The following is a 144,179-nucleotide window of genomic DNA, read 5'->3' on the forward strand; positions in this document are numbered from 1 at the left end:
GGCTCTTGAAAAACGCCCCCATATGGTTGAAGATTGATCTAGCTTTTCCGATGCGTGCTCTTATTTCTTGGTTGTTGGTCCATTCTTCATTTATAATGGTGCCGAGGTAGTTGTAGTGCCTCACTCTTTCTACAGGGGTTTGGTTGATATAGAGTTGACCTGCTGGTATATTTTCTTGCTGACGATCATAAGCTTTGTTTTCTTTACAGGTTGAGTCCATATTGTTGACTGTAATACGTGATTTTGTCCATGAGGACTTCTAGGTCTTCTAGGTTGTCTGCAAATACTATGGTGTCATCTGCATACCTAGTGTGACCAAATATCCCGAAAAATCCGGGACATGGCCCGAATTACGAAGTTGTGTCCCGGCGTCCCGGACAAGGTATCCGGGCCATCCGAATTTTCAACGTTTGGGTAAAATTCTATTTTGAAATTTTGAATACGTTATTCTTCTAAGAATTCACATCAAATTGAATTGGTGGAACGAAAAAAAGTCCACAATTTCTAGCGTGTCCACATCCAAAACATCCACATTTTATATCGTGGTATTATAGTTCTACGAAAACTCAAACTCTGGACTTGTCCGTCCCGTTTCTGTATTTTAATTATCGTATTCTGAAAGGACGATTATATTTTTATATTAATCTAAGGTTCTATTTACATGGAAATCCAACATCAGTTAATTTTGTCCTTTTTTGATAACGATTTCCGGACTGGAAGTCGAAATGTCAAAAACTAACAAAAATGTAATCATCATTACAACCGCCAAATGCAATCATGTATTTAGGTACATGGTACCAGCCAAGTGGCGTTTGTTCAAGATGGGCACCGAACGTGTTAAATAATCAATAAAATGATGATATTAAAGTTGTAGATATATCAAAAAAAAATAGCCCGATTTTCATTGAAAAGTCCCGGATTTTAGGTATATTTTTTCAGCCTTGTCCCGAATTCGACTGAATTGGAGTTGGTCACACTATGCATACCTGATATTATTTAGCTGGTACCCGTTTAGTAGAATACCTTTTTCAGTTTTGTGCAAAGTTTCGATAAATATTCTTTCAGAGTAAAGATTGAAAATTAGGGGGGACAAAATGCAGCCTTGCCTCACTCCACGCATGATTTTGACTTATTCGGTGAGTTCACCGTCAACTCTGAGGTTTGGAGTCTGATTCCATAGTAAAGGTTTCTAATTATGTTCAGATCTTGGTTGTTAATTCCTGCTTCTTTTAGTATTTGCATCATCTTGGCGTGTTGAACTCGATCAAACGCCTTCTCGTAATCAACCAGACATGCGTATACGTCGCAATTTACGTCTCTGCATCTCTGGTATAAGACTTGTATTGAAAACAAAGCTTTTTTTGTACCAACAGCATTTATATATAATAACTGGTTGGGCGAAATTTGACTTTCACATAGCTTGTAAATTCTCGTATGGATTACCTTTAGGAACAATTTTAGGAGATGACTCATCAGGCTTATCGTACGGTATTCGTCGCACTTTTTAGCTCCTGGTTTTTTTTTGGAAGTGCAATAGACTCAGACTTCAACCATTCTGTTGGTATTTGTCGAGAGTTTTATATGTTGTTGAATATCTTTTTGATTATTGCTATTGATTCGTTGTCCATCAGTTTGAGTAGTTCTGCTTGTTTATTATCGGGACCTGCTGCTTTGCTATCCTTTAGCTGTGTTATGGCAGAATAAGCATCCTGCTGTAATATTCTTGGTCCATCATTTACCTCTTCTTCTAGCTCAAAGGTGTTATCTCTGTGTTCTTCAAATGGTTTTTCTAGATATTCTTTCCACGTTCTAACTTTACTCTGTTTATCTAAGATGATGTTTCCGTCAGAATCAGTTAGATTTCCTCTCTGTCTCCGTCTTAATCAACCTGTGAGTTCTTTAACTTTCCTATGTACATTGTGACTATCGTACTTTGATTGTAGAATCTCAATTTCTTGGCACCTCTCCATTGCTTCTTTTCCTTTCGCTTTTCTAATTTTCCTTCCTATTGATATATTGATTGTTGTGTATATGTCGGAATCATTTTTGGCATTCCTTCTTTTCATAAGTGTGTACAAAACTATTTCAGTCCTTACATTTCTTCTTTTGTCCACTAGTTTCAGGATCTCATCTGTCATCCATGATTTCTTCTTGGTTAATTTATCTGCCTTTAAGTGTCTATCCTTTACATTTTGAACTATTTCGGTCATCTGTTTGATCATTTGTTCTTCGTTTGATACGTCTCTAATTGCAGTCACTTAACGTGGCTTGGACCCTCATTTTCGTGTCAGGGTCTTTTAGCATACGTAGGTCGTATGGTTGTGATTTCTTTTTCTGCACTATTTTGAGTTTGACGCAAAATACTCCCATCAGTGAAACGTGGTCCGTCTCTAAGTCTGCTCCAGGATAAGTCTTGACAGATGTAAAGCTGCTTCGGAATTTTTTGTTTACTAAAATAAAACCTATTTGATTTCTAATAATTCTCCCGGGTTTGTCTTGAGGGGATTTCCATGTGTATAGCTTTCGAGGTGGTAATTGGAAAAATGTATTAGTGACAACGAGTTCTGAGTCTTCTGCGATTTTTTCTAGGAAGTCTCTGTCGTTTCTGACTCCAAGTCCATGTGCGCCGATGTACTGCATCTTATCTCCAGCTCCAATCTTGGCATTAAAGTCTCCCATAATGATAAGAAATTCCTGTCGTGGAATTTTCTGTATAATTCTGTTGATATTCTCATAAAACTCAATAGCTTCTTCTTTTTCTTTGTCTGCAGTGGGAGCATAAACTTGGATAATATTTATATTAACGGGGTTGGCTTGTACTTGTAGTAACATCACAGGATTGGTAGGTAGGTACATCAAAATAAACAGGCTACGGTGGCTAGGCCACTTAGAGAGAATGGGCGAAATGGTGACGTCAAAACACATTTATAACCAAAGTTCGGATGTAGAGAAGAGAAGAGGCTCAGAGCAGGATTTAAGGATCAGACGGAAGACGATTTTCAATGTTAAGAGTATTAAATTGGAAAATCGAGGCGTGAGGAAGGATCTGTTTTTAGGTGGATGTTGGAGGTGGCATTCGGATTTTTGCGGATACAGTTAGGTGATAACTTCGTTAATAATAATTTACTTATGCTCCTTCTCAAATATGCCCGCAACATTAATAAATAAAATAAAACATTTAAAAATTTGAAAAAATGTTTTTTTTTCTACTTTCTTTGCTTATAACTTTAAAACGATTCATTTTGGAACAAAGTCGTATAGGAATAAAACAAAAGTAATTAAATTTTCTATCAGATACATAACATAAAAACATAATCGATGATTATTCTCTTATACCGTAAGGTGTCGAGGTGTCTTCTTTACTCGTTATTCTCTGCGAACTTACGCCACTTTTTTCAGTCCCGAGCGAAAAACCCCTTTCTGACCCCTCGAATCTTAAGGTCCTCTTCCACATCATCAATCCATCTTCTACGCGTTCGTTCTCTACTTCTTCTGTCCTTTGGAGGTAATATAGCATCAGCTGTATTGCATGGAAGCATGGGCATTAAAAGTTAGTACAATGCAAAATCTAAAGCAAATGGGTTTCGATCGAGAACTGATAGACTACAGATGACATCATTACGAAATATCAAGGAATAGACTGTTTTACACTTTCAATCATTCAGAAAACCCAATGTTTGTATAAATCCTCGGTAAACATTGTTAGAAGAGGGCATCTCAAGAAAAAAGACATATCGCCGGTCCGGAATAAGAATGACGTAACTGCAAAAAGTCAAATTTCTCAGGAGACCAAAAAAATTTTTAATTACATATTTAAAATATTAATTAAATGAGGAGTAATCGCCCAGGAGCATCGGTATGGCGTTTAACCTTACAATGATGGCTTTTACTTTTATCCCTATTGGTTCGAATTTCAATAATTTAATTTAATCCCTCCATTTTCAACCCTTTTACAGTTGCGTCATTCTTGATCTAAAAGTTTTTAAATATTTAAAATAGTGATTAAATAAAGAGTAAGCGTCCGGAGCATCGGTATGGCGTTTATCCTTGCAATGATGGCTTTTAGTTTCATCCCTATTGGTTCGAATTTCATTATCTTAATTTAATCCCCCCATTTTCAACTCTATATACAGTTGCGTCATTCTTGATCTTAAAATTTTTCTGTACATAAAAACTATTTTTATATATTTAGTATGCCGTTTATCCTTACAGCGATGGCTTTTATTTTCATCCTATTGTTCCGAATTTCATTATCCTAATTTAGGCCCCCCCATTTTCAAGCCTATTTTCAGTTGCGTCATTATTCATCTGAAACAAGGCCTAATATGGTGCGTATTTCAATAACGACGCAACTAACCTGTAGTGGCTCAGCACATAATTAGAGTTCTGTTGCTTTTGTATCATGGGAACACAGTGTTTTAGAAGTTAGTTACGCAATAAACAGCAATTGACGTTTGCAGTCGTAACATTGACGTAACTGCAAAATTTGCAGTTACGTCATTCTTATTCTGGACCGGCGATATATATATTAGTACTCTGCTGTCTATCTAAATACTCTTACTAAAAATCATAAATAAATAAATATAAAATGATACATCAATTAACGTTGTATGAATTTGGTACCCATATTTGCACATTTTTCTACTTATATCAACAAATATTGTTCACTGGTTAATCTAATGAAAGTCACATCAAAGATTATTACAGATATGTTCGTTATTGACCCCGAGTAAAGTTACTGAAGTCTCTTGAACGATCATGGGATCCAATCGGCGGTTTATGGATGACATGTTTTTGCTTTTTCTTGTCATGAGAGATTGATTTCTTTTCATTGATACCATCGACATTGAAGTGGCTCGTTGGTGGAGATAGCTGCTGTGGGTTCTGTTTATTTTGATACAGAGGAGGTATCTGAAACAACGTACATATAATTCATATTGTCATTCTTAATTAGATATCAGTTAATAGGTTGAAATTTTATAACTTTGTCACTTAATTCTGTTGTGAAATTTATTCCCATACCTTTTTGGTTTTGTGTATTGTTTTCCTACCAGAATAATATCCGCTGTGCTCTTTAACTCTAATTATAGGTTACGTGGTACACTCTGACGTCGCGTGGGACGATATTATGTGTATGCTTTATGTGTGATTTACAAAAACAAGAGATTATTTAAAATTTTACTGTTAATTTTATGCTAATGTATCAATAAATTATTAGAAATTTGCTATAAATACTCTGTATGGTAGATAATGTCTGATATATTACATAATATAGTTTAAATATATGCTAAGGGGTCATCCATAAACTACGTCGTTGAGAAGAGGGAGGGAAGGCTTGCTTATTACGACGGAGTACGACAGGGGGAGGGGGATATGAGTGCCCATTCGACGTCGTTTAATATATTGGTATATTTAAATTTGTCGCTATTGTGTCTATAAAAATAATTTTTTACTAGCTTCTACCAGTATTAGAGTATCAGATATTCATATAAAAACGTATAGTTTTTGATATGAAATTGAAAATAAAACAAAACGTTTACGAATAAATATACCTTTGTTAAAATTAAAAAGAATAATTCTATTATAGATATTTTTATCGCATACTTTTCATTTAGTTTTTATCAGTCACGGCGTTAAAATAATATTAGGTAGCACTTTTGTACAGGACAACAAACAATAAGACATTTTTCTTTGGGTTTAAACAATCGCTTCTATATACAGAACAACGTCTGGAAGCAAAAAAATATTAAATTGTTAGTTCATTTATGTTCGTTCTAAAAGAACGAATAGAAATAATAGTTATTTATGTACCAAGTCAGTAAAGTGACTCTTTATCGAAAGAGTCTGATATTATGAGCCGAGCGAGCGTAGCGAGCAAGGCGAATAACAGACGAGTTCGATAAAGAGTTTTTACTGACGTGGTGCATACAAAATTTTATCGAGAATCATAAAAACATTAACACTTGCTTAATTACATCCTTTTAATGAAAAAAAAAGTGTGTGTACTTTGTACGCACGAAATAAGTTATATTTCTGTTATCATGATTTCAACGAAATAAATATATTTTAAACAGTTTTATCGTATTTATATTTAAATAATATACTAATTTTAATACTTAAAGTAAAATACCAAAAATTAAAAATATCGTTAATAGTTACGTCATTGTTTATGAAATGTAGCTTCCCGCAGCGAAGTTGCGTTTACCGTGATGAATAGTAGACAATCTAATAAATATATTTGCTAACAAATTATCAGTACCTACATATATATCACATTCCTATATATAATCGAATTAACAAAAACACAATTTCATACTATATATATTTGCATTAATACGAAACTTAAAAGATTTAAGAATTCTTTTACTTTTACACGAAATAAACATTTCATATGACAGTGACAGTAATGACAGAAGGCTCTTGCATGATAGCTGATTTCGATGTTTAATCGATAGTTGTTAGGTATCAATATTGAATACCTAATTACTAAATCTGTAAAGTTTTGATTTATGTTTTATAAATATAATTGCAAAATACTACAGAATTTCATTTTCTGACATAAATTTAATTAATAATAACGTAAATTTTGTACAATATTTTTAATAATTAAAGTAAATAAATTTTAAGGTCACTCAAATTAATAATCGATTACTGCCATCAACCACTTACATTCAATCTCAGTTAATTTGATTAATCGCGGCAGGTAAAGTAAAATTCTTCTTTCAGTACAATAAAGTGTTACTTTACTGCCGCAAATGGCGGCAAATGAGTACAATAATGAATGACTTTAGTGACGGTTGGCGATGAAATATTGTTTTCTATTTAGCTAGTAAGTCGTATTTATACTTTAGAAGAAATGGCATCGAAATCAAAACAAAATAAGTATAAAGATTTATATGATGCAGTTAAGAAAGCATACCCGCAAAATCTTGGTTCAATGCTATTTAAATGCATTCATTTTTTTTTGAATACTAAGAAAACTAATAAAGATTTTTGAAAAATTTAAACGCAGATTGAAAGACTGCATTATTGTCGAGGGTAAAAAGTTCCTGAAAACATCTATAATGTATATTTTAATAAGTTACGGGGGTGAAAAAAATAGAGAAAATTTTGTCTGATTCTTCATTTCAAACATTTCATTCAAAAGAAACCTTTTGTTTATTCTAAGGGACTTTCAACCCTCGGTAATAATGTAATCTTTTATTCTGCGTTTAAATTTTTCAAATATATTTATTAGTTTTCTCAGGATTCGAAAAAAATTAACGCATTTAAATAGCATTGGACCAAGATTTTACGCCTACCCCCTTATATTTGATTTAAAAAAAAAAACAGAAATAATATTGATTTTTTTTTTCAATCAATGAAAGGGGGGTCGTGAATTGCAACGACGACGTCGACATAGGGGGACGAGTTACGACGGGGGGGGGGGGGGGAGGGTATTAAAAAGTTCAAATTTTTTACGGCGTAGTTTATGGATGCTCCTTAATACGAAGAGATTTTAAGGCTGACAGTTAAAGTGTGACGTCACAACTGCCACATTGTTATTTGTAAACAAAAGTTGAAAAGTTAGGATTTGCCCAATCTTAAGCCTTTTTAATTCCTTTAAAGTTGAAATTTGGTATAGTGGTTGAAAGTATAGTAGTTTTCAGATAATACTTCCATACTTAACGCGGTCTTAAATTTCTATTAGTTTTTAGTGATATTCACCAAGCAAAAGTTAGGTATTTTTTTGAACCATTATATTTTGTATAATAAAAATGGTAATGCGCTTTGACCCGGATTGTACACACTATAGTGAAAGAGAGATATATGTAGATTATTTGTGTCTCCAAAGGATCTGGTTGAAAAGAAGAGGTGGATTTCATTACTAAGGTAAGGACATATAGTGAGGAAAAAGAACTGAATTTATCGCCTGTGGGGGACCGCTTACAAGTTGTGCCACCATGAGAAGCACTGTCGACATGTCATATTATCCCCTCCATGTCAACCCTCCCAGCTGATAATGTACGTCTCATTTTCTTTTATTTTATCGTCAGTTTTTTCGTATTTTGTTTTTTTTTTTATTTCTATTTCTTGAGAAACCCCTTGAAAATAAAGTTTCTGTTTTACTTTTTATGTTCCCATTTCGTTAACTACATTTGGGTCCCAGTAATGATGTTAAATAATTTTGACCTTTTTGGTGTTTGTTTTTATTTCCAAGACAATTTACTTTTATTTTATTTGTATTACCTATGTGTTTTGTGGCTCTAACTCTTTTTTTATTGCTCCTTTGACAATATAAATTGCTACTTAATATCTTTGTAAGGTAGGTCATTGTTTATGTAGATTTGATTTATTTCGTTTCATTTTCTCCTTAGTTTGATTAGTAGAGCGTTATTTACTATTTTTTCATTTTCGCCTTTACTTCTTATGTTTATATTTCTTCTTTTATATTGACATGTTGCCTTTTAAACAAAAAATTATAATGTTCATTCGCCTATTTATTACAAATTATTTTTCACTCATTACTTTGTACAACTTTATAGACCTGGATCCCGCGTAAAAAAAAAAGTTGATTAGTAGCAAGCTGAAAATTTGTTAATAGCTTAACGGTGTCTAGTCGGACAAACATTGATGCACGGGAACACTGGAACAGGGGAAGTTTTAACGGTGGAACATGATAAACGTGTCGTCCTGACAAGTTTATGATGGTGAAAAATAGCAAGTTGTTTTTAAGTTTATTCAATAGCCAACGTTATATAATATATGAAAAAATGTTTGTCCGACAAAAAGGTTGGGCATTTTAACGAGTCCGACACGTAGAACATGTCACATCACAGGAACTATGTTGGTGATGAATAGCAGTCTGATTTTTGCATGAGAGTTTAATGAAAGGTTTAAAAAGCAATTGGAAGTTCTGTCGGACAAAATTAATGGGAAATTTTCCTAGTCGGACATTCTAAACATGTAAGATATAGACAAAAATGTTGGTGATAAATAGCAAGCTAATTTTGATTTGTTTATGTACAAATTATATTTTGTAACGCAAAAAGTTATATGTCGGACAAAAAGTTTGGGCAAATCGAAAGAAATAAATAAAAAACATTTTTTCAGAATGACTTAGTCACATATTGATAACGCTATTTTAGTTGTATATTATTATTTATATTCACATATTTGCATGTGCATATATATGCATATATTCACATATTTGCATGCACACTCCAAAAACAATGAGGTAAGTATCAGTGCATGTATATATTGCAAAACAATTATTTTTTGGGTGGAGTTTGTTCTAGATATTCTCAAAATGACAATAAAAAATGTCAAAGAACATGTGAAAGCAATCTCTTAGGGTTTTCTAATTAGGCGCATCAGAAAGTACGGAAAATTTCCTACAAAAAACGTTGTATACATTATTTTCCATACTCAAATCTTAACCTTGTAAACGACATTGAAAAATATGAAGAGTCTTAAACTTTGGTGCTATTCGCGGTGTGCAAGTACTTGGAAGGGGAAACGAGAAACGACCCTGCGCGAGTCGCGGAGAAATATTGCAACTATCTTAAATAATTCATATTGTAAATTGAAATTGTCAAATTGACGTATATTTCATACCTTCTCTCAATGAAGCAGAAAAATTATATATTGCTCCACAATATTGATATGATATGCAATTATTATATAAAGGTAAATTTAATTAATTTTATTTTGCTTGCAGTACTGCATTTTAATAACTAATTTTATTTACTACATACAAATGTTGACGTTTTCATAACATAACCTGAATCTTATTTTTTCTTCTTATTATTTTTTTTTGGACTATGGCCTTGACAATTATCCAGTAACCAGGACTAATATAATTGGCCAATATAATTAAAAGTGCGAATTTTAGTATAGAGCGTAGAAATAGGGGTCGCTTTGCCGAACTTGCACGGTCCCAATAAGAATAGACGTAAATATGACACATTATGCTTATTAATAGAAGTATGTATTAGAAGGCTGCATTTGTCAGTGTGACACTTTGTGCTATACAAAGTAGTATTTGAAAGTACATGGTCTCTGAGTTTCTGTTTGCGACGTGTGTTGGAAATTAAATTTTATATTAACTATGGAGTGTTTTTGTGTCTATTTTTGAGTGTAAACAGTTTAAATTTTAAGTCGCCAAATCAAAAGTGAAACCATTCAACGGAACATTTTTGAGTAATTTTCGAACATTTATACAAAGTTAGTAAAATACTTGGTCATCAATTCAATGATATTCAGTTGCCAGATAATTGTGAAAATTCTATTGAATATCATTCTTCGTGCTATAATGCTTTGCTTGATTGAAAAAGGGTACCTAAATAAATTATTACTAAAATTGTATCACGTAATTTTTCTCAACTTTCTACAAACGAAATAATAATGTAATTAATATGTCACATGGCTAGAAATAATTTGTTGCCAAAATAAATCGATTAGTTTAAATTTGAAGTTACGATTGCAATTTATTATGAATTATTGTCAAAAGTGACAGTTTTTCTTAAATGGAAATGTATTCCTGGCCGGATAGCCCTGGCAGCTAAGGCCATTCAAATGAAGAGAAGAAGAAGGAAATGTATTCATAGACATAAGGGTAGACAGGGAATACAGTGCAAAAAGTCGATAGGTGGTCTATCTATCTCTTTTAACCAAGCGATCCCGCGCATGTGGCAGACAAAGATAGCTAGACCACTCAATCCATAATATAATTTGCCTGATCTACTATAAATGTATTACAGTGAGGTATCTAAATGATGTTGAGATAAATCGAAAGATATCGATTGTAATTGATTGCAGGTACTTTTGACATATAATAATCACCCCTTATTGAAATTTCAAAAATAATTTTTTTAAATTGTCCGACTACAAAATCTACCCCTTATTTTTTTCCGACAATAGTCATTCTTGGTAAGGAATAATTTACTTAATTAAATTTCGTCTTTGTCGGAAAGCTATTTATCACCAGCATTTTTGTCTATATCTTACCTGTTTAGAATGTCCGACTACGAAAACTTCCCATTAATTTTGTCGGACAGAACTTCCAATTGCTTTTTTAACCTTTCATTAAACTCTCATGCAAAAATCAGACTGCTATTCATCACCAACATAATTCCTGTGATGTGACATGTTCTACGTGTCGGACTCGTTAAAATGCCCAACATTTTTGTCGGACAAACATTTTCTCATATATTACATAACGTTGGCTATCGAATAAACTTAAAAACAACTTGCTATTTTTCACAATCATAAACTTGTTAGGACGACACGGTTATCATACTCCACAGTTAAAACTTCCCCTGTTCCAGTGTTCCCGTGCATCAAAGTTTGTCCGACTAGACACCGTTAAGCTATTAACAAATTTTCAGCTTGCTATTAATCAACTTTTCTTTTTTACGCGGGATCCAGGTCTATTACTCATAAACAATTAAAAGAAAGTTTAAGAACATTACTTATGACCTACCTGTTAAAATACTTCCTGAATGCTGCACTGACAAAATATAGAGCAATTGGATTAGCGCAGGAATTGATATAGCACAGACAAAACCCAATTATCCTCAGGTAGTGCCAAAACGCGTTGTAAAGCTCCTGCGATTGTGGATGAAAATAAAAGAAGAGCATAAAAGCGTGAAGTGGCGCGAAGCACACTGCAAATACCGCCACGAAAACCAGCACTGTCACCGCTACCTTCTTTCTTGCTCGGATCTGAAAAGAAAACAGTATGTAAGTGATTTAGAACTAACTAAATAGTTATTATTGTGTTGTCTCATATATTTAACAACATTGTACACAACTTGTATAAGCAGTAAACTGGATAGCAATACAATTTCTCCTCTAAAATTAGTTACTATATTTATATTATTATTTCACTAAGAAAAATGCTTTATTAGTGCGGCAGATTCGTGCAATATATTATAAGAATTGCACATTTAGTGATACAAGCGTATAATTTGGTCCACATATACTGCACAACTAAAGGTTCAAATTTAGATATGAGGCCATCTTAGATTTTGCCTTTTACAAAAATGGCGGTCATTCAAAATGGGCGACTATACATATATGACTAATAGCACGATATCTTTTGAATAAAAAGTTCGATTTCAACCAAATTTGGTACGTAGGTTCGTTTTGTGATTTACAAGATCGATGCCATAAACTGGAAGAATCGTTTTACCAGAAGTTTTGTTTTTCCTGGTGTTTTATGTAAAACTAAGTTATATTATGTAAATAATTTATTTTCAATTTTTTCACCCTGTATATATTAATTTTTCAAAATGGTAATACCACTATTGAAAGGAGCGTAAGAATATGTTTTAGGAAATATTTTGAACTTTGTAGTTATGTTAATTATACTTACCATTTAATAAATGCATACCGTATCTTCACATGTACCTATATGTGGCAGATTCGTGCAAATATTATAAGAATTATTGTACATTTAATGGTAGAGTCATATAATTAGGACAACATATACTGCACATACAAAAGTTCAAATTTAGATATGAGGCCATCTCAGATTGTGCCTTTTACAAAAATGGCGAGCATTCAAAATGGCGGCTATACATATGTGACTAATAGCACGATAACTTTTGAACGAAAAGTCCGATTTTAGCCAAATTTGGTATCAAGTTTCTTTTTTTGATGAATAAGATCGAGGTCTTGAACCGGAAGAATCGGTTTACCAGAAGTTGTGTTTTTACTGTTTTTTATGTAAAAATATTTTGTTGTTTTTTTCAATTTTTTCACCCTGTATATATTAATTTTTCAAAAAGGTAATACAGCCATTGAAAATAGTGTAAAAATGTTTTTTAGGAAAGATTTTGAACTTTTTAGTTTTAATTACCATTTAATAAATGCATAACGTATCTTCACATGTACCTATGTGCGGTAGATTCATTTTGAATGCCTGCCATTTTTGTAAAAGACGAAATCTGAGAAGGCCTCATATCTAAATTTGGATCTTTGTATGTGTAGTGCGTGTGGTCCAAATTATATGCTTTTACCATTAAATGTACAATAATTCTTATATTATTTGCACGAATGCGCCGCACATAGATTCATAGGTACATGTTAAGATACGTTATGAATTTATTAATTGGTAATTAATATAACTAAAGAGTTCTAAATATTTCCTAGAAAATATTTTTACGCTGTTTTCAACTTCGGTATTAACTTTTTGAAAAATTAATATATACAGGGTGAAAGAATTGGTAAAAAAACAACATGTTTTTACATAAAAATCAGGAAAAACACAACTTCTGGTAAATTGATTCTTATGGTTCAAGACCTTGGTCTAACACATCAAAATAAGAATCTATATAACAAATTTGGTTGAAATCGGACTTTTCGTTCAAAAGTTATCGTGCTATAAGTCGCATATGTATAGTCGCCATTTTGCATGCCCGCCATTTTTGTAAAAGGTAAAATCTGAGATGACCTTATATCTAAATTTGAACCTTGATGTGTGTAGTATATGTGGTCCAAATTATATGCTTCTACCATTAAATGCACAATAATTCTTATAATGTTTGCACGAATTTGCCACACATAGGTACTTGTGATGATACGTTATGCATTTATTAAATGATAATTAACATAACTAAAAAGTTCAAAATATTTTCTACAAAATATTTTTACGCTCTTTTCAATTGCGGTATTACCTTTTTGAAAAATTAATATATACAGAGGGAAAAAATTGAAAAAAAAAACATATTTTTACATAAACAACCAGTAAAAACACAACTTCTGGTAAACCGATTCTTCCGGTTCACCATATCCCTCTTGTAAATCAAAAAGAAAACCTATATACCAAATTTGGTTGAAATCGGACTTTTCGTTCAAAAGTTATGGTACTATTAAACACATAAGTATAGCCGCCATTTTGAACGTCCACCATATTTGTAAAAGACAAAATCTGAGATGGCCTCATATCGAAATTTGAACCTTTATATGTGTAATATATGTGGTGCAAATTATATGCTTGTATCATTAAATGTGCAATTGTTTCACATATCGGCCCCACTATATACTATACAACGATAAGTAAAGATTATAAAAATAATTATATTCGGCGAAATATAGGCACAAATTCAACATCATTTCCTTCAAGTGTCATCTCTGCGAAGGAAGTAGGAAATAGTGATGGGAAAAACCTACCGGCATAGGCGCCCATACACACGGGCAGGGGGGCGCCGTGGCCCCCCCTATCTTTTCGGGAAAGAAAAAAATTAAATTTATATTACATAAACGTATTTTTGTCAAAACAATATTGGATAATTTTGAGAGATAAATTGAAAACAACATATTTATTAATAAAAAAAATTCACATATTGGGTAGTTATTAATAGTTTAACAGAAAATCTTTGTGTCTGCGACAGTGGTCTGTATGGAATGTGCATAATACACATTTCCCACAATCACGGTATGCTACTAACGAAAACATTGAAAGAGATTAGAGGCGTGGGAAACATATACACTGTAATTGACACCCAAAATTACAAATTAAATGAATCATTTATAATACTGCAAAAAAACCATATCAGCAAGAAATCCGATCTCTCATCGATAATCACTAATGAGCCATTTGTCTTTAACAACTGGTATAAAATAGTAATTATATTTTATATTTTGAAAAAATTCATACTGAAAAATAATTTTTAAAATTTATTGAGCATAGTCAAATTTTAGTTTGCAAAAGTATTTTTTTAGTAAGTAGATTATTTTTAAAGTGTTCATTATGATGAACAGAACAATTTTATTTAAATGAAAAACAGGCGATCTTTCATGATGAATGAGTGTTATATACAGGGTGTCCCAAAAGTAGCGGAAAGGCCGAATAATTCGCGAAATGAACATCGGATCGAAAAACTGAAAAATACATGTTCAATAATTTTCAAAAATCTATGCGATGACACTAAACAAGTCCACCACTTCAACCCCTGGGTGTGGAGCGGGGGGTAACTTTAAAATCTTAAATGGAACCCCTAATTTTTGTTGCAGATTTGGATTTTGCCATTTGTGGCATTTTGCGAATTGTGGATAGATAGCGCTATAATCGGAAAAAACGGTATATCGTGATACCACAGCAAAATTGTAGAAACGGTCTAATATCTCGAGAAATATACTTCCAAATAAAAACTAAAAAACACGTGTTTAATATTTTTCAAAAATCTATAGAATGACACCAAACAGGATTTTTCATTCCACACTCCGGAGGTGGGGTGAAAGTTAACTTTAAAATCTTAAATAGGAACCCCCGTTTTTTCTTGCAGATTGAGTTTCCTCCTCAAAAAATAAGTAACATTTATTCGAACTTTTTTAGAATTGTTGACTTGACGGATGGCGCTATATTCGGAAAATGCGATTTATTTGCGCCATCTATCAACAATTCTAAAAATGTTTGGAATATGTGTGCCTTATTTTTCATAAGGATTCTATATCTGCAAAAATAAAGGGGGCTCCTTTTTAAGATTTTAAAGTAAAAACTTGGTTCGACACATACTCATGGTTAGTCTGCTCGCCAAAGTTGAAGGGAAGGCTTTGCAAGCATTGTATTCTTTTCAAACGGGTTTTAAAGAGAGGCCCAACTTTTGTGGTACCCATGACATTTCCATTTAAAAACTTGGTCTAGTGTTTAAATGTATGAATAATTCCTCACAACAGGGTTCAAACTAGGTTTTTTAGGTGGTTTAAACTACAGTAGACTCCCTCTATAGCGAGAACTGAAATGGTTAATTAATTATCTCGTTATAAGCGGATCTCGTTATATCAAACAATAATAATAATGACATTTTTTGATGCCTCTTACGTAGTTTATTATGTGTCGATGGTCAACCTGAACAGTGAACAATGAGACTTCGCCGCCATAGATTGTAAATTTCCTATAGTATTCAATATCGGTCAATAAACAGGCAGATGTTTATTACAGGTGGCCGAGTTTATTATAGCACTGGCCTCGATAATAAGACAGACGTTGTGCATTTCTATGTACAGGTAGTTAAGGCATTTATTTATTTATGACCATTACAACGCTAAAAACAGGTAAAGACAAGTATTCTTCGATTTAAATTTTCCTCGTTATAACCAAATATGCCTCGTTATAGAGCGTTATAGTTCAATAGGGATTTCATGGGACACCTAATGTACCTCGTTATAAGCGAAACCTCGTTATATCCGTGTTCGTTATAGAGAGAGTCTACTGTATATATTGTCATCCGAAATATACAAAATGTAATGTGCAACATCTTCACGTTTGGCCCCCCCCTAAAAATTTTTAGATGGGCGCCCTTGCCTACCGGTGATAACCTAAAACCGGTTTGGCCGGTTGTTTTTTTTGTGACGGTTATAACGGGTTTTGTCTTTTTAATGTAATAACCGGCGAAAAACCGGATAAGTTACCTTAGATAATAAAACCTTAATGAGTAGTTATAATACAACCCTTAAGTTTAAAAAAATGATTAGTATGATTATAGTAGAAAGTATGATTATAAAAAAATAATTAATTCCGAGAAAAAATACTGTTTCTTTAAATTCATCAATAATTTTTTATTTGTTTAATGTTTATATTCGTTAATGACTCTCACGGTCACTGAAATATGTTTAAGAAATGTAATAAGCTGAACTAGCTATTTTGATGAACTTGAGAATAAGCAGGTCATGTTTGCTGAATTGGGAATCCTATTAAAAACAGATATTAAAAGATATTTAGTATCAATATCAATCAGCTGTGTGCTGTGCAGAATGTGCACTCATAGTTGTATTATTTATAATAAATGCTATATCTACACAAAGAGCCTGGAATCACTTAAATAAATGAAAAAATAAAATATGTAGTTTTGTGTATCTTGTATAAAATGTGATTTTTTTCGGATATACAACAAATTTGCAAAACATTTAGGACAATAATACATCCAGTTCAGAATTGTAACAATTATTCATTATTCGTTTTTACTAGTTTAATTATTTTTGATGTTACATTTTTGTTTTTATAATTCATATACAAGTATACATGTTATAGTCCAATTTACTTCATATTACTACGTTTATAGTCTTAAATAAGTACCTATAAATAATTTCACTACTTTTGTATTTTTCAATTAATTGGTATTAATAATTGAAACCGAAACTTTCATTGAGCTAGATTATTATTATAAAGGGTGTAACAAAAAGGTAGGTCAAAAATTAAATCACATATTCTGGGACCAAAAATAGATCGATTTAATCTAATTTACCTTAGTACAAAATGTGTGCTTAAAAATGGTACAGCTCTTTGAAGTTACCAAATGAAAATTGATTTTTTTCAATATATCGAAAACTGTGAGATTTTATATTGAAAATAAACATTATGGAGTATTACAAACTAAAGTGCAATGTAAATATGACGTTGCAACTTATTGGGTATTGAATATTGATTCAAAAAACCTAAAACCGGTTTTTGGAATAACTGGTTGTTTTAACCGATTATAACCGCCAGGTTAAACCGGTTTAACCGAAAACCGGTGTTTTGTCAACAACTGCCATCCCTAGTCGGAAATCATCACAGCTATTCGAACTTTAGAGACGGTTGCTCTGAAAAGTTTGTTGGATATACAATGTTCATCCGTACCATACTCTCAGGTTGCGCAGCTATGATATTTAGGTCTCCCTATGCTTCTTTTTCCTTGGATCTTTATCGGTATAATCAATTGTTGCAAGCTATATATCTCTTCATGTGTAGTATGGATCTACATTTCTTTATTCATTTCTTTATTCATCCTTCTCAAAACCTCGTTGTTTTTGATGTGTTCTGTCCACGATAATTATAGAATTTTTCTATACACTCACAACTCGAATGATTTGAGATTTTTGATTGATGTCGCATTCAAAATCCAAGCTTCCATCCATAAAACAAAATCCAGCAGACGTGGTACCTAGCCAGCCTACCTCTTAACTCCAGCGTCAAATCTTTTGAGCAGAGTACTCTCCTCCTTTTGTTAAAAGTTACTTCAGCCTTTTCTTTTTATTCTGATTTTTGATTTCCTGGAAATAATAATTTGTGGAGTTGATTATTATTCCACATTCAGGACAAACAAGGCCTCTCTTGTACCCATTCCGTTTCTGAAGCCAAGCTGACTGTTACTACTATCTGACCCCAATTTTCTGAAAATCCTTTGATGTATAATTTTCAAGAACATCTTTAGAGTGTGGCTCATTAAGCTGATGGTGCGGTGATGGTCAGCATTCTCTAGCGTCAGCTTTTTTCGGTTACAACTTATGAACGTCGACTTAACCACTCTTTTAGAATGACGCCTGTATCATATATGGTCTTTACTGCGTGCATAACTTCTTCTTTTGTTATACCGTGCCCAGTTTCTCTACTGTTGCATAGCTCTTTGTTTCCTGTTTTGTCCTTTTAATGTTCCTGAACTTTTAGTTCCTCACACTTGTTTGAGTACCAATTTTCCTTCCTTTTTTTTTATTTTCTTTCTAAATATACTTTTGCCTTTATATTTTTCGATGTGTACGTCCTTGTACAATATTCTCTTTTCCATCAATAATTGCAGTATTTCATCATTCATCCATGATTTTGTTGAGTTACTATTTTTCTTTCCGTTCAGAGAATTCTTCGCTGAATTCCGCATTATATGTTTTTAAATGTTTCCCATTTTCTGTTCGAATCTTCTTTTTGTTAGATAATGTTAATATTTATTTCCTCGCTAATTTTTTTGGCCAGCTGATCTCTTAGAAATGAATCTTTCAAAAATGATCGTTGTGTTTGATTCTTATTGCAACATTCAGTAAGTTTTTTGAATCGGAGATAGAATGTTATCTACAAACAACCGGATTAGGATATGTGGCTGCATCAGCCCCAAGGTATATTTTTCCTGATTTAATGGAACGAAACCTTCTCTTTATTAAAACATAATCTATCTGGTTTACAATAAATTTGCTATCACTATGGGCAGGCGATCTTCAGGTGTAGAGTCTACGATTAGGTATACTCTGGGCTAATTAGCAAAATACAAGGAAAAGTTATTTACCAGCAATTTTATTACTGGATTTGAATCTAATGATGGTATATATTAATAATATAGGTATGCAAAGTCCGCAGATAGTGTGCTACTTTTTTTATAAACAAAATGGCGCCCGAAAATCGTGTTTTTTTATTTTCAATTTTTGCTCTATAACTCCAAAAATTTTAACTTTACACCAAAAACACTCAAATAAAAATTCACCGTAATTAAATTCTGCATAGAGACTGGTTTTTCCCGATTTACTTCGACGAAAATTTTCCCCGGAAAATGTGGGTTTTTCCAACAAAATCTTTAATTTTCAACTAAAATTTTAGATAAGTAATTGTTTATCAATAATTAAATAACTTGGTAATAAAAAGGCTCTTTTCGTATAGATTAGAATTAGAGAAGCCGATGGAAACTGAATGAACAGTTCAGCAACAATTAAATTAATAATTAAAAATTTACGTTCGCTATAATAACCACAATAATTATGATACACAAGAACAACTATGATTTTTGTATAAAAAGATACTCTACCTATCTAATGTACAGAAATGAAATTGGACTATTTAATCAGCCTCAGGAATACTTTAAAATTATAAACAATTTTTTGGCTTATAAACAAATAGAATATCTCGAAAAATATTAAATTAAATTAAATCGTGAAAACGGTATTGGAAGACAAGCGGTGGGATGCTTCTTTTGAAAGACAAAGTGTTTAATTGTGATGAGTGGTTCCTGAGATACAACCGGTCAAAGTTGATCGGCACACAAATTTTCATATCTTTAAAATACTCATAACATATATTATTATAATAAAAACTATCGATATTACGAGAGAAAATTGCTAAAAATAGCAAAATTCCAATAAAAAATTAGGTAGGAGAAAATGTAATCTGAAAGTTCAAAATCGGTATACGTTAAAAAAATGCATTTTCTCGGCTTCCCATGGAGCAATATTCTTCATTCTTTTTTTTGTTCCCAAGTAACTCGAGTAGAGCCATCTAACTAACGCATTATTAAATGTCAAACTTGCTTTTGTTTTGTTATGATAGATTAATTTTTTTATAAGAAAAAAAAAAACTGCATATTTTTTCAGTTGTAGACTTTTTTTAGATAAACTTAGTACAAGTGTACCTTTTAACGTTAAAAACACAAATATTCTCATTTGAAAGCTATATAATTATTTAAACAATCTTTATTTAAACAAATTAAACATTTTTGTTATAATAAATCAATTAATTTTTTATAACAAAACAAAAACTTTGACATTTAATAATGGGTTAGTTAGATAGCTCTACTCGAGTTAGTTGGGAACAAAAAAAGAATGAAGAATATTGCTCCATGGGAAGCAGAGAAAATGCATTTTTTAACGTATACCGATTTTGAACTTTCAGATTACATTTTCTCCTACCTAATTTTTTATTGGAGTTTTGCTGTTTTTAGCAACTTTCTCTCGTAATATCGATAGTTTTTATTATAATAATATAATATGAGTATTTTAAAGATATGAAAATTGGTGCAGAGAAAGAGGACCGAAATAAAAAGGTGATGGTTTGAAAATTATGATCCTATTTTTTATATCTTTGTCGTAACTGCCGGTCAACTTTGACCGGTTGTGTCTCAGGAAACACTTATCACAATTAAACGTTTTTTCTTTTAAAAGAAGCACCCTGCTCTTTTTCCAATACCGTTTGTATGATTTAATTTTATTTAATATTTCCCCGAGATAATTTATTTGTTTATAAGCCAAAACATTGTTTATAATTTTAAAATATTTCTGAGGCCGCCTAAATAGTCCAATTTCAATTCTGTAAAGTACATTAGATAGGTACAGTGTCTTTTTATACAAAAATCATAGTTATTCTTATATATTTTAATTGTTGTGGTTATTATAGCAACCGTAACTTTTTAATTAACAATTTAATTGATGCTAAACTGTTCATTCAAATTCCATCGGCTTTTGGAATTATAATCTATATGAAAAAATCTTTTACATTGCCAAGTTATTTAATAATTGATAGACAATTACTTATCTAAAATTTTAATTGAAAATTAAAGATTTTGTTTAAAAAACCCGCATTGACGGGGAAAATTTTTGTCGAAGTAACTCGGGAAAGACATGTCTATATGCAGAATTTAATTATGGTGAATTTTTATTTGGGTGTTTTTGGTGTAATGTTAAAATCTTTGGCGTTATAGAGCAAAAATTGAAAAAAAGACGATTTGCAGGCGCCATTTTGTTTATAAGAAAAGTAGCACACTATCTGCGGATTTTGCATACCTATATTATTAATATATACAATAGTAAGATTCGATTGCAGCAATAAAATTTCTGGTAAATAACTTTTCTCAAAAAGGGCCTATTCTCCGATAATCTGCCCAGACTAGTAATTTAAAGTAAGTGTTTGTGTTAACTACCATACTCATAAGTCCACCAATCTGTCCCCCCTCTCATTTGTTAATATTTCTCCAAAATATTTTTGTATTATCCAGGGTTTGTTGTATGTCTTAATAGAACTATTCTATTTGTCCGTTTCTCATCCGCCCGAAGCTGATAATCAGTAAGTGGGAAATTGCTTATACCGGCAATCACTCGGTCCATATTTGCATTAGCCAAGTGGAGATGCAGATTCTGATCTTTATCGAGACTAAGACCTTTTGGCATTTCCTATTCTCTAAAGAGTTTTAGAAAACGTGTTTTAATTAATAATTATAAATCATCTACAAATCAACGTAGATGGTATTTCACCACAGACGCTTGAAACTCTTTGCAGGGCATACAAGGAAAACAGGATGTTGTTGGAGTCTTAGGTCCCTATTTTCCATATGATCTCATAACTGACATCGCAAGCTCTCAGTCACTAACCAATGGCACACCGATGGCATTGCCCGACCTCGAAGACCTCTACACAGGCAACCATGTGAATAACGTCGAAGAAACGTCAGTTTTTGGTTGAATATATACAAGTGTTTAAACATTATGTCGTATAAACGTCTTTTGTAGGTTATTTTAAATACGTAAGGTTAATGACGTTAAAATACGTCTAAAAACACGTTTTCATTTCAGACAGCCTAAGTCTTACGTCACAAAAATGGGAGGAGCTTAAAGAGTTAATGTTTATAATGTTCAAGGGTTACCAGGTCTACTGATTTTTCAGTAGACCTACTGATTTTAACTCCAATTACTGACCTACTGAAATCTATCAACATATATTGGCCGTTATTAACAGGTAAATTTCTATGAAATGGGCTTTAAAAATACGAGATTATTTGGCCGCGTTCCATATTATAAAGATGGCCGTAAATACCAGGTCATATTTATGACCTCTTATTGGATTATTTAAATAAGGAAATCTTCATAATATGAAGATTTTTTAAACTGGCCGTTAGTACAGGTGGCCGATTTTGACAGGTGACCGATGACATAGGGTTTACTGTATTTACATGAACAAAAAAATATTGATTTCTACTGATTTTTGAAAGCAAAACTACTGAAAAAGTAAAAACTGACTTGGCAACCCTGATAATGTTGTATATTGACATGACTCCAAACTTCATTTCATTTATTGTTTACGTGCTTTGTGTGGTAAAGTAAGACTTTTGGTGTTTATTTTCTGTTAATGAACTAATTATTATGTGTTCACGATCCTTTTTGATTTAATGGACAGCGTTACGTTAAATTAAAATATTGCGCTGGATAATTTGTTAATAAATTATTTATTAGCTATTTATAAATATTTGTCATTCTATGCATTTTTTTATAAAGTCTTCCATTTGGTTTTACTTTTTAGCCTATAAGCTAAATTTAAAATGAAAAATTGCAATACCAACAATGTCCATACTACAAATAATTATTATTGTGTATTTTTAAAACCATAAAATGAAAAATAATCTAAAAAAAGACATAAAAACTACGTTTTTGATATCACGTATCTAAAACGTGATAAACATGACGTCAGTTATGGTGTAACATATTCATGTGACTTTCGACGTCGAAATAACGTGATAAACTGACGTGGTTTTCAACGTTTTGTAAACGTTATGTGGTTGCCTGGGTAGTGGCTAATTAAATTATGAATGGTTTTAAAGTTATCGCTCTCATTCGTCGCATACCTGTAAGGTCTCCTACAAGCAAGAGATTAGTTGATTATTAGCTCAACTACATCACTATCATTAAATTATATACGCCTGGTATAGTTAAGCCAGCAGAACAATAAAAAAAATATTTATCGTCAGATCGTACATTCTTCTTAAGTAGAGTTCTATATCCAACGGTCTATTCAGAATTTTATGGGACAATAAACTTTTTCCGGCGCTATGAAAACACATAAAAACTTCCCTCACCTGCCTGTGCATCCCTTGCAACTCTCCAGGAACATTTCGGGTGCTCATAATTAATGACACGGCCATGCTTAAATAAAATATGGCGATGATAGTAAGCGGAATAACGTAGAGAATCAGGAATTTACTGGCGACCATAATCTGGGGGTAAGTATTGTTGAGCCAATGCGGGAACGGGTAGCAGACGAAGAACTTGGAGTTCTCCTCGGGAATTCCTCGTACGTGCGAAGCTATAGCGGCCGGAAGCGCGCAGATGATGGCGAGTATCCATATCGAGACTGCGATGCAGACGGTGATGCGTGTTGCTCGACGACCGCCACCTGAAATAAAAGGGAAAGGTAAATAAAGGTTGATTAATTTGTCGCAGTTAGTAGCAGTTAAGTTCGGTGCTAGCCACCGAAGGAGCAACACGTACGAGCGGAGCGGAGCAGAGCAGCGACAACGCCAAAGAAGTGGGAGTGGCTTGACTGGGGACTTATTAGTTCTGCCCTGAATGTAAGCAGGGTAAACAGTTGAGCGCTTCTTACTCTCTGAGGCGAGAAGAGTACGAGGAGCCAAACGGTGGACGAAGTGTACGATTAGCAGGAATTTTCATTCCAACCACGAATGTAAGCGTGGTAGCGAAATCGTGCACTTCTAAGCCCTAGGCTAGAAGCAGAGGCAAAGGCCGTTCTACTGGATGTGGTGAACTTAGGGAATTTGATTTTATTGGATTCTCTGAGACGCCACAGCTAGAGTTCGGTCAGCAGAAGAAGAAATAGTGGGCTCGACGTGAGCCCACTACGGGATACCTACTGTGCCTCCGTAAGGGATGGGTGCAATTTAAAACATTGCACCTCGACACTGCATAGGTGTTGTTTATTTATCAACACTGTTGCAGCCCCGGCCCCTAGGTCAGTAGGTTGAGAACAGCAAGTGGAACCCGTACCTAGTTCTGTCTGGGTACGTGAACAACCGAGCGTGGTGCAGGGAGCCAACCCTGAAGTCGAGCTGGCGTCGGGCCAGTCGGCAGAAAAAAAGGCTTCGTCAAAACTAGGACAGTTCGCCCCCCAACCCCACAAGATTGATAGAGCTAGGTCTCAATCATTGCCCCGTTCTATGGCACATTCCCTGCCAATATATGAGGGCTCACGCAAAGTGGGCCCAAACCCTTTTCAGGAAATCAGCTCTGACACTGAGGGATACTCATCCGTGGATGATGCGAAAAGCGAGAAAGATGGCTTCAAACTCCCCAGGAGCGAGAGGAAAAAGGAGAAATCCAAAAAGAAGAGAGAGGAGACTAAGAAGGGCGGCGAAGAACCCAAGAAAGACGGTAAAAAACCAGAAGTAGAGCCCATGGTAGAAGACGAGGCCGTGCAGGCAAACAGAGGCACTACCAAACGTGCCAAAGAGAGTGACAGCGAAGATAAAGAAGACAAGAAAGAGAAGATAAAAAAGAAGAATGGCAATGAAGACACTTCAACCTTGATAGAGATGCTGAAAAAGATGTTGGCAGATCAAGAAGTAAAAAACGAGCAACTCACAATCGAAAACGAGAGACTAAAATACCAAATGATGGAAATGTCAAAAAAGATGGACGCCATGATGGAGCTCATGAAGCAGTCAAAACAACCGACGCCAGCCCCCGAAACCACTAAGCCAAAGCTACAGCCACTCCCTGAAGCATTAAAGCCAAAACCATCCGCAGGTGAGAGACTGACGAACATTCGAGGTGCAAAACCAAAAACCAAAGAAGATTTCCCAAAATTGAAATCCCAAATTTCAAAAGAAGATACGACGTCATGGGAAAACCAAGCAAAAAATGCCATGAGGGCTGCTTCCCCCCCAGCACAAGATACCTACAACCTGCCCCGAGGTCAAATCCCACCAATCCATCCAGCCACGAGCGCAGGTGGTGGTGCGCCTCCGCCAAGACGTCCCAGTGTCTCAGAGTCGGAACAGATGGTAACAAACCAAGAAGAAGAAGCTGCCGTGTTGCCTGAAAAACAGGCAACATACCAACGTAAGCCGCCTGTAATAAAATTACAGAGCGTAAGCGAGACAGGGGCAATCCTAAATATAGCCCAAAAGCAAAATGTGGTCACGGTAAACAGGATCTCCAAGAGTGGTAGGGAAACCCTCATCCAGGCGAAAAGCCCGGAAGATTACCGCAAAATGACCCACATAATAGAGGAATATGCGAAGTCCATGAAAGACAGAAGATTACAGTGGATAGCCTTCCCATTTGAGGAAGAAGTAAAACCCAAAGTGGTAATAAGAGGGCTACCCACAAATACCACAGAGGCAGACATAAAGAACGAAATGGCAGCTCAATACAACATTGACTGCCAAGCAGCCAAAAATATGTCCTCAAGAACCGGACCAAGAAGACAATTGCCGATGTTTGTTGTGACTCTGAGCCAGGGGGACGTCGAGGCGGCGAGGCGTATAACCAACCTGTGCCACATGAAGGTCGTGGTAGAGGACCTACGCAAGGCAACAGGACCCACGCAGTGCTTCAACTGCCAAGGGTTCCACCATGCCCAGAACGCGTGCCATAAGGATCCCAGGTGCGTCAAATGCGGCGAAGACCATTCCACAAAGCAGTGCCAACGTGCCAGAAAAGACAAAGCAACATGCGCCAACTGCAAAGGCAGCCATCCAGCCAGCTACAGAGGATGCCCTAGGTGCTCAACATGGGGAAGACCACCACCAAAGAGGCCACAGCAACCAACACAGCAAAGACGACCACAAGCAACCGGCGTCTCCTACGCCCAAGCCACCCAGAGTACGCAGAACAACATAGCGATCCCCCACGACGAAGACTACCTAGTCAACTTGGTCACCAACATAGTGACTAAGGTAGTCAAAGAAGTGATACTGGGCACCAGGGAGGCACAGAAGTAATGCTGGCAGACAAGGGATACTTGCGGATAGGCTCCTGGAACCCGGGCAGCATAGCAACAAACCAAAACATCATGGATGAACTCGCCAACAGATACGAGATGGACATCGTAGCAATCCAGGAGACCAAACTGACAAACAACTTCAGTCTAAAGTTCCCTGGGTACGATGTATATAGGAACGACCTCACAAGAAGATCAGGAGGAACGGCCATCCTAGTCAAGAAGGGAATCAAACACACCAGATTCACGACCCCACCACTGATAAACATGGAGGCAACAACAATAGAAGTGAAAATGAGGCAAGGCGCAGTCAGAATAACATCAGCCTATGTAAGACCGCAAGACCCACTAATGGACGACGACCTCGATGCGTTCCTAAACATCGCTGAGACATCCATAATAATAGGAGACCTAAATGCAAGATCCCCCAACTGGAACGATAGAGCTACGAACAGAAACGGACGACTACTAAATAGCTACATAGAAAATAACGAAGATACACTGGCAATGGGCCCAGAAGAACCAACACACTTCCCAGGAAATGGACTTCCCACCCATATCGACATCGTTGTGGCCAAAAACCTAGGACTACAAGCAGAACTAATCACGCTGAACGAAGGTACAACAGATCACAACCCCATTCTACTGGAAATAGGAACATGGGAAGAAACAAACCCGCCGAAAAGAATAAAAAAGAAAATAAAGTGGACAAATTATAAAAGATTAGTGAGTGAAGGAATAAATATAGTGCCAGTTATAAATGACCCGCAACAAATAGAAGAAAAAGTCCTAGAACTAGAAAACATCATCCAAGAAGCAATCAGAAACAGCACAACAGAGGAAGAAGTCGAGATCCACACGGGAAGGTTCAAAGACATACCACAAGAAATACAAGACCTGATAAGGGAAAAAAATAGAGCGAAGCAAATAGCCAGAAGAACAAGAAACCGAGTAGACAAAACCTGGGCAAATACACTAAACAGAGAGGTCAAAACGGCTCTGCAACACCACCGCAGCGAAAAATGGGACAACTACGTACAAGAGATGGAAGAACTAGACTCAAACATGAAAAATGTTTGGAAGCTCCAGAAAATGATGAGAAGCGACAGAAAACCCATCCCACCACTCCATGGAGAAAACGGCATGGTATATAAAATTGAGGAAAAAGCAGAGGTGATGAGGTCCACGCTCGAAAGAGAATGCAGGTTAAATTTCCACCAAGACGAAGACGCAGACTTCCTGGAAGAAGTCGAAGAACAAGAAGAAAGACCAGAAGACCCAGAAGACATCATTCCACCAACATCACCGGAAGAAATTAACGAACATATTAGAAACTGTTCACCGAGAAAAGCGCCTGGTCTAGACAAAATAACAAATAGAGCCCTAAAGTATTTGCCCAGGAGAGCCATAGTGTACTTTACAAATATAGTGAACGCGATATTAAGATATAAAATATTCCCAAACAGATGGAAAGAGGCCCATGTCATCATGATCCCAAAGCCTGGCAAGAACCACACATTCCCGCAGAACTACAGGCCAATCAGCTTACTTCCAGCGATCAGCAAGATAGTGGAAAGAATCATTCTCAGCAGACTGAAAGCGGAAACAACCAGATTAGATATAATCCCAGAAGCTCAATTTGGATTCAGGGCAGAGCATTCCAGCGAGCTACAAGTACTCAGACTAACTGAGTACATAGCAGCTGGATTCAACGACAAGCAGTACACTGGAGCAGCATTCCTGGACGTAAGCAAGGCTTTCGACAGAGTATGGCACAAGGGGCTATTATACAAAATGCGGGATTATGGGTACAGCGGAGCGATGACGAGGCTAATCTCGTCGTACTTAGGCGACCGGTGCTTCAGGGTTCGGATAGGACAAGTCCTGTCCGACCTCGGAAGCCCGGAAGCTGGAGTACCCCAGGGAGCGGTCCTGTCACCTCTGCTGTACACAATATACACCGCCGATGTACCTAGAACACCAGGAACCCTTATGAGCCTCTACGCCGACGATACAGCGATAGCGGCCAAACACAGAAATGTAGACATAGCAGTGACCAACCTGCAAACAGCGCTAGAAGACATCGAGGAATGGAGCATAAAATGGAAGATAGCCATCAACTCAGAAAAGACGCAAGCGGTACTATACAAGAAGGGAAGACAACAGCCAGAAGAACAGCTAACGGTACAGGACACCCCCATCGAGTGGAAAAATGAAGCAAAATACCTAGGAGTTATCATGGACAAAGGATTAACCTTCCAAAAACACGTAGAAGCCACAGTCCAGAAGGCCAACTTCGCGAGAGCAACATTAAGAGGACTCACAGGCAGAAAAAGTAAATTAAGACTAAAAACAAGGTTAAGACTAATAAACAGCATAATATTACCGGTATTAACATACGCATCTCTCGCATGGGGACAAGTATGTAAAACCCACAAAAAGAAGATACAAGCAGTCCATAACAACAGCCTAAGAGAAGCAGCCAGAGTCCCAAGATACGTAGCAGAACGATTCCTGTTTAGAGAACTGCAACAGGTGAGAGTCACCGAAGTGATGACAGACAAGGCAAGGGTCAAATTCGCGGATCTGGAGCACCACCCAAGCCACATACTGCGAGAGATGCTAGGGTATGACGCGTTCCACCGATGGAAGCACAGACGTCCTAAACAACAAATAGTGAACTAAAGCGATAAAGTGAAAAATAAAGTAAAAGTGATAGTAGTCAGTTCGTAGCTCGAAACTCCAAGTGCCGAAGAAAACACGAAACCCAAGCGTAGGTCCAACATCACGATCAGGTAAGTAAACCAGTAGAAAATTAGAGGAAAAGGCGCAAGCCAAACAAAAAAACACAAAAAAAAAAAAAACAAAAAAAGGCGTAAGCCAACAAAAAAATCACACAAAAAACAAAAAAAAAAAAAACCCAAAAAGATCTTGGGCTCCGAGCCATTGTACCGAGCCCAGTTGGGCCTGGTGCAATGGCTTGGGCCCCAAGCAACCAAGCAATTTTAGTTCCCGCGGATAAGTAAATAAGAGGATAAAGGCATAGAGCGCATCACGCTGGGCCTAGTTTTTGCATTCGATTAGGGCACCACAATGGAATCTTATTACCCAGGGTTCCATTGTGAAGAGCATTTGGCTACGATAGTTGTGCCCCCATCGCGCATCAGCGTGCTATGGGGGGGAAAGGGATGGCCTGGGGCATTGGAGCGAGGTGGGGTGATCCCTGTTTTACACTCGGGTCAAAACACCTCGCCCCAATGAATTGTTACACCCGAATGTACTTTTTCGATAGGGTGGACATCTCCCACAGGTCGGGTTTAATCAAATTGCTTGCTTGCTTGCTTGGTTGATTAATTTGAGAAAAGACATACACTACGCGTCAGAGAAAACGGGTCACCCATAAAATGTAAGAAAATTTTTATCTTTTTATTTTTTTCTTATTTATATCAAATGAAATCTATTGTGTATTGATTCAGTTACTCTTGTAGTACGTAACACGACATTAGCATTAGAAACAGATGGAAAACAAGGAAAAAATTGAGAAAATAATAGAAAAAATAATAAGTATATTAGACCAGTAAGGATCTGCGAAAAAACGTCTATTTTGGATGTGAGAGGTGGCATTCGGATTTTTGCAGATAAAGTTATGTGACACCTTCAGTAATAATAATTGACTTATGCTCCTTTTCAAATATGCCTGGAACATTAATAAAAAAATTAAAATATTTAAAAATTTCGAAAAACATCGATTTTTTTCTGCTTTCTTTGCTTATAGCTTTAAAACGATTCGTTTTGGAACAAAGTCGTAGCGAAACAAAATAAATATAATTGAATTTTGTATGATATACGACTGGTAAAAAATGTCTTAAGGTATTACCTTTTCTGCAATATAGCAATAAATATAAAATAAGGGGACAAAATAAGTCTGTTGATATTCAATATTTTTTAACCAGTTTCGTGGCACTTAGAACCTTAGTAATTCGCTTAGGAAATTCTTTGTAACATACTTAAATCGTGTACCAAATTCCATTAAAATCGACAAAATAAATTTTGCATAATAAATTTGCAATCTAAATGTTTTTAAAAAAGTTCAAATTTTTTAAAATCTTTCTGAACAAAAAGTAGACCATTTAGAAGTTGGCTAATTTTTTTACATATAAAGAGGTGCTCTATACCTATCTAATACACTTTACATAATTAAAATCGGATTATTTAAGGGGCCCCAGCAATGTTTTAAATTTCTAAACAATTTTTTGGCTTATAAACAAATACAAGTAGGAAAAATGAAAGAATACCCATGAACGAACATATAAAACACGCTGTATTTTCCTGTCACCGTGTCACACAAAAAATTGGCCAGCGCAAGTACATGTAATAATTATTGTTACATGTACTTGCACTGGAGAATTTTCTTTGTGACACGGTGACAGAAAAATACAGCATGTTTTATATGTTCGTTCATGGGTATTCTTTCATTTTTCCGAGTGTAGCTTTGTTTAATAATAAAAAAATTAATTTTTAGCAATGTAAATAATTAAAACCGGTATAATTTGACTTAGTTTCAAATGCTGTCACCAGAATTGCTATTTTATTTTTTAATCAAACGTTATTCGCGTTCAAAAATTGCAATTTCTCGATTTTTTGAAAGTTCCACCGCGTTTATCTCGAAAACTGTGCATCCTACGAGAAAACTTGTAAGAACATTTTCTGCTTAGAATTACCCAAGAAATACAAAAAAAGGTTTTATTTTGCGAAAAATCTATGTTATGTAATTCCCCAAGTTCTTTGTTTATAACAATCTTATCGACATCCGGATCAACTGTTACCCAAAAAATTCGTGTTCTACGGGTCAAAATACATAAAAAAACTTGGGTAAGTCCATCCAAATAAAGGAGCCCGTAGCACCCCCTCCTGGCCACAGCACTAATTTGTTTATAAGCCAAAAAATTGTTTATAACTTTAAAACATTGCTGAGGCTGTTTACATAATCCGATTTCAATTCAGTGAAGTGCATTAGATAGGTGGAGTATTTCTTTATATGCAAAAAAATTGACAAATCTTTGTATGTTCTTGTTTTTGTTGTGCAAGATTTTAAAATTTTAATTTTTAAAAAAAAGTTTAGATTGCAAAATTATTATGCAAAATATAGTGAGTCAATTTTAATGAAATTTGGTGTACGGTTTTAACACATTACAAAAATTTTCTAAGCGAATTAGGAAGGTTCCAAGTGTAACCTAAGTGATGGAAAATCATTGAATAATGACAGGCTTGTTTTGCCCCCTTATTTTATATTTATTGCTATTTTGAAGCAAGGGTGATAAACTAAGACATTTTTAATTAATCGCATATGATAGAAAATTTAATTATCTTTGTTTTATTTTTATAGGACTTTGTTCTAAAATGAACAGTTTTTAAGTAATAAGCAAAAAAATAAAAAAAATTTTTTTTTTTTAATTTTTAAATATTTAATTTTTTTTTATTAATGTTCCGGGCATATTTGAGAAGGAACATAAATCAATTATTATTAATGAAGTTATCACCTAACTTTATCCGCAAAAATCTGAGTACCAGTTATAATTATAACTGGTACTTTGTTAACAATAATTGAAGTATAGAGTCAATTTAAGGCAAGTATCACTCGTTTCAATAAGGTGTATTGCCATCACGGTTCTGGATGATACTCATCATTCCATTTGAACTATAAGTTGTCACGATAGAATATTAGAAAGGCAGAACACGGTTAAGGATTTGGGTGTAATTTTTGACACAAAACTCACTTTTGCGGAACATATGTGTGTTAAAGTTTGTGAAACGTTGAAGGCTTATGGGTTTTTAATTCGCAATTGTAAGTCATTTAATAATATAAAGTCATTAACATTGTTATATTATACTTATATCCGCTCTAAACTTGAATATGCCTGTATAATATGGAGTTTCTATGATTGTCATAACATTGCAATTGAAAGAGTTTAGAGAAAATCTCTAAAATTTTTAATGTTTAAAGTAAATGGTCTTTATCCGGCTAGAGGTGTAGATAATAATTACTTGTGTGATCGTTTTAGTATGTGTAATTTAGAATTAAGAAGAAAAGTTGCATCTTTAATTTTTTTGTACAAACTTGTTAATAATGCAATTGATTGTATTTCAATATTAGAAAACATTAGTTTTAATATTCCAAGGTAATTTAAGAACAAACATATTATTTAGGTGTACAAGAGCTCGTAAGAATATTCTATGTAAGGCTCCTATTAATGTAATGTGTAGAAATTTTAATGTTATTGGTAAGCATTGTGACATTTTTTCGTGTTCTCAAAGGAACTTTATAAAAGTAGCTATTGAGTACCTGAAATAAGCACTATTTTTTTATTAATTTATTTTCTTTTTGTGTTTGACTAATCTATATTATTGTTTGTCTAATCTATATACTTGTATATCTTGTCTAATCTATTATATATACTTGTATATATATTTATTATATATACTTGTCTAATCTTTTGACTAATATACTTGTATTATTAATGTTATTTTTTCTTGTACTACTGCTTAAATTTTTATCTTATCTATAGGTGATATAAATTATGTAATATTTTTATCGTTGTCCTGTAAATGGGAAAAATGGGCAATAAAGCTATTACTATTAATATTATTATTATTATTTCGCATAGAACTGGTCACGTTTTGGATGAAATAAAGTGGTACAATCCTATGAGAGCAATTCGATGCTCTTCACATGCTGTTGGAGCAGACGCATTTTGAGAAGACTACGTATCCCAGCTAGCAGGATAACGTTACCTTAACGTTAAATTTAGGTTTTTTTGTATCGTTACGTAACATCTATCAAAAAATGACGTTACTGATCCGAAATTTTCATACGTATATTATACGTATGAATTTACTCGTTTCTGAAACGTGGCTCTTTGGTAGGTATTTAATACGTATGCATTTATTCGTCCCTAAAACGTGGCTTTTTGGTAGGTATTTTTTATGAATAATTTTGACAATTTTTTTATACAAAAATTTCTTTATTTATACTAATATTACAACTTAAACGTAATTAAATTAGTCTATGGGAATATTGAGGAAATTACTTGAAAATCTAACATTTTAACAAAATAAATATTAAATATACACCTAATAAATAAATACGTAGAACCAATGAAAATATTTCAAAAGAAATGCTTGTACATAACATATTAATAATTTTTAACCCTCAAATGACTGATTGGTTGAGGTAAAATAGTTTTCCACAACTTCAACCAATCAGCCAGCACACTTAAGATATAGAGATGTCAAAACATGTGCGCGAAGATTCGCCTTTAGCGTATGCAAGGCCTTCATCTATCATGTCATATGCCAAGCCAAAGCCAAATGGTGGACAAATGTTTGGTTATATAGTTTGGTCGTTTGGTAGTGCCGTAGTGCCGCGTTTTTTATTTTCGGTCTGATTAAAGGAATTAACGAGAAATTAAAGATTAAATTAAAATTCTTTATTCTGAAGAGCGATTTAAACGACATAGAACATAGTTTTGATGCGTTTAACTCAAGTTTATAGTAATGGCATACATGCTTGTACAGCTGGACGAAACTGGCGGGAACACTTTGGCCGTCGTTCACCAAAATTGGCTTACGCCTTTAAAAAAGGAAGTTTTCTGGCCGCCATACAAAACATCTAAGCAATATAAAAAGTCGTTGCTGGAAGGCGAGGTAGTTAACGAAAACTCTTGGATGCTGTATGGCATACAAAGAGTTTTTTTAACAACAGGTAAGGTTTTACAATATAATATGTATTTATTTCACGTATGTGTAGAGGTTCTTTGTCAATTGCTTACTCAGTTCTTACACATCCATTATATTATATATATTATTCCATTATATTAAGTACTTCATATCTTGCAGACGAGTTATCCAAGGCATTTGAAAAGGAAAGAGAAGCCGAGCTAACTAGCGACTTGGCTTCTGCTTCAGAGTGTGAAGCAATAAATGAGTCACCACTACGGCCTAAACGAAATAGAAGACCCAGAAAATTAGACAGTGAGGATGAGTCTCAGTTTGTCAGGCCCCAGAAAATTCAATTAAAGAAACTATCAGGTAAAGCTACCTTTAAACTTGATCTCAGTTCCAGATTAAATAATTGTATTCATTACAAACATGAACCCCAGCTTATAGATAACATTTTTAGGAGCTGTTGAAATCAGAGATATTAGTGGAGTGGCAGGACACAAACCTTTAGGTAATTTTTATTTAGTGTAAATTGTTTATATAGTTTGTTATTTAACCAATCAACAATTGCTCAACACAGTCTAATGTAATAAACTTCTGTAATATTTGTATATTGGTAATGATTTCAGAAGCTACGGAAAACAAGTCCAGGGCGTTGGTTCAAGACCAATTGTGGAATCTAAATCCATCGACTTCAACACCTACGTCAGATGTTCAGGATGACCAGATTGGTAAATTTTTAATAATCTATGGGCCAGTGCTTTCAGTTTAGAATAATATGCTTTATCTCAAAACAATACTGAATTTGTCACATTCAGGATACTTTATTCATTTAATCAGCCTTAAAAGAGAGCCTAGTACAGACCCTTTGAATAAATACTAATACATATTAATAAAACATAATAATTGTTTAAAGTGATTACTAGCTTCTTGAAAGAAATATTTTCAGGTTTTAGGACTGTTCTATCAACATTAGCATACATAAAGGAACAAAACAGAACAATTTTAAACAAATTGAATGAATTATCTCAGCCAAGGCATGCAGAAAAGTGTGTTGATATACACACGAAATTATCTGTAAAGTTACCACTAGATAGTACACGTGATTTAATAACATTTGAGGAATATTTAGAAGTGGAAAGGAATTTTGATGATGTAAGTAATTGAACTTAAAAAACTAATAAAATTATTTAGATATCTCCATTAAATTAAAAATATTTTGTATTTACTGTTATACAACCAATATGTGTAACGAAACTTTTGTATCTTTCAGTAGGTATATAGTTAATGCAAATCAAAAACTGTTGTATGTCTTCACCTTAAAATGTAGGGTATTGCCAATCATTTTCAGGATGAATGTGCAGGGTTATTCTTTAAGCAGATACTCATTGTACACTATTACCTACAAAAATATTGCAATACTATAATATGTAAGGTGATACAGTTTTTGTTTTGCTTTTACTATATATTAAATAAAAATTGTTATATTTTTAATAATTATCACTCAAAATAAAATCTTACTACAATAGTGGCTAAAAAGAAATCTTGATAAAAATATTTGATTAAGTGTATGCAAATAACTAAAATTTTTATAAATATTACTTATTTTTAGATTGGTTATTTCTCTATACTTGGTGGGAAAGATGTGAAACAAAAAACAAATAAGATTCTAAAAGAATTATTAACGGACGAATTAGCATCCTGCTACAGTTATTTCGGAAAGCGCGATAAACAACCATTAGTCAAAACAAAATTAAAGGATTTATTATTCAGTAAGTATTAGCAAAATTACTTTTATCTACTCTATGTCATATTATGTATAAGTTTTTAGTTTGTGAAAACTGTCATTATAGATAGCAGTGTGTGAAGGATTTAAAGTGTGCGTGAGGTAACAATGTATTTTAAATGGGATTTACTTTTTCGCACTGTTTTTATCTTTCGAGTTGTCATGGTGACAATTCTTAACATTTGCGTTGCCATGGTGATGACAATATGAGCAATGAATTACAACAAAAGTTTTGACAGTTTTGTGGTTTGAAAGTAGTTAGAATTTTTAAATGTCAAAGTTCTAATAATTATAGTATAGAAATGAATTCCAGTGACGAAGAGTTACAGCTTTTTTTATTTGTTTATCGTAGATAAAATATTGTATGAAACTGTGCGTGAAGTACTTTTTCTGAACTTACGTGATTTATAGCACTCGCTCTGTTGTCGCTTGTGCTCTAAAAATCGCGTGTGTTCGCAAAAAGCATACTTCACGAACTGTTTCATAAATAACTATTGATGCATACTTAATGTAGTCATTAATACTTAATAATACTACATTAATACTTAATGTAGTCATGATGCATACTGCCAAAAAGTCTGCTTCAAATGAAACTAGTATGTTGTATTACTTAAAAATGTACTTGTTAAAGGTCTGTGAATATCTATAATCCAAAAGGCAATACTTAAAGTTGATGTTGTTTGTTGTACATGATTGACCCAAAAAAATGTAAATTTTATTAAATGTAAAATTTGTACTAAGAAAAGTTTTTACATACAAATGATATTCTATCTACATTGAGAATAACATATTACAATACAATTTAATTGCATCTAGCCAAATGTATCAAATATTCAGAACTCTTGTTCATATTTTCTTTACAGTTCTATAAAATTCTAATAGCTTATTGCTTAATTGTAATTTTTTTGGCTCAATTTCTTTTGTACATAAACTAAACCCCAAACTATATAAGCACCAAATTTTGTAAAATACAATTAATACTTTTTTGAAGCTCTAAAATTGCTATTTAAAAACTTTATTAAATTTTGGATGTAATATAGACTCAGTTATACTCATTAAAAATTCTTGATTTTAAATAACCTCACAATTTTATTTTAAATAATATACACAACACAATATTACCAATAGCTATTGGTAACAATAAAATTTGATGGTGTTGTTACAGAGGTTCAAAGTAAATGTGAAAAATTCTGCAGATTTCAATAAAATAAATTACAGCTAATAAAATTTGAGTGTTGCATTTTTGGATGACAATGTAAAATGAAGTATTGTTACATGAATCACATTTGAACAATATTTTATTTCACTCTTGCTAAACATAAAAGTTATAGGTGCTTTAATTTTTTTTCCAATTGTACTTTTGCCTGAAAAAAAAATAAGTTTTTGTAGCATTTATTTTATTTCAGAATCAATTCAGATAAAGAACAATAATATCACATGTCAGGAAATTGAAACACATGTGAAAGAGTGACTTAAGCAAGCACCACAACGCAAGAAAAGAAAAAAATCCATTTAAGTTAGTTAAGGTGAATGTTGAGCATTTGTTTTTAAGTTTTTTTATTTTGTTTTCGATTTTTTTAAAACTATTTTCTATGTTGGTATCTGAGGGGAAGAGACAAATATTTTTAGTGTAAAAACTATAGTACATATATTTTTTTTATTAATATTTCTATATTAGGTACATTTTTTGGTGGGTAAATTGTGTTGCACATACAAAATATTATTATGTATAACAAAAAACAATATAAAACTATTGTTGGTAAGAGGTAGTTCTCTAGAAGAGTTGCAAAAGAGAGGCAGGAATTATTTCAGATGTGTTCAATGGATAGTAGTAATGTTGAAGTCACTGCAGATAATAATTTTGATTTAGATACAAACTTTTTAAATGCTGATAAATCTTCAGAACTGTTAGATCCTAGCTCTAGTTCTAATTTATCAGATGAACATGATTTGAACATTGAATTATTTAATGAACAAATTGAATTTAATACAGTAATTAATGAATATTGTGAGACAAATGTCAGTAAGTCTGTTGACGTTGAAGATAATAAACAACTAGATTTACAATCACAGTTAAGAAAATGGGCAGTTTGTTCCAAAGTAAGCCACTCGTCACTTAATGGATTGTTAAAAATACTTGTTCCTTTACATCCAGGTCTTCCTCTTGACAGCCGGACTTTATTAAAACACCAGTAAGTACTTCTGTTAAACAATTAGGAAATGGAGAATATTGTCATATTGGTATTGCCAAAGGGTTAAAGAGTTTTTCTTGTAAAGATGAAGTTATAAAAATAAGCGTTAATGTTGATGGAATTCCTTTGTACACCAGCTCTAAATTACAATTTTGGCCCATTACTGCAATTATTAGAAATTTTAACAGTCCTCCTTTTGCCATTGGGATATTTTGTGGAAATTCGAAACCATCGCCACTATCTGATTTTTTAGAAGATTTTATTCAAGAATTTGCTTTTTTAAAAGAAAATGGTATTTTGATTCATGACCACACTTACAGTATTGAAATAGAAAATTTAATATGTGATGCACCCGCTAAAGCTTACCTAAAATGTATTAAATCCCATAATGGATACTCATCATGTGACAAATGTTGGGAAACTGGAGAATACCATCACAGATGTGGAAAAGTTATTTTAAAAGGAATAAATGCATTACGAAGAACAGATGAGCAGTTTTTGAGAGAGATGGATGAAGACCACCATCTTGGTAAAACACCTCTCCTGGATTTAAATATTGGTTTGGTTTCATGTTTTACTATCGACTACATGCATGCTGTGTGTTTGGGAGTTATGAAAAGGTTACTTACCACTTGGATATCGGGAAATTTGTCTGTTAGACTTAAAAACGCTGATGTGCAAATATTATCTAAACGTTTAATTTCTTTAAGAAGTTTCATTCCATGCGAGTTTAACAGAAAGCCCAGAGCCCTAGATGAAATAGCTTATTGGAAGGCTACAGAATATCGAACTTTTCTTTTATATCTAGGTCCTTGGGTGTTGAAGAATAAAATAATTGATTTGGCTATTAATGAGCATTTTTTGCTATTACATGCTGGGATATCAATATTATCTTCCTTAAGACATAGAACAATTTGGTTGTAGTACTGCCCAAAATATATTAAATAATTTTATTGCACATTGTGATCATATATACGGTTTGGATTTTTATGTTTATAATACACATATTTTATGCCATTTAGCTCATGAAGTTGAGAAATTTGGACCAGTAGATTCTTTTTCCGCTTTTCCTTTTGAAAATTTTTTAGGCATTATGAAAAGTTTTATAAGATCACCTACAAAACCGTTACAACAGATTATTCGACGACTAGAAGTAATTAACTTTTGCGACACAGATTTTACTGTAATGAAGAATAATTTTTCTTTTAAATTAGAACACAATGAAGGGCCAACTCTTGATATTATAATGAACAAACAATATAAAATTTTACTCCTAAACGGATTTACAATTCGCATTGTTACAGCAGATGAAAGACGTGCAGATTCTTACTGCAAGCTTAAAGATGGTTTAGTTATTGAAGTTCATAACATTTGTGTAACTCAACAAAATGAGACCTTAATTGTAGGAAAACAATTTCAAACATATGATTCTCTTTATAGCACCCCAATTGATTCCAAGGAGTTGGATATACATGTTTTGAAAGACTTAACAGTTCTTAAACATTGGAATGTTGAATGTATATACACAAAGTGTATGGTTTATCCAAATCAAAACGATGGTAGTTTTGTATGTCTTCCATTGTTACACAAATAAATGAGCAGTAGAACATTTTTTTATGTAATCGGTTGAATTATGGGCAAGTATTTAATAAAGTACATCCTTTTTTAATATTAAAATGCATATATAAACGTGTCAGAAGTTCAAAATTTATATTGATACTTACTTTTATTAAAAAGACAATAATTACAAAAACAAATACAAGGAATCCACACTAGTTACATTTTTTTAAAACCCTGCCGGTATATGGCGATTTCATTTGTTAAAATAACTCGTAGATGTAGATAAAGTACTTATATTCAATATTTCCTGACGTTTATTGTAAGTTCATTTATAAAAAACTCTTGTGTTTTGGTCAACTCAATTTATTTTAAAGGTTTTAAACATTACATACGTTTCAGCTTTTTTCGCCACTTTCAAATGCTATTTTTTTTAAACAAAACAACCGAGACTTATAGTAAACATTCTCATTCCATTGTTCAGAACTTTTTCTTATGTAGGGTAATAGATTAGTTGCTGTTGTTAGTTATACTGAAATATGACTGAAATAAGCAGTGCTCAACTTGTAGGTATCTTGTTTTTTTTTATATATAGTGGAAGGGTTTCTCTTTAGTTAGTTAATAAAAATATATTACACTAAATAATTTTGTCTCTTCCTCTCACATAAAAGTCAAATACATAATGTTAATTTCAAATAAATGTGTCAGCATCATGTATGTGGTTTTATTTACACAATAATTTTAAGTCCTTTTTATAAATTATTTTTATAGTGGAACCCCGATAACCCGGACCGATTTTCAGCAGACAAAACAAACATTTTTTCACTTTGACTGAGTTTTTTACCAAGAAATAAACAATACTGTATACAACTGTACATAATTTAGCTGAACTGTGCATATGTATTTAATGTTTTTGCAATTATAATGTGTATTTTTTATTATTTATATGCATTTTACTAATTTTTACCATATATTCCGGCTAACCCGGATCGGCCGCGGTCCCGATGAATCCGATTATCGAGGTTCCACTGTACCGAAAATTCAACTAGAAAGTGACGTTTTTGTGACGTTGAAAAGGGTACGTAGAAATAACGTTAAACTGTTACGTAACATCGCTGTGACTTTTATACGTATATTTTAGGTAAAATTTGACGTAAGTTTTGACGTAACTTCTCCCAAAATGTTGACGTTTGTTTGACGTCATATATACGAACACTGTATATATATATGTTCAATAGGATTAAGGTCTGGAATTTGGGAAGGCGAGTCTAGTTTTGTAAGACAATTATCTTCAAAATAATTGTATTGCAATCCTTGTCGTATGTAACCTCGTATTATCTTACATTATCAGAACACCATTGACCATAAATCCAGCACAATATGCCATCACATGTAAATGTGTGCTGTTAATGCGCACCTCTCAATTAAGACAAGATCCGTGTGTACCTCAAAATAATCCCTGTCCAAAACATTACTGAACCACTACCCCAGGCTGTGGGTGAAAAAACGTGATATAATTCAGGAATTTTTGAAACCTATCAGGTGTTGTAAAGGACGATGCCAGGAATAACTTCTACTAAAATATGACCAAAAATATTGTGAGCTTTTTTTTTTAATTGCGATTTTCATTTGTTAAATTTGCAATTTTTAAAGATTTTTAATTTTGCAGCTTAGGATATTGATTTTAGAGAAAAACTTTTTAATAGAAAGGTGTAGTAAATTAAAAAACCTACAATTTAAGCTATGGTAAGTTTAATTTCGTTTATTGGTTATTGCAAAACAGCATGCGAAAGGTCCAAAATGGCCGTTTTTTACAATTGCGTTATTTATTGTAGAAATAATTTTTTTTTTATCTTTTAAAGCTTTAAAATGAAGATCTTTCAATTCCAAACATAAAAAAAATAGCAAGGCCGGATTAACGAATTTTTTGCTTAGATAGTATAAATTGTTTATCCCAAGAGGTCAAATGTCGAATGCTATAACTTTTTGAAGAAAAATCGTAGAGAGTTGTTGTAACATCCAATCTTCTTCTAAAGAGTTATATTTTTATATTCTGATGTAAATAAATGCGTAAAACATTTTTAAACCTCTAATTTTTGGGTTTGAAAATAAGGGGGCAAATTTCGTTATAAACGTTTAGAGCTGAAGCGTCCCAGTACATCCTATGAGTTTTTAACTTACAGATTATTGTTGCTGAAGAGGAAACGAAGATTTATAAAAAAATAAAAAATTTCTACGACCAGCTGAAGCCGAGCTAAATGTTAGGTTTGAAAATAAGGGGGCAATTTCGTTATAAACATCGAGCTGAAGCGATCCTGTACATCCTACGAGTTTCTAACTTACAGATTATTGTTGCTAAAGACGAAACGAAGATTTATATAAAAATAAAAAAAAAATACAACCAACTGAAGCCGAGATAATTGTTTATTTTTTCTTAAATCGTAGTGCCTTTATTTATAACAATTAAGAAATTATTTTACAGTCATTGACTAAAGAAAGACATGTTATCTGAAAATAAAAATTATTATACACTATAATTACATTTTAATTATTAAAAATTATTTTTAAAATCGGTGCTTTTGCGAGCGGCCGAATTTTGCAAATCGCCCGGCTCGCTTCAAATCCGCGCGCTCGGAAAATTTTTACGTAACGTGTATTAAATTTTGACCGAAAACGATTTAATAATATTACCATTATAATATACAGTGTATTTACCACTGTATTTGTTTTTCTTGATAAACTTTTATATGTGAAATCTCATTTCTGAAGAAATAATATTACAAAAATGATACATATAACTATATTATAAATATAATAATATTAATGTTACTTCTTATTATACAATATAAAACTTTTTCTTCTTGTAGTGACTATCCGTTTTGGATGTTGGCGATCATCATGGCAATTTGGCAAACCCCATTTGGAAACTGAGAACCAGGAAGGCGAAGGATTACCTTGCTAGATTTACGTACGTCGTTCAACACAACTACAAATCTTTTTAGAGCAGCAGTACCGATTTAGTGTGCAAGTACAGATTGCCATGATGGTCGCCAACATCCAAAACGGATAGTCACTACAAGAAGAAAAAGTTTTATAGTGTATAATAAGAAGTAACATTATTATTATTATATTTATATAACAATGAAAAAATTAAAAATATAGATATTATATATTTCATATATATGTCTCATTTTTGTAATATTATTTCTTCAGAAATGAGATTTCACATATAAAAGTTTATCAAGAAAAACAAATACAGTGGTAACTAGACTGTGTATTATAATGGTAATATTATTAAATTGTTTTCGGTCAAAATTTAATACAAGTTACGTAAAAATTTTCCGAGCGCGCGGATTTGAAGCGAGCCGGGCGATTTGCAAAATTCGGACGCTCTCAAAAGCACCGATTTTAAAAATAATTTTTAATAATTAAATGTAACTATATTTTATAATTATTTTTAATTTAAGATAACATAAGTCTTTCTTTAGTCAATGACTGTAAAATAATTTCTTAATTGTTGTAAATAAAGGCACTACGATTTAAGAAAAAAGAAACAATTATCTCGACTTCAGTTAGTTGTAGAAAATTTTTATTTTTTATAAATCTTCGTTTCGTCTTCAGCAACAATAATCTGTAGGTTAGAAACTCATAGGATGTACAGGGCCGCTTCAGCTCTAAATGTTTTTAACGAAAATTGCCCCCTTATTTTCAAGCCAAACATTTAGCTCGGCTTCAGTTGGTCGTAGAAATTTTTTATTTTTTTATAAATCTTCGTTTAGTTTTTAGCAAGAATAATCTGTAAGTTAAAAACTCATAGGATGTACAGGGCCGCTTCAGCTCGAAACGTTTATAACGAAATTTGTCCCCTTATTTTCAAACCCAAAAATTAGAAGTTTAAAAATATTTTACGCATTTATTTACATCAGAATATGAAAATATAACTCTTTCGAAGGAGATTGGATGTTTCACCAACTCTCTACGATTTTTTTTCAAAAAGTTATAGCCTTCGACATTTGACCTCTTGGGATAAACAATTTATAATATCTAAGCAACAAATTCGTTAATCCGGCCTTACAATTTTTTTATGTTTGGAATTGAAAGGTCTTCATTTTAAAGCTTTAAAAAAAATTATTTGTACAATAAATAACGCAATTGTAAAAAACAGCCATTTTGGACTTTTCGCATGCTGTTTTGCAATAACCAATAAACGAAATTAAAATTACTATAGCTCAAATTGTAGCTTTTTTAATTTACTACAACTTTCTATTAAAAAGTTTTTCCCTAGAATCAATATCCTAAGCTGCAAAATTAAAAATTTTTAAAAATTGCAAATTTAACAAATGAAAATCGCAATAACAAAAAAAGCTCACAATATTTTTGGTCACATTTTAGTAGAAGTTATTCCTGGCATCGTCCTTTACAACACCTGATAGGTTTCAAAAATTCCGGAATTATATCCTGAAATCGACCTATTTTTCACCCACAGCCTGGAGTACACCCCAAAAATAACCCAGTGTGACCGAGTCCAGGCCCTTCTATAGAACCTTATTTTGACTATATTTACCATAAATTGGCCTGTCAGGCGATGGAGCTGGGATGTCTACATTGTAAAATGGCGTACATCCTATCGTCCATGCTATGGCATGCTGGATGAGCCATACAGCCTGTAGTCAACACCCCGAAGTATGAGCGGGAATACAAAGTGTAACAATATTCATACGCTTATGAAACGCACCTGGTGGATAGTAAGGGCCTTCACATTTTAATCATTTTCAACTAGTATTGAGTGAAATGTCTTTAATCTCTCCTACCAGCCTCTCTTGGCTAACTCTTGTTTCTTCCGACCCCGAATAGCTATTAAGTTTCCGAGGGCAGACGGGTCACTATATTTCTTTCTACTACATACTCTTCACCGAATGATTGCCGGTATAAGCAATCCCCCACTTACTGACCAACGGCTTCGGGCGGATGAGTTGGTAAGTGGTAGGGCACTATTTTGTCCTAGGGTCAAGAAATTGGCCCTAAACGCGGATGAACCAATGAAGTGGTCAACGGCATAAGGATACGGAAGGGAACTGAAAACCACTGTAATAAAGGTCCAAATGGCATTTCTAGACAATCATAATGGCATTTGAGAAAGTCCAAAGGCACCTTACTGATCATGAAAGTCGGAAACCAAGATCCGGCAGGAGAGGTACCTACACTTGAAGAATATGAGGCCTCTCAGGTCGTCAGCAAACGAAACCCTCATAATTAGAAGAAAACCATAGAAAAAATAGAAAAAGGAAGAACCCTAAGATTGGCAACATGGAACGTGAAGAGTTTGCATCAACCAGGTAAGCTCGATAACCTAACAGCTGAAATTGATCACCTTAAGATAAATATATTCGGTATCAGCGACGTTCAATGGCCCGATTCAGGAAAACTAACCACAAACAACGGCATGATGCATTATGCTGGTAACAATGATCCAAGACATCGATATGGAGTTGCCATACTTGTAGACAAAGAGACAAATAAATCTGTCGTTGGTTTTACCCCCTACTCAGATAGATTGATGATGATTCAGTTACAAACATTCTCTAAAAAGATAAACGTTGTCCAAATATATGCACCTACTGCCGACAAAGATGACGCCGAGATAGAAAGGTTCTACGTGCAATTGAACGAAATCATAAGATCCACAAAAAAAGATGACATATTGTTGGTGATGGGAGATTTCAACACCAAGATTGGAAAAGGAAAAGTGGATGGATGTGTTGGAGAATTTGGCTTGGGAGGAAGAAATGAAAGGGGGGACAGACTTGTCGAATTCTGCCAAAGCGGGGAGCTGGTAGTAACGAATACCTTATTTAAATTACCTAAAAGAAGACTTTATACCTGAATATCACCGGCGGATTTGGAAGATCATACTGTAAGAAACCAGATAGATTACATTTTAATCAAATCCAGATATAAAAACACTATAAACTCTGTGAGAACATACTCCGGAGCTGATATACATAAATTCAGATCATAATCCATTACCCTAATAGCACACGACGTCCAATGGACGTCCAAAATAGGTCCATTTTTGGTCCTAACGTCCATGGACTATAAATGGACGTCCTTTGGACGTCCCATGTTGGAGGTCCTTCGGAAGGAATAAATATGGACGTCCTTTGGACGTCCGACGTTGGACGTCCTTCGGACGGAATAAAAATGGACGTCCATTGGACGTCCGACGTTGGACGTCCTTCGGAAGGAATAAATATGGACGTCCTTTGGACGTCCGACGTTGGACGTCCTTCGGACGGAATAAAAATGGACGTCCTTTGGACGTCCTTCGGAAGGAATAAATATGGACGTCCGACGTTGGACGTCCTTCGGAAGGAATAAATATGGACGTCCTTTGGACGTCCGACGTTGCACATTCTTCGGACGGAATAAAAATGGACGTCCGACGTTGGACGTCCTTCGGATGGAACAAATATGGACGTATATATACTGGACGAAATACGGACAATTCCCTAATAGCACACGACGTCATTTGGACGTCCAAAATAGGTCCATTTTTGGTCCTAACGTCCATGGACTATAAACGGACGTCCCATGTTGGACGTCCTTCGGAAGGAATAAATATGGACGTCCTTCGGACGGAATAAATATGGACGTCCTTTGGACGTCCATACTGGACGAAATACGGACGTTTTATGAACGCTTATATTGGACACATTATACCAATTACGAGATCAAATAGCAAAATAATTCAATAAAATATTAACTTGCGTTAACTTTACGTTAATGAAATACAGTCAAACCTGTCACTAACGGCCACTAAAATGAAAGAACTATTGGCCGATATAGAAAAGTGGTCGTTATTGCCAGTTTTTGTAGCCTAGATATACAGTACAACCTGTGTTACTGGCCACCTGTACTAACGGCCAGTTTAAAAATTCCCCAAACCAATTATATTATCTAGACTACAAAAACTGGCAATACCGGTCACCTTTCTATATCGGCCAATAGCTTTTTCATTTTTAGCGGCCGTTACTGACAGGTTTTACTGTAATTAGTGTGGGGAATTTTTAAACTGGCCGTTAGTACAGGTGGCCGGTAACACAAGTTTTACTGTAGTTTAAATCGATTAGATCGAAAGATTAAATCTTAATTCAAAATTGTATATTAAATTATTACAATTATAAAACTATATAGTTTAATATCCAAAACATGTTTTGATTTCATGTAATGTAATGAAAATCTTATTTGTAAATTATTGGTTACAATGTTTAACAACAGGAAATATTCAAGAATAAATAAAATAAAAGTTTCCCCTAACAACAAAACATTCCAGGAATTCTACTATCAAAGTTCTATTCCGTGAACATCTGATTAAATTATGGCTGGAAAGTTACCACAAGATATTCTATGAAAAGAGTACAATGTCCTCCTGGAGGGGTAAAATTTTCCATACTCTAAAGAGAGGCCATTTACTATTCAATTTGCGTTCATTTTCAAATTTGCCGCGCGAGTATCTATGTAGCGTCGCGTGGTCATTGGTCATCAAGTCATCAATTATTTCATTTTCATCATAAGATAACCTAAAAATTTAGTAAAAATTTTGATTGGAAAAAAATGCATCGATAAGGGGGTGAAAAATGGAAATTAGTGGCTTTTTTTGCTGTACTCAACTGTACTGTTTAGTATGCTAGTTTTGGCTATGGCTGGATCTGTTAAACAATTATGTAAGTATTATAAAATCCGTTTTCAATTTTCTTTATGAAACGAATCATTTATGCATGTATTACCTGTAAATATTTTGATTTTTAATTGTAAAGAATAGAAAAATTACCGTTCATTTTAATTTTTTTTAGAATCAGCTGAAAGTGGTCTACAAAAAACCAGATATAACCAAAATAAAGATATAAAAAGTGTATTGGCTAATTGGAAGAAACAACATTGTCCATGCATAATAAGTTATTACTTTATAAACAAATATTAATACCTAGGAATGGAACCTGGATATAATCATCAAGAAGATAGCAGGAATCCCGACAAACAACTTAAATAAGTACAAGAATATTGAGGAAATCCTCCTCGATACTACTGGGCAAACTAGAAGATTGAAGAGGACAAAGCCTTTTGAACTAGTTTGAGTGATAGGTGATAGTGAAAAGCAGAGCATAGTGCGTGATGTGGCTGTGTATGTTAGAATAGTGCACGATCTTGTTAGATTAGATAAGAGACGCTATCGGGTAAGCTCTTCATTTTAAGAAACATTAGTAATTTAGGTTAAATTAGAATTGCTCATTGGTCAGTTATGACCAGATTGCTTTTTTTATGTTTGGCAAAAAGGGCGTAAGTCAGAATTGCACATTGCTAATGTTTTGATGATTTCTGGACCAGCAAAAAACTGTTGTAGACGTAAACTGTATGTACCAATAAAAAGAGCCGATTTTTCTGGTCCAGAAATCATCAAAACATTATCGATGTGCATTTCTGACTTAAGCCCTTTTTCCCAAACATCAGAGAATTGTAATGTACAAATTCTCCTATCTGATTTTTCATGAATTTTGTAGGAGACGAAAAACCATTTTTAGGATCATCTCCTGCTTTCACATGTAAATTTTGACATGTCTTGTAGTAAATAGATAGTTGAATTTACTACAAAACATGTCAAAAAATATATGAAAACAGGAGGTAACCATAAAAAAGTTTTTAGTCTCTCTTACAAAACTCATGAAAAAACAAATCGGAGGTATGTCACATCAGTGACTATATCCAGGGAATGTCTAAAAAATATACTTTGATGTCCCAAGAACCAAATATAACCTTTATATATATACAGGGTGTAACAAAAATACAGGTCATAAATTTAATCACATATCCTGGGACCAAAAATAGTTTGATTGGACCTAACTTACCTTAGTACAAATGTGCACAAAAGAAAAGTTACAGCCCTTTGAAGTTATATATTAATAGCACCAAGGGCCTTAGAGGCCCATGGCTTGAAAAGTTTGTTTTTTCTTCATTTTCACGTTTCTTTATGTACTGAGATCTTCTCTGGCTTGATATGTGATTTTTCTCCATTCCTTCCTCTTATTCATTTTTCTTTTCTGACCCTGTAACACCATTCTTTCCAAATCTTTTTCGACCTCTTGCTTCCATCTATTTTCCGGTCTTCCTCTTCTCTTTCTTGAAGCTATAGTGTAGTTTAGTACCCTTTTCGGAGTCCTCGTTTTTGGCATCCTTTCAATGTGACCTCGTGATCTAAGTCTCTGTGCCTTTATCACTCATTTGAAGTTACAAAATGAAAAGTGATTTTTTCCAATGTATCGAAAACAATGTGCTTTTGTGCACGTTTCAATTTAATTATTATTGTAGTACCTACCATTTAAACAACGTTTTAAAAACTTTTTTGCCTCTTATTGCTTTTTCGAAAAGTCAATTTTTATCGAAATATTGTGAATATTTGTCAAATCCACCACATATTTGTATATGGTTAAGTACGATTATGGAGACTTGGTAATAATATGCAAACTTATTTATGCTTTACATTTTTAGGTATATTTTGAACCATATTAAAAAAGAAGCCAGACTCGATAAAACGTGCCTTATCGAAAAAATACAAAGAGGCAAAAAAGTTTTGAAAACACTCTGTTTAACTAATGGTACCTCAGTAATAGTTTAATTGGAACATACAACATTTGGGGGGTTTAAAGGAACAAAACCCCCATAAAATTTTTATGGGGTGCACAAATTTCACCATAATTTTTCTTTAAGATATTCCTGCCATAATAATGCCACATGTCACATGTCCATTTTCAATAAAAAATCGCTAATAGTTTTCGATATAATCGAAAAAATCCATTTTCATTTTGTAATTTCAAAGGGCTGTAACTTTTTATGTGCATATTTGTACAAGGTAAGTTAGGTTCATTTGAACTATTTTTGGTCCCAGAATAATGTGATTTAATTTATGACCTGTATTTTTGTTACACCCTGTATATACAGCCCATTACGCACCACCTTAAAAATTGGGCATTTTTGATGTCTCGAATTTCCTAAACCTGTTGTTGCATCTAAGTGATTTTTTTTATAATATTCTAGCCTAGGCCCTAGAATATGTTACCTCCTTATGCTTGTCATGCACAGGGAGCTATACTGTAATATATATTATATCACATTACTATAGAGAGCGATATGATATAATATACATATATTACAGCATGACAAGCTTAAGGAGGTAACCTATAGCCTAGGCTATAATATTATAAAAACATCACTTAGATGGGACAACAGGTTTAGGAAATACGAGACATCAAATATACCCCATATTTAAGGTGGTGCGTTAATTTCTTGGAGAAGTGTATTGTAATTTAATGTAAATACTGTAATATCCAATAATTGTAATTTGATATAAGATGAAATATAAGTTCCTTAAAAAATATATTTTTTATTTCCCACAATACATTCTCCACAGGTCTAAATATCGTCGCTAGACGTCCACCGAATGACCTTCCAGGACGTTAGATGGATGTTCAGCAGCAAGACATTGGACCAAACTGGGACATCCTATGAATGCCCAAATGACGTCCACCGAACGTCCCCTCCGACGTTAGGTTTACCTCCATTGGACGTTTAACAACTTGGCCTTTGGACCAAAATTGGACGTCCTGTTAAGGTCCAATTCACGTCCCCTAGGACGTCCGATTAAGGTCCAATTCACGTCCCCTAGGACGTCCGATTAAGGTCCAATTTACGTCCGATTAAGGTACAATTTACGTCCGCTTAAGGTCCCATTTACGTCCGATTAAAGTCCAATTTACGTCCGATTAAGGTCCAATTTACGTCCGATTAAGGTCCAATTTACGTCCGATTAAGGTCCAATTTACGTCCGATTAAGGTCAAATTTACGTCCTATTAAGGTCCAATTTATGTCCGATTAAGGTCCAATTTACGTCCGATTAAGGTCCAATTTACGTCCGATTAAGGTCCAATTTACGTCCCCTAGGACGTCCGATTAAGGTCCAATTTATGTCCGATTAAGGTCCAATTTACGTCCGATTAAGGTCCAATTTACGTCCCCTAGGACGTCCGATTAAGGTCCAATTTGCGTCCGATTAAGTTCCAATATACGTCCCCTCGGACCTTAGATGGACGTCCAATGGACGTTCGGTAGCGCGACATTTGGACCAAAATAGGACGTATAAAGGACGTTCCTCGGACGAAAACGGACGTCCAAAGGACGTCCCTAAAGTCCGTGAAGGACGTCCAATGGACGTCCATTGGACGTCCTTGTGCTATTAGGGTAATAGGCGCAATGAAGATAAAACTGAAAAAGATCAAAAAACAAAAAAATATACCACGATTTGATGTCACAAATATAAAAGAAGAACCTGTACGTCAGAGGCTAAAAGAAGAAATGAATGATAATTTAAAGAAAATCAAACAAGACGAAATAAAAACAACAGATGTAAATGACAAATGGAACATGATAAAAGAAACGTTAGTAGAGGCAGGAAAGAAGATATTACCCACAAAAATAATAAAAAACAGAGATGGATGACTTCATAAATCCTAGAGCTAATGGAGGAAAGAAGGAAACATAAAGGCAGGAGTAAGGCAAAATACAAGAAAATCCAGAGATTAATAGGAAAGAAAATAAAAGAGGCCAAATCCACCTGGCTGGCAAATCAATGTAGTGAAATAGAAGAATATCCTAAAAAGTATGATAGCTTTAACATGCACAAGAAAATAAAGGAAATCACAAAGACACAGCTAAAAAAGAAAGATGGCCTTAGAAAGAAAGACATAAATGGAAAAATTATTTTAGAAGTCAAAGAGAAATTAAAAAAGTGGAAGACATACATAACAGATTTGTTTGAGGATAATAGATAAGAAGCGGAAGAAATCGACAGCGAAACGGGACCGGAGATCATAATGGAGGAAATCGAACAAGCAATACGAAACGCAAAAAACGGAAAAACTGTAGGTCCAGACGAAATACCTGCGAAATTACTGAAATGTCTAGACGATGAAACTCTACCGGTACTACTGGATCCGTTTAATGAAGTATATAAAACCGGAAAAATCCCTCAGGAATGGTTGGTGTACACCTTTTTAACAATACCAAAAACAATATATGCCAAAGATTGTTCAGACTATAGGGCAATATCACTAATAAGCCATACCCTCAAAATATTTCTAAAGGTGATTCATGGAAAATTATACAGAAAGCTAGAATATGATATGGATGATACCCAATTTGGGTTCCGCAAAGGGCTTGGAACAAGAGAGGCATTGTTTGCGTTTAATGTCTTCTCTCAAAGATGCTTAGATATGAACCTGGATATTTATTCCTGTTTCATCGACTTCGAAAAAGCGTTCGACAGGGTCCGACATGAAAAACTAATAGAATTATTGAAAAACAGATATACAGACAGAGAGATTTACGAATTATCATCAATCTGTATTGGAATGAAAAGGCCAATATAAAGATAGAAGAACAAGAATCCGAGAATATTGATATAAAGAGTGGAGTAAGACAGCGTTGTGTTCTGTCGTCGCTACTGTTTAACCTGTACAGTGAAGCCATATTTCAGATAGCGATAGCGGAGCTAAGTGATGGAATCTCTATAAACGGAAGAAAAGTAAATAACATAAGATTCGCTGATGACACCGTTATAATGGCAGACACCCAGGAATCGCTACAAGTATTGCTAAATAGAATTAACGATTATTGCATTCGTTATGGATTAAAAATAAACATGAAAAAACAAAATTTTTATGATTGTCTCAAAAACAGAACATGGAAATGAAAGGTTAATGATAGATCAAACCCAAATAGAATTAATTAAGACATACAAATATCTGGAAACCTAGGTTGATGACAAAAATGACCAAAGCAAAAAAATTAAAGTCCGAATTGAAACTACAAGGCAAGCATTTATAAAAATGAAGACACTGCTTACAAACAAAGACCTTCAGTTGCCTCTCAGATTGAGGGCTCTAAGATGCTACATATTTTCTATATTTCTGTACTGAATGGAAGCTTGGACAATTGGACATTGAAGAGACAACACATAAGAAGAATAGAAGCGTTCGAAATGTGGTGTTACAGAAGAATATTGAAAATTCAATGGGTTCAAAGGATTACCAATGTTGAAGTATTACGACGTTTAAATAAGGAGTTAGAAATTATGAAAAGTATAAAAAATAGAAAACTGGAATATTTGGGTTATATTACCAGAGGAGAAAAATATGATTTGCTAAGAATTATTACACAAGGAAGGATCCAAGAAAAAAAAAAGCATAGGAAGAAGAAGCATCTCCTGGCTGAGGACCCTTAGAGAATGGTTTAACTGTAGTTCATTACAACTATTCAGAGCAGCAGCCAACAATGTGACCATAGCCATTATGATATCCAACCTCCGATAGGAAAGGGAACTTTAAGAAGAAGACCATAAATTAATAGATATTCTATACTCATCTGTAAATAGTACTTTTTCCAATCATCTATTATTGTCCAATGGACGTGTGCACGGATAAATGCAAGTCTGCGTCTTTTAGCAGCAAGTAATAGCTCCGTTACTGGATTGAAAACTGCCAAACTCTGTTTACTTAACATTTGTCGAACAGTAGAAATGCTGATTATTGGTCTTTGTCCTTGCTGAATATGCCTATGGAGCATTCTAGCAGTTTGCGTTTGGTTTCACAATGCAGCAATAATGAGAGGGCTATATTCTCTGACTGGTATCTTCCTTTTGGCAACTTTGCCGGGTCGCTATTGATGATATTAGGTCTCAAGAAATCGTTGGTAAGTTCTCTGCACATTTAAATGACTAACATTCAATTGCCTTACCACATCCCTTGGGCTTTCTTCATTCTCCAGCAATGTATCAATCTAGACAGATTTTCGATATTTTTCCATCATTATTAAGAAATGCACTTCACGATAAGGAGGCCAGTGTAACATTAAGATATCTCAAAAACTGTTTAGAACACTACAATAGTTCACACAGTTCTGACAGAGTCAGAGTGTCGTTAGCTCCAATGCAAACAAGAATTTTAGAATCAGGTTTGAGGAGTCTTCAACCAATAAGAGTTCTTCAGCTACAACCTAGACATGTTGTGCACCGCCTCCAGTGAGGTCAATAACGCATAGAGATCTCTAGTTGTTTAGAATTCTGATTTAATTTTTGTGAACTATAAAGGTACTTTACTCTTGATCGAAATTCATAATTTTATATAGGTACCTCGTATAAAATTAATAAAATTTGATATATGATGGTTGCATCATATAGTTTAGACCATGAAGAGCTTTTTATGAAGAATAACTTTTCTTCGTCAAATTAAAAATAAAAGAGTTATAAATGAAAATGATGTTGGGATCCATAATTTGAGAAACATCTTCAAATATTTTTTTCCATTAGAAGGATGTAATTGCATATATCAGAACGTAATTTTTTTATTTCAAACAACATTTCATAACAATTTTCAATATTGTGAAATAAATAAAGATACTTTTTACTGATGAAGTAAAGTGTTTTGAATCGTCAACAATAGTTGGAAATGGAACAGTCCATTTATCATTAGGTACTTCCATTAAAGGGGAAGCGTATACTCGTACAAACCTTTTAAAGTTGTCAATAAATAATTATTCTTCTTCTTCAGGTGCCGTCTCCGTATTAAGACGTTGGCAGTTATCATGTTTACAAGTTCCTGAAACCTCTCTCTGTCGGCTGCTGCGCGAAATAATTCTTCTACCGTGGAATCACACCATTGTCTAATATTACGCAACCATGAAAGTTTCTTTCGACCAATCCATCTCTTTTCCTCCACTTTTCCTTGTATTATAAGGCGAAGTAGATGGTATTTAGGCCCTCTAATTATATGGCCGAAGTATTCTGTTTTTCTCTTCTTTATAAGGTTTATGATAATTATTACTTGTTAATAAATAATTACTGCTTTCAAAATATACTCATATTGTATTTTTAAACATCTTTTTTTATATAATAATTAAATTCACTATCAAATGTCATTTATATTTTATTAATACCTAATTTAAAATTTAGTTTGACATTTACGAAGTGTCATACTCAAATGTAAATAACCTATGCTTTTCTTAACAAATTCAGATTAAAACTAGCCTATTTACTAGCAACGACTTCAGTGACGTTTAGTGTAGGGATGGCGGTTTTTGACAAAACACCGGTTTTCGGTTATACCGGTTTCTTTTGCTTACGGTTTAACCTGGCGGTTATAACCGGCCAAAAAACCGGTTTTCCCAAAAACCGGTTTACGGTTTTTTAATCCAATAGGTTACAATGTTACATTTACAATGCACTTTAGTTTGCGATACTCCACTCGACTCGATACTCGATATCAATAATATGACCAAAATTAGTACTATCGAAAGAACATCAATATCAATATAAATAAAACACAATTTTCAATAAAACCATGTTATTCTATTAATTAATATTTTTATTTATTATTTTATTATTATTATATATTTATTGATTATTATTAAATATAATATAGCGTAAGATTAATCTACAGTACGTAAATAGTTCAGCTGGGCATAGGGAACATACATTGTATATATTTAGATACATAAATACATACATTGTATTATATTGAGACACCTGTGGCAACTGAGCTCTCTCGATGACAATACGGTTACTAACATTAAGGGGCATTAACCTCAAAATTCACAACTCATTTCGACTGACACAAATAAACGTCAAAATATGACCAGGTAGTAGCTGAATATTTTTGGCCTAAGGGAATGAGAAAATTGTTTAGTTTTGAAATTAGTTTTTAAATAAAAATGTTTTAAAAATTAAAGTAAAATTATTAACTCATTAATCATAATCTTTGTTTTTGATTTATTTATGGACAGCCTTGCTTCAAAAGTCACTCATTCTATTCGTTCTAACAGCTCTATTGCACAAAAACTCGTACTCGAACACAAGCTTCAACTAACACAGGTTAGCGCAGTTGCCACAATTCTCCCCATGTAGAGTCGGAAAAATGAAAGAATACCCATGAACGAACATATAAAACACGCTGTATTTTCCTGTCACCGTGTCACACAAAAAATTGGCCAGCCCAAGTACATGTAATAATTATTATTACATGCACTTGCGCATGGCAATTTTCTTTGTGACACGGTGACAGGAAAATACAGCGTGTTTTATATGTTCGTTCATGGGTATTCTTTCATTTTTCCGACTGTATATTCCCTATGTCCAGCTTAACGATTTACGTACTGTATACATATTGCAATAATATACAATTTGACCCAACCATTTCAACTTTACAAAATTTCCCAAACTCTTTCAAATGGGATTTAAAAAAAATAATATCAACATAAATATTTTACTTAAAAATAACTGGGATAATGCAATTTATCTCTTATTTTTACTACCATAAAAAAAATTTATGATGTATTTCTTTTAACACGTTTGTATATTTGTATAATAGTTACATTTTAACTCATTTAATACTTCCTGTATGGGTGTATCGTTTTGAAAACGTAGGGAAATCCTTGGAGATTCGTATTCGTAATCGGTAATTCGATATTCGTAGTCAGACATTATTTTTGGTAATAAAAAACAGTCATTCACCCACTTTCAATGTCAAGAGTCAAGTGTGAAAAATAGATGATGTTTGCGTCACCAGATCACTTCTTATGTAAATATTATGATTACAAGTACCTTTTCAACGAAATATTATAATAAAAGTAAATTGTTCCTGGCTGATGTGAGTTTGCACTTTCAGTTGGTTTCTGTATTTATAAAATAAAATTTGAATTATGGTTTTGTTTGGAATAATTACTTGGGAGAATAATAATTATGATTGGGATCCAAAATAATACCTAACCTAATCCTAGTCACCATAAAAACCTAATAACCGGTTTTTATTTTAAAAATAAAAAACCGGTTATAACTGTGACCAAAAAACAACCGGTAAAACCGGTTATTGCTTAGTAAAAAAACCGGTTTTCGGTTAAAACCGGTAGGTTTTTCCCATCCCTAAGTTTAGTGTGTCGGCAGAAAATAAAAGGATTGTGACGTCACATTTTAGATTTTGAGGTCGGCTATCTCGAAGAAGGTTAGAGATATCGAAATGCCGTTTTTAGATTTGGATTCAGAAGAAAAATCTACATGGGGTTCCATCGGTAGATCGGCTCTAAGTATTGCAGGAGCGGCGACGCTCGAACGAACAGGTTTTGCGAATTTATAAACGAAAAGTTTTCGTTGAAAATAGCTTTCAACGTTAAATTTTTTTATAAATAATCTATAATAGTAGTTTCTGAAACTATAGGCCTGGATCCCGCGTACCAAATAAAAGTTGATTAATAGCAAGCTGAAAATTTGTTAATAGCTTAACGGTGTCTAGTCGGACAAACTTTGATGTACGGGAACACTGGAACAGGGGAAGTTTTAATTGTTTAACAGTTTAAAAATTTGGAACGTCAGATTACGAAAACGACCCATGTATTTTGTCGGACAGAATATCCAATTGATTTATTAGACACTTTCATTAAACTCTCATGCAAAAATCAGACTGCTATTACTAACCAACATGATTCCTGTCATTTGACATGTTCTTCGTGTTCCACTCATTAATATGCCCAGTTGGTGATAAACACAAGTCTGACTTTTGCATGTGAGTTTAATGAAATGGTAACAAATCAATTGGAAGTTCTCTCCGACAGAGAACATGGAACGTTCTCGTAGTCTGACGTTCCAAATTTTTAACCTGTTCCACAATTAAATCTTCCCCTGTTCCAGTGTTCCCATACATCAAAGTTTGTCCGACTAGACACCCATAAGCTATTAAGAAATTTTCAGCTTGCTATTAATCCACTTTTTTTGGTACGTGGGATCCAGGAATACTAGTTAATATTGGAGAAACTTTTGGGTGGTGCATAACTTTCGTTGAAAATACAGGGAATACTATAAGTAGTGCTGCCTATAGAGGTCCATGTCACCAGCCCCCCCTTTTTCAATTTGAGGGTCAAAAAAAAGCTCATTCGTTTGTATTGCGTTAGTACTGGATTGTATCACCCTTCATTCGTTTGTACTGACCCCACCCTATTAAATCTGCCTGGAGGGGCTGGTGACATGCCATCCCCCCCTTTTTCGATTTGAGGGTCAAAAAAAAGCTCATTCGTTTGTATTGCGTTAGTACTGGATTGTATCACCCTTCATTCGTTTGTACTGCCCCCACCCTTTTAAATCTGCCTGGAGGGGCTGGTGACATGCCATCCCCCCCTTTTTCGATCTGGGGGTGCGGGATGGGTATGTTCGTTTGTACTGCGTTAGTATCGGATTGTATCGCCCTTATTTTGTTTGTACTGCCCCCACCCGTCTAGATTGGCCTGGGGGGCCAGTGACATGCTACCCTCTACTCTGCACTGTTTGCCTTCTGAATGTCGAAAATAGGCTATTTCGTTTGTACTGCGTTAGTACTGGATTGTATCACCCTTCATTCGTTTGTACTGCCTCCACCCTTTTAAATCTGCCTGGAGGGGCTGGTGACATGCCATCCCCCCCTTTTTCGATATGGGGGTCCGAAATGGGTATGTTCGTTTGTACTACGTTAGTATCGGATTGTATCGCCCTTATTTTGTTTGTACCGCCCCCACCCGTCTAGATTGGCCTGGGGGGCCAGTGACATGCTACCCTCTACTCTGCACTGTTTGCCTTCTGAATGTCGAAAATAGGCTATTTCGTTTGTACTGCGTTAGTACTGGATTGTATCACCCTTCATTCGTTTGTACTGCCTCCACCCTTTTAAATCTGCCTGGAGGGGCTGGTGACATGCCATCCCCCCCTTTTTCGATCTGGGGGTGCGGGATGGGTATGTTCGTTTGTACTGCGTTAGTATCGGATTGTATCGCCCTTATTTTGTTTGTACTGCCCCCACCCGTCTAGATTGGCCTGGGGGGCCAGTGACATGCTACCCTCTACTCTGCACTGTTTGCCTTCTGAATGTCGAAAATAGGCTATTTCGTTTGTACTGCGTTAGTACTGGATTGTATCACCCTTCATTCGTTTGTACTGCCTCCACCCTTTTAAATCTGCCTGGAGGGGCTGGTGACATGCCATCCCCCCCTTTTTCGATATGGGGGTCCGAAATGGGTATGTTCGTTTGTACTACGTTAGTATCGGATTGTATCGCCCTTATTTTGTTTGTACCGCCCCCACCCGTCTAGATTGGCCTGGGGGGCCAGTGACATGCTACCCCCCTACTATGCATTCTTTGCCATCTGAATGTCAAAAATAGGCTATTTCGTTTGTACTGCGTTAGTACTGGATTGTACCGACCTTATTTTGTTTGTACTACCCCTACCGTTCTACATTTAAAACAGAGAAGGATTAGTGCTAGGAGTAAGGACACAAAATCAGCCAAACCTTGCGCATAGTAACACCGCGGGTGTAAAATTTGGTAAATTCGTCAAAAATGAAACGAATTAAATTTTGAAACTAAAAACAGGCTTGCAAGCCACTCTCCACTCTCCATGGGGAATGGAAATTTACCCCCTCAGATGGATCTCGGAGTAGTAGCGATTTGAAAAATGGTACATGTATTTGTTGGAGATATTTTGAACACCATTTTCAATCAGAAATCAGAGCAGCGACCTTGCCTTTTCCTACTAGGAAGAAATTTATCCATCCCCTCAAGAAATTTTACAGTTTTACACGCTATCGATATGAAAATCAAAGATCTCATGCGGCGCATTCCGAAATGCACTCTTCGATGTACAATTTCAACCTCTCTGGATAACTGATTAACTGAAACATACATACGGCAGAATTCATTGGAATCGAAAATTATTACAAGTATTTGGAACATTAAATGAAAAATTCCCACAATCAATATCTTTCCTACCATCTAATGCGAGAGACCAGATAACAATAATTGCCGTTGCTATGTTATGATAATTTGTTTTCTAGAAAGGTTTGTATTGTTCATTTATGACTGCAATGAGATTCAGAATTTCCGTATTCCATTTGCAAAATAAATATAGTGTCAAAAACTTGCTTATACATTTGACGCACTGTCCGTCAACGTGTTAATTGACTCTACAGATTCAGTGCCAAAACGAGACATTTTTATAGAAAAATATTTGCAAATATATGAAATGCCAAACTGACCTATTAAAGAAACAATGACGGTGCAATTTTCGATTTTTTTACTATGGAATTATCGCTGTATAGACCAGGACGGATCTGTTTTGAAGTGGATGTGAGAGGTGGCATTTTGATTTTTGCAGATAAAATTAGGTGACAACTTCAGTAATTATAATTGGCTTATGCTCCTTCTCAAATATGTCCGGAACATTAATAAAAACATTCAAATATTTAAAAATTTCGAAAAACATCGATTTTTTTCAACTTTTCAATCGTTTTTAAAACGATTCATTTTGGAACAAAATCGTAGGGAAATAAAATAAAGATAATTGAATTTTTTATGATATAAGACTATAAAATACACTTAATAGATTTTGCATAAAAATTTTGCAATCTAAATTTTTTTTAAAAAAGTTAAAATTTTTTATAAACTTTCTGAACAAAAAGTAGACCATTATTTAGAAGTTTGCTAATTTTTTTACATATAAAGACACGCCCTACCTATCTAATACAGTTTACAGAAATTAAGTTGGTTTATTTAATCGGCCTCAGCAATGTTTTAAAGTTATACACAATTTTTTGGCTTATAAACAAATACAATGAGGACGTTTGAGGTAATAAATACGAATAAATTCATTTTTCTGTTATTTATCAAATAAACATTTTTTTCTGTTTTAGGACAACAGTTAAATGTATCTCGAATTAACTAAAGTAAATTCTTTCTTCTGTTTGTCTCAATTAATTAAAAAAAAATTTGGGCACCCTGTATAAATAATTATGTAATAAATAGAGAATTGAATAATCTTTCAAATAAGCTAGCACACAACCCACATTTTCATTTAAAAAAATCATCGATTACGTCATCACACCCAGATGGATTACGTTAGTAGTATGATAGATATCCCAAAAATTATAATTTAAATATAAAAATCGACCTGTTTAGGAATTTATCTCCAGAGAATCCGATTTTAATTTTGTAAAGTGTATTGGATTGGTAAAGTACCTCTCGATACGTAAAAAAATTAGCAAACTTCTAACAGGTCTACTTTTTGTTCAGAAATTTTTAAAAAATTTGAACTTTTTCTAAAAAAATTTAGATTGCAAAATTATTATGAAAAATCTATTATGTCGATTTTAATGAAATTTGGTAGACGGATTGAGTATGTTGTACGAATTTTCTAAGTAAAATACGAAGGTTCTAAGTGCAACCAAAGTGGTTGAAAAACATTGAATAAAAAGAGGCTTATTTTGCCCTCTTATTTTGTATTTATTGCTATTTGTCAGAAAGGATAATCATTTAAGATATTTTATACCAGTCGTGTCGTATATCATACAAAATTCAATTATCTTTATTTTATTTCCCTATGATTTTGTTCCAAAATGAATCGTTTTTAAGTTACAAGCAATGAAATTTGAAAAAAATCGATGTTTTTCGAAATTTTTAAAAACTTAAATTTTTTTAATAATGTTCCAAACATATTTGAAAAGGAGCATAAGTCCATTATAATTACTGAAGTTTTCACCTAATTTTATCTGCAAACATCGGAATGCCACCTCTCACATCCACCTCAAAACAGATCCGCCCTGGTCTATACAGCGATAATTCCATAGTAGAAATCGAAAATTGCAATGTCATTGTTTATTTAATAGGTCAGTTTGGCATTTAATATACTTGCAAATATTTTTCTATAAAAATGTCTCGTTTTGGCACTGAATCTGTAGAGTCAATTAACACGTTGACTGACAGTGCGTCAAATGCATAAGCATGTTTTTGACACTAAATTTATTTTGCAAATGGAATACGGAAATTCTGAATCTCATTGCAGTCATAAATGAACAATACAAACCTTTCTAGAAAACAAATTATCATAACATAGCAACGGCAATTATTGTTATCTGGTCTCTCGCATTAGATGGTAGGAAAGATATTGATTGTGGGAATTTTTCATTTAATGTTCCAAATACTTTTAATAATTTTCGATTCCAATGAATTCTGCCGTATGTATGTTTCAGTTAATCAGTTATCCAGAGAGGTTGAAATTGTACATCGAAGAGTGCATTTCGGAATGCGCCGCATGAGATCTTTGATTTTCATATCGATAGCGTGTAAAACTGTAAAATTTATTGAGGGGATGGATAAATTTCTTCCTAGTAGGAAAAGGCAAGGTCGCTGCTCTGATTTCTGATTGAAAATGGTGTTCAAAATATCTCCAACAAATACATGTACCATTTTTCAAATCGCTACTACTCCGAGATCCATCTGAGGGGGTAAATTTCCATTCCCCATGGAGAGTGGAGAGTGGCTTGCAAGCCTGTTTTTTAGTTTCAAAATTTAATTCGTTTCATTTTTGACGAATTTACCAAATTTTACACCCGCGGTGTTACTATGCGCAAGGTTTGGCTGATTTTGTGTCCTTACTCCTAGCACTAATCCTTCTCTGTTTTAAATGTAGAACGGTAGGGGTAGTACAAAAAAAATAAGGGCGGTACAATCCAGTACTAACGCAGTACAAACGAAATAGCCTATTTTTGACATTCAGATGGCAAAGAATGCATAGTAGAGGGGTAGCATGTCACTGGCCCCCCAGGCCAATCTAGACGGGTGGGGGCGGTACAAACAAAATAAGGGCGATACAATCCAATACTAACGTAGTACAAACGAACATACCCATTTCGGACCCCCATATCGAAAAAGGGGGGGATGGCATGTCACCAGCCCCTCCAGGCAGATTTAAAAGGGTGGAGGCAGTACAAACGAATGAAGTGTGATACAATCCAGTGCTAACGCAGTACAAACGAAATAGCCTATTTTCGACATTCAGAAGGCAAGCAGTGCAGAGTAGAGGGTAGCATGTCACTGGCCCCCCCAGGCCAATCTAGATGGGTGGGGGCAGTACAAACAAAATAAGGGCGATACAATCCGATACTAACGCAGTACAAACGAACATACCCATCCCGCACCCCCAGATCGAAAAAGGGGGGGATGGCATGTCACCAGCCCCTCCAGGCAGATTTAAAAGGGTGGGGGCAGTACAAACGAATGAAGGGTGATACAATCCAGTACTAACGCAATACAAACGAATGAGCTTTTTTTTGACCCTCAAATCGAAAAAGGGGGGGATGGCATGTCACCAGCCCCTCCAGGCAGATTTAAAAGGGTGGGGGCAGTACAAACGAATGAAGGGTGATACAATCCAGTACTAACGCAATACAAACGAATGAGCTTTTTTTTTACCCTCAAATCGAAAAAGGGGGGGCTGGTGACATGGACCTTGCCTATAGTGTAGATTGTAGATGTACCTATTTAAGACAGTAAATGCCACAAGGACGGTACTTATGTAGAACACATAAACGTGATGTAAAAAATATATTTTATAACTTTTGAACTATTTATCAGTCTGATACATTATCGAAATTTTGCTGCAGTATCATGATTAAATCGTTTGCTTTGAAATCATTCTATTAAAAGCAACCAACATCGTTAGAAAACTTTTTTATTACTACGGCCCTTCCAATGTGAAATCGAAAGCTGAAACTTTTTACTTTTAGACACTAATATAGATCAAAAACTCACGAGAAAACTTATGATTACATATTTTTTTATAAAGTCTTTCCATCTTTCGACTAAACGTGACTTGCAAAAGGAAATAATTGATTTCGACATGGCTTCCAACAGATATTGAAATTTTGAAAGTTGTGGGCTAGTGCGAATCATGTAAAGAGCGTTGGAGAAGAATTTTGATAAAGAATTTCGGGTCTTTATCGTGTACAGGGTATTAAATTCTCAAGAAAATAAGATAATAAAATTTAGATTACTTGCAAATTTTAGTGGTTTATCAAATAAACCATACACCAATATACGAAATTCGTATGGTAAAGATGTATTTTGTAGTTTCCGAAAAAGATTTATACAAAAATTCTAAATAATTAAAAGACCTATTGAAGTACAACCTAACAATAAGGCAGCGGTACTGTTAGGTAATTTTAATGTCAATACAGGGTGTCTGCGTAACTTGGAACCATATGGAAAACTTTTTTAATATCAATTTTACGAAAAAAACTCATTCTTTATAAAGTTCTCTGCATAGTCTAAAACCTAAGATGCAATCATCAGATATCAAATTTTGTCAACAGTATACGAGGTATGTCAAAAATATGAATTCCGCTCAAGAACAAACTACCTTTAAATTTCAAAATATCAAAAAATTTTATTCTGAAAAGTTATTTGTAATTAAAAACCGTATTCAAATATGTAATAACAGCCTTCTACTTGAAAAAAATAATTTCTGAAATTTTCCTAAATTACCGATTCCGAACATCATTTTTATTTATTAGACATGTAATAACTCTTTTATTAATAAATTTAGGAAAAAAGTTATTCTCCATAAAAATCTATACATGGTCTAAACCTCAAGATGCAACCATCAGTTATCCAAGTTTGTTAATTTTATACGAGGTGTGTCAAATAATATGAATATAGAAATAATCATTTCTAAATTCTTTCTAAATTCAGATTATTTGACACACCTCGTATAAAATTAACAAACTTGGATAACTGATGGTTGCATCTTGAGGTTTAGACCATGCACAGATTTTTATGAAGAAGAACTTTTTTCCTAAAATTATTAATAAAAGAGTTATTACATGTCTAATAAATAAAAATTATGTTCGAAATCGGTAATTTAGGAAAATTTCAGAAATGTTTTTTTCAAGTAGAAGGCTGTTATTGCACATTTAAATATGGTTTTTAATTACAAGTAACTTTTCATAACAAAATTTTTTGATATTTTGAAATATAAAGGTAGTTTGTTCTTGAGCGAAATTCATATTTTTTGACATACCTCGTATACTGTTGACAAAATTTGATATCTGATGATTGCATTTTAGGTTTTAGACTATGCAGAGTACTTTCCCAAATGGAAAAAAAGTTTCCCATATGGTTCCAAGTTACGCAGACACCCTGTATAAGAAAAATGTCAAAGTCAACAATCATGGAGACATAATAATATTATGGTGGAAATACTTCAGAGTGGAATGTTTAAGAGCATAAATAGGTTGCTTTTTATTAAAAAATTTTCAACAAGTACTTTTCGAATTAGAATGGATTTACATCTTCCAGACGAGTACTTCAAAACAGCATTCCACAAAGATCTACTCTTAGTCCAACACTCTTTGTAACTACTGTATATACAGTATTTTAAGTCAAATAAAACTACAGTAGGAAAAATAAAAGAATATCTATGCGTCATCGATGATATGCATACGAATCAAATCAAAAATTTCTAGTCAAAACAACGTCTAAACTAAGTTAATAATGTAAAAAAATGGATGTGACTACTACCCCACCGTACGATTTTTCGCTACGTAAATGTGTCAAAAATTGTTTGTGATGTTATTCTTTTTCTGATAATACCTATAGTATTTTTACTACAAAAACGTTATTACGTAGGTCAAAATTTTTGACGTAAGAGAACTGTCAAAACATTAGATTGTGACTTTTCATTATTGCTATGTTTATTATAAATACGGCAATAATGAAAAGTCACATTCTAATGTTTTGACAGTTCTTTTACGTCAAAAATTTTGACCTACGTAATAACGTTTTTGTAGTAAAAATACTATATCTATATATTTATAGGTAATAAATTTTACTTTTACTACAGTAATTAATTATTTGATATAGATTAATAATACAAAAATAATGAGTAAGCAAATATAGTATATATGAATTTCTCCATGTCAAAGTTGCCGGACGTAAATAGTAACAGGAATTTAAAAAATGTCGCTTATGTCAAGCTGCATTAAGTGACTTAAATGAAAGTAAAATTAATGAACTCAGATCATTTGGGCATCCAGATCATGTTCCAGATATTATCTGCAAATAAATGAACATTCGTAAAAATATACTAATAATGTAATTTTATACACTATGATTGAAAAGTCAGAGTAATATACACGTTTGGCAAACTCATAGGCAGAAGTTAACCATATTGACAGCTGATTACTTACAAATTTTATTGACTTATTTTAATTAAATAAATACTTGCCAAACCAAAAATACAATATAATATCAAAATAGCTTTTAAAAGAACTGAATTTATTCAAGTAAATACGACTGATTATTAACCCGCGAGTAGTCGCGCCGTTAGATAGAATCTCACATTTTATCCTTTTTCGCGATAACTTGATGAAAAATTTTGAAATTTTTGAAAAAATTTCGTAAGTGTCTCGAGGAAGGGTGTAGTAATGCAAAGGAATTTTATTTTCTTCTTCTTTTTGTGGAATTAGTGGCTTTGGGGAGAGCAAATTAGCTTTAATAATTGTTAGAAATAGTATTTCTAACATAACAAGTAAATAAAAATACTATAAAATAAAAATTTGTTGTAAATTCGTATTTAAATTCGTATTTTGAGATAGAATCTAACACGCGACTATTCACGTTACAGAAGTGAGCACGACTACTCCCAAGTTAAAATTTATAAACTCTACCGAACCTAACCCAGTTTTACTGTCAAAGTGACAGAAATTGAATCTGTCAGATTATAGTTGACTAGCACGATTACTCGAATAGTAGTTTATTCTAGTAGAATTAAAGAAAAGGCCCAAAGTGTGATACCTGGGGAAATCGGAGAGAAAAGGATATGGGACTACTGATAAGGAGGAAAAATCTCCGAAACCTGTACAGACTCTTCCTGCACTCTCCGATTTAACCAGAGTATTATGCAGCTGCTGCATTTTCGTGTTGCAAAGAAATTGAAAATGTTTATTCATTTTAATTCATTTACTCTTTTGTTGAGTACTAAGGAATCTTTCTTGTTGGAACTTTTACCACGCTGAGCAGATGTGTTGCGAATTATTTAAAATTCTCTCATCTTAATTTCCTGGGCATCCTGTATGATTTATAATTTTTGAAAATCTCGGGAGGTTGTAACCAAAGAAAGTATTCCACCTGTTGTCAATTTGTTGGTGTGGGAACGATATTTATTGTCGTTTTCTGTGCTACTTCGATTGATAACCTATTTTGTTTTTCGGTAGATGGCTCTAGTTCATCCGCGGCATTTCGTTTTTGCAATTCGGAAAGGCCCGAAGTGTGATACCTGGGGAAATCGGAGAGAAGAGGATATGGGACTACTGATGAGGAGGAAAAAATCTCCGAAACCGGTATAGACTCTTCCTGCACTCTCCGATTTAACCAGAGTATTATGCAGCTGCTGTATTTTAATTCATTTACTCTTTTGTTGAGTACTAAGGAATCTTTCTTGTTGTAACTTTTACCATGCTGAGCAGATGGGTCGTAAATTATTTAAAATTCTCTCATCTTAATTTCCTCGGCATCCTGTATGAACGATATTCATTGTCGTTTTCTGTACTACTTCAATTGATAACTTATTTTTGTTATAAAAAATATAATTAACCTATGAAATGCCAATAGTGTCAAAATTTTATAAATGTCATTAGTGTCAAAATAACAGTGAAGTAAACTTGCCTGAGGTTCAACTAATTACAAACAAGCTTTACGGTGCGGGAAATTTGAATTACTCATCTTTTACTAATCTTATACTCATAGTAAAAATGACCTTAATGAAGACTGAAAATAGAGTAAGAATAGAAGGAAGCCTAACAGGAAATCTTGAATTTAAAAGGGTATTAAAGCAGGGAGATCCACTGTCTACAACACAGAGATTTAAAACAACAGAAGCCCAGGCCTTTGCGGACGATGTAGTGTTAATGGCACTTACTAAAAGAGAACTGCTGAGGAATTTCAAACTCTTTGTAAAGAAGCCTAAGCAGTATGGACTGCTTATTAGTGAGCAAAAAGCAACGTATATGGAAATGGGTAGACCATATTAGAAGATACACAACTGAAGACTACTACAAACAATGAGAGGAAAGAGTATTGTTTTAAAACGTTGACGGAGTTTGAGTATCTAGGAGTAACCCGAACAAGTAACAAGAAAATTTAGAAGCAAATTTCGAGAGGGAGGAAGACTGTCGGAGCCCTACATAAACTACAAAGAGCAACAAACATTTCCAGAGAAGCAAAATTGAGACTATACCAAACAGTAATCCAGCCCACAGTCCTTTATGGAAGCGAAACATGATAGGCCTGGATCCCGCGTATGAAAAAAAAGTTGAATTATAGCAAGCTGAAAATTTGTTAATAGCTTAAGAGTGTCTAGTCAGACAAACTTTGACATTTGGAAACACTGGAACAGGGGACGTTTTAATTGTGGAAAAGGTTAAAAATTTGGAACGGTCAGACCACGAAAACGTCACATGTATTTTGTCAGTCAGAACTTCCAATAGACCATTCCAGGGTGACGTAATTTGACAGCGACTGATGGACAAAATATTGTAAACAAACTAGGTTAAGTGTAGAAAACCATTGTTTAATTTAAGAATATGATTAAAATACCAGCGTTTTGTTCAGTTTGAAAGTGTTCCAGTAAAGGTAAAAGAGATAAAGTAAGTTTTTTTTATAATACCAGCCGCATTTAAAGACCGAAATATTTTAAATCACTATAATCACAATACACTGTAAACAGAACGACGATATGGGCCAAGAAAACTGATTTTCTGATTATACCGGGTTTTTGCATCCCCTACGAGAGTGTCCTATATCCAATATTTGAAATTTTTGTAGTTAAAACCACAGATTTTTTATAATAAAACGAGGAAATAGCAAAAATAACACCAAAAACACAATTTTTGCCCCTCAGCAACGGTGTCGAAAGTCACGTGACCTGGAAGGGTCAATTGATTTTTTACCCTTTCATTAAACTCTCATGCAAAAATCAGACTGCTATTTATCACCTGTCAAAATTCCTGTCATTTGACATATTCTACGTGTTCCACTCATTATAATGCCCATTTGGGGATAAATAGCAGCCTGATTTTTGCATGAGAGTTTAATGAAAGGGTAACAAATCAATTGGAAGTTCTGTCGGACAAAATACATGTGAGGTTTTCGTGGTCTGACCGTTCCAAATTTTTAACCTGTTCCACAATTAAAACTTCTCCTCTTCCAGTGTTCCCATATATCAAAGTTTGTCCGACTAGAGACCCTTAAGCTATTAACAAATTTTCAGCTTGCTATTAATCAACTTTTTTTTCATACGCGGAGTCCAGACCTATGAGATATGAACAAAAATCAAGAAAATATGCTGAACATCTGGCAGCAAAGTGTTCCAAGGGAGATATTCGGAGAAGTAAAAGACGTTTGGAGGAGACCGACAAATGTAAAGATCAGAGAGCTGCACCGGAAACCAGAAATTAGCTACATCATTAGAACAAAGAGACTTATGCCCGTATTTATAGTGAGTCTCAAGACCTCGTCGCGTCTCGAGACCGACCTTGAATAAAATTTGGGTTTAGTTTACACACAAATTTTATTCAAGGTCGGTCTTAAGACTCGGCGAAATCTTCAGACTCGACTATAAATACGGGCATTAGACGGTTATGTCATCTTTCGAGAATGGCTGACGGAAGGTGGACACCCCTAACAACACAAAACATTCCAGGAATGTATTATCAAAGTTCTATTAATGTTTGAATGTCCTGGATATTCAAGGAACATTCGGTGAACATCTGATTAAGTTATTCGTGGAATGTTACCACAAAACTTTCTATGAACATACTACCAATGTCCTATATTTTAAGAGAGGCCATTGACTATTCAATTTGCATTCATTTTCAAATGTGCCGCGCGTGTATATTATGTATTTAGGCAATCCAAACCACGTGACTTCTGGTTGGCATCATGTTGGCATACAAAAAAAGTTACAGGTTACAAAGGTTATGTTTGTAATATCATTTCATTTCATTGTTTATCGTCGTATTTTGTCTATTTTGGATTCATTTGGATTTCGTTTGCTGTATTTTGTGAACTTTATAAACTTTATCACACTGCAAAGTGATTATTTAAGGAAATTATTATTGGAAACTCCAGATGTTTGGAGAAAGGTAGGGGAAACAATTTTTATTTACTGTTCATTTTTCTCTGATATTTATCAATATTGATGAATTTTGCAAGCAATAACATTATTTCTTTTATTGTTTTAGCATAATTGTAATTGTAATGTACAATTCAATACAATGAATCGTCATCGTAGTAATCATTATGGAAAAAAATATATGACAAGATTTTGTGCAATAAAAATGTTTATATTTATCAAGGATGTATTATTTGGTACGGCCACATATAATACTTCTGGTATATCGTCGGTGAAGTGACAATACCTCCTATCTGCTTTTTCATAAATTTTGTGGAAGATGAAAAACTTGTTTGGGCCACCTTCTGTTTTCATATATTTTTTGACTTGTTTTGTAGTAAATTCAACTATCTATTTACTACAAAACAAGTCAAAACTTACGTATGAAAACAGGAGGTGACCTTAAAAAATGTTTTTCGTCTCCTGCAAAACTCATGAAAAAATATATAGGAGGTATTGTCACATCACTGACGATATATTTCAGAGAATGTCTAAAAAATATACTTCGAATGTCCTAAGAACATTCGTAGACATTCATTCAGTCATAACATTCAGTCTAAAAAATATACTGTGAATGTTCAAAGAACATTCGTAGACATTCATGGAATGTTCCAACAAGACATTCAAGGAATGTTTAAAATGCTGACACAGCACTTTCCTGGGACTTTCCAGGGACGTTCGTGTGCTTTTAGGGACATTTCAGGAATGTTTTCAATGTCCTGTGTGTACCATCTAGGAACATTCCTGGAATGTTTTGTGTTATTAGGGACAGGACACCCTTCTGAGAGGGAAAGGAAAGCAGAAAAGAGGATGACCACGGTAAAACTGGCTAGAAGCGTGTAAAAAAGACCTTAAAACAATCGGGATAACAAACTGGAGAACTGCTGCCATGAACAAAAGAAAATAGAGGAAAACAATGAAAACATTCCAAGCCATGAGCCTTTAAGACCTGTTAAGCTATAATATATGTAATGTAAAATTTATAGTAACGTGTATGTATTAATGTAAAATTGGCCCATTGTCAATATAAGTTGATAAGTTTTTCATCAATAAGTCCTCATTTTCTGCTTAGTTTAATAAACAAGCCTAAAGTAGGCTATGAGAAATTAACAATTTAATGGATGTCAAATGGTTAACAGTCAAAAAGTGTCTGGCTTGTTGTGAAAATTAGTAGATTTATTATTTAAAGTTTCAATTAAGTCCGTAGTCTTTTTTGTTATTTGGTGGAAACAGAACGCGCTACAAGGAATTTGACCCACGATGGGTGTAGTGATCTTACATAGCGAAGGACTTAGCTACCATACTATCGGCTCATTATATCGGTAACAATTTTTTGCTAATGCACAGGGCCCCAGTAAGCGTTACTGACGCCTGTGTGCAAAAAAAGGATTTTGGCGCCCCTTAAGGCATTTTGGATCATGTTTTTCTATTTATTTTTTAAGGCAGGTAGATAGGTAATTAGGTGCTTGAAATAAAGCAAAAAACTGAACTTTAGAAGTCATATTTATAGTCCAGTCACTCACGGTAAAATATTGCAAAACCTCAGAATTTTAAAGAATTGCTTTAATTGACATGGAATTTGGCATAAACATACTTAATATGTCAAATAAAAAAAGTGATATTGTACGGAAGTGTGCTTTTGCCCTGGATGTGAGTTTCATCCCTTCTCGGGGGTAAAAAAACATAGAAACGTTCAATAAATGAATTGGATAAAATAACTAATTTGAAGCAACTTTTGTTCTATAGAGTTTTTCAGTAAGTTCAGTAAGTATTTTATCGGACAAAATGTTCTTACCAAAAATAAAGCTTATAAAAAAATGAAAGTGAAACATTATTTTTTTTTTGTTTTTTAAGTTTCTAACTTCAAAAGTAAGTTACGCTAAAAATAATGATGGTCCCTTTTTTGATAAAAAAAAAATCGTGAAAATCACCCCTTAATTAGCGTCTCAATTGAAATTAATCGTTACCGCTTCACTACAAGTTACATATGTATTGTATATATGATCTGAAGTTTCATCGGTTCAAAGTGCTTTTTTTGAAGACAGTTCTAATTAAAAGGGCTTGAACGAGTCGTTAATTACGGGTGTAAGCAAATTTTGAACTGCCATATCTTAACAAATTTTTGTTTTACTGGAAAACAAAAAATCCAAAATATTCAGAATAGAAAAACCTACATTTTTTACAGCTTGAGATTTTTGGTATCATCAATAATTTTTAAGCTATTTTAAAAAATAGCAATTTTTTTCAAGATAAAAATTTTTTGAGTTTTCCTCGAAAAGTGCTTCATTTTTTGGTTATTTCAGGTTGAAATATTCGATTTGGAAGTTAAAGAATAAGAACCTACTTTTCATTAGCTACAACTGTGCTTCTACTGGGTTTACAGACTTCATATGCCAGCCGTTTTTTAAACTTTTTGTATGCTATTTTTTTGATAAGAGGATGTTTTTCGATAAAATACTTATTGAGTTATTTGGGAAAAACCGTCTAAAAACAGGGTTTTTGTTAAAAAATGAACATATTCACTCGCAAATAACTCGAAAAATATTAACTTGGTGAAAAAATTCTATAGGAAGAAAGTTCCTTAAAATTACTCAGTTTATCCAATTCCAGGCTTATTTTGAACGTATGTTTTTCACCCCGAGGAGGAGTGGAACCCACACACAGTGCAAAACCACACATTGGCACAATATCACTTTTTTTCTTTGACTTGTTAGCTATGTGTATTATCTGTATGCCAATGTGTATTTCATGTCAATGCAAGCGGTTCTTTAAAATTCACAGCAAAAACCGTGAGTAAATGGACTATTATTTGTAGACTAAAATATCCAGTGCCGGCGCTAGGGTATAAGGCGCCCGCCTGCAAAAGAAGCATAGGCGCCCTTCGGTTTCTTTTAAATTATTATTTTGTATAGCACCGGCAGAAAAAAAGCTCGTTTTGGCGCCCGCCTGAAGTGCATCCCTTGCAGGCCCGTTATCGCTGGCCCTGAAAATATCAAAATGAAACAAACATAATAAAATCATAACAAAATAAATTAAAATGCCTGCCTTCCGACATGGTCTTGCATATAGGAATTGGCAGTAACTGGATGATATACCTACTAATAAAATTTTGTGTGTATTTATTATACCTTCGTCTTCTTTATCTAATGTTTCACAACCATGAAAGTTAATTTCGACCAATCCATCTCTTTCCCTCCACTTTTTCTTGTATTAGGTATAAGGCGAAGTAGATGGAATTTAGGTCCTCTAATTATTATACGGCCGAAGTATTCTGTTTTTCTCATGTTTTTCTTCTATTTATACGTAATCCTATTTAATTTCTCAACTTTTATTTTAAAAGTAATTTTTGTTTTTTTTTCAAATTATTTGCAATTTTTTACCCTGGGTTTTGGCGCCCCTAAAGGATGGCGCCCGCGTGCATTGCACACTTTGCACATATGGGAGCGGGGGCTCTGCTAATGCACGATAATGCAAGACCACGTTCACGAACTGTAACCGAATATTTACAACAGGTGAATCTTCGGACTTTGCATTGGCCATCGCATAGTCCAGATCTTAACCTGATCTAAAATTTGTGGGAATTATTTGGCAGAAGACTACGACAGCGTTTGCCACCTTCTAGAACCTTACAAGAGGTAGAAACAGTAGCTCTCGAGATTTGGAATGCTATTGATCAAGACCAAATAGCAGACCTCATTTGTAATAAAAATAACATATCTCTTTTATTATCGAACATAAGCGAATGAATCAAAAACAAGATATTAAGAAGGCCTAAGGCTACAATCAAGATTTAATTTAAATATTTTATATATGCTAGAATATTACACAGGGTGTTCCGAACTTAAAAAAACACTATATGAGTTTTACAATTGGCATAAAATGACATTTACCTGTCTAGCAACAATAATATTACATCGATATTCTTAAATAATAAGGCTATAACGTACTAAAAGAATCACTCAAATCGGACAACAGGTTTAGGAAATTCGAGACTTCTACCGTGTACAATTCAGCAAATGAGTCGATTATTTTACTCTCAAGTGTATATAAAACCTAAAATGAACCAAAAATATTTTTTTCTACAACCACTATTCAAAGTGCACTTTTCTGCACGGTTTTATGTTAGCAAACTTGATATTTTCTCACAGTATAAGATATTTGACATTAGTGTGCAGAAAAGTGACGTTTCTGTGCCGCAAAGTGACGTTTCTGTGCCGCAAAGTTCTTTTCTGTACAGCTGACTACCTCATTCTGAGTAACGTTATATTCTGTTTACATCCGTGGACTACCGCATTCTGAGTAACGTTATATTCTGTTTACATCCGTGGGTAAACTTTAGACAAAAATATAACCTATAAGACAATTATTATATTTAACTATAGCATAGAAACTAAATTATGGATGTTACAACTGTTTTATTTTACAATTTTATTCTTATTAAACATTTTATAATTATCAAATAACCAATAAGGATTTAGCAACCTGTGCAAGAGACGTCTAATGAAGTAGGTTTTGTGTAAATCCGTGTCTGCATAAATATAATGTCAATAATGTGTAATAATTGTTTAAATTTAAACAAATTAAGGCAGTGCATTAATTTTTTAACTGATTTCTGTGCAATTTATTTAGGTATAAGGAATTTAAATTGATTAGTAGGTATTAATTAAATACAGTTTAAAATTTATCACATAGGTACCTATTATAATTAATCGTCGTTTGGAAATTGTGATTTTTATTTTTAGGAAAAACTGTTCTTGTAGAAAAAGTATAGTGTGAAACACGTGCAGAAAGGTTATTTCTCACTCGCTTGCGCTCGTACCGCAACTTTTCAAACTCGTGAGAAATGAGTACCTTTCTGCACTTGTTGCACAATATACTATTTTCTACGAGCGTGCAAAAATGTCTACTTTCGCGCACGCATTTTAGTTTAGAAAGTTTCACTTTTCCGCACGCGTGTTACTTTTCCGCACGCGTGTTACTTTTCCGCACGCGGTTTTTACTTTTCCGCACGCGTGTTAATTTAGATATGTTAATATGGCCTTATAGTATATTGTGCAACAAGTGCAGAAAGGTACTAATTTCTCACGAGTATGAGCGCAAGCGAGTGCCGCAATTCAAACGAGTGAGAAATTACCTTTCTGCACGTGTTTCACACTATACTTTTTCTACAAGCACAGTTTTTCCTAAAAATAAAAATCACAATTTCCAAACGACGATTAATTATAATAGGTACCTATGTGATAAATTTTAAACTGTATTTAATTAATACCTACTAATCAATTTAAATTCCTTATACCTAAATAAATTGCACAGAAATCAGTTAAAAAATTAATGCACTGCCTTAATTTGTTTAAATTAAACAATTATTACACATTATTGACATTATATTTACGCAGTCAGGGATTTACACAAAACCTACTTCCTTCGACGTCTCTTGCACAAGTTGCTAAATCCTCATTGGTTATTTGATAATTATAAAATGTTTAATAAGAATAAAATTGTAAAATAAAACAGTTGTAACATCCATAATTTAGTTTCTATGCTATAGTTAAATATAATAATTGTCTTATAGGTTATATATTTGTCTAAAGTTTAACCACGGATGTAAACAGAATATAACGTTACTCAGAATGAGGTAGTCAACTGTGCAGAAAAGAACTTTGCGGCACAGAAATGTCACTTTGCGGCACAGAAACGTCACTTTTCTGCACACTAATGTCAAATATCTTATACTGTGAGGAAATATCAAGTTTGCTAACATAAAACCGTGCAGAAAAGTGCACTTTGAATAGTGGTTGTAGAAAAAAGTAATTGTAATACGTGCAATAAACTAATATAAATATTATTTACTAATTTATTTCAAATATATCTTATTGTGTTCCTGTTTTAATGAAATTAACGCGACAATTCGATGAAATAAAATTATTTTGGCATAATATTCGAAAGTCAAATCGGTAGACAATAACAGTCGTTTTGAATCATCGTCATGGAAACCAAGATCGTCGTCATGCTAACTAATTATATTGAAAGTTTGGTTTTGACGACCTTGTCAAAGAATTAGTATGTATTTTCATATTAATTAAATTAATTGATTAAGATTTGGTAATTTTTTAAAGACTCTTAGAAAAAATATTGTTCCTAACTCTTGCAGAAAGTCATTCTTTTCCGCACTCGACTGCTTGCCGAACTCCCGCTTCGAGTCGTTCGGCAAACTGCAGTCGCGTGCGGAAAAGAATGACTTTCTGCACTTGTTAGGAAAATAACTATATCAACACAGTTTAAATTGGTTATAAAATCATTGCCGTGTCTAAAATGCGTTCATTTCATCTCTTTTATAATATAGCTTACAGATTCTAAACATAAATTAAAATACCACAGTATAAAAACAACTATTTCATTACAATGAAAAATACATGTTTTTCCTGATTTCTCTTTCAGATCTCGACCGAGAATTTCTCATAAAACACGCACGAACACAATAAATATCCATTTAGCCGCTAATATCATTACGTCAGGATTTCCAAAAATTCAGCAGAAATATGTGGGAAAACTTTTCCGATGTCTATTTAAAAACGACCAGAAGAAAATCAATTAAAAGTTTGGCGAAAGTAATTTGAAAAGCATCATTTGAAAACGGAGTTTAGGAAGGTTGTGTTTTATTATCTCTTCATATTTATTCGTATTATATACGATGGAAACCAATTATGGAATAAAATTATTTTTGTCCTTGTTTTAAAAAATTATAAGAAACGCTGGGACCTGTCGACTTCTAGACATAAGTATACGCTTTTAAACTTCTTCTTTCTCGAAACTCCTTATGCCCCTCAGGAGCGTCGGAGGTTTTATTCATCCTCTATCCATATCTTCCATTTCTTGAGGTCCTTTGCTAACTCTTTCATTTGTTGATGTATTTTTCCTTTTTCCTGTCCAATTTCTATAATCTGATCGATCCATCTCTCCCTTGGCCTCCCTTTCCTTCTTTTACCATGTTTTTTGATTCCATCACCTACTTTGGTAGTCTCCTCTGGTCCATTCTGTTATTGTGTCCATACCATTTTATTTTTTTTTGATCTTGGTTATTATCGATTCCTGTTTCAATCTTGGTCTCATATCTTAATTCCTTATTCTGTTCAATTTCGGTTTTCCTGCTATTTTTCTCAGCTGCTTCATCTCCGCTGCGTTTATTGTACTGTCTAGTTTTGCATTGTTTACACAACGTTTACGCTACATAAATTTAAATATACAGGATGACTCACGCGTCAGAGTCCAAACAAAATTGCCTTATAACGTTTTATAATAATTGTGTTATTATTTCTTGTCTTGTTCCTATATCCTAAAACCCAACAATATTGTGAAAAATGTATATCATAACTCTTAATTTAGTTATTAAGCTCAACAGGACTTGTAAGCCTAATTCACTGCAGTGTTTTTCTACACTCCATTTCCATTCATCCCCTTCTGTTTAAAGCTAGTTTTTTCCATCTCTCAACGCTATTTTTCTTCAGGTCTTCGTACACACTATCCATCCACCTTTTTTTTTTGCCTACATGTCCTTCTCTTTTGTATTGATCTTCGTGAAAGTACCATTTTTGTTATTCTTTTATTTCCCGTTCTTTCGATGTGCCCCAAATATTTTATTCTCTGTACGTTGATTGTCGTCGTCTGTTTACACAATTTTTCCAATTCTTTATTGGTTCTTTTTCTCCACTGTTCTTCTATTTTTATACCTCCATATATTGCTCTTTTAATTTTTCTCTCCCATCTTTCTAAAAGGTCTATTCCTGACTATTTCAGCACCCATGTTTCGCATGCGTATGTTACTGTAGGTCTGATAACTGTTTTAAATTCTGATTTTTGTTTTTCTGGAGACGTATTTAAATTTCGTTAGCAATTCTTGCCTTTATCTCGTGCTCCTCATGAATATTTTCATCTATTTTGGCTCCCAAGCAATTAATTTCTTTGGCCCTTTTGAACGAGTATGCTTTTTCTCCGTCTATTTGAAATGTGATGTTATTTTTTTTTCTTTTTGGATCTCTCCCAGTATAATATATTTTGTCTTCTCTTTATTTATTTTAGGATCACATTTTTTGGCTTCTTGTGGGTCTCTTTGTCATAATCCTGCCTTGGTTTCAAAGTTTTTGGATGTACCTATGCCCTTTCCATGCTATTTCGTTTGTTGTATTTTCCATCGTCATCTTTACTATCTTGACAATTTTACTTGGTCTTTCTACAATATTTCATCAGTTTGTACATACATCTTCTGCTTGTTTACTGTGTCATAGGCCTGCTTAAAGTCGATGAACAAAGTATATACTACTGTTTTATGTTCGTAACAAGTAGTATGTGTTTCTTTTATGGCCGATATTTCTGTTATTCTTGGGCCTTGTTATTTTTAAGGTTCTTTATTTCTGACCATCTTCAATTTCATGGTTTGTTTCCTTTTCTACTTCGCTTTTATTTAGTAGTTCTTTGAAATAGTTTTGCCAATTTCTCATAACTTTTTCAGACTCATTTAGTAGTGTCCCTTTATCATTATTTGCTATGTTAGTTGGTTGTTTTTCTGATACCCTCTTTCCATTTTTTCACTTGATGGTAAAATGGTCGAGATTAACATTGTTAAAACCAGAGGGCACAAGAAGTAGAGGACGCCCACGAAGAAGATGGATTGATGATGTGGAAGAAGACCTAAAGATTCTAACGGTCAGAAGATGGAGGGAAGTTGCCAGGAATCGACAGAAGTGGCGAATTCTTTGCAAGCAGGCCAAGATCCACAACGGATTGTCGAGGCAGTTATAATTAGGCCTACCATAATTACGAAGAGCCAAACTGGGACGCAGAAGAGGAAGAATCTCCTTTTCCATGTGCTTTTCGCTTAATTTGTGTTTTTCATGGTTTTCAATTTGGCACCCCATTTCTCAGGAGTAACTGTTAGAATTTTGGAAGAAGCCTTTTGCCAATAACACTTCATCAATCATTATTTGGGTTTTAGATTGAATTATTTTCATTTCATTTATACTTTCTGCTGGTTTTTCCATTTTAGTCCAGTAAACTAATTTTTGCAAGCAGATTCACTCAAAATCTTCGGCTCCGTGGAAGCTCTTTCCACACAATTCTAAATACGAAATGTAGCGCTCATAGAAAGCGTGAAGTCACTCATGAAAGGTAGACGAGTTCTGGATTAAGTAAGTAAGTAAGTCACTCATGGAGTTTTCGACATTTTTTAGGGAATATCTGAATTTATTTAAGAGTTATTTAGCTGCTTGAGGAAGAATTTGTTTTCTATCCTGTTTTGAAGATTAGCTTTTTTAACTTTGTCAACTCCATACCTACACCTGTCGCAGTTGATTTAGCCTTTTCCATAGACGCAATGGTTTTGTTGAATACGTTTAACTGTCCCAACACAAACCAAAAGGAAAGTGCTCCAATTTCTGTTGTGAAGAACTGTCGCAATGCGAGAGGGCAGTTCAGCTAGAAAATAAGATTTCAGTCCTTCGTATAACTGCAGGATTCTTTCTACAGCTGGTAATAAAGACAGGAATCTTATATTTTCATGTTTCACTAATTTTTTGTACTCGATGTCAGCTGTCACAAAACTTTTTAAGTTTGTAACGCGTAGGTACGGTATTATACAAAAATTATTTGTATATTTTTACGATAGCCTCTATTTCGGCAGGAAGACCATCAACTGTATGTTGGATTATATTGTGAACGATGTGTGCACTGCAACCAATGCCTTTTATGTTAACCTTCCTTGAGCCAGGAATAGACGAAAGCGAGTAAAGATGCCTTTCTCAGGTACAAAGTACCTAACAACTATCGGTGTCAATTTACCATCATGTTGTCTGTTTGATGTATCTGTTGAAATGCTCAAAAGTTGCATTATTTTAGCTCGTTGTGTAATTCTTTCGTTGTGATCTCTTTCCATCAGTGCGATCAATCCCACTTGGTATACACAGACCCGAATTTGGGCTCAAACAGCTTCGATATTAATTTAGAAGAGCAATCAGAGAAGGTAAAAATTATATCGTGCATTGCTGCAAGAAATAATGGCTCCTTTCAGCAATGGTAAATTTATTTTTGACGGGTTCGGCAGTTTTCAAAAACGATGGTAGAAGAGCTTGGGAAGAGAGAATGGCACTTGCGCTGGTATTATGTTCCGAGCACTTTAAATGGTCCTTGATCAATGACCAGGGTGTCGGTGTTATTTAAGTTTAACCGACACGATAATGCAAACCGACCGGGACGTCGGGACAGGGATCTCAAACTGGGACCGTCCCGGTCAAACCGGGACGTATGGTAAGCCTAGTTATAATGACGATGAAAATGATCATATTTCTTTCTTTTTGAAAATTTTCTTCTATTTCTTTTAATTTATCTCGTTGTATTGTCTTTTTTTTGCTTCTACATTTTCTTTTCATGATTATTCTTAATTCTCAGTATTCTTATATATTGCTATCTTCGCATAACTATTTATACGATTAATAAAATCGAAGAGATAGCAATAAAATGTCCAAACAGCATAGCGAAGCTTCACTAGCACAATACACTAGCACTAGACTGCAGAGATTACGATGGGCAGGACACGTGGTCCGCATGCATGGCAATAGAATCCCCAGAAAATTGTTAAATGCAAGAATGCAAGGTAAAAGACCTGTTTAAAGACAAAAAAATTGGACCGCGTTATGTAATAGTGGATTTAGCGCCAAAATGTAGTTTTGAGATAAATCGGTCTAAAGATTTTAAATTTGTTTTTGGTACTATTTCTAAAATATAGTGCTGACATGTTTCATATTTAATATATTAATGCAAATGTAAATAGACTTTTACATGTGTTTAAAATTTTTTAAAAATAATTTATATTTTAAAAGTTATTCGATCAAATGTCGCTTAATTCGTTAATGATTTTTTAAGATATGCATGAGTTAAGATCCGAATACCGGATTAAGAGACATATTTGGCGCTTAATCTGATGTTACCTGACAAAGGATGTCTTTTAATTCGATATCTTAAACGTTAGTAAATATGTTATGTTTTGTAATAAAGAATTAACCGACTATTCGTGGCGCTTGATTCGTTATTACACTTACAAAGATACGGATTTTTGTTTATGACAATGGATTATGTACCATTATTGGCGTTTAGTTCGATATTATAAATCCTAGTGTAAGATTTTTTTATTAAAATAAAAAATGTCGCTAAATACAGGCATTTAAAAACAGCTTTTTTAAATTTTTTTTTACAAAAAACATATTTTTATACATATATTTGCACCCTAGCTGCAAGATGGCACTATTATCTCGATTTTGGACTTTTGGCGGTTAATCCGTTATTACATAACGCGGTCCAATTGATGGGATGACGAAGTAGATGAGGATGCAAGAAATTTACTAAAAACTCGTTCATGGAAAAGAACAGCAGTAAATCAAGATGATTGCAGAAGCTTGCTGAAAGAGGCTTGCGGTTTGGGCTGTAGTGCCATTGGATGGGTCAAAAATAGACTAAAATACTAAATCAGACAAGTAGATACCTCAAATTAACAAATAAAAAGATTGGACTGTAGGTGTATATATTATGTAATGCATATGAGCTTCTATCGGAAGATTAATCTTAGCTAGCATAATTTATGTCGAACGCCAGACAGCGTGTCTCATATATTATTTGTTGTGCAGCTCTAACTACTTTCTTAATAAAATTCCATAAATTGTCTACCTTTGTATTGCCAAAGTCTCCAAATGTTAGAGCTCTTTTAAATTGCTTTTTTTTCCAAAACTTTCGATTATATTTCACAAACGGTTTACACAAAAAACAACAATATACACAATATCTACCCGTTTTATTCTTTTTTATTCATTTAAAAAAACTTTACGAAAGTGCGCACAAAAATAATAACGACGAGGAATTTAAAAGTTCTCTTATTTGCGTAATCCGGTATCAGCAAAGCGAACGAAATTTTTGATTTGGAAAAAAGTCTCCGTATAAAGAAATCTTTTGTTGAAGTTTTTATTACATTTTATTAAAAAATACAGCAGGTTTACCTTTGTGTACCCTTTTTGATTTTTAAATATTGACTGGCTGAAAAAATATACAAAGTTTTATGACAAACTTCTTTTCTTTTGCAAATACGATAGAGGAATAGAAGGTAAGAACGACTGGTTTGTCGATTTAAAATCAAACACTGCTTTTACAATGTAATGCGGCAGATGCGTGAAAATATTATACGAATTGCGCATTTAATGATACAAGTATATTAACCCATTAGATCCCACGATATCTGATTTTAAGAATTAATAATATATTTTACATTAGGTATTTATTGGTAATATTATTTGTAACAAAACTTCAAATGTAACTATATTCGAAAAAATCAGAATTACTTAGATATGGATATGTACCCAAATGAGTACACTGGGCCCTACAGCGCCTTAACAAAAATGTAACAGAAAAAATGAATTTAAATAAAAAGTTTTAAAACAGTCTCTCTTAATTCAAAGAGTTATATGAAACTTTTCACAACTTAATCTGGCTCTGTGATTGATGACACTGAGCACACCTTAATTTTTATTGGAAAGTATCCTCTTTCATGATTCCTAACGGTAGGCAGAATACTTCAGGAAGGTCTTGATTTCATAAACATTAATTTGGCATTACAGCCTAAATAAACTTTATTTAAGTCTTGTCATTCATGTTTAATGATTTCAAACTTCTCATTCCACCCTGATGTTCCTGCCATACTATTATTTGTACAAGTTTTTGTCCATTGCGGGCTTAAATAATTTTGTTCTTTAGGTAGATATACTTATCTTGTTTGTTAACTGCAATGTCAAAGGTACATCTTCGTTAGTCTTTGTCTTCATCTAAAGAGCAATGAAATTTAATTTCTTCTTTAAGCAAAGTCAAATTTCCTCCTAGTAGGTTACCATCCTCAATGTCTTCCTCATCTGTTAGCTGATTTGAGACTAAAGAAATAATAACAATAAAAGTACTCCCATATGCCCATTGTACTCGTATGAGTACACCTAATTTTATCAACAAATAAATCACGTTATAATTAAAATTTTAAAATATTAGTCACTTAAGCCCTTTACTAAACTTATTATAAACTTACGTAAACCATTTGATGGTGAAAAGGAGTAAATCAGTTTTACAAAGGCGATGTCGACGAAATAAAAAACGTACGTATTGACTTCATAAACAATAAATCAAAACTACCAAACCAGCTGAACCACTCAACGAAATCTGTTAAGGTTGTCTTCTTAAGGGTATTTAGTTTCCTGTAATTACTAAGAATTGCAACTATTTTATTGTATGCGGCACTAGTATGTCAAAATAGCAGCTGTACTTAAATGAGTACAGTGCGCGCTAATGACTTAATTTGGTCCACATATACTAGACATATAAAGGTTCAAACTTAGATATGAGGCCATCTCAGACTTTACATTTTACAAAAATGGTGTTCGTTCAAAATGGTGACTATACATATGTGTCTAATAGCACGATATCTTTTAATAGGGCAGTCAATGAGGGTATGTGGCTCCGAATTCCATCCTACTATATCGATTTACGTGATATTTTCACAGTAAGTAGGGAATAGCCCAAGAAACAAAGTCTACCCTATGCCGATGTTTGCTTTTGTCTTGGGAGCGGTTCCCACCCCTTCTCGGGGGTGGAACATTTTTTGCTTAAATAACTACGGAAGTTGCTAGAGGACCTGATACTACGCAAAAACTATTCTATAATTTTTTTTCGAAAACTCATTACTTTTTGAGTTATTCCTGGTTGAAAATTGGCCATTTTCATTGAAACATAACACCTTTTCAAACGGTTTTTTGCAAATAGCTTAAAAACTATGCATCTACCTAAAAAAATGTATAAAACATTTTTGTAGCTTATAAAATAACAAAGAGATTCTTTCCTTTATAAATCTTCTAGTTCTTCTTCTTCTTTCTCGAAACTCCTTATGCTCCTTAGGGACGTCGGAGGTTTTATTCATCTTCTATCCATCTCTTCAATTTCTTGCGGTCCTTTGCTAACTCTTTCATTTGTTGATGTGTTTTTCCCTTTTCCTGTCCAACTTCTATAATCTGATCGATCCATCTCTTCCTTGGCCTCCCTTTCCTTCTTTTACCATATCTTTTCGATTCCATCACCTACTTTGGTAGTCTTCCCTGGTCCATTCTGTTAATGTGTCCATACCATTTTAATTTTCTTTTTTGTATCTTGGTTATTATTGATTCCTGTTTCAGTCTTTGTCTAATATCTTCATTTCTTATTCTGTCCAATTTCGTTTTTCCTGCTATTTTTCTTAGCTGCTTCATCTCCGCTGCGTTTATTGTACTGGTCTATTTTTGCATTGTTTACCCATGTCTCACTTGCATATATTAAAGTTGGCACAGAGATTGCGTTGTATACCTTCAGTTTTATTTCTTTATCTATTTCTTCCTTTCCAAATATTGTTTTATTTAGTGAATAGTAGATCTTATTTCCTTTTTTCGCTCTGTATGAGATTTCTTGATCTCTCTTTCCATCCTCTGATATTATTACTGCAAGTTATTCAAACGTCGAGACTGTTTCTATTATTTCGTTTTTGCACCTAAATATCGTTTGGTTTATTTCTTCTCTTTTCTTTTGGGTTACTATCATGGTCTTCGTTTTCTTTACATTTACCTCCATTTTCAAATTTTCTATTTCCTCCACCCATATATTTATTAGATTGTGCATTTTCTCTTTATTGTCTGCTATTATTACTAAGTCATCTGCATATAGCAATCCCTCCATTCTCACTGGTACTAAATTCCTGTACCCTATTATTGACTGTAATTGCCTTGACCTTCTTTTAGCGTTCTTCATTACTCTATCCATTACTAATATAAACAAAACTGGGCTGAGATTGTCCCCCTGTTTTATTCCTCTCCTTAGGTTTATTTTTGGCGATCTTTTCCATTTATTTGTACTTTAGCAAGTACGTTTCTATACATACTTTTTACCACGCTTACTATCTTTTGCGGGATTTGCAGATCTTCCATTACTGATCATATTACTTCTCTATTTATAGAATCAAAAGCAGCTTTAATATCTATAAACGTAATATATAAGTCTTCTCCTATTTCGTTTTTCCTTTCAATTATATTTCTCAGTAAGTATATATTATCTGTTGTTCCTCTTTCCTTCCTAAATGCCGCTTGTTCTTCTTTTAGTTCTCCTTCCAGTTCTTTCCTGAGCTTCCTTTCTATTATCCCGGTGTAGACTTTATATGCCACTGATGATAAGCATATAGCCCTATAGTTATCACATTCCGCTTCATCTCCTTTCTTGTGTATTGGTATCAACAAATTTTCTTCCCAGTCTTCCGGTATCTTTTCTGTTCTCCATGCTTCCCTCATTATTTCCAGCAGCCAAAGCTTGCCTCGTTCTCCCACGTACTTCATCATCTCCGGATCTATGTCATTGGCACCTCCCGCTTTTCCAATCTTTATTCTTGCCAATCCTTCTTCAACATCTTTGATATGAATTTCGTCTACTCTATTGCCTCTATCCACTTCTCTTGCCTGCTGTCCTCTCTCCTCATCTTGTTGGTTACTTGCCTCGAATTTTTCTTTATAGTGCTTATTCCATATGGTTAGTATGTCTTGTATGTTTGTTTTCAATTCATTTCGCTCATTTCTAATTCCTCTTATTTGTTTCCTTTTTGTTCCTTTTATGCCTCTTATTTTATTCCAAAACTGTTTATTGTTATTCCCAAAACCTTCGTTCAATTCTTCACCGAATTCCTTCCAGCTCTTCTTCTTCGCATCTTTTACTAGTTCTTTCACTATATTTCTCTCTCTTCTGTATTCGTCTCTGTCTTGCTCTTCATTTGTGTTTATGTATCGCTTCCACATTTCTTTCTTCCTTTTTACAGCTTGTTTTATCTCCTTATTCCACCATCCAGTTCTCTTATTATTCTTACCAGTCTTTCTTATTCCACATACTTGTTTCGCAGTGTTCCATAACGTGTCTCTCAATTTTTTTCATCTCTCTTCCATATTCCATATTTCCTCATTGTTTTCATACTGTTCCAGTATTTTATCTGCCTCTCTTTGGTACAACTTCCTCATTTCCATATTTTTCATCTTATATATTGCTATTCTTGTATATTGAGGACTCTCTATTATTTCCATTAGTTTCATGTTTATCTCTGCTGTCACTAGTCTGTGTTGGGTACCGAGTTCGGCTTCGTTCTCTGTTTTTATATTCTTTATCGTTATTTCTGCGTCTCGAGGATATACTATGTAGTCAATTATGCTTCTCGCATTTCTTTCTTCTGCTACGTATGTATATTTTTCGTTCCTCGGTTGATACCAGAAAGAATTACCTATTAACAAGTCATTTATTTGGCAGAAACTTATCATTCATCTACCATTTCTATTTATCGTCTCTTCTCCATACCTTCCCAAGCAGCCTAATGCCATATTTTCATCATTCCCTATTCGTGCATTCCAGTCTCCTAGTAAAATGATGGTTTTGCTTTCCTCTTGTATCTCATCAATAAGTTTCTGTATCTCATCATAGAATAGTTCTATTGTTTCCTGCTCTGTTCTTTCTACCGGTGCATATACCTGTATTATGTGACATTCTTCTTCTTCTAACTCTATTTTTATGTATATGGTTCTTGATGATACTGGTTTGAATTTGGTTATTCTTCTATTCATTTCTTTCGTTACAACTATTCCCACGCCTTCTTTTGCCCTTTGTCCTATCTGAACTCCAGAATAGTATAGTATGTGCTGCCCTCCAATATCGACAAATCCATTTCCTACTTTTTTCGTCGCGCTTACTCCTATCAACTGCAGCTCAAATCTTTCCATTTCCTCTGTTAATTCACGTTCCTTTCCTGTTATTGAGGTTATATTCCATGTACCTATTCTCGTTTGACATTTGTTTTAATTTTCCTTTTCTTCCTTGTTATTAGTTTTCCTCGTTGTTTGCTCTTTCATATTACTGGATGTTCCATGTCCTTTCCTGGTCGTCATCAAAGTCTCTCCGTCCAATTCGCATATCAGTTTTTTGGATGGATTGTTCCTGGGTATTTGTTCCTTATCTCAGGTATTAGTTTATCCGCATCATTGTCCCATATCAATTCTTCGTTATCTATTATCATTTTTTGAAACCTTACTTTGACTTTCTTCCCCTTGATTCTTTCTTCTTTTGCCTTTATTCCTATTTGTCCTTCTAGTTATAACACAAAAAGAGATATGGTAAGTGAAAAAAACTTGTTTTCTTGGTGCATGCTCAAATCAGTGTATTTAACTTAAAATAACAGAGAAACGTACGATTTTAGGTCTATAATGCCACAAATAACTTTTGTTGTGCTTGAAAAGACCTATAAATTAAGCAATATCAAATGTCGATTACATTCAAACTATGCGAGATAAACTGTAAAAAATTTGACGACTAACGTATTTTAAGAAAAAAATGAGAAGTATATTTAACCCCTCATCCACAAGAATTTAAATGCATCGTTTTCCTTCTACAATACATTTTACTATAGTGTTCTTTTTACGTTCAAAAAGTTGAGCGGGTTTAAAATGAATGGTTTTTGAAAAGAATAAGATCAAATTATTGAGCGCATTTTTAAGTTTTCTTAAAAATCTTCCTATTTCTCCATGTAACTCGAAAATGATAAGAGATGCCAAAAAAAGATGCCATACAAAAATGTAGGTTTAGTACTTCAGAACAACATTAAGAAACCCTAATTAAAATTAATCATTGACCTTATTTGGCCTTTTTTATTTATATATTATTAATAGGTTCTAGAAGTTTGACCGGTTTAGAATGATTAGTTTAAAAAAAATGGAGTTAAAAGTGAATAACGAATTTTTGTAGTTTGCAAAGAAATGGATTGTCTTTAGAATAAGAAAATTAGCATTAGAGATATGAAAAAATGTTTAAATATGAAATTGTAGCTTATTTAGTTCCCAAGAACATGGTTTGCAAAAAATTTTTCTACGGTTAAAATTAAGTGAGCTATTGACAATTAAAACTTGTAATGGCATGCAAAAACAACTTTTACCAACCCTTTCAAAGTCACCTCTTTTTGCGACTGAGGATATTCAAAAGATTTAATATTAATAGACATAGATTATAGATCTTGTAAAAAGCTACAAAATAATTTTTTACCAAACTTTTTAAGATAAAAAATAAAAAAGTTACGGTTGAAAAGTCAATATGTTTTTTTGAAAAAAAAAAAAAGGATAAATCCAATTGGAAGCATAATAATGTAAGTTAGCGGTATTTTTAGTCATTGGCCTTATTAATTCTTATTTATTTATGTATTATTAATAGATTCTAGAAGTTTGACTGGCTTAGAATGATTAGTTTTTAAAAAACTGGAGTTAAAAACGAATACCGAATGTTTGTAGTTGGGTAAAAAATGCCATTTTCTTTAGAATAGAAAAATTAGAGTTAAGTTATTTAATTCCCAAGAACTTGGTTTGAAAAAATTTTTTCTACGGCAAAAATTAAGAGAATCGTAAATGAGTATATTGAAAAACATTGATTTTTTCTATACAAATCTAACACTTTCGATAGCGAATAAATCGAAAACTATTAATTTTATCAAAAAAATGTATAGAATATTTTTTGCTTAGAATTAATGTTTTTATCAACTTTTGCGGTCAAAATATAATAAAAAATTTCCACCCCCGAGATGGTGTGGCAACCACCCCCATAGTAAAGCGCCTTTCGGAATCATATAGATTTTGATCCTTGGACTATCCACTACTTATTCTCAAATTTTTAAGCAAATCGATTCATTCTGTAAAAATTGCGAGGTGAAAAGCTTCGGTTCCTGGCCTATTAATCAAACAAACTATTCTATTTTACAAGCGACTCCCACACTTTGATCTTCGACATTGCTAAAAACTGCCTCATACAAACAATCTCTTGTGACTATCTCAATTGGCTACTTACTGCTCGTATGGAACTTCTTGAGTGGGTCAACAATGGCGAAAAAGCGATCTGCCGACAAAGCGGTGAGTGTGAACACTGAAACTCCGATAGATATGTCTTTTGCAAACTCGGAAAGTTTGCATATCAGCTCGCCCCATGGCCACGATTCCATTGTGTACACAATCGATGTGAATGGCACGCTTGTTAGTATCACTAGGAGATCTGCTAGGGCCAGCGAGAGGATGTACCTGAAAGCAGTAAACAATTATTGGAGTATGTATAATGGAACTTAGAGATACTGAGAGAGAATTATGTTATAATACATGACAATAGATGGTATAATTAACTGGTAATACGAACAGATTATATGAAATTACGAGAAGAGGTAAATTTGAAATGCATGTTATAACGTTCTAAAAAAAAAACAAAGATACTCAAATATTTCTGACATAAATATTTGTAAGTATTTATGTATTAACACAGAACAACAATTAAAGCTGTTCAATAAATTTTTCGGTTTAGATAAGAAAAAACAATTTTGTGGTGATAAATACACTTTATTATTCCGTATAATCTCCCTTAACATCAATACACTTGTTTAAACTTGATTCCAATTTAAAAATTTCATCCCTGAAGTGAGACTCTGGAAGGACTACAAAATACGCTTCCACAGCTGTTATGAGCTCTTATGCGTTTTTTTTTAGTTATTAGCCCAGTAAATTTCCGTTTTGGAGTGTAGTTTTCAGAGGCAACTCGGAATTGCATGAAAATTTGGATTTAGATTCTACTAACCCTCCACTTCAAAGTTGAATTTATTCCGTTGGTTCTTTTTACTTGGGGGTGACAGTTACCCCTTTTCGGCGGTGAAAAAACGCGTGTTTAAAATAAGCCCGGAAATGGATAAATTGACTGACTATAAGCAACTTTTGCTCTATAGAGTCTTTTACGTAAGTTAATACTTTTCGAGTTATTTGCGATTGAAAATGTTTATTTTTCAAAACAGACGGTTTTTTGCAAATAATTCAAAAAATAAATATTTTGTCAAAAAATATTTTTAACAGAAGTGTAGCTTATTAAAAAAATGAACCAATGGTGTCTCAGTTAAGTCTACAAACCGATTTTAAGCAAAGTTGTAGCTCATGAAAAATAAAATCTTATTCGTCTAATTCCAAATCGAAAATTTCAACGTGATATCACCGAAAAATTAAGCAATTTTTGGGAAAAACTTATTAATATTTTTTAAACTGTTTAAAAAAGGTTTAGTTTTATTTTTTAGAAAAATTTCTAGCATCAAAAATAAACGAGTTACGCTGAAAAAAATGTTGGCCCCTTTTTTATAGTAAAAAAATCGTGAAAATCTCCATCTATTTAGCACCCTAAATAAAATTAATCGTTACCGCTTTACCATTTACTTTAAATGTATGTGTATTGTTTATATGATGTGTAAGCTTGACCGGTTTGAAGTGCTTATTTTTGAAAAAAATTGGTTTTATAGTAAAAAAAAATTTTAAAAATTTTGGAAAAATTTCCATTTTTCAAAATAACTTATATTAGTGATACGAAAAATCTCAAAGAGTAAAAAAATGTAGGTTTTGCTGTTATAAATATGCTAGTTTCATTTCGTTTTTCTGAAAGATAATAATTGGTTAAAATGAGGCTGTTCAAAGTTTGCATACACTCGTGATTAGTGATTCGTTCAAGCCTTTTCAGCTATAACCATTTTAAAAATAAGCACTTTAAACCGGTGAAACTAACAGATCATATAAAAAAAAAGAATGTGTGTGTACTTTGTACACACGTAAGAAGTTATATTTCTATTATATGATTTAAACGAAATCAATAGACTACAGTTTATTTATATTTTGTTTAAATATTCTGAAACTTAATGCTTTGGTCAAAACTAACTTAACTGCACAAATATCTCCGATACCTCTAAATCTGATGATGGCATTGGTTGCGCATTTGTTACTCCAACGTCTACTTTTAAATTTAAACTACCGCTTAGTTCAAGTGATTTCACAGCTGAACTGTTTGCTCTCTACCGTGCCCTAAAACATGCTAGGTCTGGATCCCGCGTATGAAAAAAAAGTTGATTATTAGCAAGCTGAAAATTTGTTAATAGCTTAAGGGTGTCTAGTCGAATACATTTTTATACACTAAGCGCCAAAATTAACGCACCACCTTAAAAATGGGACATTTTTAATGTCTGATATTTCCTAAACCTGTTGTCCGATTTTAGTGATTTTTTAAACATTTTATAGCTTTATTCTTCAGGAATATCCATGTAATAATATTGTTGCTAAACAGATAAGTGTCATTGTATACCGGGTGTAACAATGATAGTGTCTTTTTTCCTCAAAGTTTGGAACACCCTGTGGAATATTCTAGCGTATATAAAATATTGAAATTAAAACTCAACTGGAACCTTAGGTCATCTTAATATTTTGCTTTTTGATTCATTCGCTTATGTTGGATAATAAAAAAGTTAGGTACTTTAACCACTAGCAACGTTTTTCATCAATACAGGGTGTTTCTAAATAAGTGCGACAAACTTTGAGGGGTAATTCTGCATGCAAAAATAATTACCATTTACTTTATAAACACGTTTCCGCAAATGCTTCGTTTCCTAGATACGGGATGTTAAAATTTTTCTTACAAACTGACGATTTATTTATTGCTCTAAAACCGGTTGTGATATGCAAATGAAATTTAGTGGGTTTTAAGAGGTAGTTATTGCGCATTTTTTGACGTACAACTAAGAATTTTATATTTACCATTGGCGTGCATACGGGTCATATTACCCGGTCATATTACCCGTATGCACGCCAATGGTGAATATAAAATTCTTAATTGTATGCCAACAAATGCCCAATAACTACCTCTTAAAACCTACCAAATTTCATTTGCATATCTCAACCGGTTTTAGAGCAATAAATAAATCGTCAGTTTGTACGAAAAAATTCAACATCCCGTATCTCGGAAACGAAGCATTTGCGGACATATGTTTATAAAGCAAACGGTCATTATTTTTCATGGAGAATTACCCCTTAAAGTTTGTCGCACTTATTTAGAAACACCCTGTATTGATGAAAAACGTTGCTAGTTGTTAAGTTACCTAACTTTTTTATTATCCAACATAAGCGAATGAATCAAAAAGCAAAGTGTTAAGATAATCTAAGGTTCCAGCTGAGTTTTAATTTTAATATTTTATATACGCTAGAATATTCCACAGGGTGTTCCAAACTTTGAGGAAAAAACACACTATCATTGTTACACCCGGTATACAATGACACTTATCTGTTTAGCAACAATATTATTACATAGATATTCTTGAAAAATAAAGCTATAACCTATTAAAAAAATCACTAAAATCGGACAACAGGTTTAGGAAATATGAGACATTAAAAATGTCCCATTTTTAAGGTGGTGCGTTAATTTTGGCGCTTAGTGTATATGGAAACACTGTTACACGGGCAGTTTTAATTGTGGAACAGGTTAAAAATTTGGAACGGACAGACCACGACAACGGCACATTTATTTTGTCCGACGGAACAGACTTCTTAAACTCTCCGAACAGAAATTAAACTCTCATGCAAAAATCAGACTTCTATTTATCACCTGTCATTTGACATATTCTACATGTTCCACTCAATAAAACGCCCATTTGGTGATAAATAACCGTCTGATTTTTGCATGAGAATTTAATCTCTGTTCGGAGAGTTTAAGTCTGTGCTGTCGGACAAAATTCATGTGCCGTTTTCGTGGTCTGGCCGTTCCAAATTTTTAACCTGTTCCACAATTAAAACTTCCCCTGTTCCAGTGTTCCCATATATCAAAGTTTGTCCGACTAGACACCTTTAAGCTATTAACAAATTTTCAGCTTGCTAATAATCAACTTTTTTTCATACGCGGGATCCAGACCTATGCAATAGGGTGGAGCGCAAATTTATTTTTTCGAATTTCATTTTCGCGGGATGCGGAATTGATGCGTCTTTCATTTTTGAATGAAAAACTTAGATTACATTTTTTCATATTTTCAGTCTGAAAAGTGCCCCACGGTGATTGAAATTTTGGTGTGTAAGAAAAATTTTCTAAAAAAATTCGATAGAGTCAACTAGAGTCAACTAGAGTCAACGATAATGTTTTATTCATTTATTTAAGCTATTACGACTATAATATGAAGAAAAAAAAAAGAAACTAGTCAATATAAAGTAAAAAAAAAATATGCTTAAAAATTTAAGAATAATATAAAAACTCATTGTGAACGATAGTCTTTCTTAGTATCAAATTTAGGCATCAAAAGGCATGATTTGAGCTTATTCTTAATGAATCCGCCTCTCCTCCGTGACCCACAGAGGGCAGCACTTGCTTCTGTAACTAATTTGATACACCCTTCAGAGGATTGTGTGTGACACGGAATTTTTCCGTGATGGCCTGAGATATCCTTTCGGTACTTAAATTCTTCGTAACTGGAGGTTCTGTCTTGGTTTTCCAATCTATCATATCGATGTAATCATCAGCATCCATATTTAAAGTAGGTACTTGGAAAATATGTAAGGCGCCTATGTATGATGTCTCTCTGATCTTCAGTATTCTGCGGAGTGCAACTTCTCTGTTGTCGGCTAACATTCCTAGTATGGAGTAGATTCTCTGAATGTCCAAAGAATGCATTTCTCTGTATGACTGGGACAATAACATTCTTCAAGTGGTTTGGCAAATAGCGCGACAGTTTTATCGTATCATATAAATGTTTGGCACCAAAAATACAAATAGGCCTAGTCTTGATCTTGAACCACATAGGAGCATAGACCGTTAAAATAAATGTGCTTAGTATAATTAGGTTTTCTGACGGAGTTTGGCTTGAGACATATAATCTCAACATCCGATTAACCATTGTCAACCATCTAGTGGGAACTAGTTTACCAGGATTTTTTTTCACAAAATTTTCATCACAATGTCCGCTATTGATATACTGACATATTTGTAGTAGATATAGTTAATCGGTGCTAAAATCCTGTGTCGATTTGGTAATATCGGGCAACGTATATTTAATTGCATGAAACGGAACAATGGGTAATACTTCGCAGTTAGTAACTGCCTTGCCAATGGGACCTGCGAAACCTTTTGGTCCACTTCTAGTGACATCTAGATGTTGAAAAGGATGACGCTATGTCAGTTCATTGACGTGTAGTTGGCATATGAACCATTGGAGTGGAGGTGGAAACTTGATTTCCAATAAACGAATAACGCCACCTTTGTTTCCTTGTTTAACGACAGTCCCATCACAACCAACAGTCATTATTTGATTTACATCGATAGAGTTCGAGGAAAGAACTGTCAGAATAGAGTTACAGAGTAGTCCTAGCTTTAGAACGAGCTTTTCGAACTCTATTTCTGGCTATAACCCGTGATGAATCGTTTTCAGTAATGAGACCAATGTCGTGGAAAGCTGCAGAAATAATTGCTACTCCAGCACGATCTGAAACCCCATGACGATCTAATGTTCTGGCAACAACTGGAAATGTGACATCAGTCATTGTGAATGAAGAAGTGGAAATAATCGATTGCGATTGGAAGTCCTCAATTTCACCGCTTTTGTTTACTTAATGTATCTGGCTGTTAAACATTCGGTCGTATCTTTGAAGTTGTAGGTAATCTAGAAGTACTAGGAATGGATTCCACCCCTATTTGCAAGACTGTTCTTCACGTTGCTCTTGTTGGTGTAATCTATGTAAATCCATCTCAATTTTTTTGGTCGCTTCACGATCTAAACTATTAATCATTATTTTATGGTCAGTTCGTTGGTCGATTAAGAAATTTCGTTCTGGTATTGGGATCTTTCGGTTTCTAGGACAGTTGCAATCTCTGAACTCTAAACATTTACAAGCTGCAATATCAAACAATTTCTTGCTCTCCTCACCTAACTTTAATAGCTTCTCTTTGTAACCGTCTTCGTCCTTCCTGCCTTCATAAGGTTTCAATAATGTTATATACATATCGTGGAAAAGTATAATAATTCTAGCCAATATTTTTTTTGTGTTCTACTTACTTATAATTGAAATTGTGTGGGAGAGTGAAGGTCGACTCCTGTGACAGGTTATAACTCTTTGGTTGCAGCGTTAGGTCGGGGGTTGGCGCGAAATTCAAAATAGATCAATTTAAGTAGTGCTGGGGCAGTTATTCTGATAAAAATAGAAATAAGTATTATTGAAGTTTTTGATTCATATCCTAAAAGCGAATTGATACCGCACCCCGCGAAGGTAAAAATGCAAAAATTTTTTTTTCAAATTTTAAAATTTGAATTACGTTGGGGCAAATGTTAGGGTCATAATATAAAAAAATTACAATTAACTTTTCCAATCCTTTCAAACAGTAGCGTCGATTCCGCACCCCGCGTTTGTAAAAATTATTATTTCATTTTCCTCCATATAACAGCGCTCCACACTACTATGCAATCCTATAAAATATTTCAAAACCTCTGTTTCTCAGCGACTCGCTTATGTCTCTTCTTGCAATACAGGATCTACATCTTAACTATTCTTTAGAGAAACTAATAAAAACTGAGAGAATTAAGATAACTAAAAGGTTAGAGAACAAACAATGAAAGCAGTTAGAATCTCGAGATGCCTGAAAGAAATCGTATTAAAGAACAAATATTTAAATACCGAAAACACAGTCAAAATGTATAAAACAACAATAAGGTATTATTTTATTATAGCATATCCGGCAGAAACAAGATTAGGCACAAAGTAAGTTTCATCGGTTCAAATTGCTTATTTTTGAAAAAGCTAATAAGCATAGCATAAGCAATTTTTGACTACCAGGAAAACAAAAAATCCAAAATATTCAGAAAAGCAAAACCTATATTTTATTACTCTTTGAGATTTTCGGTAGTCCTAATAATTTTTAAGTTATTTTGAAAGAAAAATGGAATTGTTTACAAAATTAAAAAAACAATTATTTTACAACCGAATTTTTTCAAAAAGGAGCAATTTGAACCAATGAAACTTATAGATCATATAATAAACAATACAAAAACAAAGTAATTTGTGAAGCGGTAACGATTAATTTTATTTGGAATGTCAATTAGGGGGTGATTTTCGCGATTTTTTTACCAAAAAATTACAGGGACCAACAATATTTTGAGCGTAACTCACTTACTTTTAATGTTAGAAGTTAAAAAAAAACAAAATAAACTTTTTTGAAACACTTTAAAAAATTTGTAATGAGTCTTCTCCAAAAATTGCTCCATTTTTTGGTTATTTCACGTTGAAATTTTCATTTTGAAATTTGACGAAGATGCACCTACTTCTCACTAGCTACAACTCTGCTTCTACTGGGTCAACACACTTCATGCATACACCATTTTTTTCACTTTTTATAAGCTATATTTTTGCTAAGAATATTTTTTTCGATAAAATACTTGCTTTTTGAGCTATTTGCGAAAAACCGTCTAAAAACATGTTTTTTTTTTGTTAAAAATGAACATAATATCACTCGCAAATAACTTGAAAAGTATTGACATGGTGAAAAAATTCTATAGAACAAAATTTGCTTAGAATTAGTCATTTTATCCAATTCCGGACTTATTTTGAATGTATAGTTTTCACCCCAGAGAAGGGTTTTGTAAAATGGAGGAAATGTTGAATTGTAAATCTTTTTTTTTATATAATAATAGACAATTTCAACTACCTATTCTCAAGTTTTCATCCTTCCTTTATTTTTTTGGGGGTCAGATTGTTCTTTGATCGGGCTAAAACTGTTGGTGGATGGGTCAACTTTGCTTCAATAAAGAAAAACAAAAATAGTGTAATTTGATTAAATAAATTTTGTTCTGTTCTACTTTTCATCACTTTTACTTAATATTCCATTTTTACATAATAAATTTTAAAATTTAATGTGCAATTTATCCCCATTTGTCCATTTTTTAATGTTTTAAAACATCTTGGCATACAAATGGCAATTACACTCAGCAAATACCTCGAACAATTCTGAGTGTGTACGCTATATGTCTTCATTTCCTCTCAAATTAGTCCAGAACAGTGTTAAATGATTCCTTCTTTTCCATGCACTTAATTAAATTTTGTTTCTGTGGTGAATCCTGAGTGGCCCACTTCGCTCTTGGACTTATAAAAACGTCAGGCATGTGCAATGCTTTGGAAAATTCGGAAAATAGGGTTTTAGTCCCACTTGGTTTCAAAAGGAAAAAGTTCGTTTTTTACGGAGGAAAAAAGTTTATTTAGAAGACAGTTGACTTGATGGATTATATTTTTGCTTGAAAGTTTATATTGACAATAAAATAAAAAATTTTATTTGAGTTAAAAAGGGTTAGAAATATAAAAACTAGCTTCAAATAACACAGCAAATATATAAATGTAATTCTCAAAATTTTGGTAATTTTACAGTTTTCGAAGGACATTCACAAACATTTGTGGGTAGATCATTTTTAACATAAGAATAAAAAAATCAAATGGTTAATGGCTAAAAAAGTTTTTTCAAAGAAGTTTCGAAGAATTCTAGAATTTTCGCAATTTGCTTTAATTTTGCAAAAGCGGTACCGTAAGTATGAGTAAATTAACGAAATAGATACTTATAGGGAATGACCAATAAACATATTTTTATAAAGTAGTTTTAGATTTCGGTAAAAGACAGTATAGACCTGGATCCCGAGTACAAAAAAAAGTTTATTAATAGTAAGCTGAAAATTTGTTAATAGCTTAACGGTCGGCCAAATTTTGATGTATGGGAACACTGGAACAGGGGAAGTTTTAACTGTGGAACGTGATTTTAATTGTGAAACGTGTCATTATGGCAACAGGTTTATGATTGTGAAATCTAGCAGGTTATTTTTAAGTTTATTCAATAGCAAACTTTATATAATATATGAAAAAATGTTTGTCCAACAAATATGTTAGGTACTTTAATAAATCCGACACGTAGAAAAGAGGAATTATGTTGGTAATGAAATAGCAGTCTGGTTCTTGCATGAGAATTTAATGAAAGGGTAACAAATCAATTGTAAGTTCTGTCCGATAAAATACATGTGACAATTTTGTAGTCCGGCGGTCAAAACTTGTAACTCGTTTCACAATTAAAACTTCCCCTGTTCCAGTGTTGCCGTCCATCAAAGTTTGTCCCACTAGACACCGTTTAACTATTAACAAATTTTCAGCTTGCTATTAATAAACTTTTTTTTTGGTACGCGGGATCCAGGCCTAGTAGAAATAAAGATCTTACAATACTACTATAGAATTCCAACCTATCATTTTTTTGTAATATAACAGGATTATATCATTTTATAGTAATTGTTTCAAACTTTTAATTTTTTAAACTTTTCTTGGTCATTTTTTTTTCACGTTTTTTATTTTTAAATTTTGTCGAAATTATTTTTCAATTTTTCTTAATCCTTTTGCGATTTTTGCTCACTGTTATAATATATTATGTATAAAATATATTATACCTATTATTTATAATACAATAAAATTAATAAAACATCAGGCATGTGCAATGCTTCGGAAAATTCGGAAAAGAGAGTTTTCGTCCCACTTGGTTTCAAAAGGAAAATGTTCGTTTTTTATGGAGGGAAAAAGTTTATTTAGAAGACAGTTGTTATTCAACCCTTTCAATGGGTGCATTTTCCAAATGTATGTTTCTTTCTATATTAGTTTTCTTAGTTATCCTCTAGTTCTTGGTATGCTTGTTTATATATTTGTTTTCTTAACTATTATTATGTATTTGGTCTTTTCATATTAATTTTTTATTGATATTTTTCACAGAAATATGGACTAAATATAGTAACCCAGACTATTTAAAAAAATTACCAAGAAAAACTTAAAGAAATTATTAATATTATATCTTTTAATAGGAAATATTACAAAATCAAACGAAAATTATGTAAGGGAACTTATAACTCGCAATTATAGTCCAATCAACGGCCATTTTCTCGTGGAATTTTGAGAACCAAGGTTGATTTCCTTAAAAATTTGGATTTAGGTAGTAATTATAACCTTTGTCAAAATCTACCCTATGCCGAACTGCGCTTATTCCCTGGGGGTGAAAACAACCCCATTTAGGGGATGAAATTTTTTAATCAAAATAACTATGGAAATCGATAGAGTGACCAATTCTGAGTAAATTTTGTTTTATGATTTTTTTGTAAAATTGACACTTTTCAAGTTATTTTCGACTGAAACTATGCATTTTTCATTGAAAAAACTCTCGTTTTTTGACGATTGTTCATTAATAACTTAAAAAAATTTAATTTCATAGAAAAAATCATTAAAAACAAAAATATAGCTAATAAAAAAAAACAAAAAACTCGCGTCTGAAAGACCTATGTAAACACAAAAATGACGAGTTATTGCTCTTTAAAGGATGGATATTTTCATCGAAAGAACATCGAAATGGAAACTTTTAATCTCAAATGACTCCAATGTGGTGAAATTTTTTGGGAAAACTTAAGAGACATCTTTTAAAGATCATTAAAATACCTTTCAAATAAGCCCTGAAAATAGTTTTTTGCATGAGAACTGACTGACTTATCACGAAAATAAAGTTGCTCTCTGCCTTTTTTCTGCTTGCAATGTAATAATTAAGCCCTCTTCGTTAAAATCCTAATAGAAATGAATAGCTTTCCACTTAAAATTAACTTTATTTAGGTATAATTGATACGACTCATGTAATTTGACCGGTTTGGAATGCTTAGTTTAGAAAAAATAGTTGAATAAATCGAAAATGACATTTTTAAAATTAAAAAAAGTGCATTTTTATTAAATAAATCTAAAAGTGTTCATAATATAAAAAAATGTTTCTAATAATAATTGCAGAATTTCTTTTACAGAAAATTTGGATTTTTTTTGTTTTTGTATCATAAATACTTGTAAGTTAATTTAAGAAAAATACACTTTTTTTAAATTTATAATGTCATTTTCAATTTAATCAACTATTTTTTTTAAACTAAACATTCCAAACCGGTCGAATCACATGTATCGTACATGGCCCCCACATTCCATTACGGGCCCTGTAACCAGGATCAGGCTCGGGCCCCCCTATGTTCGCGTGCTATGCTATGTTTCAACAATTTACATGGTAATTTTTTAGTTTACAAATTTTATTTAAACTGATGATTATTGATATTAAGGAATAATTAAGGCTATTATTTTAATCTAAAAACCAAACTTTATTGACAAAATTGTTGCAAACATAAAGTAAATCATTTATATTTTACTGAAAGTACAGTACATTTCCATTTTGAGATTGATTTCCCTTACTGACCAAGAATAAAATTCAAGTTGACAAAATACTAAGAATGAGATTATAAGAAAGTTAGGAGCTAAACAATTAAAATGTTTTTTAAGTGTTTAATACACTGACAAGAAAACGCTTACTTTGATGTTTGATAGTCTATTTAATCATAGATTTCCTAGCTTTCTTTTCACTAAAATCATTTATAACATCAGAAAAGTCAACAGTTTTGGCCAATTCATTCTCAATTGCCAACATTGCCAGATGGTTCAGACGAGTTTGGCCAGTTGTGCTTCGTTGCCAAGTTTTAAGTGAATTAGACAACCTACTAAAAGACCTTTCAGCCGTTGAAACTGTCACTGGGATTGTACAGAAAAGTCGTATAGCTGTGCACAGGTTCAAGAAAATGGGCTGGAGGTTTTTCTCATATATTGAGTTTAGAAGCTTCAATGGGTCCTTTTCTGACTGGAACACTGTTACAAATACATTCTTCATAAGAAGAGTTTCTTCAAATAGGGCTTCTGGATCAGCAAAGTCTGAAGGGTAATATGCAACGAGATTGGCAGTTTTAAGTTTCAGTTCCTCGTTGTCTAGATCCATGAAACCTAACACTGGAGCAAACAGGTTACAAATTTCTTCACAGCTTGCAAATCTGGTTTTCAAATCAGTCATGATGAAATCCAAAACAGGAAAGACCACAGAAGATTTGAAGTCCTGTGAAGCTTGTTGCTGAAGTTGCTCGGGCGTATTTTCAACACTAGATTTTCTTTTGAGAGAGAATTCTGGTATAATGCCAACTGCACCGGAGACGTGTTTTGCTTCGTTAAGAATGGTTTCCCATGAATCTCTTAGGGTCTGCAATTCAGTTAACAAATCTTTAATCAGTTGAGTTTCTGTGTTTAAGGAAATTCCTTTCCTTTGTATGATCTCATTTCTTTGATCAATGGAGGCCAAGATTTTGTGCCAAAACAATGATGTCAAGAGGCCTTTAAAAGATCCAAAGTACCTCTTCAGCGCGAAAACTGTGTTTCTGGCAGCTGGAGTCAAAGAAGGCAAATGATTTTCTTCCAGGAGCAGGTCCAAAACCTTGAGGATCGAAGGATAATGTTTGACAATTGGTCGTACAGCTTGAATTCTTTCACTCCAACGAGTCTCGGAAAGGCTTTGTAAAGACAAAGGGACGTGTTGCTTTAATAATTCCCAACGACCAGGGCTGCTGGAGAACAAAGAATAGAAACTATCAATGTTACCAAAAAATGTCACTACGTCGTGGTTCAGTTTTGCAGCATTGACACCAACTGCAACAATTTTACTGTTTAAGAACATTTTAAACAAAGATACATTCAACTATATAATTACCTGTCAATAGTAATAGTAGAGCAGAGCACAACAATTAAACAATTCCGCCCATATCAAACGGAGTCAACAGACGAACTGACGAACTGATGAGAAGTGTTTATTTTTAGAACAAAGCGGAGAGACAAAGATGGACTGGCCGCGGAAGTGGGGGCGGGGCAGCTAGGCGCCTGGGGGAAGGGGAAGGTAGAGAGAGTGTGTGGGGCCCGAGCAGGCTGTTGTACACTAATATACAAACAACAGTAACTAGCATGTACGGTACGCACCTAATTCCTAATTATATCGTAAATAACCAATAACCTAGAATTAATAATTATTTCACAACACTCTGACTTTGTAATAATTATATAGGCCTATTTGAGTTTTTAATCTATGATCCCCTGTAAATATTCTGCAATTAAAAAAAAACAGGGCTAGGCCTGGGCCCCCCAGGAGCCCGGGCCCTGTGACCAGAGTTGCACCAGCCCCACCCTTGTGGGGGCCATGGTATCGTATCAACTATACCTGAATAAAGTTAATTTCAAGAGGGAAACCATTAATTTCAATTAGGATTGTAACGACGAGGGTTTTATTCTTACATTTCAAACAGAAAAAATTTTGTTCGTCATAAGTCAGTCAGTTCTTACGCAAAAACCTTTTGTCAGAGCTTATTTGAAAATAATTTTTTTTTCTCTGATTCTGGCTTTGGTTTAGAACTAGAACCTTTAGCCTCGTAATTGTATAACTTATCACTAAGTCAGGGGAGTAATGTTTTAATGTTTTGAAAAGAATTTTAATGGACTTATATTTTAATTAAAGATATTTGTTAACCTTTCCCAAAAAATTATACCACATTCGAGTTATTTGAGATTAAAAGTTCTCCATTTCGATGTTCATCGAAAATAACCATCCTTTAAAGAGCAATAACTTAGTCGTTATTGGGTTTACTTAGGTCTTTCAGACGCGAATCTCTTTGTTCTTTTATTAGCTACAATTTTTTTTAATGATTTTTTCCATAAAATGGAATTGTTTTTCATGAAAAACGGTTATAAAAAGTGAGTTTTTTCAATGAAAAATGCATAGCTTCAATCGCAAATAACTTGGAAAGTGTCAACTTTGCAAAAAAATTTTATAGAACAAAATTTACCCAGAATTGGTCACTCCATCGATTTCCATAGTTATTTTGATTAAAAAATTTCATCTCCTAGATGGGGTTGTTTTCACCCCCAGGGCAAAAGCGCAGTTCGGCATAGTGTAGATTTTGAAGAAGAGTGTCAACAGAGATTAAACCCGAATTTTTATTAACATTGGTGTTAATTGATAAGTGCCCAAGTAGGGCAATTGGGCACTGCTAAGTGCCCAAGTAGCACCGAACGGATTTATTAAGTTTTTTAAGGATGCTTTAAAACTGTAAAATAAAACTAAAATTAAAACCATTCGGTTTTTAAGTAAACCTTAAGGTTGCAATAAAACCGCTTTCAGCATAAAAGTGCCCATTCTGAAAGAGGTTAATAAAACCAAAAATATAAACCTTTTTAAAACTTTGTTTTCTTAAGCAACCGGTTTTAACGCTGCTGTGAAGGTGCTTTTAAAACCATGTTAAAAGACACTGTAAGTGCAGACAGTTTTATAGCAAACTTAAAAAGGTTTTTTAAATGGAGACTTTTAAAGTCAATTTACCATATTAAATGATTCTTTAAACCCATATATTCCATATAGGCCAACAAATTTTTACATGTGTTATGATAGGTAGATACGTATGTGTAACCATAAAATAATAAAAAGTCATTGGTTATTTCTGAGTTTCAAGGTAGGAAAACACTTGCGCACCCAACTTTATTGATAATGTTAACAAAAATAGGTCTAAATAACTCAAGCCCCCTAAAATTTCTGACTTTTGGCGATTAAAAAATAAAAAAATTAAATCCAAAAAATATTAATTTAAAAGAAAAATAATAATTTTGTCTACCATTTTAATGTTTTAATGTTAAAATAAATGGAATTTATGTCTTTAAGACGCTTATTTATAATTTTTTTATAAGCCTTATATTGTAATCTATCAAAACTTTCAGCATCTTCAGAAAGCAATATGGCCTAAATCTAAATAAAACTATTTGGTCTATCGACAGAGAAGTGTTAAGATTAAATGGTTTTATTTTATACCTTTAAAAGAGTATATTATATCCTATTTAAAAGCAAAGTTGCCTTGGAATTAAAAACCGTTTAGTTTTAATGCTGCTGTCAATAATGCCACTCGGTTTTAATGTGAATCTAACCTAAAATCCAGGCGTCGTAGTGCTGTGTGTGTTGTATTTTTCTTTTAAAATGACCAGTTTGTTTATGTTTTAAGTACTAATGACTTATTTCTTCCATACTAACTGTACTTCCACTTCTGTTTCGCTCTAAAACAAATAGCCGACCATTTTTGATATGAAAGAAGAGGGGATGACTTTAGTTTTATTGTTTCTAACAAGAAGCATAGTTCAGTCTTTACGGTAACCAAATTGATTCAGTTAAGAGCGTTTGGTTTTATTACAGCCTACTAATTGCTTTTATGAAAGCAACTTTAAAGAAAACTAAAAAAATAATTCTATGGCATATGTTTTACTGGCATAATAGTCTTGGGATCAAGTAGTTTTAATAATAGGTTTTATTAGTCATATTAGGAGAATTTTTAAAACTGCAATAAAACTAAAAGGTAACAAACTAGTATCTAATAAAACCAAACAGTCCGGAAGTTTTTCATAAAACTGATTAGTTTCAAAGTGAACTAAGAATAAACCATTTTAAAACTACAACAAGACAAATTATCTATTAAGATTAATTAGTCTTATTTGATACTCTTATTAGATACTTTAAAACTAGTGACAAAAGCTTTAACAGTTTTAAAGTTCTGGCAGTATATCTATAAGGTAACTTTAAAACCATTAACTTCTTATTTACCACAATAAAACCTTTATAAACCTTAAATAAAACTAAAATGTTTTTATTGTGCTACTTGGGTGGTCTATTATTATCGAATAGCTAAATTAATCTAACAATAATACTTTAAGAGGTATGTTAAATATTTACTTACATATTTGGCACATTCCTCATATTCTTATGTCTTATAAATATGGCTACCAAGGTACCATTCCCCACTACTCCCACGATGAAAATCAACAAAAACAGTATCGGCACGAAATAAGTTTCCGGTCTTTCATTGTACGGGATCATTTCATCGGTGGAATTCGCATCGCAGCTTTGGTTTGAGGTGTTTAAAGACACTTGCGAAAAGGAGAAGTTTTTGGATGAACTGTTCATCTTGTCTCGTGGAAAGTTTCGCTGTTTTTAAACCAGTTAGGTGAGCAGGTTTGTCGGGAATTTCATTGTAGATATTTCAGTATTCCTGGAACAAAAGGAGCAATAAATTAGCGATTCTCAGTCTATGTATGTAAAATGTTTGTCTTTCTAACTATCTACTTACACATATATGTCCAAAAGTTTGAAATATTGAAATATTTCATCTTTTTATTGATTTTTATATATAAACTCTTCTGAATAGTTAACCCTTAACTACAGACATCCCAATATTATCACGTAACTACAGACTCCCGGTATTTTTTACCGGTCATTATAAAATAGAGTCAAAATATAAAGTTAATAATAAAAAACAAAAACTTTTTGCATTATGTGTTTTTATGGAGTCTCTAGATATGGGAAAAATGGTAAAATGAGTGATTTTAATAATATAATGACAAGATTTTTGAAGAATAATGTATTAAACCAGAATTTTGGTAACATTTTTGGTCTATTGAAACAAACGGCCATAAATGCTATAGACAAAAATTTAAACTTTTTTTTAACAAATAAACGTAACATAGAATCACAAAGGAAATATAAAATAGCATCCACGAAAATTTTTACATCCATGAAAAAAAATCTGCAAGGGGTAAAATTGTAATAAAATTAAATGGCAATTCCATTTTTGCAAAGTGGCCTCAAAATTTTTATCTTCAAATTTAACCTTCATTGAAGGTCCAGGATGTCTTCCACAGTCCATTTCTTTACTTTTTCCCCAAAAACACAAAAAAATAATGTAAACATTTCAGATTTACAAATATAGTACTCATATAAAAATACTCCCTTAACACAGACATCCGGTAATTTTTACCGGTTAAGATTTTTGATGTGTACCAGAAAAGAAAATATTGACAATACACAATACACGCTTTGACTAGCATTGTTATACAAACTGCCCGAGAGGTACAGAGACACATGAACTTGTAAGTTGTGAGGTTACCACGAAATCCACATTTTGGGAATGCCCGCCGGTAAAAAATACCGGATGTCTGTAGTTAAGGGTTAAACATCATTTTGTTTCAATTCTCAACAATACTAAATAAATTTCAAAACCAGATAAACGATATGCAAAAAAATGATTTATTCTCTTGGAATGAAAAATTTACAATGTACAACTTATATTTAAAAATAAATTAGTATAAAAAAAAATAATTTTTAATAAAACTTATAACTAGTATTTCCTCCATTGGACTGTATGCATGCCTGTAGGCGATTTGGCATGCTGCCGATTAACTGGTCGAGCTGGGCTTGTGGAATCCTCCCCCATTCTTCACGAGCAGCATCTTTTAGTTCTCGAAGTGTAATAGAAGGATTGTTTCGCTTCTTGATGCGTGTTTTCAGAATGTCCCAAGCATGTTTAATACCGTTCATGTCGGGAGAATTCGAGGGCCACTGTTATGTAGATATTCCCTCTTCTTCCAGAAAATTTTGTGCTGCTGCTGTTAGATGAGGAGGTGCGTTGTCATGCATAAACACAAATTCATCAACTACTGCCCCTCGAAATAGACGTACGACAGGATTTAAAACTTCTTCGATGTACACAGGACCAGTGACTCTTTTCTCCAGAACCAGCAGTGGCGTCCGTGTACCACTCATAATAATATCACCCCAAACCATAATACTGCCACCTTCAAATGGGACACGCGGTTGGGCTGTTTCTAGTCGGGCTTGTCGTCCTGGGGCCCTGCAAACCAGTGTTCTCCGTGAATCAGATACCAATCCAATTTTTGACTCATCAGAGAACATCACGTTATTCCAGTTAGGACCATGATGCACCATTTCTCTAGCCCATTGCAGTCTTACTATTTTGTGTTGGTAGGTTAGTTTAGGAACATGTAGGAGTCTTCTACGATACAAATTTACCGCACTTAGTCTGCGTATTATTGTTTGCCGTAAAATATTCAGTCCTTGAAGCCTAAAAATTTTTTTGGATATACCACTTGTAGATTCCAGACGATTTCTACGAGCTATCAACATTATCTGCCGGCCTTGCGCTGCTGTTGTACATCGACTTCTACCACTTCTGGGACGATCCTTGACGTCATTTGTCTCTTGGATTTTTTTTTTAATTTTCGATACAACACTCTGAGTAACATTAACAATATTCGCGATATCACTTTGACTAAAGCCCTGTTGTGACAAAGCAATTACTCTAGATCTGTCAAAATGAGATATCACGTTTCAAGGCATTTTTAAACGGCTCAATTCAACTTTAAACAAAGACTGAAATCATGTGTAAATACGCTAATCAGTTGAATGTGTCCAAAATGATACAAAAACGATTGAATTTTGACATTTTCATTTAAAAGCGCTCTAGAATGAATATCAACAACAGTTTTGAAACCACCATAGGCGTAGATATATTATTTGTACGTATTCCAAATTTTGGACATGTGTGTAGTATGTGTCTGTTTATAAATTGTTATAAAGTTTTCAAAATTATAGAGATTATTTAAATAATTAAAATTCAGCCGAAGTCGTGTATACCTACTTCCGAAGTTAAAATCGAAACATCGAAAAAAAACATATATGAAACTGAAGTTGGATTTAATTGCCATTAACCTTAGTAAGCTATGTGATTTGAGCTGTATTAGATTTTAAGATAAATTCATTCTCATAGATGGTTTTTCATTTCACATACTTTGCACAATTTTTTTTCTTTCTCCCCTTCCTTATACCCTTTCAGGTGTCGGATTTCTGAGTGAGCTACATGTTCATCCATCTCTACCATCGTGTCTTGTGCTATTACTTTCATTTCTTCAAGCGTTTTTTGTTTAATATTTTCCGCATCTACTGTATCCATTTTTTCTTCGGTCTGCTTTTTTTCTGATTTTTTTGTTTTATGAATTTTCCTCGTTATTCAACTTTTTTTTTATTTAATGTTTATTAGGCAATCTGTTATAACATATAACATAGGCACATTTTATCCAGCATCCAGGATCTTCCTCTTTTTCTTGGCTTCCACCATCTTCCCCTTTTTTCTGCTATTTAATAATAAACTTCCACCAGACATAATGACAAAAGCAGTTGAATTTATAAGAAGCTCTGTGTCCACTATCCATTCTGTACCTTTTTTGTTCGTTTAGAATATATTTGTTGTTCCCACAGTGACTCGATACACGAAAAATCTCGGATACGTGGTGCAATGTTCTTGCCGTTTAACCAACACTTTCATGAGCACTCAAATATTTGATATTTAGCAAGCACTTTTTTAGTATTTGCCAAATACCGCATGTCTGGCGCCGCCTTAACAAATTAATTGCAAGCATATTTATTTGCGTAGTTTTCAAGAAGTACGACGTATTTTGCTCTTAACTCACTATCACTTTATTGACGGTTTTCGTTTACAGATCATTGTAAATATCCCTGTTAGTAACAAACCACGAAGCATCGATTATTGAACGTAACACTTTGGACTGGAATCTCTCAATTATGGATACATTCGACTTGGATGCTGTTTCCCAGGGCTAGAGACCATATGCCCAGACCAATTTGAATATTGTGTTGTAGACTAGCAGTTATAGCAATAATGCTTACTAAATTTTATGCCCAGTTGTTTCCGTTTGTTCCATAATATGGGTTATCCAGGTTAATTCCCTGTCCAAGTGCATGCCCAAATATTTTACAAAGGTAACTTAGGAAATTAGCTTATTATTTATTGTTACTGTAGGTGGTTATTCTACTGGGCTTCATTCTCATCAAAGATCAATACCAGTTTAAGTGTATCTTTATTATTTTGTTTATTGTTGGTTCCTGTTTGGTTATCCTTCTTATTGTCTCATTTCTTATTCTATCCCATCTTTCCGCCTATAGCTCGTAGATCTAGTCGGTTCGCTAAACTCAGACATAATTGGCTAGTGATTTTAGCAACTCATTTTGCCAATTTCTTAAAATTGGCAAAAAAAATAATTTCTAAATAGTTAATAATTACTAAGTACTCAAGTAGCACCGAACAAGTTTATTAAGTCTTTTAAGGATGCTTTTAAACTGTAGAATAAAACTAATATTAAAACCATTTGGTTTTAAGTAAACCTTAAGGTTGCAATAAAACCGCTTTTAGCATAAAAGGGCCCACTATGAAAGAGGTCAATAAAACCAAAAATAAAAACCTTCGTAAAACTCTGTTTTCTTAAGCAACTGGTTTTAAAGCTGCTGTGAAGGTGCTTTTAAAACCATGTTAAAAGACACTTTAAGTGCAGACAGTTCTATAGCAAACTTAAAAAGGTTTCGTAAATGGAGACTTTTAAAGACGATTTACCATATTAAATGATTCTTTAAACCCATATACTCCATTAGGCCAACAAATTTTTACATGTGTTATGATAGGTACATACGCATTTGTAATCATAAAATAATAAAAAGTACTTGGTTATTTCGGACTGTCAAGGTAGAAAAAACACTTCCGCACCCAACTTTATTGATAATGTTAACAAAAAGAGATCTAAATATCTCACGCGCCCTAAAATTTCGGACTTTTAGAATAAAAATAGTAAAAATATTTAAATCCGAAAAATACTAAGTTGAACTAAAATTAATTTTATCTACAATTTTAATGTTTAAATGTTAAAATAAATCGAATTTATGTCTTTAAGTCGCTTATTTATAATTTTATGTAAGCCTTATATTGTAATCGATCATGGCTTTTAGCATCTCCAGAAAGCAATATGGCCGAAATGCAAATAAAACTATTTGGTTTATCGACAGAGAATTGATTAGATCAAATGGTTTTATTTTATACCTTGCCAAGAGCATAATATATCCTACATAAAAGCAAGATTGCCTTGGAATTAAAACCGTTTAGTTTTAATGCTGCTGTCAATAATGCCACTCGGTTTTAATGTGAATCTAACCTAAAATCGAGGCGCCGCGCGTCGTAGTGCTCTGTGTGTTGTATTTTTCTTTTAAAATGACCAGTTCGTTTATATTTTAAGTAATTGCGACATATTTCTTCCATACTAACTGTAACTCCACTTTTTACAACACACTACACCACTGATTCGCTCTAAAATTAATGGCCGACCATTTTGGACATGAATGCAGAGGGGATGGGTTTAGTTTTAAGGTTTCTAATAAGAAGCATAGTTTAGTATATACGATAACCAAATTGATTCAGTTAAGATCGTTTGGTTTTAATATAGCCTACGAATTGCTTGTACGAAAGCAACTTTAAAGACAACTACAAAAATAGTTTTAAGGCATATGTTTTACTGACATAATAGTCTTGAGATCAAGTAGTTTTAATAATAGGTTTTATTAGTCATATTAGGGGAATCTTTAAAACTGCTTTAAAATTAAAGGTTACAAACAAGAATGTAATAAAACCAAACAGTCCGCAAGTTCTTTATAAAACTGTTTAATTTTAAAGTGAACTGAGAATAAACCATTTTAAAACTACAATAAGACAAATGATCTATTAAGATTAATTAGTCTTATTTGATACTCTTATTAGATACTTTAAAACTAGTGACAAATGCTTAACAGTTTTAAAGTTCTGGCAGTATATCTACAAGGTAACTTTTAAAACCATTATCTTCTTATTTACCACAATAAAACCTTTATAAACCTCAAATAAAACTAAAATGTTTTTATTTTGCTACTTGGGTAGTTAGTAATTTTGCAAATTTTGGCAAAATTGGTCAAAAACAAAAAAATTACCTACTAAAATCACTAGCCAGTTGTGTCTGAGTTTAGCGAACCGACTATAATATTATTATCTCATATCCGTTGCGTTTATCCTAGTGTTATGCTTTTTCTGTAAAGTCCAATTTTTACTCGAATATGCGGTAACTATTTCCAGTTGAGTACCTACTTTTGCATTTTATATTTATTTAATTTTCTTCCTTTTCGACGATGACCATTATTTTACTTTCCTTGACGTTAATTTCCATTTTTAGTTTATCTGTTTTCCCTGTCAATATGTTTATAGGTTTTTCCATTTTTTTTAAAGAATCGGCTATAAGGACTATATCATCCGCATACAATAAGGCTTCTAATTTTATTGGCTGTAATCTTTGGTATCTTATTATTGTCCGTATTTGTTTGGTTCTTTTTCCAGCATAATCTAGTCAATTCGTTCACGGCTATTATAAATAGTAGCGGGCTAAGACTTTATCCTTGTTTGATATGTCTTTCACAATTGAATTCTTCAGATCTTTCTCCTGTTATCTTTACAGGTCCTTTTACTACTCTGTAAATACTCAAGCAATGCCATATAAACCTAATTTCCCCCCGAGTCAATACTTCTTTCTATTATATTTGTAATGATGTAAATGTCATCGTTTGCCTTGTTTTTCTGACAAACAAGTGCTCTCTAGTTTTCGCAGCTGACGTGTTCTCTCTTTTTGATTATTGTCACGATGAGGTTACTTCGCCAATCTTTTGAGATTTGTTGCTTATTCCATGCTAACAAACATTTTTGTTCAAAATCTCAGCTCTATTTTTTGCTTCAAACATTGTTTTACACGGCGCGGCGTAAACAGATTCTTGGTAATACGATGTTTACGGCTTCCCTTCTACGAGGGGGATGCTCGGGTGTATAGGAGTTACAAACTTTTTGCGTCTTTTTCGGATATCAAAGTTGACAATCTCAGCAAAATTCAGGTTTTTCGTGTTATTTTTAGAGGTCAAATCTGACTTTTAGATATCGATTAGACTAATAATAGGTACTTTGGCAAATGAATAATATTTTTGCAAAATTTTATTTTGGAATGTATTTAAGTCGTAGAACAATTTTAAGTTTTGATTTTAATTTATAGATTTCAGTTTTCTATAAATAGTTTCTTATGACTTTTGACATAGAATAATTAGGGAAGCAGGAATTCAACAGTTTAGAATTTTCCATTGAGTTTCCTATGAGAGTGGGCTAAAGAAAACAGTCCACCTCGATATTTGGCACTATTTATTAGATTTTAAGGAAATGGCGAAACAGGTCGATTTTTTATCTAACGGGGACACATTTTTATGGTACATACATCTGTCATTTGTAAATCACCTCCCTTCCTTATTTTTAAATAGCAAATAGGAGTCGTGTGCTAGCTGATTTGAAAGGCTATTCAATGCTCTATTCAGTAATGTTAACATTGACCTAATTATTTATAGAGGATTTCCACAAAAAATTATTTGGAATTAAATTAATTGACACAAAAAGAAGAAGGTATGTATTTTATTTAAATCAAAATACATTCTACTGCTGATATAAAACAGAAAAAAAAATTTAATTTGACAAATAAACATTGTTTGTTGCTTAAATTCAATATTCAACCTACCAAGAGGCATATGGGTGGCAGCTTTAATAGCGATATTAAGCGAAAAGCAGTGTTTATTTATAAAAAAATATTTTTTCTGTTTTGTGACAGCAGTAGAATATATTTTAAATTATATAAATTACATACATTCTTCTTTTTTATGTCAATTAATTTAATTAAAATATTTTTATCTTAGACACCCTGTATAAATAATTATGTTAATGTTTATATTAATGAATAAAGAATTGAGTAAACTTTTAAATTAACTAGCACATGACCCCTATTCCCTACTGAAAAATAAGAGGTAAGAGAAGTGAAAGAGAGAGGGTTTGCAAATGACAGATGTATGTACCGTAAAAATGTGTCCCCCTTAGATAAAAAATCGACCTGTTTCGCCATTTCCTTAAAATCTAATAAATACTGCCAAATATCGAGGTGGACTGTTTTCTTTGGCCCACACTGTATATGTGTATAAATTAAAGGGAAATCCCAGTGATTGACTGTATACCGTGGTTAAAAAACTTACTGGCTTTCGGTTTGTGTCACTCGTCTTGACAAGTACACCTTCAGTTTTTCGAGCAGGGAAGCCATGCTGCTTTCAAGTACTAGTATTAAAATCCGTTAAAATCGACATTGTGTCGCATTACAAAAGTATATTGTTATCAATAACTATGTAATTTTGAAGATTATATATCAACGAGTGGGCTAGCTTCATTTAGTGCAGAGAATGTTACTGAAGACGATCTGACTAGATCGATAACGTTCTGATGTTTTTCTATAATCCACTTGGATGGCTTTTTTAACCTTCCGCTGCCGGAGGGAGGTACAGATTGTACCCCAAATTCGATTTTTCATGACTAATTTTTAAAATGTTGGAATTTTGTTTAACTGTTCTAGTTACTTCTTCATTGGGATGTGTAAAAGCATATCCAACCATTTGTTTTCAATTTGACATATTTTTACCTATGAAAAGTGCAGCACTGTGCTTGGGGTACAAGTTGTACCCCCTCCGTCAACCGCGGTTCAGTCCATTGCGGTCGACGCCACTGACTAAACCAGACGTTTTGCGCACGGCACCAAACCTGTTGTTTGCAGTAACACACAAATCAGTTCTGTGGATGACTTAGTGCTAACATACCGTTTTAGTTTATCCATTTGTGATTACACGATTTACCGATATGTCGAAAATAATAAAGTTAGACCTTCGGAAAGAACAGGATCGTGAAACTGCAGTGCAGTGGTTAGAGGAAAGTGATGATGATTACCTTTCTGAAAGAGATAGTTTATCGGATGATTCAGAACTAGATAATAATTTAGAAGTAGCGGAATATGAGCCTGAAATTCTGCAGGTAATTTTTATTTTTGTTTTATGTACGATATTTCTATCTTGAGTTTATTATATTTTAACCATCTGAGAGCGACAGTAATGATTCTGATAAACCAGTTTTGGGGGCAGTAGATTCCACATTTATTTCCAAGAATGGTACAGTTTGAAAAAATCGTCCTTTACGAAAAACTATATGTCGCACAAAAAACTTGCTCGAAAAACCAGGGCTTACAGAAAAATCTAAAAATGTCGCTAAAATTAGTGATTGATTCAAATTATTTGTAGATGAGAAAATTGTAGAGATCATCGTCAAATGTACAAACCAGAAAGCGGTGAAATACATTCAGGATTGGAATGGGAAAAATCCTAATAAAACAAGAACCTGGTTGCCCACTGATTCAGTGGAAATTTATGCGGTCTTGGGACTCTTGATTACGGCGGGTGCGCTAAAAGCCAATAGGGAAGCAGTGCACTTTTTGTGGTGTCGAAACCCTTTGTACAGTCGATCTATTTTTCCGGCTGCCATGTCACGCGACCGATTTCTAGATATAATTTCACTTATGCGATTCGATGATTTGAACACTAGAGAAGAACGTAGAAGTTCTGACAAACTAGCAGCTTTTAGGGAAGTGTTTACAAAGTTTGTAGAACACTGTAAAGAAAGTTTTAAGTGCCACTCTCATCTAACTGTTGATGAACAACTTGTAAGTTTTAGAGGTAAGTGTCCATTTAGAGCCTACATGAAATCAAAACCAGCCAAGTATGGCATCAAAATATGGGCTCTAGTTGATGCAACAATCACCTATGCTGCTAACCTTCAAATTTATACTGGAAAAGATGGTAACAAGAAAAAGACTAGGGCAAAAGAGTAGTACTTGATTTGGTCTCATTTCTAAAAACTGGTTATGGCATCACTACTGATAATTTCTTTACCAGTGTTCCCTTGGCAAAACAACTCCTAGATCGACAAATAACATTATGTGGAACACTTCGAAAAAACAAGCAGGATATCCCTCCAGTCCTACTACCCAATATTTCTAGACAAGAAAAGTCCTCAGTTTTTGCCTTCACTGAGGAAATAACACTGGCGTCTTACGTTCCTAAAAAGAATAAGGCAGTAATTTTATTGAGTACAGAACATAACGACGATAAAATTAGCGGAGAAGAGACGGACTATAAGCCAGACATAATCTTGCATTACAATTCTACACAAGGTGCCGTAGATACTATGAATAAGATGGTAAATGAATATTCTTGTAAAAGAGCCTCTAAGAGATGGCCATTTGTTTTGTTTCAAAATCTTCTAGACATTGCAGGTCTGAATGCATACGTACTGTGGACGACAAAGAATTCCATTCGTGCGTATGAAGCTTCTCACAGACGCAGAGAATTTTTACTAAACCTGGGTCAAGAACTTATAAAGCCCCATGTCGGTAGGCGACTACAAAGTCCACAAAAATTCCATAAGCGAATTATAAACGCGATGTACGAATTATGCCCACCGCCACCAAGGGAGAATCGAGAAAACGACGCCACCATCTTGAAATCCTCAGGGCGATGTTTACTTTGTCCACGCAAGAAGGAACGCAAACGCAGAAAAACGTACAATTCTTGTAAATTCTTTGTTTGTGCTGAACATCAAACAACCACAAAAATTCAAACAATAATATGTACAAAATGTAAAGCTAATCAAAAAAGCGATAATTAATTTTTTCAAGACACCATATATTTTTTTATTGTTACTTATATTCAATAAAAAATACTTGCATTTGTTTTAATTATGTTTTAACTAAAATTATTGCATTATGTTAATATTTAATCTATAAAAATGCATGGGGTACATAATGTACCCCCTCCGTCAACTACAAAACAACTTGACCCTTCGGTAGCGAAAGGTTAAAGTTTATAATAATTTTTATACCAATATTATGGAGACCGGTTCTGACAATCGTACTAGTTGGACGTATGTAGTGTCGCTCCGAAATTAAATTCCAATTTTGGGTGATTTCGAGTGTAATCTGCATTCAAAATAGTGAAAAGTGTAATTAAAAAGGACCTTTATGTAAGTAAATAATCAGTTATCTGTTTTTGGGCCCAACACCGAAAGGTACAAATGGGTCTACTGATTAAGTAAAGTTTATAACATTATACAAACATAAGCTTTTTTCTTCTATGTAAGTAAGTTATATATTATGTGTATGTCTAGACTATCTATTTACCAAACAAGCTTTGTAACGTAATAAAAACTAAATACTCATCAATGCCTATTACCTCTATTCGCTATATATTAAGCTTTTTCAGTAGTTGTTTCAATAAAGAACTGACCAACTCAATTTATACTTCGACAAAGTTCACTGAGGCGTTAATGCACGATGTCAATAAATTTTAGCTGGAATAGTATTGTTGAAAGCTTGAGAGACCTTTTAAGGATTTTATTAGCTATGTGTTTTAAGGACAACATAACAGTTTTTAAACGAACGATACACCCCAAAAGCTCTAAAATATACTACCTCAAAGTAGTTTCCCAAATATTTTTAAAATATTGAGTTTTTGACACGTTCACTGCCGAGTTTGATATCTCAATTTTTATTTTCCAGTAAGTTGGGATCGTTTATTATTACTTTTTCTAGCTTAGCTGTGCATAGGACTCAATAAGCCCCTCTATCTTATTCGGCTGTCTATGTCTATACGTTCTGTAAGTTGTGCGTCTATTCTAACATTTTGGTATTTTGATAGGTTTTTTCAATAGTTTTTATGATATCTAAGGGAACTCCTTAGACCATGGTGGATCTGTGAAAAAACGTCTATTTTTGGATGTGCGAGGTGGCACTCTGAGTTTTACAGATAAAGTTAGGTGACAGATTCAATAATAATAATTGACTTATGCTCCTTCTCAAATATACCCGGAACATTAATAGAAAAAATAAAATATATGAATATTTCAAAAAACATGGATTTTTTTCTACTTTCTTTGCTTATAGCTTTAAAACGTTTCATTTTAGAAAAAAGTCGCAGGGAAGTAAAATAAAGATAATTGAATTTTGTATCATATTCGTCCGGTTAAAAATGTCTTAAATGATTAATCTTTCTGCAAAATAGCAATAAATACAAAATAAGAGGGCAAAATAAGCCTATTCTCATTCAATGTTTTTCAACCACTTTGGTTGCACTTCGCTTAGAAAATTCTGACAACCTACTTAAATCGTCCACCAAATTTCATTAAAATGGACTTAATAGATTTTTTTCACAATAATTTTGCAATCTAATTTTTTTTTAAAAAGTTAAAATTTTTTAAAAACTTTATGAACAAAAAGTAGACCATTTAGAAGTTTGATAATTTTTTTATATATAAAGAGGCGCTCTACATATCTAATGCACTTTACAGAACTAAAATTGGATTATTTAAGCGGCCTCCAGCACTGTTTTAAAGTTATAATAGCTATTTGTATAACAAGGGAGGAAACTGCTACTTTTCCTCCCGAGAATGAAGTTTACTGCCCGACGCGTAGCGGAGGGCAGTAATCATTCAAGGAAGAAAAAGGCACTTTACTCTCATGTTATACATATGGTTTTTCCACCTTCCTCAAATTAATAACAAGTCATTTTTCATTTTTACTTAATTTATTTATGTAACAAACCAACAAAATTTATTAAAACTAAAACTAACAAGTAGGTACAATATAACTGTCAACTGTCAAATATAAGTCAAATTATTAATGTAAACATTGTTAAATCAACATAACAATTTACTGTTTTTTACCATTCTGCAAAATACAGGGTGTTTTATAAATAAACGTTAAAATGTATAGTTACTTACCTAATAGAAAATAGATATTGTTCAGGGCGTCAATAAGTTATATTTCATGAATGAAATACCATGACGTCACTTTTACTTTACCTCCCTAGGGAGGAAAAATATTTTCCTCCCTAGGGAGGAAAAGTACAACTTTGCTCCCTACAATCAGGTCGGGAAAAGTATACTTTCGGTAGAGGTGGGTGGAAAACAATTTTTTGGTTTATAAACAAATACAGTGAGGACGTTTGAGTTGGAATAAATTCATTTTTAGTTATTTATCAAATAAACATTTTTTTTTTTTTGGACAACAGTAATAGTTATTTTGCTAACAAGTGCAGAAAGTCATTCTTTTCCGCACGCGACTGCAGTTTGCCGAACGACGCGAAGCGGGAGTTCGGCAAGCGGTCGAGTGCGGAAAAGAGACTTTCTGCAAGAGTTAGGAACAATATTTTTTCTAAGAGTCTTCAAAAAATTACCAAATCTTAATCAATTAATTTAATTAATATGAAAATACATACACCAATTAATTCTCTAATCAAACTTTCAATATAATTAGTTAGCATGACGACGATCTTGGTTTCCATGACGATAATTCAAGACGACTGTTATTGTCTACCGATTTGACTTTCGAATATTATGTCAAAATAATTTTATTTCATCGAATTCTCGCGTTAATTTTAAAACAGGAACACAATAAGATATATTTGAAAGAAATTAGTAAATATTAGTTTAGTGCATGTATTATAATTACTTTAAGGCCATATTAACATATCTAAATTAACACGCGTGCGGAAAAGTTAAAACCGCGTGCGGAAAAGTAACACGCGTGCGGAAAAGTGAAACTTTCTAAACTAAAATACGTGCGCGAAAGTAGACATTTTTGCACGCTCGTAGAAAAAATTTATTTTGAATTAAATAAATTATTATATACTTTCTTCTTTTTGTCGCAATTAATTTAAAATAGAAATTTTTGGGCACCGTGTATAAATAATTATGTTAATGTCTATATTAATGAATAGGGAATTGAACAGCCTTTCAAATAAGCTAGCACACGACCACTATTCTCATTTAAAAAAATCATCGATTACATCATCACACCCAGATGGATGACGTCACTAATATGATATATATGCCAAAAAATTAGGTATAATTTAAATATAAAAATCGACCTGTTTCGGGATTTATCTTCAGAGTCGCCCGTTCTCGAGAAAATTAATTTATTCAAACTCAAACGTCCTCACTATATTTGTTTATAAGCCAAAAAATTGGTTATAATTTTAAAATAGTGCTGAGGCCGCTTAAATAATCCGATTTTAATTCTGTAAAGTGTATTAGATAAGTAGTGCGGCTCTTGATATGTAAAAAATTAGCAAACTTCTAATGGTCTACTTTTTGTTCAGAAAGTTTTTAAAAAATTTTAACTTTTTTAAAATAATTTAGATTGCAAAATTATTATGCAGAATCTATTATATAGATTTTAATAAAATTCGGTGGACGGATTATGTATCTTGTAGGAATTTTCTAAGCGAATTACGAAGTTTCTAAGTGCAACGAAAGTGGTTGAAAAGCATTGAATAAAAACAGGCTTATTTTGCCCCCTTATTTTGTATTTATTGCTATTTTGCAGAAAGGCTAATAATATAAGACATTTTAAACTAGTTGTATATCATACAAAAAATTATCTTTATTTTATTTTCTTACGACGTCCCAAAACGAATCATTTTAAAGTTATAAGCAATGAAATTTGGAAAAATCGATGTTTTTTGAAATTTTTAAATATTTTAATTTTTTTATTATTGTTCCGGGCATATTTGAGAAGGAGCATAAGTCAGTTATAATTACTGAAGTTATCACTTAATTTTATCTGCAAAAATCCAAATGGTACCTCTCACATCCACCTCAAAACAGATCCGCCCTTATCTACCTCTATTATACAGAATATGGATTACATCCTTGTTGACTCTTACTCTGTGAAATGTTTTCTTCTAGTCAACCAGACATAGAAATGCTGATCTGTTAGACTCTAGTGATTTCTCAGTAATTTGCATTTTGACGAATATTGCATCTATGCACGACATTCCAATACGAAAACATTGGCGTAGTTAGACTTTGAGCTTGGGGGGGGGGGGCACGGCTCTCTGAGCATCTTGAAGTATGATTAAGGGACCCAAAAAGCCCGCCGCAGGTGCCTCGGGGAGGCGAAAATTTTTTTGAGCACCACGTCCATTTTTCATTAAAAAAATCACCAATTTTGCTTCTTTTTTTTTACCTGATCATATACATAGTCACACGAACAGAAACCATTTTCTAAACTTACAACTTAAAATCTTTATTAATTAGGAATACAAGTTATAATTTTACAAAGGTTCTTTTTATAAAATTACAAAAATAAAAATGAAAAAACCAATTCTTTTAGTAACGGGTATAGGTAAATGTCATATAAGTAATTATAATAATGTTATTTTAGGTAAAACATATACATCTTATTATAATTTTGCTACAGAAACATGCTTCTAGGAAATTAACTCTTGTCTAAACAAGAGTTAATTTCCTATTTTTTTCAGCAAATTTACATAAAACTTTTTCAGCTGTTATTTTAATTTTTTCGATTTCATTTTCTATATGTATTACTGAGAGATTAGAAAATCGATCCTGAATCATAGTAGCTCTTAGCCAAGTTTTGATTCTCCTCATAGCTGAAAAACTCCTCTCACAACTAGAAGAACTTACTGGCAATATTCTAGAAATTTGCAACAGTTTATACAGGTTGGGATAATATTCTTTTTTAATATGCTGCATTATATTATCTATATTTATTTCATGTCCTTTTAGTTGCAACATATTCTTCATAACCACAGCTTCAGCATTTAAAGAGAAAGTATCAATTTTCAATATATTTTTATAATTGTCTACGAAATCTTGTGCATTCTCCATATCTAATTTACAAATTTTCGTATCTGACAAAAACAGCAATAGCCAATATCACATTGAATTTTCGAAATCACAAAAAAATCGTATGTATGTGTCGCTGCAATAATCGCTGCTTTACTCGCATGCGCCTGGCAGAACACTAAAATTTAATAACGCCGCGCCGACGCGAAACTGACTGTTAAGCAGTGTTGCCAACCGTACGGTAATTACCGTACTTGTACGGTAATTTATGCCAAAATACGGTATACGGTAACATGATCATTACCGTACGTAAATGTACGGTAATAATTCAGAGATTATCAAGAAATTTTATTTATTTGTAGTATTTTCCATCGTATTTATATATTTATAATCCGTCTGAAAATGATGACGAAATTAAGATTGAAAATATGGAATAGTTTCCCACTTTCCTTTTTTTTACTATTCGAATAATGAAAACCTTCATATTATACCATCATTTGTTTTTGTTTTGTTTGTGTTTATAAGTTTTGTATATTTTGTTTATAGGTCTAAAGTAAAGTTTTTAAATATTTGTAAATTTATTAGCTTATACTGGCTACAAAAACTAAATATCAAATGCACTATAATTTCTATTTACAGAAAATGACAAGAATATTATGTATACAGTATGTCCGCGGATTGAGTTTACAAGAGGACAAATTTTTGTATTTTTGATTATAGCCCTGTTCAACTAAATTGAAGTTTCTTATGGCAAATGATATTCTCTCAACAAGCAAAAATTTTCATCAAGGATTACTTTTTTTCGTATTTTGCAAAATACGGCATTTTTACTCTTGCGCAAAATGATATTTTTTGTATTTTTGACCAACCCTGTAGAACTAAATTAAAGTTTCTTATGGTGAATGATATTTTCTCAACAAGCAAAAATTTTCATCAAGAATGACTTTTTTTCGTATCTTTCATTTTTTGGTCCATTTGTCCTCTTGTAAACTCAATCTGCTGACATACTGTAACATATTATTACGCCAAAAATATCCAAATGTAATTTAAAATAATGTACGGTAATACGACGCAAAATACGGTAATTTTGGACTACAGGTACGGTAAATTGGTTGACAAAGGTTGGCAACACTGCTGTTAAGGCAAGATCCCGGCTAAATCGACTGGCGCATAGTATAGCGAGTTGCGTCATGTTGGTGTCTGCGTATACCTAGCACGACTTCATCCGAGATTGTAATGTGGGTTGCCTATATTGATTGTGAAAAAATCTTGTCTTGAACCGGAAGAATGGGAAGCACGAACTTCAAAAAAAATTTTTTTCGCAGACCGTGGTGGGGAGTTATAATACTAAATACAAATTTCGTTTTTTTTTGTGTTTTTTTTCTGGGGTGGGCCACCAGAATTCTGGGGGGGGCCGTGCCCACCCCTGCCCCCCCTAACTACGCCAATGTAACGAAAACCCTGTTGTTCTTCTGCTAAACTTATCCTCTGATTAACTTCATTAGTTCGTATAAAATTATAGTTGTACGATTTAGGGTAGTATTTAACAAGTTGATACCTCTGTAGTTTTCTGACTGTTTATATCTCCTTTTTTGAATAGTAGAATAATTAGTTCGCTCGTTCTCCATTCTTCCGGTATTTAATTGTGTTTTGAAATCTTAATTAACGTGGTTAATTGTTTTGCCATTGCTGCTCCACAATAACTCAGTAATTGGTTTCAGTATTAACGTCTTTACCTACAGCTTTTCTATTCTTCAGTTTTTAAAGTGTTTTTTGAAACTAAAAGAAAAGAAAAGATGGTTCAGATTTGATTACGGCACAGAGACTCTACTATGTGCTTATACGTATTTCGGAATAAAGGTTTCCTCATCGGAGCACCTAGTTAGAGACACTGAACTGAAATCAAATCCTTTCATCCTTTCCGGGTAATTATCAGTAGTAATTGCACAAGTAATGGCATAGGCCGATGACGTGGACCTAGTTGCCCGCACAACACGCAAACTAGAAGAAATGTATACCACCTTCTCAAATGCCTTAAAAAATATGGGCCGGACAGTAAACGAGGAGAAAACTAAGATGGTGGCATCAACACCCAACAATAGAACCAGAAACATCGGTCACCAATTCTCTGTTGATAACTCTACCTTTGAAGTGGTGGACAAATTCACATACTTAGGCTCCCTGATCACCAAGCAAAACGTCATGACAGAAGAAATCAAGCAAGGAAAGGATAATCCTAGCGAACAAATGCTATTTTGGACTGAGTAGACATATGAGAAGCAGAAACTTAAGCCAAAAAACAAAAATAACCATATACAAAACCCTTATACAACCAGTGTTGACATATGGATCGGAGACATGGACCATCTCCAAGGCAGATGAAAACCTTCTGCTTATATTTGAACGAAGGATCCTGAGAGGCATATTCGGTGGCATCTGTGAAAATGGTATTTGGAGGAGGAGGTACAACTACGAGGTATACCACAGATATAAACATGTATTTGGTGGAAAAGACGTAGTATCTCTTATAAGAATAGGACGACTAAGATATGCAGGACATCTAGCAAGATCACAGCATAACAACCCTCCTAGAAGAATCCTTATGTCACAACCTGTGGGAAGTAGAAATAGGGGTAGGCCAAAACTTAGATATAAATATGGTGTAGATGAGGATGGGAGAAAAATAGGCGCAGCAAACTGGCAACGGTTGGCAATGGATAGGACTGACTGGCGTAATAGACTTGGGAAGGTGGAGGCTCTTTCATAGGGCTGTAGCACCATTGATGATGATGAATTGCACAAGAACTCTAAAATTATCGAATTTTTCCCGAGTGACACTTTGACAGTTTTAATTTCACGACCCGAAGGGGAGTAAAATTATGTCAAAGTGTCACGAGGGCAACAATTCGATAATAATTTTAGAGATCGAGTGCATTTTGCTGCGATTATTTCATGAATAAAACTATTTAAAACCAACATTTTATTGTAATTTATTTATGTAAGTACAAATTAGTACAATTAAACACACAGTTGTTATAAATATTTGACGGTTCAAAGTCATCACTTTTATAACTTTTAAAACATTAATTGTCATTAATGTCACTTAATGTATTTTTTCGTAGCAACGAAGGGCATCTGACGTAATATACTTGACGACGGGATATTATCAAAAATTATCAGTTTAATTTTGATTTCTGTAGCTTTCTATTGGTCAGAGTCTCCTATGGATGAAATAATCAAAATAATTGCCAAAGATGCTAGTAACACCATCTAATTTAAATGTTGTGAACTATAAAGGTACTTTACACTTGATCGAAATTCATATTTTTTATATACCTCGTATAAAATTAATAAAATTTGCCATCATAAATCTTAGACCATGAAGAGCTTTTTATGAAGAATATCTTTTCTTCGTCAAATTAAAAATAAAAGAGTTATAAATGAAAATGTTGTTGGTATCCATAATTTGAGAAAAATCTTCAAATATTTTTTTCCATTAGGATGTAATTGGACATATTTATCAGACCATAATTTTTTATTACAATCAACATTTCATATTTATGTAGTCGGTTCGCTAAACTCAGACACAACTGGCTAGCGATTTTAGTCAGTAATTTTACCAATTTGACAAAAATAATAATTTTAATTACTAAATAATTAGTAATCTTGCCAATTTTGGCAAAATTGACAAAAAACAAAAAAGATTACCTAATAAATCACTAGCCAGTTTTGTCTGAGTTTAGCGAACCGACTATAATAACAATTTTCATTTCATAAAAAATGGAACGGTCAATTTATCATTACTCCCATTAAAGGGGAGGCCGTATACTCATATAAACCTTTTTAAAACTGTTAATAAATTATTGCTTTCAAAATATACTCAAATTGTATTTTTGAACATGGTATTTATTTTATATAGTAATTAAATTCACTATCAAATGTCATTGACATTTTATTAATACTTTATTTAAAATTTAGTTTGACATTCACGAAGTGTCAAACTCAAATAATAACCTATGCTTTGCTTAACAAATTCAGATTAAAAAACTAGCCTACTTACTAGCAACGATTTCAGCTGACGTTTAGTGTGTCGGCAGAAAATAAAAGGATTGTGACGTCACATTTTAGACTTTGAGGTCGATTATCTCGAAGACGGTTAGAGATATCAAAATGCCGTTTTCAGATTTGGATTTAGAAGACAAAACTACATAAGAATCCTTCAATAAATCTGCTCTAAGTATTGCAGGAGTGGCAACGCAATAACACACAGATTTTGCGAATTTATAAACGAAAAGTTTTCGTTGAAAATGAGTTTCAACTAGAGGATGATATGTTTATCCAACCAAGCTCCGATTATCTATACCTTGGAACGAGAATCAAACAAAGTGGAAAGATAGAATTCGAAATAGAGAAAAGAAGTATGAAAGGAAAGAAAGTAATAGGAGCTCACTACTTTTGTCAAAAACCATATCAAAATAAAAGAAAACAAAGTTATATAATAGCATCTTTAAAAGCGCGTGGTACTGTATGGATGTGAAACCTGGCAACTGAATAAGCGAAGAGAATAGAAGTTGCTCGCACTGGAAATGGACTTATGGCGAAGATCGGCCTATATCTCTATAAGATGCTCCATACATAACGATTATAGAGTCTCACATATAACGAATGAAAGAGTGCGAGATATGATGAATAGGAAAACAAACAACAAAGAAGAAATCCAGGAAAAACAACTATGTTGGTATGGTCATGTACAAGAAATGGAAGAAAATCGAATCCCAAAACTGATAAATAGAATGGCAACCTCCGGAAAGAAGAAAAAGGGGCAAATCGAAAATTATCTGGATAAGTGGAATCCAAAAAGCAATGTCTGAGAGAGAGAGAGAGAGAAAGAGAGAGAGAGAGAGAGAGAGAGCTACTACCAGGAGCTTTGAAAAATCGACGGGGCTTGAAAATAGGAACGAGAAGGCTCAGGACGCTATAAACCATACTCTGGGCTAATTAGCAAAATACAAGGAAAAGATATTTACCAGCAATTTTATTGCTGGAGTCGAATCTTATTATTGAATGTATTAATAATATAGGTATGCAAAGTCCGCAGAGAGTGTGCTACTTTTTTTATAAACAAAATGGCGCCCGAAAATCGTGTTTTTTAAATTGTTGCTCTATAACTCCAAAGATTTTAACTTTACACCAAAAACACTCAAATAAAAATCCACCGCAGTTAAATTCTGCATAGAGATATGTTTTTCCCGATTCACTTTGACGAAAACTTTCCCCGTAAAAAGCGGGTTTTTCCAACAAAATCTCTAATTTTCAACTAAAATTTTAGATAAGTAATTGTTAATCAATAATTAAATAGCTTGGTAATATAAAAGCCATTTTTGTATAGATTATAATTCCAGAAGCTAATGGAAACTGAATGAACAGTTTAGCAACAATTGAATTGTTAATTAAACATTTACGGTCGCTATAATAACGACAACAATTATGATGCATAAGAATAACTATGATTTTTTCATAAAAAGACACTATACCTATCTAATGTACTTTACATAATTAACATTGGACTATTTAAGCGGTCTCAGGAATATTTTAAAATTATAAACAATTTTTTGGCTTATAAACAAATAGAATATCTCGGGAAATATTAAACTAAATTAAATTGTTAAAACGGCATTCGAAAAAAGCGGCAGGGAGTTTCTTTTAAAAGAAAAAATATTTAATTATGATGAGTAGTTCCTGAGATACAACCGGTCAAATTTGACCAGAATTTACGGCAAAGATATAAACAATAGGATCATAATTTTCAAACCATCACCTTTTTATTTTTATCCTCTCTCTCCACACCAATTTTCATATCCTTAAAATACTCATAACATATATTATTTTAATAAAAACTATCGATAGTACGTGTGAAAATTGTCAAAAATAGCAAAATTTCAATCAAAAATTAGGTTGGAGAAACTGTAACCCTCAAAGTTCAAAATCGGTATACGTTAAAAAAAGCATTTTCTCGGCTTCCCATGGAGCAATTTCCTTCATTCTTTTTTTGTTCCCAAGTAACTCGAGTAGAGCCATCGAACTAACGCATTATTAAATGTCAAACTTGCTTTTGTTTTGTTATAATAGATTAATTTATTTATAAGAACAGAAAACTACATATTTTTCCAGTTGTAGGCTTTTTCTTACATAAACTTACTACAAGTGTACCTTTTAAAGTTAAAAACATAAATATTCTCATTTGAAAGCTGTATAATTATTTAAACAATTTTTATTTAAACAAATTAAAATTTTGTGTTATAATAATAAATTAATTAATTATAACAAAACAAAAGCAAGTTTGACATTTAGTAATGCGTTAGTTCGATGGCTCTACTCGAGTTACTTGGGAACAAAAAAAGAATGAAGGAAATTGCTCCATGGGAAGCCGAGAAAATGCATTTTTTTAACGTATACCGATTTTGAACTTTGAGGGTTACATTTTCTCCAACCTAATTTTTGATTGGAATTTTGCTATTTTTGGCAATTTTATTATCGATAGTTTTTATTATAATAATATATGTTATGAGTATTTTAAGGATATGAAAATTGGTGTGGAGAAAGAGGAAAAAATAAAAAGGTGATGGTTTAAAAATTATGATCGTATTGTTTATATATTTGCCGTAAATTCCGGTCAAATTTGACCGGTTGTATCTCAGGAACTACTCATCATAATTAAACATTTTTTCTTTTAAAAGAAGCTCCCTGTCGCTGTTTTTGGAATGCCGTTTTTACAATTTAATTTAGTTTAATATTTCCCGAGATATTCTATTTGTTTATAGGCCAAAAAATTGTTTATAATTTTAAATGCTTAAAGAAGGCTTAAATAGTCCAATTTCAATTTTGTAAAGTACATTAGATAGGTATAGTGCCTTTTTATGAAAAAATCATAGTTATTCTTATGCATCATAATTATTGTCGTTATTATAGCGACCGTAAATTTTTAATTAACAATTCAATTGTTGCTAAACTGTTCATTTAATTTCCATCGGCTTCTGGAATTATAATCTATACCAAAATAGATTTTATATTACCAAGTTATTTAATTATTGATTAACAATTACTTATCTAAAATTTTAGTTGAAAATTAAAGATTTTGTTGGAAAAACCCGCTTTTTACGGGGAAAGTTTTCGTTGAAGTGAATCGGGAAAAACACGTCTCTATGCAGAATTTAATTGCGGTGAATTTTTATTTGAGTGTTTTTGGTGTAAAGTTAAAATCTTTGGAGTTATAGAGCAAAAATTAAAAAAAAAACGATTTTCGGGCGCCATTTTGTTTATAAAAAAAGTAGCACACTATCTGCGGACTTTGCATACGTATATTATTAATACATACAATAATAAGATTCGATTCCAGCAATAAAATTGCTGGTAAATAACTTTTCCCAAAAATGGCCTATTCTCCGATAATCAGCCCAGACTACAGTGTTATATGTATATGTATAAAACGACAACTGCAATTGTGCAATAAAAATTATAAAAAGAATATCTTGACGTAAAGAAATAGCAGTTTTTACACTAAATTGTTATTAAAAAAAAGACACCGATATTATCAGAAGAAAATGTATAGTTTTTCTTTATATAGACCTATAATAGCTAAAAAAAAATAGATATTTGCATTTGCCACATTCCAGGCAAAAATCTTATTTCCACGAGCTATTAAGAAATCCTGGTAATATAATGCTTTTTACAACAATAAAATGATGACTTTAGGCTTAGTTTAATTACGAATGCTCCTTAGTAGATACGCTCACAGGTGAAGGTGGAGTTAATTGAGAATGTTACGAGGCAGATCAAAGAACACTTTTGTGAGCTTCCTTGTTTACACACTTCAAAGACCAAGCAATGCACAAGTACAAGTAGTGCATTATTGATTTTAAGTTCAAGCTTTGTTTGAAGCCAGGTTTAAAATACCTGTTGCCTCAGTGTCGTTTGTGAGCATTTTTATTTTAAGTAGGGGAGAGCAATTGTAACAGTTTTTACTTATAATTTTTTATTTAAAAATGGGTTTCGTATAAGTGGGATATAAAAATGAGGGAATATCTGTTGAACATTTAACTTTAATTTCCAATTTTAATATGTAAGTTTTATTGATTAGGTAACTAGAAAAATGCATCACTTTAACTTAACAACAAGTGTTACATCTGTAACCATTTGAGGGACAATTGTAACATATAAAGGGGACAAATGTAACAATGCCAAGATCACCGAACTTTATCCAAATTATTCCCAAAATAAGTATTTATAAACAGGTGTCTTGTAAACCAATAAAGAATTAAATGACTAAGTTTTCACTCTAATGGCATATACAACATCGTAATGTTACTCTACATCCCACCAGACTGAAAGCATTGGACTAGAATATGATTCGGCTGTATTTTCGTTTTGCAACGAAATTGAAACGGGTTATTTATTTTTGAAAGAATTAAATATTATATAAAGACCTACTTACTACTACTTAAAGTGACCATATGTATAAATATCAAAAATGTATTCCAAAACACACACACATACAATATACAGGGTGTCCCGAAAATATTGGTCATAAATTATACCACAGATTCTGGGGTCAAAAATAAATTGATTAAACCTCACTTATTTATATACAATAATGCACACAAAAAAAGTTACAGCCCTTTAAAATTACAAAATGAAAATCGATTTTTTTCAATATATCGAAAACTATTAGAGATTTTTTATTGAAAATGGACATGTATTATTCTTGTGGCAGGAACATCTTAAAAAAAATTATAGTGAAGTTTGCCTACCCCATAAAAATTTTATGGGGGTTTTGTTCCCTTAAACCCCCCCAAACTTTTGTGTACGTTCCAATTAATTCATTATTGTGATACCATTAGTTAAACACAACGTTTTTAAAACTTTTTTGCCTCTTAGTATTTTTTCGATAATCCAGTTTTTATCGAGATGCGGCTTCTTTTTTAATAAATTTACATAAAAATTTTATGGGGGTTTTGTTCTTTAAAGCCCCCAAACGTTTGTATATGTTCCATTTAAACTATTATTGTGGTACCATTAGTTAAACACAGTGTTTTTAAAACTTTTTTGCCTCTTAGTCTTTTTTTGACAAGTCATCTTTTATCGAGATGTGGCTTCTTTTTCAAAATATACCTAAAAATGCAAGTTATAAATAAATTTTCAGATTATTAACAGGTGTCTATAATCGTACTTAACCATATACAAATATGTGGTGGATTTGACAAATATTCAAAATATGTCGATAAACACTGGCTTATCGAAAAAGTACTAAGAGGCAAAAAAGTTTTAAAAACATTGTGTTTAACTAATGCTGCCACAATAATAATTTAATTGGAACGTACACAAAAGTTTGGGGAATTTAAAAGAACAAAACCCCCATAAAATTTTTGTGGGGTGCACATAGTTCACTTTAATTTTTTTATAAGATGTTGCTGTCATAAGAATGCCACATATCCATTTTCAATAAAAAATCTCTAAGAGTTTTCGATATATGAAAAAAAATCGATTTTCATTTTGTAACTTCAAAGGGCTGTAACTTTTTTTGTGTGCATTATTGTATACAGGGTGAGGCAGATAAAAGTCCTATTAGAAATATCTCGTGAACTAAAGGAAACAGAATCATGAAAATTGGAATGAAGGGGTTTTGAAGAGTGATCTCTTTAATGAAAATATTTTCATCGATTTGCTACTTCCGGTTATACCGGAAGTGACTTATAACTTCGTTTTTTTAAATGGGACACCCTGTATATTTTTACATTTTTGGATTCTCCTGGATGTCTTCTTTCTTAAAATATGCGGTTTTGTAATTTTATACAGGGTGGTTTAAAAGCTAATTACGTTTTTTTTTATTAATTTCGTAGCAACTTTCACACCCTGTAGAATTGTAGTAGATGGATAGCAAAAACTATATTTATGATAAAATGATTTATAATATAGTCTACTATTATTAAAAATTATTAATATAGCAAAATATTAAATTTTAGTATACAGGGTTGGTCGAAACTCGGAATGAAGATTTTCTGAATTTTCTTAAATGGAACACCCTATATTTTATTATTGTAATGAAATGATATTTTATGCTACTTTTTTATTTCTTAAGCATTCCCTATACCTAACTACTTTAATTTGTGAGTTATTGGTGATTCAAACCAAACATTAATTTCAACAAAAAATACGTGAAATTTTATTAGGTTGGCCGTGGAAATATTCAATCACAAATAATTTTTCGGAAATAAATACATATTAATCTAGACTGATCTTTAAAATTGCCAATAATGGTTGAGCTATCAAAACACCTACGTAGTTAACATTCTTGGCGCGATTAACAATTAAGCACAAATTAAAGCATTTAGGTATAGGGAATGCTTAAGAATTAAAAAGGTACCATAAAATGTCTTTTCATTGCAATACTAAAATACAGGGTGTTCCATTTAAGACAATTCAGAAAATCCCCATTCCGAGTTTCGACCAACCCTGTATACTAAAATTTAATATTTTGCTATATTAATAATTTTTAATAATAGTAGACTATATTAAAAATCATTTTAACATAAATAGAGTTTTTGATATCCAACTACTACAATTCTACAGGGTGTGAAAGTTGCTACGAAATTAATAAAAAAACGTAATTAGCTTTTAAACTACCCTGTATAAAATTACAAAACCGCATATTTTAAGAAAGAAGGCATCGAGGAGAATCCAAAAATGTAAAAATATACAGGGTGTCCCATTTAAAAAAACGAAGTTTTAAGCAACTTCCGGTATAACCGGAAGTGGCAAATTAATGAAATTATTTTCATTAAATAGATCACCCTTCAAGACCCCTTCATTCCAATTTTCATGATTATGTTGCCTTTAGTTCTCTAAATATTTCTAATAGGCCAGTTATCTGCCTCACCCTATATAGATAAGTGAGGTTTAATCAATTTATTTTTGATCCCAGAATCTGTGGTACAATTTATGACCAATCTTTTCGGGACACCCTGTATACCTGTATATTACATAAATATATTTGTATGTAATATAATATTACCTTATTATACAGTGCTAGTCAAAAGTCCGTACCCCCCCTCGTATCTTTTGACTGGTTATACTTATAATAGTGAAATTTGGAGGAAGCAAATGAACGGACGTAGGCTTCTTAACTAGTCATGACAGGTGACGTAAAAGTGACAGATGACTTTACAGCGCCACTGTGACAGATAATTTTAAATGGTACCCTATGGTAAGCGATACCTCGTTTGATAGGTATTGAAAATACCCATTCAGCTATACTAATTTTGTTTGAGTTTAAGCTCATTTGGATGAATAAATGAAATAATATAAAATTGTAGTTTCGCATTTAATTAATAAAAATTCAAACCTCCGCCTATGGTTACTTGTCAAAAAGGTTGACGTTGACGTAAAAACTACTAGAGAGCTGAAAAATGTCAACTTTTTTGACAAAATAACCATGGGCGGACATTTGAATTTTTAATAATTAATTGCGAAACTACAAAGTTATATTTATTTCATTTATTCACAAAAATCAAAATCAATTTAAAGCCAAAAAAATTAGTATGACTGAATAGATATTTTCAATACCTTTCAAATGAGGTGTCACTTGCCATAAGGTCCCATTTAAAATTACGTGTCACAGTGGCGCTGTAAAGTCATCTGTCACTATTACGTCACCTGTCATGACTAGTTAAGAAGCGTACGTCCGTTTATTTCCTCCCTCCAAATTTCACTATTATATGTATAACCGTTCAAAAGATACGAGGGGGGGTACGGACTTTTGACTAGCACTGTATATTTATACAGGTTGGATCACCACTAACGGGACGGAAGATTACAGCGAAACGGTAAAAGATTTGAAAAAAATTTTAATTGAATAGTTTGTAAGTTGTTAAAAGATACATTTTAAAATTATTTTGAAATATATAGGGTGTCCCAATAAATGGCGGCGTATCAAAGTTATATTTTTTCTTATGGAACACCCTGTATTTTATTGCATTTTTTAATTTTCCGTACAAAATAAGGTATAGTTTCATAAGGCTATACCTATGTACAGAGTGTTCTGAGTTACGTTGACTTTTCTTAAAATGTAAAGTTTTAAAAGAAGGCTTATTCTCAAGTTATTTAAGAAATTATAAAAACATTACTTTTACGTCTAAATAGTTGGATAGTGGTTGAATGTATTCCATGATTAATTATTACACATTTGTCTACAGGGTGTACAAAATTTACAGTTTCATTATTGGAGTATTCAATGTGTCATATGATGCTTATTTTAAATGGAACACTATGTATATTGATAAATAATTATACTAACCAAATTTACCTCTTTCGAATGGTATATGAATGTCCTATACCTAGGTGTCATAGTTTTTGCGTAATTTACAATTATTTAAATTCTTAATCTGTAAATCGATTTTAAAACAAAAGATTATAAATGTCATTGTATGACATTGTCAGTTTATGACAGTACGGTCTGGTAATTATCAAAACTATAAACATCCGTGTATGATATTCAATTTTTTTTTTAGTTAAAAGTGGCTTTGGAAGAGCCATTCAAATTTAATTGTTCCTAAAAATGAATAATCACACTATCTATGAAAGAGTATTAGACATGCTACCTTGCATTGGGGAATATTTTTTAAAATTTTCTCTTAGCTTCTAAAGTTTACGCTTAAAAGTATCCTGATAGAAAACACTCAAAAAAGGACGTTTTTGAGAAATTTCTCGATAGATTCCGTGCTGCTGGTAATGTTGTATAGGTAGGAAAAGTTAAATAAAAATAAACCGTTTATTTTTGATGACGTCAACGAACTTGATGTCCTGCTTTTTGTTACGAAAAACCCAAATACCACTATCATCTGTATAAAACTCAACTACACCGGCATTAGACAGAACAGGAAAGTTTAACTATTCGTTTATAGACTTTAGAATTTGGAGAAGATCCTGATTTTTTTTAAGAATGAATTGTGTACAGACGAATCTACATACCTTTAATAATAATCGTCTAGTTAATAGACATAGCTTATATTTTATTATAATACAGTAAACAAACATTTTACTGTTGATCGCCAACACTGATGAAGTGTTAATGTTTGGGGCAGTATTCTGAGCTAGTACGTTATCGACCCATATTTTTTTGACGAAAATCTAAATGGAGCAACTTTTTTAAATTTCTTAAAACAAGTTTTTTTAATCCTTCTTAAAACCTTCCACTTAGCGTGCGAACAAACCTGTGGCTCCAATTGGACGGAGCTCCTGCTTATTTTTGACGTGATGTTAAGAACAACCTCAACATAAAATTTAGAAATAAATGGATAGATCGATTCGGTCCATATATTTGGCCACCTAGGTCACCAGTATTGACCAAGATGAATTTTTTTAAATAAGGTTATATTAAAAATATTGTAAATGCTGCACTTCCTAACCCAGGAACCTGTGTTTAGTACAATCTTTAATTAATATGCATGGTGTTCTAATAAAATACCCATCATATTATGCTACATTGAATAATCTAATAATGAAACTGTAAATTTTGAACACCCTGTAAATAAATGGGTAATAATCAATCATGGAATGCATTAATTATAAGATAATTACCAGACCGTATTGTCATAAAATGACAATGTCATACAATGACATTAATTAACTTCATATTTTGTTTTAAAATCGATTTACAGAGTAAGAATTTAAATAATTGTAAATTACGCAAAAACTATGAGACCTAGGATAGGACATCCATATACCATTCAAAAGAGGTAAATTTTTTAAGTATAATTATTTATTAATATACATGGTGTTCCATTTAAAATACGCATCATATGACACATTGAATACCCCACTAATGAAACTATAAATTTTGAACACCCTGTAGACAAATGTGTAATAATTAATCATGGAATACATTCAACCAATATCCAAGTATTTAGATGTAAAAGTAATGTTTTTATAATTTCTTAAATAACTTGAGAATAAGCTTTCTTTAAAGCTTTACATTTTAAGAAAAGTCAACATAACTCAGAACACTTTGTACATAGGTATAGGGGAGCCTTATTAAACTATACCTTATTTTTTGCGGACAATTAAAAATGCAATAAAATACAGGGTATTCCATAAAAAAAATATAACTTTGATACACCGCCATTTATTGGGACACCCTGTATATTTCAAAATAATTTTAAAATGTAGCTTTTATCAACTTACAAACTATTAATTTAAAAAAAGACTAAGTTTTCACTCTAATGGCATATAAAACAACATAATGCTATTCTACATCCCACCAGAATGAAAACAATGGGAACCTTCTCTGGTTACACCTCCGAGGCTTCTACAATTTGCAAGCCATACGGATGCTGAGACTAAGGAAGATGAGGGAATTCTGCAATTTACAATTCACGTCCCATCTGCTCAGCGCGGTAAAGTTCCAACGAGAATGGTTCCCTTCATACTCCACACAGAGTAAATGTAAATAAAAGATGAATAACTATTTTTAATTTTTTTTATTAATTTAAATTTTTTTTCAAATCTTTTACCATTTCGGTGTAATCTTCCGGCCCGTTAGTGGTGACTCATCCTGTATACATACACAGTGATACAAACATATAATTGTATGTAGGTATATAAAGGTATGTGTAATATACGTTACAATTGTACCCGTTGCTAGTGTTACAATTGTATCACAACGACATGCCAATGGTTTGTCAGAATTTTATAACACATCACGGAATCTAATCTCAATTTAATAAGTATATTAATAAATGTATAATATGAGTCAATTCTTATGCCACCCTTTCTAAAAAATAACTCTAAAACTAGACTTATTATGATTATCCAAAAAATACAAAATTTAATTAATGTTACTCGCTAGGCGTAAAAACCATTATTTTCATCTAACAACGTAACTACCTCACTACTTAACATCGCCAAACTACGGTCAACATTCAATCACTAAACACTTTCTCACATGCAGCGTTGCCAACTCTATTCGACCAAAAACAAGATGTTTATAAGCAATGTTACATTTGTACCGCGTTGCAATTGTACCCTCTCTTCCCTATTCTAATTAAGTTGTTTCTAAATGTTAACTAAAAAAATATGGGATTATACATATAACTGTTCAATAAGTTTTGCGGTTCGATAAGAATATCAACTTTATGGCTCAAAGATTATTCACAGTATAGTCTCCCTGAACATCAATACAATTGTTCCAAGGATATTCCAATTTATAAATTCCATCCCTGAAGTGAGAATCTGAAAGGGCTGCAAAATACACTTCCACAGCTCTTATGACCTCATCATTTGATGAAAACGCTTTCCACGCATGACTTTTGTTAGGAATATAAACAGATGGAAGTTGCTAGAGGCCAAATCTGATAAATACGGTGAACGCTCTAACAATTCGAACTTAAATTTATAGCGCAATCACTGAAGATTTTCCCCTCCAATTTCGTTGAACCTCCATCGATTTTCATGAAAGTTGGTGAGTAGTTAGAGGATACCTCAAGAAGCAAAGGTGACATAATGCTAACTTGCGCTTTTACCTGGGGGTGGATGCCATCCCTTCTGGGGGTTGAATATTGTTTCATTAAAAATAACCCCATAATTCGATAGAGGCACAAATTATAAGCAAAATATGTTATATAAAGTTATTAAAATAAGTCAAAACTTTTTGAGTTGTTAAAGATCAAAGATGTTAATTTTTCGTAAAAAAAATGCATGTTTTAAAGCTGTTTTTTACGTATAACTCAAAAACTGTAAGCTTTTACAAAAAAGTTATTATTATCAAAATTGAAGATAATAAAAAATTGAATACACTCCTTACTTAAAAAAATAAACTAATGTTAATTTAAAGTGAGTTATTGGTAATTAAATGTAAATTTCTTTCGACGACTACTCAAATCTAAGTATTTAAGCTTAAATAACGAGAAAACGATACATTTTATAAAATATACCGATTAAATTCTTGTCATAGTACTTCAGAATACCTACCAAATTAGCTCCAGAAGATGTTAATAGCATCAAAATTAAGCAAGTTATGATGAAAATAAGAAAGCTCTTTCGAATTTTTTAGGAAAAAGTGAATAATAAAACATAATACGCCATTTCCACAAAAATTTAAATTTATAGTAATCCTTAAAAGAATTTATTTATATTAGCGTAGGTAATGATTTCAACAATTTTGACTGGTTTAGAATGCATATTTTTGAAGAAAAGATATAATTTAAAAAAGTCAGAATTTTTAAAATTACCGTAATTTTCATTTCCTTTTGACAATAACTTCAAAAGTACTCAGTATACGAAAAAAATGATATATTACTAAATTCTACTTTTTTTCTATATTAAACATTTTACATGTTTTATTATTTCTTTAGGGTAAAAAATATCCGAGATAGAAACGTTTAAAGCTTAAATTTTGCTGCGAGAACCATGTAACTGGGGACCAGGGCCGGTTCTAGGGTTTTGAGCGCCCCGGGCAAAATAAAATTAGGCGCCCTTTCATACAAGAATATACCTACAAATTTACGGCAAATATAAAAAAATAGAAGAAAAGGCAAGAAAATCAAAATTTCACTGTAAAGAACTATGTGAAAAAATATTTATTTAAAAAATAGTACAAAAGTTATTATTTATAACTGATCCAACATATGACATAGCATAAGGAAGTTCAAACGATGAAGGAGCTAGATAAAAGATAAAGATAAATGCACATTGTCAACAAGCGGAAAAAAATGTTAATAATGTTGTACAATACCAAGAAATATGTTGATTGTGCGCAAGATATAGCTTCCTCGCTAATGACTAAATTGAGGGAGTGGCATCCATATGGCATAAAAAAAGCAGGACGATAGTCTTTGCAAACACGAGCTTGTACACCTTTATTTTATCCATTCATGTTAGAGCCACTGTCATATCCTTGGCTTTACAATCATCTAAATCTAAATTCAATTAAAATCATTCATTAATTTTTAATTTATCTCATATAATGAGTAGGACTATGATTCGATACTCAGAACCAAACTATGAAAAGCAATGGAAGACATCGAAATTCCACGAATATTAATAAGAGCAGTCTACAAGAATAAAAAAGTAGCTATCAAAATGGATAATAGAATACAGTGAAAACTGCTTAAATCTTTAGTAATGTGCAGGGTATTTCTAAATAAGTGCGACAAAGTTTACGGGCTACATGAAAAAATAATGACAGTTTCCATAAACGTATGTCTGCAAATGCTTCGTTTCCCAAATACAGGCTGTTGAAATTTTTCTTACAAACTGACGATTTATTTAGTGTTCTAAAACCCTCTAAAGTGGGTTTTAAGAAATTAAGAATTTTATATTTACGGTTTGGCGCGAATATGGGTAATGGTCTGAAATTTTTAAAGAAAAAAAAAGTCCGCCACTGAGATATTTCAAATAAAATATCATTTTAGAATTCTTCGTTCAATTTGTGATACAAAAATTATTGATCTTTCCTTTTTTCATGCAACGCGCCGTTTTTATGAAAAAAATAAAACATCTTTTACAAAGTATTCGAAATGAAATAAGTTTCTGTAATATATTCATATGAAAAAGAACTTGTCATTTCTAATTCGTTCATACCCACTTTATTGGAAGAAAAAAATGTCAGAAGAAGAAATAAATCACTTTTAAATGAAAGAATAGGTAAATTTATTTACTAACACGGATGAGAATAATAACTTTAAAAATCACTTCAAATGTTCAAAATCCTGTTTACCTTATGACAATGTGTAACTTAATATTATGTTTCCTACCATAAATTTTATATATTTTTTACGTCGATACCTACTTACCGAAATTTATATAACGTAAAAAAATACCTAATTAATACCACAATACCACAAATTCTCAATATCTAACAAATCTTTGCTTTATTTCACTTTATTTATTACACACCCACGGGCACACGCCAGTCTTGTTAACGGAAGTTTACAGACCAGAAAGACAAAATTATTTAATATTAACCATTGAGGCGTATGTAACATCTCTGACATAATATACAAGCGCCAGTATTATAATGTCCCTGACTATTCATAACTTTGATCTTTGTCAATTTTTTTTAAGTATGTTTGTATTACATTGTTACCATAAGTGATAGGTAACTACGTGACAAAAATGTCCTTTTAAAAACCGAACAAACTTTTTAGATCGTAAAAAAATCAAAATTTTTAGTCTGAATTAATATTGTATGGGCGATAACAATTCTTAGTTTGCATTACATTGATTAGAAAATTTTTGTTTTTGTCTTTTATTCTTTTTTTGAGTTATTGATTCTGATTATAGATATGAATAGTTTTCTTATTATTAAAATTATTATTCAATCATGTCTTGCATAAATAAGGAATAATGCATAAAGTTATAAAAAACTAATGTAAAAATATTTTATTTTTATATCAGCATCCCTCAAAATTTGGCGCCACTCAAAATTCGGCGCCCCGGGCGGTCGCCCGGCTCGCCCGCCCCTTTATCCGGCGCTGCTGGGGACATTTAACCTTTTACTTTTAAAAAAATAAGGGGTTTAAAAAATTTATTTTAACGTGGTTTAATAGCCATAGGAATTAGCTTTCAAACGGTTTTTAGGCCAACCTGATATCCTCAAAATTAACGGACTTGTTAAAAAAAACCGTAACATTTTTTGGAAAAAATTTTTAAAGATAAATTTTGAAAAATTTTTGGAGCATAAAATTTAATGCTACCAACTTGGTCGGGGCTCATCTAATAGATATTTCTAAGCGCTTTGACAAATGTTTAATACGTTTCTGTTATAAAATGCATCAGTTTGCCGTTATTTAAGCTTGAATACTTAGATTTGGGTAGGTACTCGCAAAAAAATATACATTCAATTACCTATAGCTCACTTCTGCTTAACACTATAAGGTTTTTCTGGTAAGGAGTTTATTTCGTTTTTTATTATCTTCAATTTTGATAATAACTTTTTTGAAAAAACCTGTAGTTTTTGAGTTATTTATGAAAGTCGGTTAAACACATTCATTTTTCTCGCGAAAAATTAAAATCTTTGATCTTTAATAACTCAACATAATTTGCTTAGAATTTTTCCCTCTGTCGAATTATGGAGTTATTTTAATAAAACAATTTTCACCCCCGAGAATCTACCCCCAGGGTAAAAGCGCAAGTTGGCACCATGTCAGCTTTATCCCTTGAAACATCCTCTAACCACTCACCAATTTTCGTGCAAATCGATGGAGGTTCAATGAAATCGAAGGTAATAGCTCATATCCACCTTCAGTGACTGCACTATTATGGATTTAGCCATTGTTAACACGTTGACGGACAGTGTGTCAAATGTATAAGCAAGTGTTGTGACACTATAATATGTATTTTTCAAAGTAAAATAGGGAAAAATGCAACGTCTATAGACGTTGTGTCACATTACATCAAAGGAAATTAGACGTCTATAGACGTTCTGTTCGTCAACGTGTTAAATTGTTCATATGACACGATGCACTGTCTCGACGAAAAAGGATTGGTCTTCTACAAATTTTGTCCTGTTTCACGAAATTTTTCCTCCTGCTGTGCTGGTCTAAAAGATTAGATACAATAATATCAAGAATTTATTGTTTTATCAGTTTGCAATTAATCCCCAAACAAAATTCTACACGATTCCAAAAAAACTTGTGTTAACTCTTTCTTGGCCAATTTCGGAACACGCCGTCGATTCACAGCCGAAGAAACAGGCTCACACTACTCTTTAGCCTCTTGTTTAGATTCAGGATTATAGGATAAGGGGAAAGGAAAATAACATGCAAAATTTTGATGCTTGTCAAAATTTTCAATGTATTTTAAATGTAATCATTATTTTCGAGTCCTGAGAAAAATAATAATTATTTTTGAAACGTTTAAACGCAGAATAAAAGATTACTTTATTACCGAGGGCCAAAAGTCCCTTAGAATGAATATACAGTATCTTTTGAATAAGATATTTGAAATTAAATGTCAACACTAAATTTTCTTTTAGTTTTTCACCCCTATGTTATTAAAATAAACATTATAGAAGTTTTAAGGGACTTTCTGCCCTCGGTAATAACGTAATCTTTCATTCTGCGTTTAAATTTTTCAAAAATACTTATTAGTTTTCTCAGGATTTGAAAAAAATGAATCCTATTTAAACAGCATTGAAGCCGAAAGTCCGTACCCATCCCCTTAAGTCTCATAATTCATAGTAGTGAATCGATGCACAAAATCTACTTTATCATTTTGAAAACGCTCTAAATGTTGTTGAGAAAGTTGGATTGGAATATGTTTTTTCTCTTGTTAGCGAGTGCGGTACTCATTGTGAACACTCCTTTATTAAACTGAATACTTAAGTCAAAATATTGCTTACACGGCCCAATAAGATAACTAGGGCTTCTACTAAATCTTTTTCAGTCACTAGATGATTTTTCAATACCATATCCTGTGTTTTTTCTACGATTTCTGGTGTTGTTGTTGCGTTTAACCCATTTAGCGCCAAAGGTGCGAAAACGCACCATTTTTTTGTAGAATTTTTTTTTGACAATTCGTGAATTTTTTTTAAATCTTTTTATTTTTTAAGCAACCAGAAGATATAAGTGTAACTAAATTTAATTTTGTTTAATTTCCAAACTCATGCTTTCATCACAAAAATATTTTCTAAATGTCCGACATTTTCAATCCTTCTACACAACTTTATTTTTACTGTAGTAATTTTATTGGCATAACACTTTTGTGGTCAAATAAATTAAAACATTATTTTTTTAACCTATTTGTACAACAATTGTTATAAAAATACAAAAAAAAATTTTTCTGAGTCCTCAAATCTCGTGTATGAAAATAATGGTTCGATAACGAACCATTGGCGGAAGTCGACATAATATGTTATATTATAGTTATATATTAACTGTCTGATCAGGAATAAGTTCAAGGTGATGCACAGGCAGTAATTTGTTGGGATATTTCTTTATTATGTGTAAAAACACGTACCCACTATGCTTGCGCTCCGAGCTCCTGCAACTGCTCCACATAGTGGACACGTTTGGCGCTCCCGGACTGTGCAATTGTGCGCACTCTGCCTCGGCGCTCCAATCTGTGGCGGTTTATATGTAAGGGAGCGCATACCGTATCGATTGGAGCAGTTGCAGGGAGCGCGGAGCGCAAGAAGTTCGTGGACATAGTGGATGGTTGGCGCTCTCGGACCATGCAACAGTGTGCGCTCCGCCTCAACGGTCCAATAGGTGGTGGTTTATATGTAGAGGAGCGCATGCAGGTCGATGGAAGCAGTTGCAGGGAGCGCGGAGCGCAAGAGGTTTGTGAACATAGTGAATGGTAGGCACTCCCTGACCGTGCACCAGTGCGCGCTCCGCCTTGGCGTTCCAATTTGTGTCGGTTTATATGTAGAGGAGCGCATACCGTATCGATTGGAGCAGTTGCAAGGAACGCGGAGTGCAAGAGGTTCGTGAACATAGTGGATGGTTGGCGCTCCCGGACCGTGCAACAGTGCGCCAACGACCGTGCGGCAGTGCCTCGGTGGTCCAATATTACGAACGTAGTGGATTACTTTAGAACTGTACTGATTACCTAACTGGTACCTTTAGAAAGACGGGTATTCTGGTATTCAGTTTTGTTATAATCTAGGGTGGGGGAGTAGGGGGGGGGGGGCTACATAAGGGAGGTTGTGTAGTCTTGTAGACAATGTCGATTTGTCGAATTTATGCAACTGGCACAGAGCAAGATACAGGATTGGAAAGTGTAAACTGGAAATATATAAAATAATTTCTAAAAAAGATAAAGGGCCGTTCGATTTGTTTTTGAGAAAGAAGCTGCAGAAGGTGTAGGCAATGTTCTAACCATACTATTTTTGTTTATCAAAACTTCGACACCATTTAAACTCTAAATGTTTTGAGACTTTTCACAAAAAATAAAATTGTGTATTTTAATTTTTATACCTCATTTCCGCCAAAGGTTGGAAAACGAACTATTTTGTTGTTGTGACACCTGCCATTATCAAAGTGTAAAATAATTTTTTTACGAATGTTTAAGTTTATTTTACTCTAATTAATCAAATATATTACATATTATCGCAGTATTTCTTTGCTTGGCGGTTAATGGGTTAATGTCCTCTCTCAAAGATGCTTAGATATGGACCTAGATTCCCCGACTTCGAAAAAGCATTCGACAGGGTCCGATATAAAAAAACTAATAGAATTATTGAAAACAGAGATATCGACAAACCAGACTTACGAATTATCACCAATCTGTATTGGAATCAAAAGGCCAATATAAAGATAGGAGAACAAGGGTCTTAGAATATTGATATAAAGAGAGGAGTAAGACAGGGCTGCGTTTTGTCACCAACGTGTACAGTGAAGCCATATTTCAGGAAGTGGAAGAATAGTAAATAACATAACATTCTATGATGATATCGTTATAATGGCAGACACCCTGGAATCGCTATAAGAATTGGTAAATATAATTAACGATTATTGCATTATATATGGACAAAAAATAAACAAGTAAAAAACTAAATTTTTGACTGTCTCAAAAACACAACATGGAGATGAAAGATTAGTGATAGAACAAACTCAAATAGAAAAAGTAGAGAGATACAAATATCTGGAAACCTGGGTTGATGACAGAAATGAACAAAGCAAAGAAATTAAAGCCCGAATTGAAACTGAAAGGCAAGCATTTATTATTTTAAGAAAATGCTTTCAAACAAAGACCTTCAGTTGCCTCTCAGATTGAGGGCTCTAATATGCTACATATTTTCTGTATTAGTGTACGGATTGGAAGCTTGGGCATTGAGGAGACAGCACATAAGAAAAATAGAAGCGTTTGAAATGTGGTGTTACAGAAGAATATTAAAAATTCAGTGGGTTCAAAGGATTACCGATGTTGAAGTGTTACGAAGCTTAAATAAGGAGTTTGAAATTATGAAAACAAGATTAAAAAACAAGAAAACTGGAATATTTGGGTCCCATAATAAAAAAATAAGAGTTGCTGAGAATTATTGTGCAAGGAAGGATCCAAGGCAGAAGAAGCATAGAAAGAAGACGCATATCCTGGCTGAGGAACCTTAGAGAATATCTTAATTGTAGTTCATTTCAATTATTCAGAGCAGCAGCCAACAAAGTGACCATGGTCATTAAAATATCCAACCTCCTATAGAAGATGGAACTTTAAGAAGAAGAAGGTGTTGCTGCTCTTTTTAAACGTCCTTCGTGGATTTGAACATGCTGTGTTTGAACGTGGATCGCCGTCAAGTCTTTTACGACCACGTTTAAAATCAGCAGCACATCTTTCTACTGTATTAATTGAAGGCAAAGAGTTCTTATAAACTTTAAACATTCATTCATAAATTCAGTTTTCTTTTAAAAACTTCGAAAAGAAGTAAAAGCCTAGACAAGAACCAAGAGCCAAATAAGTGGCACAAGAGCACAATTTTTTAAACCCTCTGTATATTAATCATCGGTATCAATAGAATGTTACATGTTTCGGTATGCCCTATCTCATCAAACATATATAATACAAATTCATAAGCGCAAAGGTAAATGAATGTGTCTTGCAACTTCAGACTTCCAGTTAAAAAGCACAAAAGTGCCATCTACCCTGATGGCTTTAAACGAAGCCGTCTTGAATCCTTTTGAGCTGTATAAAATAATGCATGCATTTAGGTCTTCGTCAAAAGCCTTGCCAGTGCTTTGAATTTAAGCCAAATAAATTTATTTGGCGCCATTTATTTGGCTTAAATTCAAAGCGTTGGCAAGGCAAGATCTAAATGCAGGCAGCATTTTATACACCACAAAAGGATTTGACTCGGCATCAGGTAGATGGCACTTTTGTCCTTTTCCACTAAAAGTGTAAAGTTCCAAGACACACTCGTTTACCTTTCTGCTTATGAATTTGTATTCTACCCGGATGTCCGATGAGGTAGGGCATATCGAAACATCCTATATTATGTATGTATATACATAATATATGCTTACTGTCTAATTTTACTGGACTATACCTACAAGGAAAACATCACAGCCCTGTTAAATAATCTTCAGGCAGAATCCGTTTAACCATTATCCAGCTGGATTTCTCAAAAGACCTCGAATGATTAATTACATTGCGATACAGAAAAGAAACAATAGGCGTAGAATAATAAAGAATAGATTGCAAAAAAAATCAGCCTCATTTGAACAGATTGTTAAGGTAGTAGCTAAATATTGTTGAGCGGTTTCATTCGCAGAAATATAAAGAGAAGCTCCAATTATTTTAATTCTAGAAATACAAAAGCTATTTCAGAGTTGGGGTTCGCAAGAATAGCACAGACTTATAATGTAACAAGGAAGTATTTATGTATAGTTAAGAATATGTTTCAACCTATAGAGAATACCTACACATTTCATAATTAAAACAGGAAATGAATAGAAAGAAAATACCACCACATCATTTATGTTTTA

At 33.1% G+C, this 144,179-nt stretch overlaps 2 protein-coding genes across 2 annotated transcripts; one reads left to right on the forward strand and one right to left on the reverse strand.

Moving 5' to 3' along the window:
• Positions 1–3,283: 3,283 nt before the first annotated feature.
• Positions 3,284–104,487, reverse strand: LOC114327687 (neuropeptide CCHamide-1 receptor-like). The gene is made up of 5 exons (XM_050642545.1): positions 104,182–104,487; positions 88,548–88,774; positions 23,343–23,659; positions 11,465–11,706; positions 3,284–4,911 (listed from the first exon to the last, which is right to left on the reverse strand). The coding sequence occupies exons 1-5, from the start codon at positions 104,406–104,408 to the stop codon at positions 4,692–4,694; spliced, it is 1,233 nt and encodes a 410-aa protein (XP_050498502.1). The 5' UTR covers positions 104,409–104,487; the 3' UTR covers positions 3,284–4,691.
• LOC114327670 (uncharacterized) lies at positions 33,646–35,123 on the forward strand. The gene is made up of 5 exons (XM_028276351.2): positions 33,646–33,986; positions 34,121–34,312; positions 34,404–34,454; positions 34,573–34,674; positions 34,893–35,123. The coding sequence occupies exons 1-5, from the start codon at positions 33,779–33,781 to the stop codon at positions 35,108–35,110; spliced, it is 771 nt and encodes a 256-aa protein (XP_028132152.2). The 5' UTR covers positions 33,646–33,778; the 3' UTR covers positions 35,111–35,123.
• Positions 104,488–144,179: the final 39,692 nt, after the last annotated feature.

This window comes from Diabrotica virgifera, chromosome 2 (genome assembly GCF_917563875.1).
Source record: "Diabrotica virgifera virgifera chromosome 2, PGI_DIABVI_V3a".
Lineage (NCBI taxonomy): Eukaryota > Metazoa > Arthropoda > Insecta > Coleoptera > Chrysomelidae > Diabrotica > Diabrotica virgifera.

Bases quoted from the DNA above. Each gene is read 5' to 3' on its own strand.
- LOC114327687 (XM_050642545.1), bottom strand. From the start codon at position 104,408: ATGAACAGTTCATCCAAAAACTTCTCCTTTTCGCAAGTGTCTTTAAAC. The intron at 11,707-23,342 runs GTGAGGGAAGTT...TTTTCTTTTCAG, and splicing joins TGCAAGGGATGCACAGGCAG to ATCCGAGCAAGAAAGAAGGT. The intron at 4,912-11,464 runs GTAGGTCATAAG...ACGTTGTTTCAG, and splicing joins TTCAGGAAGTATTTTAACAG to ATACCTCCTCTGTATCAAAA.
- LOC114327670 (XM_028276351.2), top strand. From the start codon at position 33,779: ATGGCATACATGCTTGTACAGCTGGACGAAACTGGCGGGAACACTTTG. The intron at 33,987-34,120 runs GTAAGGTTTTAC...CATATCTTGCAG, and splicing joins AAGAGTTTTTTTAACAACAG to ACGAGTTATCCAAGGCATTT. The intron at 34,313-34,403 runs GTAAAGCTACCT...TAACATTTTTAG, and splicing joins TCAATTAAAGAAACTATCAG to GAGCTGTTGAAATCAGAGAT.